Here is a 133,461-nt window from a genome sequence, read left to right as displayed (position 1 = left end):
TTCCGTCTCAAAAGTGATGGGGCCGGAAGAAAGTGGCTGGCCATCGACACCTTGGACAGGGAGGGGAGTGGATTTGGAAATGAGGGGGACCGAGAAGCGGTCAACAAAGCTCTCGTCGATGAAGTTGCCGGAGGCGCCAGAATCGACGAGAAGTTGGCAAGAGAGGGAGCGACCAGAAGGGAGAACAAGAGAAGCGGAGAAAACGGGAGAAGAAGAAGAAACGGACGAGACGCACGAAGAAGGCTCGGAGCAGAAAGTAGTGTCGGCGGCATGGTTCGAGCAGATGACCAAGTTCGCAGGTGGTGTGGAGATCGGGAGCTCTGTCAAAGACATCTGGGAGCCAGATGTGCCCTTAGAAGAGGCGGGTTTGACAGAGTGCGATCCACCACCGACTACATTGATCATTCCACACATAGCCATGCGTTCGACACTTACCTCATGCTCCTTACCATCGACGCTTGCTTCTGGAGGAAGGGGGGACGGCTCCAGATCTAAACCTCCACTTAGATCTGGGCCTGGTCGTTTCCCGACTCGAAGTGTTCCTCCTCACCATCATCGTAGACGATGGTTCGGACAACCTTCGAACGGGGTCGGGAGCCGGGAGCCTGAGGACGGGAGCCAGGGAAGCGGGAACCAGAGGCGGGAGCACGGGAGCCGGACTTGAGGGGGCAGGACTTGGCGACGTGGCCGGGCTTGCCACAGCGGAAGCAGAGGCGCTCCTGGAAGCGGCGGTTCTTCTTCTCGGGGGTCAGGCGGCTGACGACGGCGGCGTCGATCTGCATCGGCTCGGAGTAGAGGACCGGAGGCTCCTGGGCGGGCGGCTGGAAGGACGGGGTGCGGGAGTTGAAGGCCTGGGTGCCGAAGGAAACAGGGCCAGTGTTTCGGAGCTCGTTGTTGAGCTCGATGATGCGTGCATCGATCTTGAGGCAACGCTCGACGAACGGGACCAGGCGGAGAGGGAGAGGGTCAATGAAGGAGAGACGCTGCTTGATCTCCCTCGACAGGCCACGGCGGAAGGCGGATATCTTGGCTTCGTCGTTCCAGGGAAGGTCGGCGGCAACGCGGAGGAACTCGGAAGCGTAGTCCATGCACGATCGGTTGCCCTGTGCCATGGAGGAAAGGAGCAGCTCGGCAGTATGGGTGCGGTCGGGATCGTCAAACGCTTGGCGAAAGCGTTCCATGAACGAGTCGAACGAGTGCAGGATTTGATCGTTCGACTCGATCAAGGGAGTCGCCCACTGGAGGGCCGGACCAGTGAGCAGACTCAAGACGTAACCCACCTTGACTTGCTCGGACGGGAACCTGGATGCCTGGAGCATCATGAGCAGGCGGCACTGGTTGACGAAGGGGCGGAACTTTGACCTGGTGCCGTCGAACTTGTCCGGGGTCGGCATGTGGGGGAGCTGCGGGGCGGCGGAAGAGTGTGTGGTCCGGAGGAGAACCAGTTCCTCCTGGAGGGCAACGATTTGGGCCTGGAGTTGGTCCATGTGGGAAATAAAAACGAGGATGGAGAGTGCAGAGAAGAGAACAGAGAATAGAAGGATGAGGGCAGCAACGAAGCCTCAGCCAAGCAGGTGGTCAGACAGAGAGAGGGAGTTCGAACAATATGTGAGGACCACGACAAGCAACGACACTGGACGACCAGGTGCTTGGCGAACAACGATAAGCTATATTACGACTTATCAGATAACAACAAGAGTTGTTCGAACTGAAGATACAAAATGGGTGCAAGAAAGGAGGGTCTTTATAGCCAAGAGGGAAACCGAAGGGCGAAAGTGGGCGAGAAGGGTGGAGCGACAAACGAGGGACGAGAAGGGGGTGCGAGGGAGGCGGAGCATCCAGCGAGAGGGGCGAAGCACAGCGCAGTCGGAGGCGAAGTAAGAGTCATCGGCGCCAGCCAATCAGGGAATACACGCCAAGACAAACAAACATGACTCACGGTGCATCACGCGCAGCAGTCCACACGTGTTCCCAACGTGCATGATCATCACACTTGAACTGTGATGAATTCCAGTTTCTGTTTGTCGAGTACTTCAATGATTTCGTGGTATGAGGTTTCAAGGCCGTTCACGTTGAGAGTCGCGAACCTGATTGTCGGTACGTTGGGTACCTGATTCATTGATGGGATTGGGGTTCTGTGCGTCCGCCCATCGGGGGGCGGCCTGTTCTTCCTTGGGCGATCTCACGGGCCCTGGAGGTGATTTGCTCGACAATGTCGGGGTCGTCGAGCTTGCGCTGGTAGACTGTGGCCGTGAGAAGATCCTGTTAGGGATAGCTCCTGCTTGTTCTCCACTTTGACTGCACACTTGGCTGTTCTTTTGCCTTTCTGTTTGTTTGTGTGTAGCTTTGCAGTTCCCCTCCGATTTTCCGCCTTTTGCCTGTCTTTTCCGCTCCTTCCGCACTTCCGTTTTCCCGCGCTGCTCCACTTCCTTTGTCTTCTTCGCACGCGCCGGTTTGTTTGTGCACGCGCCTTGCTGCGATTGGCTGCAATTCGGCTGCCGGTCATGTGTCCCCCCACCGGTGACTCATGACCTGCCTGACCGCCCCGATCTCTTGTTCATCTCGCATGCATTTGCCCCAACCTTATACTTGACCAATCCGCTTCTTGGATGTTGAGTCACATTGCTTCGACTTTGCACGTTTCTCCTGCCAGGTGCTTCGCTTTTGCTTGCGCCTCTCTCGCTTTGGTTCTCTGCTGGTCTCGGTGGTCCTTCTCGGCCCTCGTTCGTGCATCGCCCCCTTCGCCCTGCTCGATCGCCCACTTTTCCCTCCCTTGGCCGCCCTTCGCTGCCAAGTCCGGACTTGTCTATAAATAGCCTGACCCCCGCGATGTGTAGTCGAACCTCAGCGTTCAAAATAGGACTAAATAAAGTGCCTTCTACTTTATTCTCTGAGTGTTCCTCACGTCTCATTTCGAGACAAGTCTTATCTTGAACGGATCTTTGCTTTCCTCGCTCCCTCTCCGAGTCCACTTCGGACTTTACCCTTGCTTTCCCTGAGCTCACTTCGAGTTCACTTCTTCTTTTGCCGTTGAGTCCCCCTCTGGACTCTAACATTGACTCTGTCTCGGTCCGCCCTGCTAAGCTCTCCGACGTCGAGAAAAAGCGACGTCGTGAGCAGGGTCTCTGCTTGTACTGCGGGGAAAAGTCTTGCCCCGGCAGTTGCGATGTTCAGCAGTGCCCGGTTCTGGTCAAACGGAACTCGGGAAATGCCCACAGCCGAGCAGCACCTCGCAAGTAAGCGAGGTGGTCTGTTCGGCGATACGAACATCTTCCCCCTCTGACTCGTCACTATCGGACGATAAGCTACTTCTTCCGGCCACTCTTATCGTCATGAGTCTTTCTGGCCCGGTCTCCATCTCCCTTTCTGTTTTCATTGATGATGGATGTACCGCTCTTGCCCTCATTGATCCTGCCTTTGCGGATCTCCATAAACTCTCTCTTATCCCTCTTTCTACTCCCTACTCCGTTTCCCTTGCTGATGGTTCTTCGGCCGGTTTCATTCGTTTCCAAACCGTGCCTTTGACTTTGACCATTGGTTCCCACACCGAGTCGATTTCTTTTCTTGTGACTCGACTCTCCACCACTCCCATCACTCTTGGTCTTCCCTGGATGCGCTTGCACAATCCAGTTGTCAATTGGAAGTCCCTCTCCCTTTCATTCTCCGATCCCTCTTGCCTTGCTGATGGACACATCCTCACGGATGTCTCTGCTTCTTCCTTGGACACTTCGTCCCCTTCTGGCTCTTCGCCTCCCCCTTCGGGCACTTCGCCTTTGACTCTTCCTCCCTCCGGTCCTTCCCTTACACCGGTTCCCTCCTTTGGCACCTCGCCTTCCCTTTCTTCCCGCCTTGACTCTGCTTCGCTTTCTGAAGAGCCAACGGCTTTATCTTCGCCCGACATTGAGCTCGTTAATGCGGCGAGTCTTCTCCGTCTTGCACGGGAAGACAAGCTCGACATTTTCGCTGCCCAAATGGATATCCGTCCTCCTTCGCCGGAGACGTATCCTACGGTGTCGATAAGGTCCGTGCTCACGACGAAGGTGTATGCCGAGTCTGGCACCCCCGTTGACTCCCGAGGTGTCCCACTCAAATACAATGAGTTTGGCGACGTTTTCAGCCTCAAGTCTGACCCTCCTTCTTCCTTGCCTCCTCACCGTCCGTATGACTTGTCCATTGAGTTTGTACGGACCGAGGATGGAAAGGAACCTCGTTTGCCAAAGCCGGGGAAAGTCTATCCTTTGTCCCCGGCCGAAGAATCTGCTCTTTCGGAGTATCTGACCAACGCCCTCGCACGTGGTTGGATCTCCAAATCCTCTTCTCCCGTTGGTGCTCCCTGCTTCTTCGTGAAGAAGCCCAATGGTGGTCTTCGCCTTTGCGTCGACTACCGGGGCCTCAATGCCATCACGAAGAAGAATCGTTACCCTCTTCCCCTCTTCCAGGATCTTCTGGATAAACTTTCTTCTGCCCGCGTCTTCTCACACCTTGACCTTCCTGATGCTTACCACTTGGTTCGTGTCAAGAAGGGCGATGAGTGGAAGACTGCTTTTGTTTGCAAATCTGGCTCATTTGAGTACAACGTTATCCCCTTTGGTCTTTCAAATGCCCCCGCTGCTTTCCAGTTTTTTATGAACGACATCTTCTCGGACCTCCTTGGTGTCTGTGTTGTCATTTATCTTGACGACATCCTGATCTTCTCAAAAGATCCCCAGGAGCATGAGGAGCATGTTAAGCTTGTTCTTTCTCGCCTTCGTGAACACTCCCTTAAGGTCAATCCGGCCAAGTGTTCTTTTGACCTTTCTGAAGTTGATTTTCTCGGCATGATCATTTCTGCCGATGGCATCAAAATGGACCCTGCCAAGGTCGAGGCCGTTTCCCTTTGGCCTGTTCCCTCTTCTGCTCGCGATATCCAAGTCTTTATTGGTTTCGCAAACTTTTATCGCCGCTTCGTCAAGGACTTTTCTGCACTTGCTCGTCCTTTGACTTCCCTCACTACCAAATCCTCCACCTTCTCTTGGTCTCCCGAGGCCCAAGAGGCTTTTGATTCTCTCAAACGTTCATTCACTTCCGCACCTATTCTTCGATACTTTGATTTCTCTAAACCCGCTGTCATTGAGCCCGATGCTTCTGACTTTGCTTTGGGTGCCGTCCTTTCCCATTTGACCCTGACGGCGCTCTTCACCCCGTTGCTTTTCACTCTCGGCAATTCCGTCCCGCCTAGGTGAATTATGACACTCACGACAAAGAGCTCCTCGCCATTGTCGATTCCTTTACCGCCTGGCGTCATTACTTGATGGCTGCCGACCCCGATCATCCCACTCTTGTTTTCTCTGATCACCAGAACCTTACCCGGTTCACTTCCGCTTCCCAACTTTCTCGCCGCCAGTTCCGGTGGGCCCAATTCCTTTCTGACTTTGCCTTTCGCATTTACCACCGCCCTGGTCGCCTCAACACCAAAGCCGATGCTCTCAGTCGCCGTTCTGACTTTGAGATAAAGCCTGGCGACTCCCTCCACTCCACCAACTTCCTTCAGCTGTTCGAGTCTATTTCTCTCGACAGCATCACTGTTATCGGCTCGAATCCCGACTTTCTTTCCGAGATTCGAGCTGCCACCCTTTCTTGTTCCCTCCTTTCCGACTTTAATGCCAAACGTCTTGATGGCGATTACTCCTTCCGTGACGGTCTCCTTTACTTTAAAGACCTGATCGTTGTCCCTTCCCCCGAGCTCCAGCTCAAAGTGTTTGAGCAACGTCACTGCTCCGCTGCCGCTGGTCACTTTGGTCTTGCCAAGACCGTTGAGCTCATCTCCCGGGACTTTCACTGGCCCCGGCTTCGTAAGTCTGTGCGTCGCTTCATTGCTAATTGTGAAGCGTGCCAGCGAGCCAAGCCGTCCCGTCACTCCCCTTATGGTTTACTTCACCCTCTCCCCGTTCCTTCCGAACGTTGGTGGGACCTGTCGATGGACTTCATCACGGATCTCCCACCTTCGAACGGCTTTGACTCCATCTTCGTGGTTAAGGACCGCCTGTCCAAACAAGCACACTTTGTGCCCACCACGAAGACGGTTACAGGCGAGCAAACCGCCGAACTCTCCCTCTCCCACATCTTCCGCTTGCATGGTTGTCCCCGGTCTATTGTTTCGGACCGAGGAACTCAGTTTACTTCGGCCTTCTGGAGGCGCTTCAATGAGCTTCTGGAGACGAAGATTTCCCTTTCTTCTGCCTTCCACCCCGAGACCGACGGTTCGACCGAGGTTCTCAACCAGGTCATCGAGCAGTATTTGCGTATCCATTGCAATTACCTGCAAGACGACTGGACCCTTCACCTTCCCCTTGCCGAGTTCACTTACAACAACTCGGAAAACACCTCCACTGGCATGACTCCCTTCTTTGCAGTCCATGGCCATCACCCCATTTTTGATCCCTCCATCATCCGTGATCCCTCTATTGTGCCCTCTGCCGAAGAACGTGTCGACCGACTTCAGACCGTTCTCGAGGATCTCAAGGCCAACCTCCGGGTTGCCCAAGAGTCCTACACTGTGTGTTATGAATCAGGACATGCAGGTGCAGAGAGAGACACACGGTCACCACTCGCGACTGATTGGCAGTAGAGGTTGCTGCGCTTTTGGAATTCTAGATCCACTGCCCCGGCCTAGAGAAGCAGGGGCGTCCCATTCCTTCTCCACAGAAACGTCTTTGTAGGGTAGCCTCTTTTCTAGAAAATTGCCAGCAAAGGCCAGCCGACCCATTTATACCCGACCTTGACCCCGCCTGTAAACCCGCCAGTGAAGTATTCCAATAAATCATCACTCTACCTAGTCTCTTGCCCCTTGTACTTCCAGTAAACCTCCTCAGTCTTCCCTCCACCAAGTCAGCCTCCGCCCCAGCTCTGTTCCTGCCCCTGTTTCTTACATCATACTTCACTCGACCATGGACGACGTCGCCCACCCTGCCATTGAACAGATCGCTGCACTCACTGCTCAATGCCAACAGCAACAACAAGCAATTCAGCAGCTCCAGGCTCAACTCCAGCAACAAATGCAAGTGCTCCAGCAGCAGCAACAACTCCAACAATTTCAGCAACCCAGGGCCGAACAACCTCATGCCCATGCCAGGGAACCAAAGGTCCCCGATCCGGAAAGATTCCACGGCTATGCCAAAGAAATCAAGAACTTCATGTCCAATGTTGAGAACCTTATCGCCCTACAACCATCCAGATTTCCGACAGAGCAGATCAAGGTACGATATGTCGGAACCCTCCTCGCAGACCAAGCCCTGTCGTGGTTCCGTACTCTCCCCGGGCTTCCAGACTCCCTCAACGACCTCTGGTCAGCCATGACAGCCACATTTGGCGACCCGCATGCCATCTGGACAGCCAGGACAAGACTCAAGACCCTCAAACAAGGCCGCCAATCTTGTGTGAGCTACACGACGCGCTTCAAGCAACTCGCACTGGAAGCGGACTACAACGATGGAGCTCTCTTTCAGTATTACTATGACGGACTTTCTGAGACCATCAAGGATGTCCTGTCGCAGACTCTCGACGTCCCGGAATCCCTTGACAGATTCCAAATCCTCTGTATTCAACTCGATAACAGACAATTCTCTCGCAGGTTGGAACGATCGATCAATGGTCGTAACGAGTTCACGGCAAGGACTCCATTCACACCATCGCCTGAACATCCTCGAGGGGACGCGATGCAAATTGACTCCGTACAAGTCCTCCCTCGCAGCCCCCTCACCAAGATCGAGAAGGATAGAAGAATGAAGCTTGGTCTCTGTCTCTATTGTGGAGAGCCGGGGCACATTGCCAAGGAATGCCCTAAGAAACAGTCCCCAAAAGGACCAGTCCAGGCCTTGTAGAGGGGACGAACCTGGACTCCACCCTGTTAACCCCCTCTATCGCACATGTTTCACACATTTCAAAAAAGCCTTCAAAGAACTTGATCATCTCTGTTACACTTTCTTCTCAAAACAAAACTCCAATTCCAGCTCTTGCCTTGATTGACTCTGGATCCTCATGCAACTTGATCGACTCCTCCTTTGCCAAAGAAAAGAAGATACCCTTTACGAAGAAGCCCCGCCCAGTGGTTGTCCACCTGGCCGACAGCTCAATCTCACAATTCATTACAGCCGAGACAGTGCCCCTCACCTTGAATATTGATACCCCGCCACACAGTGATAAGGCTGTGCTTGACCTCTTTGGATGCAACTCCAAGGAATACAGCCTCATCCTTGGGATGCCGTGGCTACAACGAAACAACCCCTCCATCAACTGGGTCACAGGAGAAGTTCTCTTTCCCCGAGATTGCAAAGATATTGACATCCTCTACCCTGAACCCAAGTCCTTCCAAGACCTGAACCAGAAAGCGGCAATCCCCCCTCTGGTGATTGGCACAGTTGAAACACCGTCACCTGAGGAACCCACATCGCCTAAGATACCCATGGAATATAGCTGCCTTGCCGAGGTCTTTTCCAAGACCAAGGCGGACCTCCTGCCCACTCAAAGACCCTTCGACTGCGATATACCCCTAAAGGACGAGACCTTGCCACCGCCTTTCAAACCATTGTACAACCTCTCACCGCAAGAGTCAAAGGCTCTCGAAGGATACATCAACGAGATGCTCAACAAAGGATTCATCAAGCCCTCCAAGTCCCCAGCTGGCGCGCCTATCTTTTTCGTCAGGAAGAAAGATGGAGGACTCAGACCATGTATCGATTACCGAAATTTGAACGAAATGACTATCAAGAATAGATATCCGCTTCCTTTGATTTCGGAACTCCTCGACCGGCTCGGCCAATCCCGAATATTTACAAAGATCGACCTCCGTGGCGCATACAATCTTGTCAGGATGAAACCTGAAGACCAATGGAAAACTGCATTTCGATCGAAATTCGGCCATTATGAGTACCTCGTCATGCCGTTCGGGCTGACTAACGCACCGGCAATATTCCAGAGCATGATGAACCACATCTTCCGGGACATCATCGACAGATTCGTTGTTGTCTACTTGGATGATATCCTCGTATTTTCTCCCACACTCGAAGAACATATACCCCACGTCTCGGAAGTCCTCAAGCGGTTACGAGACAACAACCTGTATGCAAAACTTGAGAAATGCGAGTTCCATCAAACCACGGTCGAGTTCCTTGGGTTTGTGATTTCCGCGAACGGAGTCAAGCATGGCTCCTGACAAGGTCCGCTCTATCGTGGAATGGAAGCAACCCCGATCCTTGAAGGAGGTCCAGAGCTTCCTCGGACTATGCAATTTCTACCGCAAATTTATCAGCCATTATTCCGAAGTCGCTAAACCCCTCACAGATTTGACCAAGAAGGACACACCATTCGGATGGTCGACAAGTGCAACAGAGGCATTCGACTCCCTCAAGGTAGCCATGACCTCCGCTCCGCTCCTCAAACATGCCGACCCAACACTTCCCTTCATCCTGGAGACGGACGCGTCCGATTTCGCACTCGGAGCGGTGCTGTCGCAACGCGAATCCGATGACCCGCTCTCGGCCATCCACCCTGTAGCGTTCTTCTCTCGGAAACTGGACGATGCCGAGAGGAATTACACCGTGCACGATAAGGAATTACTAGCAATTGTCGAGGCATTCCGACATTGGAGACACTATTTGGTTGGCTCAAAGGAGATCAACGTATTTTCAGACCACAAGAATCTTACATTTTTCAGAAGCAGGCGACAGTTGAAACAAAGACACGCCCGGTGGGCCGAACTGTTGTCCGAATTCGACTACAAACTATGTTACACCCCAGGTCACCTCAACGCAGTAGCCGATGCACTCTCAAGACGACCAGACCTTGCCCCTGAAGAGGAGGATGGCATTGCACCCTCCAAGAGACACATGACTCAGTTGCCGGATACACTTTGGGCTCGTGCAACAATGGTAAGGATGCCACACCAAGAAGTAATCGCTGACGAATCGAGGAAACTCGAAATCCTCAAGTCGCGACATGATGCACCGACCGCAGGCCATCCAGGACAAGCAAGAACTTTCGAACTTGTCAGTAGAGACTTCTATTGGCCCGACATGAGAAGATTCGTGAAAGAGTACGTGAAATCTTGTGAGACCTGTCAACGAAACAAAGCCGAACGAGCGAAACCATTTGGACTCCTCGAGCCCTTGCCTATCGCAAGCGCACCATGGTCGTCTGTGACCATGGATTTCATCGTGAAGCTTCCCAAGTCAAACGGATACGATTCGATCCTAGTCCTCGTGTGCCGCCGTACCAAGCAGGCACACTTCGTCCCCTGCTGCGAGACCATCGATGCGGAGAAGACAGCAACCTTGTTCATCGATAATGTGTTCAAGTACCATGGGCTCCCTCAGTCAATCATTTCCGACCGCGGACCCCAATTCCGATCCCATTTCTGGAAGGCTTTAACCAAATCGCTCGGGATACGCCTCAAGCTCTCCACGGCATACCATCCGGAAACAGATGGACAGACCGAAAGAACGAATCAGTCCCTCGAACAATACCTTCGTTGTTTCGTGAACTATGAGCAGGACGATTGGTCTCAACTGCTTCCTATCGCAGAATTTGCCCATAACAACTGTCCGAACGCAAGCACTCAGATGTCTCCGTTTTTTGCCAACTATGGTTTTCATCCGCGTGGTGATTTCGAGGCAAGCTTGAGAGACGAAGTGAACATCCCCGCAGCCAAATCTCATCTCGAGCGACTCAAGGAAGTCAACGCCTTTCTTGAGAAATCACTGAAGCAGTCACAAGAAGATGCACGTCGCTTTGCGGACCGCTCTCGCCGGGATCATCAGTTCAGTGTTGGTGACAAAGTGTGGTTAATCCGAAAGAATATTGTCACCAGAAGACCATCGACAAAGCTGGACAATGTGAAACTCGGCCCCTTCGCGATTATCGAACAGGTCAACCCAGTGGCCTTCAAGCTTGCGCTCCCCGACACGATGAACATACACCCTGTCTTTCATGTGAGTATGTTTAGCCATTACCATGAAAACCACATACCCGGACGTTCTCCACCCCCTCCTTCACCTGTAGGAGATGGTATCTCCGACGCTGTGCTGCGCGTACTGCGCGTACTGCGCGGCGCAGTGGGTCGTGACCTGTGCTGCGCTTTGCGTTTTCACGCACCGCAGGCAGGCCACCGCAGGGTATACCTGCGGGTTGCCCCCGTTCCCCCCGTTTGTCTGGAGTTCGGTTTTATCGTGAATAAACGTAAGTGCTCCCCGAGCTCACCCGTCCGCTAGAGTAGCCTAGCACCGCCCTGTTCTGCCCCGTCCTGTCTTGTCTTGTACCCCCTCCCTCCCCGTCTTGCCCCAACGTCCCAGTAGTGGACGTTACATGGTAGCATCGGAAATCCTCGTCTTGTTTTCGTCCTGTTTGTCCTCTTTCTAGATCCTCAAGCTGGATCCCGCCTCTCTTGCCGACCGACTCTCCTCTCTGTCCCTGGAGCCTGCCCCTGCCATGAGCAACCCCCGCCCACTTCCGGAAGCCTTCCTCAAGACCTTCCGTGCCCCAGTGTTTACTGGGAAGAGCCGCTCCTCCTCGGTGGAGGACTGGCTGCAGCAACTCGAGGACTACCTCGATGCTGCCCAAGTCGCCCCCACCCACCACATCGTCGCCGCCAAGCTCTGCTTAAAGGACCAGGCGTACCGTTGGTACCGCCGCCAAGGGTTCGACGAGCAGAGCGAAGGTGTGTTTGACGACTTCAAGGACCGCCTCCGTCGCCGCTTCGGCAGCCCCAATGCTGAACTCATTGCCCGTGACAAGCTATACTCTCTCGTGCAGCGTGGTTCTGTGACCCGCTACATCGAGGAGTTTGAAGACCTCTCCTCCCAGATTGAGGAGCTGGGCTCTGCTGATGCGATGTACCTCTTCCAGAAGGGCCTCAAGCCCAAGATCAGAGAGTACATCGCCAGCAACCCTGATGCCCGCAAGTCCCTGGACGTGATGATGGACGTTGCCGAGAACCTCGACAACGTCCAGTACCATGGCCGCCAGTTCTACCCGCAGCTGGCAGGCGGCCATCGGTCTCATCACGTCCCAGCCCGTCCGCCTCGCCCGGCCCCGCCCGCAAGACCCATGCCTGAGCCCATGGACGTTGACGTCAACGCCATGGAGGCTCGTGGCCCTCCCCGCTCCCGGTTCCAGCAAGCTGCCACTGTCTCCCCCAAGGACAGACAGAAGCAGGAGGACCTCCGCCATGGTTCCTGCTTCTTCTGTCACCGACCGGGACACCAGGCCAAGGAGTGCCCCATGAAGTCGGGAAACGGCCGACCCTACTAGGTGGCTCTGGAGCCCTAGTAGGAGACCAACGCCGTGGATTGCTCAATGCAGTCCACGCGTCTCCAGAGGAAGTTCACCTCGCCCCCTCCCCCGAAGGAGAAACAAACCAAGTGTTGTGCGTCGTGCGAGAGGTGCATGGTGGCGCAAGCCGCCTGCCTCTCCACGAACGTGAAGAGAAAACCAAAATTGAAAACCAAAACAAAAAAGAAAATCAAGAACCCTTGAGGGACAGGACCGCCTGTGCCCTCACCCCTGTCAAGTCGTGTGTGTCGGATGCTTCCGACATGTGTCCGCAAGCCGTGGACGTCGTGTGCAATGGCGTGCTGACGCCGCAGGCCCCCGCAATGGCCGAACCCTATCCAAAATGTCCGAGTGGCCGTGATGAAGCCAACCAAGACCAAGTGTCGCCCGTTCCCCCAAGTCAAGTCATGGTGCAGGAGGCTGTGCAGGAGGACCATGAAGAGTCCCTGCTGTACCTCCCTGCCACCGTCCAAGGTCACACCGTCCGAATGATGGTGGACTCTGGAGCAAGCTGCAACTTTGTCAGCAGACGCTTGCTCCAGGAGCTCAACATACATGCAACCAAGAAGAAGTCGCCGATGAGTGTGGCGCTTGCAGACGATCGTGTGCAGCAGTGCACACACCAAGTGGTCCTGCGAGTGGCCCTCCATCCCAAGTACCATCCTGTCCTGTTGTTCCAAGTGATCGACACCAAGTTCGATGCCATCCTCGGCATGAGCTGGCTTGCTCGTGCCGAGCCGACTCCAGTCGTCGACTGGAAAGGCCGCACTGTCCGTGTTGGCCCTGACATTGTCCTGCAGGGCATGGCCTCACCCAACATGCCACCTCTCCTCTCAGCCATGCAATTCAAGAGGCTGATCAAGAAGGACACGTCGTTCCTCTGTGTCGTGCGTGAGGTCGACGACACCGACCAAGCCGGTCCCGGTCCCCCGCCTGTGGTGACCAAGCTGCTCGACGAGTACAAGGACGTATTCCCCGACCAGTTGCCACAATGCCTGCCACCCCAACGCACCGTCGATCATCGCATCGACATCGAACCAGGCTCGTCGCCTCCGTCAAGACCGACGTACCAACTGTCGCTGACGGAGATGGACGAACTCAAGCGCCAGTTGGATGACCTCCTCGCCCATGGGTTCATCCGCCCGAGCCAGTCACCGTATGGTGCACCAGTGCTCTTTGTCAAGAAGAAAGAAGGTGATCTCAGGATGTGCGTCGACTATCGCGCACTAAACAAACAGACCATCAAGAACACCTACCCGTTGCCCAGGATCGACGAGTTGATGGATCGTCTGAGTGGAGCAAAGGTCTTTAGCAAGATAGACCTCCGCTCAGGCTACCATCAGATCCGCATCCACGAGGATGATGTCCACAAGACCGCCTTCAGGACTCGCTACGGACTGTACGAGTTCCTAGTGCTGCCGTTCGGATTGACGAACGCACCTGCCACGTTCATGCAGCTGATGAACGATGTGTTCCGCCAAGAGCTCGACAACTCTGTCATCGTGTACCTGGATGATATCCTTGTGTACAGCAAGGATGAAGCGACCCATGAAGGTCATGTCGCCCGCGTGCTGGCCAAGCTACGCGAGCACAAGTTGTATGCCAAACTGTCCAAGTGTGAGTTCTTCAAGAATCAAGTCCCGTTCCTGGGACACGTTGTCTCAGGAAGAGGAATCGAAGTCGACCCCGCCAAGGTCAAGTCTGTGGTCGAGTGGCCGCCGCTCGCATGCGTCTCTGACGTGCAGTCGTTTCTCGGTCTCGTCAACTACTACCGCCGATTCATCCCCGATCTGGCGCGCACTGCCGGTCCACTCACAGACCTACTCCGCAAAGAGTGCCCCTTCGTGTGGGACCACCCACAACGCCAAGCGTTCGAGACCCTCAAGCACGCCTTGACGAACGCTCCTGTCCTCGCTGTGTTCGACCCGAACACGGATGTCTCCGTGCACACCGACGCCTCCGACTTTGCGGTGGGAGCTGTTTTGATGCAGGAGGGAAGGCCCGTTGCCTTCGAGTCGCGCAAACTGTCCCAACACGAGATCAACTATCCCGTGCACGAGAAGGAGCAGCTGTTAGGGATAGCTCCTGCTTGTTCTCCACTTTGACTGCACACTTGGCTATTCTTTTGCCTTTCTGTTTGTTTGTGTGTAGCCTTGCAGTTCCCCTCCGATTTTCCGCCTTTTGCCTGTCTTTTCCGCTCCTTCCGCACTTCCGTTTTCCCGCGCTGCTCCGCTTCCTTTGTCTTCTTCGCACGCGCCGGTTTGTTTGTGCACGCGCCTTGCTGCGATTGGTTGCAATTCGGCTGCCGGTCATGTGTCCCCCCACCGGTGACTCATGACCTGCCTGACCGCCCCGATCTCTTGTTCATCTCGCATGCATTTGCCCCAACCTTATACTTGACCAATCCGCTTCTTGGACGTTGAGTCACATTGCTTCGCCTTTGCACGTTTCTCCTGCCAGGTGCTTCGCTTTTGCTTGCGCCTCTCTCGCTTTGGTTCTCTGCCTGTCTCGGTGGTCCTTCTCGGCCCTCGTTCGTGCATCGCCCCCTTCGCCCTGCTCGATCGCCCACTTTTCCCTCCCTTGGCCGCCCTTCGCTGCCAAGTCCGGACTTGTCTATAAATAGCCTGACCCCCGCGATGTGTAGTCGAACCTTAGCGTTCAAAATAGGACTAAATAAAGTGCCTTCTACTTTATTCTCTGAGTGTTCCTCACGTCTCATTTCGAGACAAGTCTTATCTTGAACGGATCTTTGCTTCCCTCGCTCCCTCTCCGAGTCCACTTCGGACTCTACCCTTGCTTTCCCTGAGCTCACTTCGAGCTCACTTCTTCTTTTGCCGTTGAGTCCCCTTTGGACTCTAACATCATTTTGAACGCTCCCTCTTGGCTTCCCGGCCTTTCTTCTTCTTTCGCCTCTCTTTCCCTCGTCGATCCGATGGCTGAGCCTGCTGCACCCCCGGCAGATCTCAATGCGTACCTGGCGCGCATGGAGGAGCGTATGAACGCCCTCATGACCCAGAACGCTGCTCTCCATCGTCAGATCCAAGATCTGCAAGCTCCCGCCGCCGCTCCCCGCCAAGTCTACCAGGTGAACAAGCCCAAGGAGTTCCTAGGTTCCCGCGACGAGACGACGGCCTTCCTCGCCCAGTGCCACCTCGTCTTCCTCGCCGATCCTGCCTTCTTTGCGCCCGAGCGCCAGAAGGTCCTTTATGCCACCTCCTTCCTCCGCGGCGAAGCTTTCAAATGGTACGAGGCCGCCTTTTATATGGCCAACCGCTTCCCGGCTTCCTTCGCGGATTTTGAAGTTGCCCTCAAGTCGACCTTCGGTGAGGACACGGCCTCCTCGCAAGATAAGGCCTTGAACGACCTCAAACGCTTGGTCCAGCTCAAGTCCTGCCAAGCCTTCGCCACCCGCTTCGTCCAGCTCGCCGCCCGCGTCCAGACTGACGAACCCACCAAGATGCACTTCTTCAAGGAGGGTTTGAAGTCTGAGGTCAAGTTCCACCTCATCGGTCTCCGCCCCGCTCCCGCTTCCTTGCCCGAGTTGATCAAGGCAGCGGTCGAGTACGACGATGCCCTCCATCGTCTCAAGGTCTCCTCCCGTTCCCAACCTCCTCCTCCTTCTTCTCGCTCTGCTCCCCATCACCACCATTCTCCCGCGCATGTTTCTTCTTCCTCCTCTTCTGCACCCACTCCCATGGACCTTGACTCTGTCTCGGTCCGCCCTGCTAAGCTCTCCGACGTCGAGAAAAAGCGACGTCGTGAGCAGGGTCTCTGCTTGTACTGCGGGGAAAAGTCTTGTCCCGGCAGTCGCGATGTTCAGCAGTGCCCGGTTCTGGTCAAACGGAACTCGGGAAATGCTCACAGCCGAGCAGCACCTCGCAAGTAAGCGAGGTGGTCTGTTCGGCGATACGAACATCTTCCCCCTCTGACTCGTCACTATCGGACGATAAGCTTCTTCTTCCGGCCACTCTTATCGTCATGAGTCTTTCTGGCCCGGTCTCCATCTCCCTTTCTGTTTTTATTGATGATGGATGTTCCGCTCTTGCCCTCATTGATCCTGCCTTTGCCGATCTCCATAAACTCTCTCTTATCCCTCTTTCTACTCCTTACTCCGTTTCCCTTGCTGATGGTTCTTCGGCCGGTTTCATTCGTTTCCAAACCGCGCCTTTGACTCTGACCATTGGTTCCCACACCGAGTCGATTTCTTTTCTTGTGACTCGACTCTCCACCACTCCCATCACTCTTGGTCTTCCCTGGATGCGCTTGCATAATCCAGTTGTTAATTGGAAGTCCCTCTCCCTTTCATTCTCCGATCCCTCTTGCCTTGCTGATGGACACATCCTCGCGGATGTCTCTGCTTCTTCCTTGGACACTCCGTCCGCTTCCGGCTCCTCGCCTCCCCCTTCGGGCACTTCGCCTTTGACTCCTCCTCCCTCCGGTCCTTCCCTTACACCGGTTCCCTCCTTTGGCACTTCGCCTTCCCTTTCTTCCCGCCTTGACTCTGCTTCGCTTTCTGAAGAGCCAACGGCTTTATCTTCACCCGACATTGAGCTCGTTAATGCGGCGAGTCTTCTCCGTCTTGCACGGGAAGACAAGCTCGACATTTTCGCTGCCCAAATGGATATCCGTCCTCCTTCGCCGGAGACGTATCCTACGGTGTCGATAAGGTCCGTGCTCACGACGAAGGTGTATGCCGAGTCTGGCACCCCTGTTGACTCTCGAGGCGTCCCACTCAAATACAATGAGTTTGGCGACGTTTTCAGCCTCAAGTCTGACCCTCCTTCTTCCTTGCCTCCTCATCGTCCGTATGACTTGTCCATTGAGTTTGTACGGACCGAGGATGGAAAGGAACCTCGTTTGCCAAAGCCGGGGAAAGTCTATCCTTTGTCCCCGGCCGAGGAATCTGCTCTTTCGGAGTATCTGACCAACGCCCTCGCACGTGGTTGGATCTCCAAATCCTCTTCTCCCGTTGGTGCTCCCTGCTTCTTCGTGAAGAAGCCCAATGGTGGTCTTCGCCTTTGCGTCGACTACCGAGGCCTCAATGCCATCACGAAGAAGAACCGTTACCCACTTCCCCTCTTCCAGGATCTTCTGGATAAACTTTCTTCTGCCCGCGTCTTCTCACACCTCGACCTTCCTGATGCTTACCACTTGGTTCGTGTCAAGAAGGGCGATGAGTGGAAGACTGCTTTTGTTTGCAAATCTGGCTCATTTGAGTACAATGTTATCCCCTTTGGTCTTTCGAATGCCCCCGCTGCTTTTCAGTTTTTTATGAACGACATCTTCTCGGACCTCCTTGGTGTCTGTGTTGTCATTTATCTTGACGACATCCTGATCTTCTCAAAAGATCCCCAGGAGCATGAGGAGCATGTTAAGCTTGTTCTCTCTCGCCTTCGTGAACACTCCCTTAAGGTCAATCCGGCCAAGTGTTCTTTTGACCTTTCTGAAGTTGACTTTCTCGGCATGATCATTTCTGCCGATGGCATCAAAATGGACCCTGCCAAGGTCGAGGCCGTTTCCCTTTGGCCTGTTCCCTCTTCTGCTCGCGATATCCAAGTCTTTATTGGTTTCGCAAACTTTTACCGCCGCTTCGTCAAGGACTTTTCCGCACTTGCTCGTCCTTTGACTTCCCTCACTACCAAATCCTCCACCTTCTCTTGGTCTCCCGAGGCCCAAGAGGCTTTTGATTCTCTTAAACTTTCCTTCACTTCCGCACCTATTCTTCGATACTTTGATTTCTCTAAACCCGCTGTCATCGAGCCCGATGCTTCTGACTTTGCTTTGGGTGCCGTCCTTTCTCAGTTTGACCCTGACGGCGCTCTTCACCCCGTTGCTTTTCACTCTCGGCAATTCCGTCCCGCCGAGGTGAATTATGACACTCACGACAAAGAGCTCCTCGCCATTGTCGATTCCTTTACCGCCTGGCGTCATTACTTGATGGCTGCCGACCCTGATATTCCCACTCTTGTTTTCTCTGATCATCAGAACCTTACCCGGTTCACTGCCGCTTCTCAACTTTCTCGCCGCCAGTTCCGGTGGGCCCAATTCCTTTCTGACTTTGCTTTTCGCATTTACCACCGCCCTGGTCGTCTCAACACCAAAGCCGATGCTCTCAGTCGCCGTTCTGACTTTGAGATAAAGCCTGGTGACTCCCTCCACTCCACCAACTTCCTTCAGCTGTTCGAGTCTATTTCTCTCGACAGCATCACTGTTATCGGCTCGAATCCCGACTTTCTTTCCGAGATTCGAGCTGCCACCCTTTCTTGTTCCCTCCTTTCTGACTTTAACGCCAAACGTCTTGATGGCGATTACTCCTTCCGTGACGGTCTCCTTTACTTTAAAGACCTGATCGTTGTCCCTTCCCCCGAGCTCCAGCTCAAAGTGTTTGAGCAACGTCACTGCTCCGCTGCCGCTGGTCACTTTGGTCTTGCCAAGACCGTTGAGCTCGTCTCCCGGGACTTTCACTGGCCCCGGCTTCGTAAGTCTGTGCGTCGCTTCATTGCTAATTGTGAAGCGTGCCAGCGAGCCAAGCCGTCCCGTCACTCCCCTTATGGTTTACTTCATCCTCTCCCCGTTCCTTCCGAACGTTGGTGGGACCTGTCGATGGACTTCATCACGGATCTCCCACCTTCGAACGGTTTTGACTCGATCTTCGTGGTTAAGGACCGCCTGTCCAAACAAGCACACTTTGTGCCCACCACGAAGACGGTTACAGGCGAGCAAACCGCCGAACTCTTCCTCTCCCACATCTTCCGCTTGCATGGTTGTCCCCGGTCTATTGTTTCGGACCGAGGAACTCAGTTTACTTCGGCCTTCTGGAGGCGCTTCAATGAGCTTCTGAAGACGAAGATTTCCCTTTCTTCTGCCTTCCACCCCGAGACCGACGGTTCGACCGAGGTTCTCAACCAGGTCATCGAGCAGTATTTGCGTATCCATTGCAATTACCTGCAAGACGACTGGACCCTTCACCTTCCCCTTGCCGAGTTCACTTACAACAACTCGGAAAACACCTCCACTGGCATGACTCCCTTCTTTGCAGTCCATGGCCATCACCCCATTTTCGATCCCTCTATCATTCGTGATCCCTCTGTTGTGCCCTCTGCCGAAGAACGTGTCGACCGACTTCAGACCGTTCTCGAGGATCTCAAGGCCAACCTCCGGGTTGCCCAAGAGTCCTACACTGTGCAGGCCAACAAATCCCGTCTCCCCACTCCCGACATCTCCGTTGGCGACCTCGTTTTTCTGGATCGTCGCCACATTCGCACCCTTCGTCCCTCCAACAAGCTTGACCAGAAAAAGCTTGGCCCCTTTAAAGTTCTTCGCCGCATCAACCCCGTTGCCTTTGAGCTTAAACTCCCTTCCACACTTAAAGTTCACCCCGTTTTCCATGTATCCCTCCTTGAACCCCGAACGAAGGACATTGTTCCCGAGTTCACCCAACCAGAACCACCTCCCATTCTTGTTAACTCCCAGGAAGAGTTTGAGGTCGAGACTGTTCTCGATTCTCGGCTCTTCCGTGGTCGCTTACAGTACTTGGTTCAGTGGAAGGGCTATTCCGAGACTGACCGGTCTTGGGAGCCCGCTGCCAATGTTTCCCACGCCACTGATCTTGTTGCTGACTTCCACCTTCGCTATCCCTCAAAGCCGAAGGCGACGTCCGGAGTTCGTCGCTAAGGAAGGGGATGATGTTAGGGATAGCTCCTGCTTGTTCTCCACTTTGACTGCACACTTGGCTATTCTTTTGCCTTTCTGTTTGTTTGTGTGTAGCCTTGCAGTTCCCCTCCGATTTTCCGCCTTTTGCCTGTCTTTTCCGCTCCTTCCGCACTTCCGTTTTCCCGCGCTGCTCCGCTTCCTTTGTCTTCTTCGCACGCGCCGGTTTGTTTGTGCACGCGCCTTGCTGCGATTGGTTGCAATTCGGCTGCCGGTCATGTGTCCCCCCACCGGTGACTCATGACCTGCCTGACCGCCCCGATCTCTTGTTCATCTCGCATGCATTTGCCCCAACCTTATACTTGACCAATCCGCTTCTTGGACGTTGAGTCACATTGCTTCGCCTTTGCACGTTTCTCCTGCCAGGTGCTTCGCTTTTGCTTGCGCCTCTCTCGCTTTGGTTCTCTGCCTGTCTCGGTGGTCCTTCTCGGCCCTCGTTCGTGCATCGCCCCCTTCGCCCTGCTCGATCGCCCACTTTTCCCTCCCTTGGCCGCCCTTCGCTGCCAAGTCCGGACTTGTCTATAAATAGCCTGACCCCCGCGATGTGTAGTCGAACCTTAGCGTTCAAAATAGGACTAAATAAAGTGCCTTCTACTTTATTCTCTGAGTGTTCCTCACGTCTCATTTCGAGACAAGTCTTATCTTGAACGGATCTTTGCTTCCCTCGCTCCCTCTCCGAGTCCACTTCGGACTCTACCCTTGCTTTCCCTGAGCTCACTTCGAGCTCACTTCTTCTTTTGCCGTTGAGTCCCCTTTGGACTCTAACAGCAGCTTGCGATCATCTACGCGCTGCAGAAGTTCCGAGTGTACCTCCACGGTACCGCCAAGCCCTTCAAGATTGTGACGGACCACCAGTCACTGCGTTACCTCGACACCAAGAAGAACCTGAGCCGACGCCAAGCGCGATGGATGGAGTTCCTCGCCGAGTACAACTACGAGGTTGTATACCAGAAAGGCAAACTCAATGTGGTGCCTGACGCACTGTCCCGACGCCCCGACTACCAATTGGCGTCACTGTACGAGTCGACTGTCAGTGTCGACAACACGATGCTGGATGTTGTCCGAGACAACATCGCCAACGACAAACAGTTCGGAGAACTGTTCCGAAAGGTGTCTAAGCTCCCCAAGGACGACGAATCATCCGAGTACACAGTGCGTGATGGCCTGCTCCTCCTGAAGAAGGACAGCCGTGTCTGTGTGCCGGACATTCCGTCGTTGAAGACCAAGTTGCTCCAAGAGGTCCACGACTCGCCCCTCGCTGGACACTTTGGAGTCGAGAAGACATACGACCGACTGGCCAAAGTCGCATACTGGCCTGGAATGAAGCGCACCGTCGAGAAGTACATCGAGTCCTGCCATACCTGCAAGATGGTCAAGTCACGCACGACCCGAGAGCAAGGATTGCTGCAACCCCTGCCTGTTCCCGACCGCCCCTGGACCAGCATGTCCATGGATCTCATCACGCATCTACCGACGACCAAGTTGGACCACGATGCAATCGCTGTCTTTGTCGACAGGTTCAGCAAGATGGCACACTTTGTGCCGTGCCAGACGACATGCTCCGCGCCTGACCTTGCACTGCTGTTCTTCAAGCATGTGTTCAAGCACCACGGCCTCCCAAAGTCCATCGTCAGTGATCGAGACCCCCGATTCACCTCCTTGTTTTGGACAAGTCTGTTCGACCATCTCGGCACCAAGCTGAACATGTCAACCTCGCACCACCAACAAACGGATGGACAGTCCGAGCGGACGATCCGCACCCTCGAGCAATACCTGAGGACATACGCCTCGACCAGCCAAGACGACTGGGACATACAGCTGAGTCATGCAGAGTTTGCATACAACACCGCCAAGTCGAGCACAACTGGCTTGAGCCCCTTTGAGGCGCTCTACGGATTCCAGCCTGATGTTCCCACCTCCTTGACACTGACCGAGTCCACGGCTGGATTGCCTCCCAAACCAAGTGCCTTTGTCAAAGATCATCAAGTCCGACACAAGATGATCGCCGACGCGCTCACGGATGCGCAACAAGTGATGGCGAAGTACTACGACCGCCGACACCAGGATGTCTCCTTTGAAGTTGGAGACCTTGTCTACCTGGACGCCGACAACATCAAGGTCCCCGAAGCCCAGTCAAAGAAGTTGTTGCCCAAGTACCGAGGACCGTTCAAGATAGCGGCCCGACCCAGTCCCCTCAACTACCTGTTGGACTTGCCACCTGGAAGCAAGCTCCATCCTGTCTTCCATGTGTCCAAGCTGCGTCGCCACACGACCCGCAGTCCAGCACAGTTCCCCGACGCCGACGAAGGTGTCCCGGACGACGCACCACTGGAAGACGACCTCGGACAATACTATACTCAAGAATATGAAGTCGAAAGGATCGTGAGGCACAAGAAAGTGGCTGATGGGTCACTTCGGTTTTATGTCAAGTGGGTTGGTTACCCACACTCGGGCAACACATGGCAAACACTGGAGGACTTGTCCCATGCACCCGAGGAGCTGAGTAAATACGGTAAACACCTCGAGGAGCCCCAAATAAAGAGCACACGCAGGGCTCCTCGCAGGAAGCCTTCTTAAGTGTGGGAGTGTAGGAGATGGTATCTCCGACGCTGTGCTGCGCGTACTGCGCGTACTGCGCGGCGCAGTGGGTCGTGACCTGTGCTGCGCTTTGCGTTTTCACGCACCGCAGGCAGGCCACCGCAGGGTATACCTGCGGGTTGCCCCCGTTCCCCCCGTTTGTCTGGAGTTCGGTTTTATCGTGAATAAACGTAAGTGCTCCCCGAGCTCACCCGTCCGCTAGAGTAGCCTAGCACCGCCCTGTTCTGCCCCGTCCTGTCTTGTCTTGTACCCCCTCCCTCCCCGTCTTGCCCCAACGTCCCCGTAGTGGACGTTACATCACCAGTCCAGATTGATGGAGAGGAAGAATACGAAGTCGACGATATCCTCGATTCCAAATACTTCGGAAGAACATTGAAGTATCTGGTAAAATGGAAAGGCTACTCTGAGGCTGAGAACTCTTGGGAACCAGAAGGTTGTCTCGAAAACTGCCAAGAAATACTGAAGAGATTCAAGACGAAGCATTCCAACAGGTTACAAGGGAAGCCTAAAGGAGGAGATGATGTTATGAATCAGGACATGCAGGTGCAGAGAGAGACACACGGTCACCACTCGCGACTGATTGGCAGTAGAGGTTGCTGCGCTTTTGGAATTCTAGATCCACTGCCCCGGCCTAGAGAAGCAGGGGCGTCCCATTCCTTCTCCACAGAAACGTCTTTGTAGGGTAGCCTCTTTTCTAGAAAATTGCCAGCAAAGGCCAGCCGGCCCTTTTATACCCGACCTTGACCCCGCCTGTAAACCCGCCAGTGAAGTATTCCAATAAATCATCACTCTACCTAGTCTCTTGCCCCTTGTACTTCCAGTAAACCTCCTCAGTCTTCCCTCCACCAAGTCAGCCTCCGCCCCAGCTCTGTTCCTGCCCCTGTTTCTTACACTGTGCAGGCCAACAAATCCCGTCTCCCCACTCCCGACATCTCCGTTGGCGACCTCGTTTTTCTTGATCGTCGCCACATCCGCACCCTTCGTCCCTCCAACAAGCTTGACCAGAAAAAGCTTGGCCCCTTTAAAGTTCTTCGCCGCATCAACCCCGTTGCCTTTGAACTTAAACTCCCTTCCACACTCAAAGTCCACCCCGTCTTTCATGTATCCCTCCTTGAACCCCGAACGAAGGACATTGTTCCCGAGTTCACACAACCTGAACCACCTCCCATTCTTGTTGACTCCCAGGAAGAGTTTGAGGTCGAGACTGTTCTCGATTCTCGGCTCTTCCGCGGTCGCTTACAGTACTTGGTTCAGTGGAAGGGTTATTCCGAGACTGACCGGTCTTGGGAGCCCGCTGCCAATGTTTCCCACGCCACTGATCTTGTTGCTGATTTCCACCTTCGCTATCCCTCAAAGCCGAAGGCGACGTCCGGAGTTCGTCGCTAAGGAAGGGGATGATGTTAGGGATAGCTCCTGCTTGTTCTCCACTTTGATTGCACACTTGGCTGTTCTTTTGCCTTTCTGTTTGTTTGTGTGTAGCTTTGCAGTTCCCCTCCGATTTTCCGCCTTTTGCCTGTCTTTTCCGCTCCTTCCGCACTTCCGTTTTCCCGCGCTGCTCCACTTCCTTTGTCTTCTTCGCACGCGCCGGTTTGTTTGTGCACGCGCCTTGCTGCGATTGGCTGCAATTCGGCTGCCGGTCATGTGTCCCCCCACCGGTGACTCATGACCTGCCTGACCGCCCCGATCTCTTGTTCATCTCGCATGCATTTGCCCCAACCTTATACTTGACCAATCCGCTTCTTGGATGTTGAGTCACATTGCTTCGCCTTTGCACGTTTCTCCTGCCAGGTGCTTCGCTTTTGCTTGCGCCTCTCTCGCTTTGGTTCTCTGCCGGTCTCGGTGGTCCTTCTCGGCCCTCGTTCGTGCATCGCCCCCTTCGCCCTGCTCGATCGCCCACTTTTCCCTCCCTTGGCCGCCCTTCGCTGCCAAGTCCGGACTTGTCTATAAATAGCCTGACCCCCGCGATGTGTAGTCGAACCTCAGCGTTCAAAATAGGACTAAATAAAGTGCCTTCTACTTTATTCTCTGAGTGTTCCTCACGTCTCATTTCGAGACTAGTCTTATCTTGAACGGATCTTTGCTTTCCTCGCTCCCTCTCCGAGTCCACTTCGGACTTTACCCTTGCTTTCCCTGAGCTCACTTCGAGTTCACTTCTTCTTTTGCCGTTGAGTCCCCCTCTGGACCCTAACAGATCCCTGGACTCGGCACATATCTTGGCTGCGCGTTCAATGTAATTCTTGATTTGCATCTTCTTGGTGTTTCTTTCCTCTTCGGTGAAGTTCTTGACATCCACGCCTGGGATCTCTGTGAACTTCCAGCTTTTGATGAGCTTGAGGAACTGTTCTTTGTAACTGGCGTCCCTGAGGATGAATTCGCTTGTGTGTCGGTCGACGAAGCTAATGTTCAGGATTTGGTTCGTCGGGAAGCCTGCCAGCTTGAACGCCTGTCTGACAGCCTTGTAGCTTCCTCTCGGGATTCCCCTGACGTAGACCCATGTGGCACTGTCGATCTTGGTCTTCATGGGGCCTTCTTCGATTGCGGCCTTGGCTCGGATCATTCTGAAGGGGGTGGCGACCTTGGGAACGATCCATTTGCCGTCGTCTGGGTTTCGGCCTCTGAGCACCGCTCCAATGGCACTGATTCTCTTCTCAGTATCGTTTTCCAGGGTGACCTTCTCCAGGGCCTCGAGCCGGTTGGCGGTGACGGTCCTGGCGCTGGCGTGTGTAACCTTGCGGGCACCACGCGCGGCGGCGGCAGCAAAGGTGTCCGGTGGGGGAGCGCGTTTCTCCTCAGACGCGTGATTGGTGTAGCACACGAGTGCCTCTACCGCCTCAGTGGCGATGGCCTTGAGCTTGTTGACTCCTTCAGGGCTGGAGAGGTCAAGCTGCTGGATCAGCTGCTTCATTTCTTGTGCTCTCTTGGCGCTTGTCAGTGGCTGGCGCCGCGTCTTGTGGCTACGGCCATCACAGACTCGGGCCCCGACCGTGTTGGCGTCGCCGAGGGACACCCGTTGGTTGAAGGCTTGAATGTTGTCCGCAGTGCGGGTCATTAGTCCCCAAAAGGCGAGGACGGGGAAGCGCTGGCCGCACTCCTTAATCTTGGCCGGGTTGTCAGGGCTCATCATGTTGTTCTTGCACACGATGTCGTGGTCGTCTTGGTCGAGGTGCCATGAGGCCTGCTTCCTGTCTGCACAGCGTGAGCAGCGGACCCTGTGGCCTCGGAGTGCAAAGACCAAGCGGAATCGACGGTAAGTGATCTCGTCAAAGGTGAGTGACATGTAGTCGGCCTCACAGGCTTCGCCCCTTTCTTCCTTGGCTGCAATTTCGATGGCCCAGTTCTTCTCGGCCTCGACATCGGGAGGGTTGGGGTACATTTCGGAGTCTCCGTAGAGCTCCTCGATCGTTGTTTCGATCGGCTTCTGGCCACTGGGGACTATGGGCTGGGAGACTTCTTGGCCATCGCCTCTGCGTTTCTTGGGCGTGGGCTGGTCCGTGAGATCGATTGTTTCGGGCTGAGTTTGGGCCTCAGGGGGTGCTCTGGAGGGTCCAGGGACACTGTCATGGACGTCTACGGCCATTTCGGGGGCAGGCGAGTCGTCGGGGGGCATGGTTGATACCGGGTTGGTTTTGTTGGTAGGCAATGGGAGGGCAGTAATTCAAAAGGTGCGTCCGCGGAACACTCGATAACGAGATCGGGGCAAACCTGGGGAATTAGCTCATTTTTTTTTTCATCAGATGGGTCCGTTTATTAGACAGACTTTTGCCTTAGCGTCCCGTTCGGGCTCTGGCACTGGTTGCTGGCCATGCGGCCAGCTGGGATAGTAGTGGGTGTTCCTTCCCCTCATCACCCGTGAGGGTTCAAGCGGCAGGGAGAGGTCAAGCGATGTCAAGATTTGCGAGTACTCATCGCCCTTTAGCACGAGGTTGTCAGAGCATGCCCCTATCCCACACTATTTTTCTCCGTGTGGCCGTGGGATCAGTTGTCCACATGGTCCCTTGCGACTCTCGCGGGGGCTGTTATGTCGTCAGTCCAACCCATACATTGGTTGGTGACTGCACCTAGGGTTTCCAGCACTGCTCTCCACAGTGGTGGGGACTGGTCGAGTACTTTTTGGTACTCGGTCCGCCATGCTTCTAGTCTTGTTTCGTCGGTCGTGAACGGCTTCTGGGGTAGTCGCTTGAGCTTGGGGAGGGCATCGATGGCTTGGTCAATATACGATAATCCTTCTGGTGGTGGCGGAGTTCTAAGAAATTCCCACAGTCGTCCTTCGGCGTCTATGCATTCTGCCACGTGTCGGCGGTTGACTTTGACATCTGGGTGGCCCTCTCTTTCACATTTTTTGCAGATTCTGTCTGGCTTGGGGGGGAATACTCCGAGTCTCCACAGGAATATCCGTCGTACCTGTCCCACGGAGGCTACCGGTTTGCGACCGCTGAGTATGGGGTCACCCTTCCAGCGGTACGTCCCTGCTACTGACATGATTTTTTCGGGGTCTCGTCCGTCCTCGAAGAATTTGGTGATCATTCTTCGTTTCAGTGGGGTACTTCCGGGTAGTGCTTTCTCGAACAGTTGAACACGTGATCGAGTCGGGAAGCGGATCTTCAGTGCTGACACCTTTTTCCACCAGTCGTTGCTCAGGACTGGTGTGAGAATCGACTTGTTGCGGTCCCTGTCCGGGAGCTCCAGGAGGTACTTGAGTACTCGGGAGCCCAGGAACCCAGGGTCGTTGATCCTTTCGAACCAGCGGCCGTAACACTTGATCATGAGTACTTCTCGTCTCACGGCCATGGAGTAGACCCCCGTGACCGTCATGAGGGCGTGTCCTGAGGTGGTTTTTCGCACGTTGAAGGCTGCCCGGAGGTTGTCCAGCATACATGTACGTAGACTAGTCATTACCCTTGCACTGGGTCTCATGATTGCCAGCCCGTATTCTAGGCGTGGTCTGATAAAGGTTTTGAAGATTTTGTTGATGACACCGGGGTGTACTTGTTTGCTGAAGATGCCGTACATCCTGAATTTCTTCGTTTGGAATGTGGCGCGGTGTTTCAGGTGTGTGACATGTGCTTCGTCGTCAATTCCCTTGGCCCCGAACTGTACTCCGAGGTACTTGAAAGTACTTCGGACGAAGCCGAGCTCGGTTCCTCCGAGAGTCAGTGGTTCGGGGTTTGGTGTCGCTGTGAGTACTTCACACTTGGTCGGGGCGAAGGAGTACTTGTGCTCCGCCGCATGTGCCTCACAGATGTCGAGTAGTCGTTGTGCGTCGTCGTGATTGGTCGCGACCAGTGCCATGTCGTCGGCGTACATGACATTGTTGATGGTCAGGTCGCCAATCTTTGGTGAGTCGATTCTCCGGAGCCTCTGGGGGAGGTCGTCGACGAAAAGGCTGTACAGGGTTGGTGAGATGACCGAGCCCTGTAGTAGTCCGATTTCGAGCCAGTAAGTGTGGGAACGGGCTCCGCTGATGAGTACCGTGGTTTTGACGTTGTCGAATAGTGTTCTGAGTATTCTGACGGTGGACATGTGTACTCCCCGTAGCTCTAGCTTTGGCCAGAGAATCTCACGGTCGACAGAGTCGTAGGCTGCTTTGATGTCCATGAAGACTACCCAGGGGGTGTGGCCTTCGTTGTTGAGTTTCTTGACGAGGACGTCGAGTGTGAATACTTGGTCGAGGGTTCCACGGTTGTGTCGGAAGCCTCCCTGGGCAATGTCGATGGGGCCCATTTCTTCCAGGAGGCGGCTGTGAACGATCCTTTCGAATATCTTCCTCGTTACTTGTAGTAGTGAGATGGGGCGGTACATCTTGATGTCTCCTTCCTCTCCTTTCTGTTTCCAGATTGGATGGTTGACAGCGATGTTCCATTCCTTGGGAATGATGCCGGTCCATATGCACCAGTTGAAAAAACGGCTCAGCCATGCTGAAACCCATTCCTTGACTGGGTGGAGTAGTTCGGCACTGATTCCGTCTGACCCTGGGGCCTTGCGCTTTCCTGTGTACTTGATGGCCTCTTGTACTTGTGCGGGGGTGATGTCTCCCACGCCCACTCGACTGAATGCGACATGTTGCCTGGGCGCGACTACTCGGTCTTCTTGGACCCCATGTCGGCTTGAAATGTTTCCGAAGTGAGTTCTGTAGGTTTCCAAGCTTTCTGCGTCGTTCGGGAGTACTGAGCGGTTGAAGTAACCACTCTTGATCTTCTCACGCTTGCTGATTTCCTTCATGAGCTCGGTGTCAGGCTTGGTCGGAAGTGATTCGGCCCAGTTGTTGTAGAATTCTCGCTTGCGACGTTTGACAAGTTTGCGGAGGGTAATGTTCTGGAGATTGTACTCTGCCGCGCTTTCGACTTGTAGTCTCGAGCCGTGGGGCGCTCTGGAAGCGAGTAGGTACGCTGCGTTCCGGCGCCTCTTGATCTCGGTCATCTCTGGGGTCCAGAAGCCATTCGGGGGGACGGCTCCGTACTTCTTGCGCTTCCCGATGACGATGTTGGCAATCGAGTTGATGTGGCCTTTGATGATCGACCATCCGTTTTCTATGAGGGTCTCGGCGTCGGGTGGTCCGAGTAGTCCTTCCCGCCGTGGGAATCGTTGTTCGAGTTGGGTGAGCTGCTCGATTACTACCGGGTGTACTTGCTCGAAGGCCTCGAGGTACTCTTCGTGGACCCGTGGGAATTCCAATTGCTTGGTGCGCCAGACATGTATCGTGGGCTGTCGGGGTTGCCTTTCGGCGTCCCACTCGAGCTCCATCGTTACTAGTCGGTGGTCCGAGTTGCAGGTGGTGTTTGTTTGTACTTTGACGGTCTTTTGCTTCCGTCGGAGGGCAATCGATGCGAAGAATAAGTCGATTACTGACGTCCCTTCCACATCGCAGTAGTGTGTCCAGTGGTCCCCGCGAGGGTTGGACGAATCGACGAAGGTGAGTAGTCCCTCGGTGGCGGCCGAGAGGAGGGTTGGTCTTCGGTCGTTGAAACGAGAGTCCCTGGCCATTTGGCCGAGTCTGGTGTTGAAGTCACCCATGATCACAGATGGGATCGGGGTGCCTTGCTGGGTAGTCTGTCTCTTGATGATGGACAGGCCCTCCTTGACTTTCTCACGGAGTAGTGGTTTGAGGTAGAATGAACCGAAGGTGATTCCTCTGAACTTGAACCAGATACTGGTGTGGTGCGGGCCTACATAGAAGTTGCTAAAGTCCTCCATGTTGGTTCTTCGTGGGTTCCGGATCAGGGCGATCCCACCGGTACCTCGGCTGCGGCCGTTTGGGTCCGGCTCGCGTGTCTCGAAGACTATGAGGTTCTTGAGTGGTCCAATTGAGCTATGAGGTTTCAGCCATGTTTCTTGAACTGTGATGAATTCCAGTTTCTGTTTGTCGAGTACTTCAATGATTTCGTGGTATGAGGTTTCAAGGCCGTTCACGTTGAGAGTCGCGAACCTGATTGTCGGTACGTTGGGTACCTGATTCATTGATGGGATTGGGGTTCTGTGCGTCCGCCCATCGCGGGGCGGCCTGTTCTTCCTTGGGCGATCTCACGGGCCCTGGAGGTGATTTGCTCGGCAATGTCGGGGTCGTCGAGCTTGCGCTGGTAGACTGTGGCCGTGAGAAGATCCCTGGACTCGGCACATATCTTGGCTGCGCGTTCAATGTAATTCTTGATTTGCATCTTCTTGGTGTTTCTTTCCTCTTCGGTGAAGTTCTTGACATCCACGCCTGGGATCTCTGTGAACTTCCAGCTTTTGATGAGCTTGAGGAACTGTTCTTTGTAACTGGCGTCCCTGAGGATGAATTCGCTTGTGTGTCGGTCGACGAAGCTAATGTTCAGGATTTGGTTCGTCGGGAAGCCTGCCAGCTTGAACGCCTGTCTGACAGCCTTGTAGCTTCCTCTCGGGATTCCCCTGACGTAGACCCATGTGGCACTGTCGATCTTGGTCTTCATGGGGCCTTCTTCGATTGCGGCCTTGGCTCGGATCATTCTGAAGGGGGTGGCGACCTTGGGAACGATCCATTTGCCGTCGTCTGGGTTTCGGCCTCTGAGCACCGCTCCAATGGCACTGATTCTCTTCTCAGTATCGTTTTCCAGGGTGACCTTCTCCAGGGCCTCGAGCCGGTTGGCGGTGACGGTCCTGGCGCTGGCGTGTGTAACCTTGCGGGCACCACGCGCGGCGGCGGCAGCAAAGGTGTCCGGTGGGGGAGCGCGTTTCTCCTCAGACGCGTGATTGGTGTAGCACACGAGTGCCTCTACCGCCTCAGTGGCGATGGCCTTGAGCTTGTTGACTCCTTCAGGGCTGGAGAGGTCAAGCTGCTGGATCAGCTGCTTCATTTCTTGTGCTCTCTTGGCGCTTGTCAGTGGCTGGCGCCGCGTCTTGTGGCTACGGCCATCACAGACTCGGGCCCCGACCGTGTTGGCGTCGCCGAGGGACACCCGTTGGTTGAAGGCTTGAATGTTGTCCGCAGTGCGGGTCATTAGTCCCCAAAAGGCGAGGACGGGGAAGCGCTGTCACGGACGGGCAGGGCTGGAGAGGACGGAACGGCGGGCGAGGCTCGAGCGAAGGCAGGACGGAAGCGAGGCGACGGCAGGGCGGATGTAACGTCCACTACTGGGACGTTGGGGCAAGACGGGGAGGGAGGGGGTACAAGACAAGACAGGACGGGGCAGAACAGGGCGGTGCTAGGCTACTCTAGCGGACGGGTGAGCTCGGGGAGCACTTACGTTTATTCACGATAAAACCGAACTCCAGACAAACGGGGGGAACGGGGGCAACCCGCAGGTATACCCTGCGGTGGCCTGCCTGCGGTGCGTGAAAACGCAAAGCGCAGCACAGGTCACGACCCACTGCGCCGCGCAGTACGCGCAGTACGCGCAGCACAGCGTCGGAGATACCATCTCCTACACTCCCACACTTAAGAAGGCTTCCTGCGAGGAGCCCTGCGTGTGCTCTTTATTTGGGGCTCCTCGAGGTGTTTACCGTATTTACTCAGCTCCTCGGGTGCATGGGACAAGTCCTCCAGTGTTTGCCATGTGTTGCCCGAGTGTGGGTAACCAACCCACTTGACATAAAACCGAAGTGACCCATCAGCCACTTTCTTGTGCCTCACGATCCTTTCGACTTCATATTCTTGAGTATAGTATTGTCCGAGGTCGTCTTCCAGTGGTGCGTCGTCCGGGACACCTTCGTCGGCGTCGGGGAACTGTGCTGGACTGCGGGTCGTGTGGCGACGCAGCTTGGACACATGGAAGACAGGATGGAGCTTGCTTCCAGGTGGCAAGTCCAACAGGTAGTTGAGGGGACTGGGTCGGGCCGCTATCTTGAACGGTCCTCGGTACTTGGGCAACAACTTCTTTGACTGGGCTTCGGGGACCTTGATGTTGTCGGCGTCCAGGTAGACAAGGTCTCCAACTTCAAAGGAGACATCCTGGTGTCGGCGGTCGTAGTACTTCGCCATCACTTGTTGCGCATCCGTGAGCGCGTCGGCGATCATCTTGTGTCGGACTTGATGATCTTTGACAAAGGCACTTGGTTTGGGAGGCAATCCAGCCGTGGACTCGGTCAGTGTCAAGGAGGTGGGAACATCAGGCTGGAATCCGTAGAGCGCCTCAAAGGGGCTCAAGCCAGTTGTGCTCGACTTGGCGGTGTTGTATGCAAACTCTGCATGACTCAGCTGTATGTCCCAGTCGTCTTGGCTGGTCGAGGCGTATGTCCTCAGGTATTGCTCGAGGGTGCGGATCGTCCGCTCGGACTGTCCATCCGTTTGTTGGTGGTGCGAGGTTGACATGTTCAGCTTGGTGCCGAGATGGTCGAACAGACTTGTCCAAAACAAGGAGGTGAATCGGGGGTCTCGATCACTGACGATGGACTTTGGGAGGCCGTGGTGCTTGAACACATGCTTGAAGAACAGCAGTGCAAGGTCAGGCGCGGAGCATGTCGTCTGGCACGGCACAAAGTGTGCCATCTTGCTGAACCTGTCGACAAAGACAGCGATTGCATCGTGGTCCAACTTGGTCGTCGGTAGATGCGTGATGAGATCCATGGACATGCTGGTCCAGGGGCGGTCGGGAACAGGCAGGGGTTGCAGCAATCCTTGCTCTCGGGTCGTGCGTGACTTGACCATCTTGCAGGTATGGCAGGACTCGATGTACTTCTCGACGGTGCGCTTCATTCCAGGCCAGTATGCGACTTTGGCCAGTCGGTCGTATGTCTTCTCGACTCCAAAGTGTCCAGCGAGGGGCGAGTCGTGGACCTCTTGGAGCAACTTGGTCTTCAACGACGGAATGTCCGGCACACAGACACGGCTGTCCTTCTTCAGGAGGAGCAGGCCATCACGCACTGTGTACTCGGATGATTCGTCGTCCTTGGGGAGCTTAGACACCTTTCGGAACAGTTCTCCGAACTGTTTGTCGTTGGCGATGTTGTCTCGGACAACATCCAGCATCGTGTTGTCGACACTGACAGTCGACTCGTACAGTGACGCCAATTGGTAGTCGGGGCGTCGGGACAGTGCGTCAGGCACCACATTGAGTTTGCCTTTCTGGTATACAACCTCGTAGTTGTACTCGGCGAGGAACTCCATCCATCGCGCTTGGCGTCGGCTCAGGTTCTTCTTGGTGTCGAGGTAACGCAGTGACTGGTGGTCCGTCACAATCTTGAAGGGCTTGGCGGTACCGTGGAGGTACACTCGGAACTTCTGCAGCGCGTAGATGATCGCAAGCTGCTCCTTCTCGTGCACGGGATAGTTGATCTCGTGTTGGGACAGTTTGCGCGACTCGAAGGCAACGGGCCTTCCCTCCTGCATCAAAACAGCTCCCACCGCAAAGTCGGAGGCGTCGGTGTGCACGGAGACATCCGTGTTCGGGTCGAACACAGCGAGGACAGGAGCGTTCGTCAAGGCGTGCTTGAGGGTCTCGAACGCTTGGCGTTGTGGGTGGTCCCACACGAAGGGGCACTCTTTGCGGAGTAGGTCTGTGAGTGGACCGGCAGTGCGCGCCAGATCGGGGATGAATCGGCGGTAGTAGTTGACGAGACCGAGAAACGACTGCACGTCAGAGACGCATGCGAGCGGCGGCCACTCGACCACAGACTTGACCTTGGCGGGGTCGACTTCGATTCCTCTTCCTGAGACAACGTGTCCCAGGAACGGGACTTGATTCTTGAAGAACTCACACTTGGACAGTTTGGCATACAACTTGTGCTCGCGTAGCTTGGCCAGCACGCGGGCGACATGACCTTCATGGGTCGCTTCATCCTTGCTGTACACAAGGATATCATCCAGGTACACGATGACAGAGTTGTCGAGCTCTTGGCGGAACACATCGTTCATCAGCTGCATGAACGTGGCAGGTGCGTTCGTCAATCCGAACGGCAGCACTAGGAACTCGTACAGTCCGTAGCGAGTCCTGAAGGCGGTCTTGTGGACATCATCCTCGTGGATGCGGATCTGATGGTAGCCTGAGCGGAGGTCTATCTTGCTAAAGACCTTTGCTCCACTCAGACGATCCATCAACTCGTCGATCCTGGGCAACGGGTAGGTGTTCTTGATGGTCTGTTTGTTTAGTGCGCGATAGTCGACGCACATCCTGAGATCACCTTCTTTCTTCTTGACAAAGAGCACTGGTGCACCATACGGTGACTGGCTCGGGCGGATGAACCCATGGGCGAGGAGGTCATCCAACTGGCGCTTGAGTTCGTCCATCTCCGTCAGCGACAGTTGGTACGTCGGTCTTGACGGAGGCGACGAGCCTGGTTCGATGTCGATGCGATGATCGACGGTGCGTTGGGGTGGCAGGCATTGTGGCAACTGGTCGGGGAATACGTCCTTGTACTCGTCGAGCAGCTTGGTCACCACAGGCGGGGGACCGGGACCGGCTTGGTCGGTGTCGTCGACCTCACGCACGACACAGAGGAACGACGTGTCCTTCTTGATCAGCCTCTTGAATTGCATGGCTGAGAGGAGAGGTGGCATGTTGGGTGAGGCCATGCCCTGCAGGACAATGTCAGGGCCAACACGGACAGTGCGGCCTTTCCAGTCGACGACTGGAGTCGGCTCGGCACGAGCAAGCCAGCTCATGCCGAGGATGGCATCGAACTTGGTGTCGATCACTTGGAACAACAGGACAGGATGGTACTTGGGATGGAGGGCCACTCGCAGGACCACTTGGTGTGTGCACTGCTGCACACGATCGTCTGCAAGCGCCACACTCATCGGCGACTTCTTCTTGGTTGCATGTATGTTGAGCTCCTGGAGCAAGCGTCTGCTGACAAAGTTGCAGCTTGCTCCAGAGTCCACCATCATTCGGACGGTGTGACCTTGGACGGTGGCAGGGAGGTACAGCAGGGACTCTTCATGGTCCTCCTGCACAGCCTCCTGCACCATGACTTGACTTGGGGGAACGGGCGACACTTGGTCTTGGTTGGCTTCATCACGGCCACTCGGACATTTTGGATAGGGTTCGGCCATTGCGGGGGCCTGCGGCGTCAGCACGCCATTGCACACGACGTCCACGGCTTGCGGACACATGTCGGAAGCATCCGACACACACGACTTGACAGGGGTGAGGGCACAGGCGGTCCTGTCCCTCAAGGGTTCTTGATTTTCTTTTTTGTTTTGGTTTTCAATTTTGGTTTTCTCTTCACGTTCGTGGAGAGGCAGGCGGCTTGCGCCACCATGCACCTCTCGCACGACGCACAACACTTGGTTTGTTTCTCCTTCGGGGGAGGGGGCGAGGTGAACTTCCTCTGGAGACGCGTGGACTGCATTGAGCAATCCACGGCGTTGGTCTCCTACTAGGGCTCCAGAGCCACCTAGTAGGGTCGGCCGTTTCCCGACTTCATGGGGCACTCCTTGGCCTGGTGTCCCGGTCGGTGACAGAAGAAGCAGGAACCATGGCGGAGGTCCTCCTGCTTCTGTCTGTCCTTGGGGGAGACAGTGGCAGCTTGCTGGAACCGGGAGCGGGGAGGGCCACGAGCCTCCATGGCGTTGACGTCAACGTCCATGGGCTCAGGCATGGGTCTTGCGGGCGGGGCCGGGCGAGGCGGACGGGCTGGGACGTGATGAGACCGATGGCCGCCTGCCAGCTGCGGGTAGAACTGGCGGCCATGGTACTGGACGTTGTCGAGGTTCTCGGCAACGTCCATCATCACGTCCAGGGACTTGCGGGCATCAGGGTTGCTGGCGATGTACTCTCTGATCTTGGGCTTGAGGCCCTTCTGGAAGAGGTACATCGCATCAGCAGAGCCCAGCTCCTCAATCTGGGAGGAGAGGTCTTCAAACTCCTCGATGTAGCGGGTCACAGAACCACGCTGCACGAGAGAGTATAGCTTGTCACGGGCAATGAGTTCAGCATTGGGGCTGCCGAAGCGGCGACGGAGGCGGTCCTTGAAGTCGTCAAACACACCTTCGCTCTGCTCGTCGAACCCTTGGCGGCGGTACCAACGGTACGCCTGGTCCTTTAAGCAGAGCTTGGCGGCGACGATGTGGTGGGTGGGGGCGACTTGGGCAGCATCGAGGTAGTCCTCGAGTTGCTGCAGCCAGTCCTCCACCGAGGAGGAGCGGCTCTTCCCAGTAAACACTGGGGCACGGAAGGTCTTGAGGAAGGCTTCCGGAAGTGGGCGGGGGTTGCTCATGGCAGGGGCAGGCTCCAGGGACAGAGAGGAGAGTCGGTCGGCAAGAGAGGCGGGATCCAGCTTGAGGATCTAGAAAGAGGACAAACAGGACGAAAACAAGACGAGGATTTCCGATGCTACCATGTAACGTCCACTACTGGGACGTTGGGGCAAGACGGGGAGGGAGGGGGTACAAGACAAGACAGGACGGGGCAGAACAGGGCGGTGCTAGGCTACTCTAGCGGACGGGTGAGCTCGGGGAGCACTTACGTTTATTCACGATAAAACCGAACTCCAGACAAACGGGGGGAACGGGGGCAACCCGCAGGTATACCCTGCGGTGGCCTGCCTGCGGTGCGTGAAAACGCAAAGCGCAGCACAGGTCACGACCCACTGCGCCGCGCAGTACGCGCAGTACGCGCAGCACAGCGTCGGAGATACCATCTCCTACAGCGGAAGCAGGACGGGATCGGGGGGACGGGGACTGGAGACGGTCGTTTATTTGGCGAACGACGCAGGGCAAGGCGGAGAATACAGGTGATTCCTCTTGCTGGGCCTCTCGGGCGACGGGGATGGCGCCTTTATATAGTTTGGGCCCAGCAAGAGTCGGTGCGGGGAACCGGGTCGAGGTTCTCACGCTGCGTCGCTCAGTCTGCGTGCACGCGCTATGTGACGAACACGCCGGTTCGTCACATCACACCCTTCTCAACCCTTGCGCTTGCTTGTTGGGGGGAACTGGCTTCTCTGGGAAGCGCTGGTGGAACTCCTTGACAATCAGTGGTGCGTGGGCAAGATTCGAAGCGGGTTCCCAAGTGGCTTCGGTGATGTGATAGCCTCTCCAGGCGACCAAGTATTGGATTCCCCTCCCTTGCCTTCTCGAGTCTAGAATCTCTTCAACTTCGTATTCGAGTTGGTCTTCCACCTCGATTGGAGGTGGAGGAGGGATATCCCGGTTGGGGATCGTTGACTTGTGGTACGGCTCCAGGAGTGCGGTGTGGAACACCGGGTGCACTCGGAAGTGTGCTGGGAGGTCCAGCTCGAACGCTACCTCGTTCACCTTCCTCTTGATCTTGTAAGGGCCAATTCGCCTATAATCGAGCTTCTCCGACGGGCGTGTGGTCTTGATGTTGACCCGCCGGAGCCACACCTTGTCGCCCGGTGCTGTTAGAGTCCGAAGGGGACTCAACGGCAAAAGAAGAAGTGAGCTCGAAGTGAGCTCAGGGAAGGCAAGGGTAAAGTCCGAAGTGGACTCGGAGAGGGAGCGAGGGAAGCAAAGATCCGTTCAAGATAAGACTAGTCTCGAAATGAGACGTGAGGAACACTCAGAGAATAAAGTAGAAGGCACTTTATTTAGTCCTATTTTGAACGCTGGGGTTCGACTACACATCGCGGGGGTCAGGCTATTTATAGACAAGTCCGGACTTGGCAGCGAAGGGCGGCCAAGGGAGGGAAAAGTGGGCGATCGAGCAGGGCGAAGGGGGCGATGCACGAACGAGGGCCGAGAAGGACCACCGAGACAGGCAGAGAACCAAAGCGAGGGAGGCGCAAGCAAAAGCGAAGCACCTGGCAGGAGAAACGTGCAAAGGCGAAGCAATGTGACTCAACGTCCAAGAAGCGGATTGGTCAAGTATAAGGTTGGGGCAAATGCATGCGAGATGAACAAGAGATCGGGGCGGTCAGGCAGGTCATGAGTCACCGGTGGTGGGACACATGACCGGCAGCCGAATTGCAACCAATCGCAGCAAGGCGCGTGCACAAACAAACCGGCGCGTGCGAAGAAGACAAAGGAAGCGGAGCAGCGCGGGGAAACGGAAGTGCGGAAGGAGCGGAAATGGCAGGCAAAAGGCGGAAAATTGGAGGGGAACTGCAAAGCTACACACAAACAAACAGAAAGGCAAAAGAACAGCCAAGTGTGCAGTCAAAGTGGAGAACAAGCAGAAGCTATCCCTAACATCATCCCCTTCCTTAGCGACGAACTCCGGGCGTCGCCTTCGGCTTTGAGGGATAGCGAAGGTGGAAGTCAGCAACAAGATCAGTGGCGTGGGAAACATTGGCAGCGGGCTCCCAAGACCGGTCAGTCTCGGAATAGCCCTTCCACTGAACCAAGTACTGTAAGCGACCACGGAAGAGCCGAGAATCGAGAACAGTCTCGACCTCAAACTCTTCCTGGGAGTCAACAAGAATGGGTGGAGGTTCGGGTTGGGTGAACTCGGGAACAATGTCCTTCGTTCGGGGTTCAAGGAGGGATACATGAAAGACGGGGTGGACTTTGAGTGTGGAAGGGAGTTTAAGTTCAAAGGCAACGGGGTTGATGCGGCGAAGAACTTTAAAGGGGCCAAGCTTTTTCTGATCAAGCTTGTTGGAGGGACGAAGGGTGCGGATGTGGCGACGATCAAGAAAAACGAGGTCGCCAACGGAGATGTCGGGAGTGGGGAGACGGGATTTGTTGGCCTGCAAAGTGTAGGACTCTTGGGCAACCCGGAGGTTGGCCTTGAGATCCTCGAGAACGGTCTGAAGTCGGTCGACACGTTCTTCGGCAGAGGGCACAACAGAAGGATCACGGATGATGGAGGGATCAAAAATGGGGTGATGGCCATGGACTGCAAAGAAGGGAGTCATGCCAGTGGAGGTGTTTTCCGAGTTGTTGTAAGTGAACTCGGCAAGGGGAAGGTGAAGGGTCCAGTCGTCTTGCAGGTAATTGCAATGGATACGCAAATACTGCTCGATGACCTGGTTGAGAACCTCGGTCGAACCGTCGGTCTCGGGGTGGAAGGCAGAAGAAAGGGAAATCTTCGTCTTCAGAAGCTCATTGAAGCGCCTCCAGAAGGCCGAAGTAAACTGAGTTCCTCGGTCCGAAACAATAGACCGGGGACAACCATGCAAGCGGAAGATGTGGGAGAGGAAGAGTTCGGCGGTTTGCTCGCCTGTAACCGTCTTCGTGGTGGGCACAAAGTGTGCTTGTTTGGACAGGCGGTCCTTAACCACGAAGATGGAGTCAAAGCCGTTCGAAGGTGGGAGATCCGTGATGAAGTCCATCGACAGGTCCCACCAACGTTCGGAAGGAACGGGGAGAGGGTGAAGTAAACCATAAGGGGAGTGACGGGACGGCTTGGCTCGCTGGCACGCTTCACAATTAGCAATGAAGCGACGCACAGACTTACGAAGCCGGGGCCAGTGAAAGTCCCGGGAGATGAGCTCAACGGTCTTGGCAAGACCAAAGTGACCAGCGGCAGCGGAGCAGTGACGTTGCTCAAACACTTTGAGCTGGAGCTCGGGGGAAGGGACAACGATCAGGTCTTTAAAGTAAAGGAGACCGTCACGGAAGGAGTAATCGCCATCAAGACGTTTGGCGTTGAAGTCAGAAAGAAGGGAACAAGAAAGGGTGGCAGCTCGAATCTCGGAAAGAAAATCGGGGTTCGAGCCGATAACGGTGATGCTGTCGAGAGAAATAGACTCGAACAGCTGAAGGAAGTTGGTGGAGTGGAGGGAGTCACCAGGCTTTATCTCAAAGTCAGAACGGCGACTGAGAGCATCGGCTTTGGTGTTGAGGCGACCAGGGCGGTGGTAAATGCGAAAAGCAAAATCAGAAAGGAATTGGGCCCACCGGAACTGGCGGCGAGAAAGTTGGGAAGCGGAAGTGAACCGGGTGAGGTTCTGGTGATCAGAGAAAACAAGAGTGGGATGATCGGGGTCGGCAGCCATCAAGTAATGACGCCAGGCAGTAAAGGAATCGACAATAGCAAGGAGCTCTTTGTCGTGGGTGTCATAATTCACCTCGGCGGGACGGAATTGCCGAGAGTGAAAAGCAACGGGGTGAAGAGCGCCGTCAGGGTCAAACTGGGAAAGGACGGCACCCAGAGCAAAGTCAGAAGCATCGGGCTCGATGACAGCGGGTTTGGAGAAATCAAAGTAACGAAGAATAGGTGCGGAAGTGAATGAACGTTTAAGAGAATCAAAAGCCTCTTGGGCCTCGGGAGACCAAGAGAAGGTGGAGGATTTGGTGGTGAGTGAAGTCAAAGGACGAGCAAGTGCGGAAAAGTCCTTGACGAAGCGGCGGTAAAAGTTTGCGAAACCAATAAAAACTTGGATGTCGCGAGCAGAAGAGGGAACAGGCCAAAGGGAAACGGCCTCGACCTTGGCAGGGTCCATTTTAATGCCATCGGCAGAAATGATCATGCCGAGAAAGTCAACTTCAGAAAGGTCAAAAGAACACTTGGCCGGATTGACCTTAAGAGAGTGTTCACGAAGGCGAGAAAGAACAAGCTTAACATGCTCCTCATGCTCCAGGGGATCTTTTGAGAAGATCAGGATGTCGTCAAGATAAATGACAACACAGACACCAAGGAGGTCCGAGAAGATGTCGTTCATAAAAAACTGAAAAGCAGCGGGGGCATTCGAAAGACCAAAGGGGATAACATTGTACTCGTAAGAGCCAGATTTGCAAACAAAAGCAGTCTTCCACTCATCGCCCTTCTTGACACGAACCAAGTGGTAAGCATCAGGAAGGTCAAGGTGTGAGAAGACGCGGGCAGAAGAAAGTTTATCCAGAAGATCCTGGAAGAGGGGAAGAGGGTAGCGGTTCTTCTTCGTGATGGCATTGAGGCCCCGGTAGTCGACGCAAAGGCGAAGACCACCATTGGGCTTCTTCACGAAGAAGCAGGGAGCACCAACGGGAGAAGAGGATTTGGAGATCCAACCACGTGCGAGGGCGTTGGTCAGATACTCCGAAAGAGCAGATTCCTCGGCCGGGGACAAAGGATAGACTTTCCCCGGCTTTGGCAAACGAGGTTCCTTTCCATCCTCGGTCCGTACAAACTCAATAGACAAGTCATACGGACGGTGAGGAGGCAAGGAAGAAGGAGGGTCAGACTTGAGGCTGAAAACGTCGCCAAACTCATTGTATTTGAGCGGGACACCTCGAGAGTCAACAGGGGTGCCAGACTCGGCATACACCTTCGTCGTGAGCACGGACCTTATCGACACCGTAGGATACGTCTCCGGCGAAGGAGGACGGATATCCATTTGGGCAGCGAAAATGTCGAGCTTGTCTTCCCGTGCAAGACGGAGAAGACTCGCCGCATTAACGAGCTCAATGTCGGGCGAAGATAAAGCCGTTGGCTCTTCAGAAAGCGAAGCAGAGTCAAGGCGGGAAGAAAGGGAAGGCGAAGTGCCAAAGGAGGGAACCGGTGTAAGGGAAGGACCGGAGGGAGGAGTCAAAGGCGAAGTGCCCGAAGGGGGAGGCGAATAGCCGGAAGGGGACGAAGTGTCCAAGGAGGAAGCAGAGACATCCGCGAGGATGTGTCCATCAGCAAGGCAAGAGGGATCGGAGAACGAAAGGGAGAGGGACTTCCAATTGACAACTGGATTATGCAAGCGCATCCAGGGAAGACCAAGAGTGATGGGAGTGGTGGAGAGTCGAGTCACAAGAAAAGAAATCGACTCGGTGTGGGAACCAATGGTCAACGTCACAGGAACGGTTTGGAAACGAATGAAACCGGCCGAAGAACCATCAGCAAGGGAAACGGAGTAGGGAGTAGAAAGAGGGATAAGAGAGAGTTTATGGAGATCCGCAAAGGCAGGATCAATGAGGGCAAGAGCGGTGCATCCATCATCAATAAAGACAGAAAGGGAGATGGAGACCGGGCCAGAAAGACTCATGACGACAAGGGTGGCCGGAAGAAGAAGCTTATCGTCCGATAATGACGAGTCAGAGGGGGAAGATGTTCGTATCGCCGAACAGACCACCTCGCTTACTTGCGAGGTGCTGCTCGGCTGTGGGCATTTCCCGAGTTCCGTTTGACCAGAACCGGGCACTGCTGAACATCGCGACTGCCGGGACAAGACTTTTCCCCGCAGTACAGGCAGAGACCCTGCTCACGACGTCGCTTTTTCTCGACGTCGGAGAGCTTAGCAGGGCGGACCGAGACAGAGTCAAGGTCCATGGGAGTGGGTGCAGAAGAGGAGGAAGAAGAAACATGCGCGGGAGAATGGTGGTGATGGGGAGCAGAGCGAGAAGAAGGAGGAGGAGGTTGGGAACGGGAGGAGATCTTGAGACGATGGAGGGCATCGTCGTACTCGACCGCTGCCTTGATCAACTCAGGCAGGGAAGCGGGAGCGGGGCGGAGACCGATGAGGTGGAACTTGACCTCAGACTTCAAACCCTCCTTGAAGAAGTGCATCTTGGTGGGTTCATCAGTCTGGACGCGGGCGGCGAGCTGGACGAAGCGGGTGGCGAAGGCTTGGCAGGACTTGAGCTGGACCAAGCGCTTGAGGTCGTTCAAGGCCTTATCTTGCGAGGAGGCCGTGTCCTCACCGAAGGTCGACTTGAGGGCAACTTCAAAATCCGCGAAGGAAGCCGGGAAGCGGTTGGCCATGTAGAAGGCGGCCTCGTACCACTTGAAGGCTTCACCGCGGAGGAAGGAGGTGGCGTACAGGACCTTCTGGCGCTCGGGCGCGAAGAAGGCAGGATCGGCGAGGAAAACCAGGTGGCACTGGGCGAGGAAGGCCGTCGTTTCATCGCGGGAACCTAGGAACTCCTTGGGCTTGTTGACCTGGTAGACCTGGCGGGGAGCGGCGGCGGGAGCTTGCAGATCTTGGATCTGACGATGGAGAGCAGCGTTCTGGGTCATGAGGGCGTTCATACGCTCCTCCATGCGCGCCAGATACGCGTTGAGGTCTGCAGGGGGTGCAGCAGGCTCAGCCATCGGATCGACGAGGGAAAGAGAGGCGAAAGAAGAAGAAAGGCCGGGAAGCCAAGAGGGAGCGTTCAAAATGATGTTAGAGTCCGAAGGGGACTCAACGGCAAAAGAAGAAGTGAGCTCGAAGTGAGCTCAGGGAAGGCAAGGGTAAAGTCCGAAGTGGACTCGGAGAGGGAGCGAGGGAAGCAAAGATCCGTTCAAGATAAGACTAGTCTCGAAATGAGACGTGAGGAACACTCAGAGAATAAAGTAGAAGGCACTTTATTTAGTCCTATTTTGAACGCTGGGGTTCGACTACACATCGCGGGGGTCAGGCTATTTATAGACAAGTCCGGACTTGGCAGCGAAGGGCGGCCAAGGGAGGGAAAAGTGGGCGATCGAGCAGGGCGAAGGGGGCGATGCACGAACGAGGGCCGAGAAGGACCACCGAGACAGGCAGAGAACCAAAGCGAGGGAGGCGCAAGCAAAAGCGAAGCACCTGGCAGGAGAAACGTGCAAAGGCGAAGCAATGTGACTCAACGTCCAAGAAGCGGATTGGTCAAGTATAAGGTTGGGGCAAATGCATGCGAGATGAACAAGAGATCGGGGCGGTCAGGCAGGTCATGAGTCACCGGTGGTGGGACACATGACCGGCAGCCGAATTGCAACCAATCGCAGCAAGGCGCGTGCACAAACAAACCGGCGCGTGCGAAGAAGACAAAGGAAGCGGAGCAGCGCGGGGAAACGGAAGTGCGGAAGGAGCGGAAATGGCAGGCAAAAGGCGGAAAATTGGAGGGGAACTGCAAAGCTACACACAAACAAACAGAAAGGCAAAAGAACAGCCAAGTGTGCAGTCAAAGTGGAGAACAAGCAGAAGCTATCCCTAACAGGTGCATACGGCGGTGGTTCTGCCCGGTGATGGTCGGCAAATCGTTTGTGTCGTTCTTGCGCCTCTGTCAAGACCTTTGTCAGACGCTGACGAACATCTTCAAGGAGCTTTGCGTGCCCCTCCGCGGCGGGATTGACCGTTGCTTGTGGCTGGAGGACTGAGAAACGAGGGTGCAAGCCATAATTAGCGTAGAATGGGGACACTCCTGTCGACTCGTGAGTTGCGTTGTTGTACGCAAACTCTGCAAGTGGCAGGAGTTCCAACCAGTCATCCTGCTGGTATGACACATAACAGCGGAGATACTGTTCCAGGATCTGGTTCACCCGCTCGGTTTGCCCGTTGGTCTGCGGGTGAAACGCAGATGAGAGATTGACCGTGGCACCGAGCAGTTCCATGAGTCGCCTCCAGAAGCGGGAGACAAATTGTGGGCCCCGGTCGGACACGATCGTGTCTGGCATCCCATGCAGTCGAGCAACCTCACGGATGAACAGCGAGGCGGCCTGTGGAGCAGTGGTTGTTTTGGTACATGGTACGAAGTGAGCCATCTTGGTCAGGCGACACACGACGACCATGACCGAGTCCATTCCCTTTGCTGGCGGTAGGTCCGTTATGAAGTCGACTGATGTTGAGCCCCAAGGCCGATTTGGGACTGGGAGTGGTACCAGGAGGCCACTTGGAGGGTGTCTTGGAGTCTTGGCCCGTGCACACGTATCACATGTGCGCACGTAATCGGCAACATCACGCTTCATTCCGGGCCATCTGTGGTCACGACTGAGCAGCTTGTACGTCTTGGAGATCCCGAAATGTCCTGCGAGCGGACTGTCGTGATACTGACGCAGTAACTCAAGCTGGCGTTCCGGGCTTGGGGGGTGGTGCTGGTCGTCCTGACTTGGGAGAGGGTCGGCATCTTCTGTACCATCCGGATGCGTATCGTCCAGGTCATTTGGGCAAGCGTGCGCATCCTCCTTGTCGAGGTCGCTCTCGTCGTCGTCGGCCTCGTCTTGATGGATGGCGCTGGCTAGGACTTGTTCGGGTCGTATGAGCGGCTGTTCGACCCGGGCGGAGCCTTCTCCCTCCTCAAAGCCATGCTCCGCCCTGCGAGACAAGGCGTCGGCCTTGGTGTGGAGCTTGCCAGGTCGGAAAGTAATGACAAAGTCAAAGTTTGCCAGGGTCATGGCCCATCGTGCTTGGCGTCCGTTGAGCGCCCGTGCGGTCATGAAATACTGCAGATTTCTGTGGTCGGTGTGGACCGTGACTCGATGTGCCGATCCGACCAGGAAGTGCCGCCATCTCTTGAATGCATCCACGATGGCGAGCAACTCCTTGTCATGCACATCGTAGCGACTCTCGTTGGGCAGCAGCTTTCGGGAGTGGAAGGCTACGGGGCGTAGCACATCCTCCCCGTCCGGCTGCGAGAGTACTGCTCCGATGGCAAAGTCGGACGCATCAGTCTCGACCACAAATGGGGCATCCATCCTGGGATGTGCAAGGACGGGTGCGGACGTAAAGGCTTGTTTGAGTGAGTCGAATGCATGCTGTGCCTTGGGTGTCCACGCAAAGGGGATGTCCTTGCGAGTAAGTTCGTTGAGCGGGATTGCCACGGAGGAGTATGCGTTGATGAATTGTCGGTAGAAATTTGCAAATCCCAGGAACCGTTGCACTCCCTTGACCAAGTGGGGAGGCTTCCATTCGATAACAGACTGGACTTTGGCCGGGTCCATGCTGATACAGCCTGTAGATACGACATAACCAAGGAATTCGACCTCTTGGCAATCGAAGTGACACTTTTCGAGCTTGCCGAAGAGCCCGTGGCTTCTGAGGCGAGAGAGGACTTCCCGGACGTGTTGATCGTGTGTCTTCTGTGATGGCGAGAACACCAAAATGTCATCCAAATAGACGACCACATAGGTGTCTAGGAGGTCACGGAACACATCGTTAAGGAAATGCTGAAACACGGCGGGTGCATTCGTGAGCCCAAAGGGCATCACTAAGTACTCGAAGAGGCCGAACGGGGTGCGGAAGGCTGTTTTCCATTCGTCGCCTGCACGGATGCGTACAAGGTTGTACGCACCGCGCAGGTCGATTTTCGAAAACACCTTTGCCCCGCTCAGGCGCTCGAGCAGTGCGGGAATCAGTGGAAGCGGATACCGGTTCCGAACTGTGATCTTGTTCAGGCTTCTGTAGTCAACACACAAGCGCAGTGTGCCGTCTTTCTTCCGAACGAATAGGACAGGGGAAGCCGCGGGAGACTTGGACGGGCGAATGAATCCCTTCGCAAGATTCTCGTCCAAGTACTCCCGTAGTGCTTTCGTTTCTTCCACCGACAGATTGTAAATGGGACCGAAAGGGGGGGACTTGTCGGGGACGAGGTCGATGCTGCAATCGTATGGGCGGTGGTCGGGCAGTCGGTCTGCCTTTCCCTTACTGAACACATCGGCAAAGTCACCGTACTTCTCCGGCAATGTAGCTGGAGGATTGCTTCCTCCAGTTGGGTGAGAGGCGGCAACAACGATGGGAGCCGTCGGGATATCGACGGTCCCGGCCGCCCAGTCGACTGTGGGATTGTGCTGGTGAAGCCAAGGCAAGCCAAGCACAACTGGCGCGTGCGGGCTGGGCATGAGGTCGAGCACGAGGGGCTGCTCGTGGCCGCCGACCGCAATCGTCAGCGGCTCGGTCTCTTCGGTGATCGTGGGAAGGGCGTGTCCGTCGATGCCTTCCGCAGCCAGTGGCTTGTCTTTGGTGTGGATGGCAAGTCCCACTTCCTTGGCAAACGTGGGATCGATCAAGCATGCGGAGCATCCGCTGTCGACCATGGCGAGCGTTGGGGCCACGAGGTCACCTTGTTGGAGCTGGATGGGGATAAGGAACAGCTTGGAGTCTTGGCGGCGTGCAATCATTGACAAAGCGGCAACCATATGCACGCAGTCGGGGTCGGGCGTGTCGCCACCACCATGCGGGGGGCATGTGGTGGGGGCGGTGTTGGCTGTGAGGGGCGTGCTGCCAGGTGGGGGAGCATGTGGGGGGACTGGGGCATGGGAAGTCTGCTTTGGGAAGTGGATGGGCAGGTTGCTGGACTCGAGGATGGGTGGGTGCATGAGGTAACGGAGGTCCACCTTGGCCCGAGGGCAAGTGGTAGCGGCGGTGGTCGAGGTGTTTGAGAGCGGCGCATGCTCTTGGACGGGTCGAATGGTCTGGGGCTGGGGGGCGGCCTGGAAGAACGAGGCGGGGCTGGGTTGCGGGATGGGTACGGGTCGGGGAGTTAGGGCAGGTTGGGCCTTGGGATGGGCGGTAGCAATTGGTCTTTGAGGTTTGGAAAAGACTTTATTGCTGACATTGTCGGTCAGCGCCAGAGCAGCGGCCCTTAGAGGCTCTGGCGCATGTCGTTTCCCGACTCGGTGTTGGTTCGGCGGTTGGGGCAGGCCTTGACAAAGTGTCCGGCCTCCCCGCAGTACAGGCAGAGATTATTGGCTCTGCGATGTCTGCGTTCGGCTTCGCGGGAGGCCGAACCGGAGCCGGGGACTTGAGCCACCAAGGGGTCGTCTTGGGCTTCCTTGAATCCTGCGGGTGGAGGCAGCTCGAGGTTGGGACGGCGAGGGCGGCGGTCCTCCTCGAGACGGCGCTGGTAGATGCGGGCGTCGAGGCGAGTCGCCACTTCGATGAGCTCTTCAAGCGTGGCAGGCAGCTCGCCTCGAATCGCGAGCATGTCTTTGACGTCGGTGTTGAGCCCGCGGTAAAACTGGGCGATCAGAGCCTGTTCGTCCCAGTGGATCTCCGCTTGGAGGAGCTGGAACTCAGAGGCGAAGATCGCAACAGACCGCTTGCCTTGGGTGAGGCGCATGATAGCGCCTTCAGACCGGACGACGGAGTGCGGGTCGCCAAAACGAGCTTCGAGCTGGCGAACGAAGGTGGCAAAATCTTGGATGGCGGGGCTCTCCGTTGCAACGAGGCTGGCGAACCAGTCTGCGGGTGGTCCGGCGAGCAATGTGCCCACAAGGCCCACCCGGTGACGGTCCGTGGGGTAGCGGGCCTCGTGGATGGACAGGATGATCTTGACTTGGGTCAGGAAGGAACGGAAGCGACGACGGTTGCCGTCAAATGGGTCAGGGAGGCGGAGAGGAGCGTCGGCCATGGCAGGCAGGGTAAGAAGAGGAATCAAATGTCACGGACGGGCAGGGCTGGAGAGGACGGAACGGCGGGCGAGGCTCGAGCGAAGGCAGGACGGAAGCGAGGCGACGGCAGGGCGGAAGCAGGACGGGATCGGGGGGACGGGGACTGGAGACGGTCGTTTATTTGGCGAACGACGCAGGGCAAGGCGGAGAATACAGGTGATTCCTCTTGCTGGGCCTCTCGGGCGACGGGGATGGCGCCTTTATATAGTTTGGGCCCAGCAAGAGTCGGTGCGGGGAACCGGGTCGAGGTTCTCACGCTGCGTCGCTCAGTCTGCGTGCACGCGCTATGTGACGAACACGCCGGTTCGTCACAAGCGCTGGCCGCACTCCTTAATCTTGGCCGGGTTGTCAGGGCTCATCATGTTGTTCTTGCACACGATGTCGTGGTCGTCTTGGTCGAGGTGCCATGAGGCCTGCTTCCTGTCTGCACAGCGTGAGCAGCGGACCCTGTGGCCTCGGAGTGCAAAGACCAAGCGGAATCGACGGTAAGTGATCTCGTCGAAGGTGAGTGACATGTAGTCGGCCTCACAGGCTTCGCCCCTTTCTTCCTTGGCTGCAATTTCGATGGCCCAGTTCTTCTCGGCCTCGACATCGGGAGGGTTGGGGTACATTTCGGAGTCTCCGTAGAGCTCCTCGATCGTTGTTTCGATCGGCTTCTGGCCACTGGGGACTATGGGCTGGGAGACTTCTTGGCCATCGCCTCTGCGTTTCTTGGGCGTGGTGTAGGAGATGGTATCTCCGACGCTGTGCTGCGCGTACTGCGCGTACTGCGCGGCGCAGTGGGTCGTGACCTGTGCTGCGCTTTGCGTTTTCACGCACCGCAGGCAGGCCACCGCAGGGTATACCTGCGGGTTGCCCCCGTTCCCCCCCGTTTGTCTGGAGTTCGGTTTTATCGTGAATAAACGTAAGTGCTCCCCGAGCTCACCCGTCCGCTAGAGTAGCCTAGCACCGCCCTGTTCTGCCCCGTCCTGTCTTGTCTTGTACCCCCTCCCTCCCCGTCTTGCCCCAACGTCCCAGTAGTGGACGTTACATGGTAGCATCGGAAATCCTCGTCTTGTTTTCGTCCTGTTTGTCCTCTTTCTAGATCCTCAAGCTGGATCCCGCCTCTCTTGCCGACCGACTCTCCTCTCTGTCCCTGGAGCCTGCCCCTGCCATGAGCAACCCCCGCCCACTTCCGGAAGCCTTCCTCAAGACCTTCCGTGCCCCAGTGTTTACTGGGAAGAGCCGCTCCTCCTCGGTGGAGGACTGGCTGCAGCAACTCGAGGACTACCTCGATGCTGCCCAAGTCGCCCCCACCCACCACATCGTCGCCGCCAAGCTCTGCTTAAAGGACCAGGCGTACCGTTGGTACCGCCGCCAAGGGTTCGACGAGCAGAGCGAAGGTGTGTTTGACGACTTCAAGGACCGCCTCCGTCGCCGCTTCGGCAGCCCCAATGCTGAACTCATTGCCCGTGACAAGCTATACTCTCTCGTGCAGCGTGGTTCTGTGACCCGCTACATCGAGGAGTTTGAAGACCTCTCCTCCCAGATTGAGGAGCTGGGCTCTGCTGATGCGATGTACCTCTTCCAGAAGGGCCTCAAGCCCAAGATCAGAGAGTACATCGCCAGCAACCCTGATGCCCGCAAGTCCCTGGACGTGATGATGGACGTTGCCGAGAACCTCGACAACGTCCAGTACCATGGCCGCCAGTTCTACCCGCAGCTGGCAGGCGGCCATCGGTCTCATCACGTCCCAGCCCGTCCGCCTCGCCCGGCCCCGCCCGCAAGACCCATGCCTGAGCCCATGGACGTTGACGTCAACGCCATGGAGGCTCGTGGCCCTCCCCGCTCCCGGTTCCAGCAAGCTGCCACTGTCTCCCCCAAGGACAGACAGAAGCAGGAGGACCTCCGCCATGGTTCCTGCTTCTTCTGTCACCGACCGGGACACCAGGCCAAGGAGTGCCCCATGAAGTCGGGAAACGGCCGACCCTACTAGGTGGCTCTGGAGCCCTAGTAGGAGACCAACGCCGTGGATTGCTCAATGCAGTCCACGCGTCTCCAGAGGAAGTTCACCTCGCCCCCTCCCCCGAAGGAGAAACAAACCAAGTGTTGTGCGTCGTGCGAGAGGTGCATGGTGGCGCAAGCCGCCTGCCTCTCCACGAACGTGAAGAGAAAACCAAAATTGAAAACCAAAACAAAAAAGAAAATCAAGAACCCTTGAGGGACAGGACCGCCTGTGCCCTCACCCCTGTCAAGTCGTGTGTGTCGGATGCTTCCGACATGTGTCCGCAAGCCGTGGACGTCGTGTGCAATGGCGTGCTGACGCCGCAGGCCCCCGCAATGGCCGAACCCTATCCAAAATGTCCGAGTGGCCGTGATGAAGCCAACCAAGACCAAGTGTCGCCCGTTCCCCCAAGTCAAGTCATGGTGCAGGAGGCTGTGCAGGAGGACCATGAAGAGTCCCTGCTGTACCTCCCTGCCACCGTCCAAGGTCACACCGTCCGAATGATGGTGGACTCTGGAGCAAGCTGCAACTTTGTCAGCAGACGCTTGCTCCAGGAGCTCAACATACATGCAACCAAGAAGAAGTCGCCGATGAGTGTGGCGCTTGCAGACGATCGTGTGCAGCAGTGCACACACCAAGTGGTCCTGCGAGTGGCCCTCCATCCCAAGTACCATCCTGTCCTGTTGTTCCAAGTGATCGACACCAAGTTCGATGCCATCCTCGGCATGAGCTGGCTTGCTCGTGCCGAGCCGACTCCAGTCGTCGACTGGAAAGGCCGCACTGTCCGTGTTGGCCCTGACATTGTCCTGCAGGGCATGGCCTCACCCAACATGCCACCTCTCCTCTCAGCCATGCAATTCAAGAGGCTGATCAAGAAGGACACGTCGTTCCTCTGTGTCGTGCGTGAGGTCGACGACACCGACCAAGCCGGTCCCGGTCCCCCGCCTGTGGTGACCAAGCTGCTCGACGAGTACAAGGACGTATTCCCCGACCAGTTGCCACAATGCCTGCCACCCCAACGCACCGTCGATCATCGCATCGACATCGAACCAGGCTCGTCGCCTCCGTCAAGACCGACGTACCAACTGTCGCTGACGGAGATGGACGAACTCAAGCGCCAGTTGGATGACCTCCTCGCCCATGGGTTCATCCGCCCGAGCCAGTCACCGTATGGTGCACCAGTGCTCTTTGTCAAGAAGAAAGAAGGTGATCTCAGGATGTGCGTCGACTATCGCGCACTAAACAAACAGACCATCAAGAACACCTACCCGTTGCCCAGGATCGACGAGTTGATGGATCGTCTGAGTGGAGCAAAGGTCTTTAGCAAGATAGACCTCCGCTCAGGCTACCATCAGATCCGCATCCACGAGGATGATGTCCACAAGACCGCCTTCAGGACTCGCTACGGACTGTACGAGTTCCTAGTGCTGCCGTTCGGATTGACGAACGCACCTGCCACGTTCATGCAGCTGATGAACGATGTGTTCCGCCAAGAGCTCGACAACTCTGTCATCGTGTACCTGGATGATATCCTTGTGTACAGCAAGGATGAAGCGACCCATGAAGGTCATGTCGCCCGCGTGCTGGCCAAGCTACGCGAGCACAAGTTGTATGCCAAACTGTCCAAGTGTGAGTTCTTCAAGAATCAAGTCCCGTTCCTGGGACACGTTGTCTCAGGAAGAGGAATCGAAGTCGACCCCGCCAAGGTCAAGTCTGTGGTCGAGTGGCCGCCGCTCGCATGCGTCTCTGACGTGCAGTCGTTTCTCGGTCTCGTCAACTACTACCGCCGATTCATCCCCGATCTGGCGCGCACTGCCGGTCCACTCACAGACCTACTCCGCAAAGAGTGCCCCTTCGTGTGGGACCACCCACAACGCCAAGCGTTCGAGACCCTCAAGCACGCCTTGACGAACGCTCCTGTCCTCGCTGTGTTCGACCCGAACACGGATGTCTCCGTGCACACCGACGCCTCCGACTTTGCGGTGGGAGCTGTTTTGATGCAGGAGGGAAGGCCCGTTGCCTTCGAGTCGCGCAAACTGTCCCAACACGAGATCAACTATCCCGTGCACGAGAAGGAGCAGCTTGCGATCATCTACGCGCTGCAGAAGTTCCGAGTGTACCTCCACGGTACCGCCAAGCCCTTCAAGATTGTGACGGACCACCAGTCACTGCGTTACCTCGACACCAAGAAGAACCTGAGCCGACGCCAAGCGCGATGGATGGAGTTCCTCGCCGAGTACAACTACGAGGTTGTATACCAGAAAGGCAAACTCAATGTGGTGCCTGACGCACTGTCCCGACGCCCCGACTACCAATTGGCGTCACTGTACGAGTCGACTGTCAGTGTCGACAACACGATGCTGGATGTTGTCCGAGACAACATCGCCAACGACAAACAGTTCGGAGAACTGTTCCGAAAGGTGTCTAAGCTCCCCAAGGACGACGAATCATCCGAGTACACAGTGCGTGATGGCCTGCTCCTCCTGAAGAAGGACAGCCGTGTCTGTGTGCCGGACATTCCGTCGTTGAAGACCAAGTTGCTCCAAGAGGTCCACGACTCGCCCCTCGCTGGACACTTTGGAGTCGAGAAGACATACGACCGACTGGCCAAAGTCGCATACTGGCCTGGAATGAAGCGCACCGTCGAGAAGTACTACGACCGCCGACACCAGGATGTCTCCTTTGAAGTTGGAGACCTTGTCTACCTGGACGCCGACAACATCAAGGTCCCCGAAGCCCAGTCAAAGAAGTTGTTGCCCAAGTACCGAGGACCGTTCAAGATAGCGGCCCGACCCAGTCCCCTCAACTACCTGTTGGACTTGCCACCTGGAAGCAAGCTCCATCCTGTCTTCCATGTGTCCAAGCTGCGTCGCCACACGACCCGCAGTCCAGCACAGTTCCCCGACGCCGACGAAGGTGTCCCGGACGACGCACCACTGGAAGACGACCTCGGACAATACTATACTCAAGAATATGAAGTCGAAAGGATCGTGAGGCACAAGAAAGTGGCTGATGGGTCACTTCGGTTTTATGTCAAGTGGGTTGGTTACCCACACTCGGGCAACACATGGCAAACACTGGAGGACTTGTCCCATGCACCCGAGGAGCTGAGTAAATACGGTAAACACCTCGAGGAGCCCCAAATAAAGAGCACACGCAGGGCTCCTCGCAGGAAGCCTTCTTAAGTGTGGGAGTGTAGGAGATGGTATCTCCGACGCTGTGCTGCGCGTACTGCGCGTACTGCGCGGCGCAGTGGGTCGTGACCTGTGCTGCGCTTTGCGTTTTCACGCACCGCAGGCAGGCCACCGCAGGGTATACCTGCGGGTTGCCCCCGTTCCCCCCCGTTTGTCTGGAGTTCGGTTTTATCGTGAATAAACGTAAGTGCTCCCCGAGCTCACCCGTCCGCTAGAGTAGCCTAGCACCGCCCTGTTCTGCCCCGTCCTGTCTTGTCTTGTACCCCCTCCCTCCCCGTCTTGCCCCAACGTCCCAGTAGTGGACGTTACACGTGGGCTGATCCGTGAGATCGATTGTTTCGGCCTGAGCTTGGGCCTCAGGGGGTGCTCTGGAGGGTCCAGGGACACTGTCATGGACGTCTACGGCCATTTCGGGGGCAGGCGAGTCGTCGGGGGGCATGGTTGGTACCGGGTTGGTTTTGTTGGTAGGCAATGGGAGGGCAGTAATTCAAAAGGTGCGTCCGCGGAACACTCGATAACGAGATCGGGGCAAACCTGGGGAATTAGCTCAGATGGTAGAGCGCTCGCTTAGCATGCGAGAGGCACGGGGATCGATACCCCGATTCTCCACTTTCACTGCCCGGCTAGCCCTATCGGTAGATCGTGAGACTCCTAATCTCAAGGTTGTGGGTTCCACCCCCATTCGTCAACTTTTCGGAAATTACGTTCTCCTGTATTTTTTCCCCTGGGGATTCGGTTGTGGTTTTCTTCCCGTACTCTTCCCTGTTCAAACTTGTCGGATTTATCACTACCTGCTTTTTTACTTTTTTTTCCTTTCTCCTTTCTTTTTTTCCATTCCTCTGTTTTCTTTTCTGTTCTTTGCGTTCATCGTCTTTTTCAGTCTCCTCATTGTTCCAGTTCAAACACCTTTCCCAATTTCTTTTTTGTCTATCGCTCCATCATCTGGAGTCTGACAATATTTGCACTTGGGTCTGGAGTATTGTTTGATTTGCTTCAGTCTTTGTTGGCTGTCTTGTATTTGATTCCCTTGTCTCATATGATCATGATATTCGCTCTGTATCTGATTTTTTCAATTTTATTCTTCAAGGCCCTCCTCTGGGTATCGTCTATTCTATTCGTCCATACTGCGATTTGCAGATTGTTCTGTCCTTTTCTTCCCTATATCAGGTGTGCCTTCCTCTCCCGAGTTAGGTTGCTTGTAGCTGCAGCGACTTGCTGGTTCCCTCCGTGCTAGCGCACTCCATGTTCCCTCAGGATATCACAAGGCACGCCGGACAAGCATTTACATATTAAATACCACGGAGGAATTGCCAGGGCCTCGCCTTGTATCCATGGCGGTGATGTGCGCATCGCTGGTTGTTGCTGGCTCGACACCGCTATCATCGTGGGGCCAATTTTCAACCCCTCTGGGTCTGACGAATCAACTCACATATCTATGTGTCGGACACCCAGGAATTGGTTTGACCATGGGTTTGTTCTTGGTCCCTGTCTCGAGTGAGGATCTGCCATGGTCGTTTCTTCATACGCTGTACATATCAACACCATCGATCTCACCACAATCCACGTTTTCTGGCCTTGCTTCACTCTCTTGTGTCGTGGGACTTCGCTCTGATCGGATTCGTGTCCCGTCTTGGCGCGCTCTGCTCCGCTCTTGGACGTTCCTGCATTTCCTTCCTCCCCCCCCCCTTGATTCCCTCCATTTTCGATCCTCTTTCCTCGCACAACCGATCCTCGCTCCCGACATCATGTGTGGTCGGACGGTGATGAAACTCGTAATGCTCTCGTACCTCCCACGGCTCGCGCATTGAACTTGGCTCCATCCGCTTTCCATCGAATGGGATTGGCAGTTCCAGGAGCATCCTTGGACCGACCTCGATTGATCCTGGTTGTGGTTCCGCTTCTGTTACATATAGCAACCATCTTCTGTCCGAGAAAGGACAAAAATATCCACCTGGCGAGATGAGGCCAAGTATCGCCCAAGCTACAATGGTTGGTTTCATTCTCGCTCCGTTTCTCATCCACTGGTTCTTCGAAGCGTCCTCCTGAAACTCTTGGTCCATAGTGGCGCCTTTAAACAATCCGATTTTCGGCACGATGCCCAACCTTGAGGTCGATGAATTGAGCCAGAATGTTTCATCCTCGGATGCTGGAGGATCCAGTGCTTTGCTCGCGCTTTCGGGAAGTGATGTGATTTCCTGACTCGAGGACAATCGTCTCATTCTTCTTGATTCAGCTGCCCCGACTTCATATCAACCTATCGTATATATGGAATCCGGTACCAAGGCCCTTCGTCTTTGCTCAATGGTATGTCGTTTTTTGGTCCATTTTTGAGCCCTTTCTCTTTCATAACTCGCTCGTGACAAAGCATGCTCATTCCTCACCCAACACTTCTTTCATTGCCCGTGACAATTCCACAGAGATGGGGATTCATTCCATCACAATGCACTCGATGGCCGGATTTTGGCTCAACGATGAAGACCATCAATTGCCGAGATGATTCCTTGGCTCCGTCAAGTTCCAAGCCGCTCTGGAGCGACGCCAAACACCATCGAAGGTGCATCGTGCTGATGGAAGGCTTCTACGAATGGCAGCGCAAGGGAAAGGAACGAGTTCCCTACTTTGTCTCTTTGGAGAGCGACGAATTGATGTGGGTCGCTGGACTCTACAATCACTCAACGATCGAAGGTTGGCTGCTTTGATTTGAAGAAGGGAAGGAGATCGATGGTCATTGCTCGCCTTTGTATGCCAATCTCATTCAACCCATAAGCTCATTTGCTCCGGCTCTTGCAATTATGGCCGTTCCACTTTCCAGGACAGTCTATATTCAGCTTCTCAATCATCACGACTTCATCGTCGCCATCGCTGGCATTCCTCCATGATCGAATGCCTGTCATCCTACACGACACGCATACCATCGAAAGATGGCTTGATCCCTCCACTCCTTTTGATGGTGGCCTCCTCTCGCTTCTTAGGCCCACTGAAACTGGGCTAAAGTGGTATGATGCTCACTCGGCCGCTATGCGTAGCTCTGCAAATTATAGCGAGTGGGGCTCCTATGGAGTGGCCCCTGCTGAATGTCGACATTCGTTTCAGGTATCGTGTCTCTCAATTCGTCAATAGAGTCGGCAATGACGGGCCTGAATGCTGCCAGCCGTTGAGCGAGAGGAAGGACGTCATTTCATCCTTCTTCAAGCCAAATGCCCCGAAACAGCTCAAGGAGGCTGCCCCACTCAAGTTCAAGGAGACGTCGGACGGGAATGTATGTAATTGTCCTGCGTCCGGAGATTCCGGTAACCAGCCGAACCACAGTGTTCCAAATGGACTATGCCGTGGCTCCAATGTGGGCCCAGATCAGCTCCACTTTGGTGCCCAACCGGTTACCCAACCATGCCTCCCCAAGGCTCCGGCCCATACCTCGGGACCGGTTGAAGCTGTATTATCCGAAATCGACGATGAGGGGTGGCAAATAATACCACCGGAGCTCATGCTAGGATCGAACCCACCGACGAACGCAACAGGCCACCCGCCCGTCGAGGTATCACCATCGAATACCTGTCGTCGCCCTCCCAGCAACGGACCACCACAACAGGCTCAACAGAGCGATTCTCCCACCCCTCCATCTAAACGCAAGTCTCAGGTGGACAAACCAACGGTAACTGGGACTGTAAAAAAGAAGCCCAAGTTCATATCGGATCCCAGGAATCACGGGCGGTCGATCCTCGATTTTTTCAAGCCCATTTAGCGCTCCATGAATCCCTCACTAGCGGTAGTCATCACGCAGCACCCAGCGGCCAACGTCATCATGATCGCCTCCACGCGGCTTGATAAATTTGGCGATCCCACGCAGCAAAGTCTTCAGTAGCCTTGCGTCGTCTGGAGTGCTGATGTCGGAGCGGAATCGCTCCAACACCGCGGCCGTGGTGGCCCCGCGATGTGTCCCAGAGGCTGGAGTCCAGGCATCGGGATCGGCGTGGTCCAAAGGGCGCTCGATGTCTGGATCGGCATTAGCCGCAAGGAAGTCGCGGATTCGGAGTGCCAGGGATTCGCGAGGCTTTGATTCATCTGATTCGGGCCTTTGCGTTGCCGAAGCCAGCACTATCGTGTTCTGACTACCTGAGGCCACCTGCGGCATACTGCCCCTGTTGTAGAGCTGGCTCAGGATGGCTGATGATGCCATTGGTCGAGTGCCTTGTGCAGATGCAGCCAGAACTTGGAATCCAGCGCGTTCTCCCTGGGCAAAAGTCTCCTCTTTCCCAAGAGCGGCGACCGGCTGCCCGAAGCGACGATCAGCCGGCTTCGCAGAGGCATGACGCGCTGGTCCGGACATGCGCTGTGGAGCACCAGCATTTCCGCTGTGGCCGGTCCACGTAACTGTCCCGATCTCGGCACGCCGGACCTGCTTGCGGCTCTCTTTGAGGGCCCGAAGTGCGTCGCCAGCGATCCGTTCGACCTCTTGTTCGATCATTGCGCTTTCTGCAGTGGTTCCTTCGACAATGGCATCGTGGTGGACCGCACTGTGGACTCCCTTGGCGAAGAGTGCGCGCAATATATCGTCGTCGTCCGCAGCACGCCCGCCAACAACAGGCTCATCCTCTTGGAGTCGTTCACGGTAGTCATCCACCTTATCCAAATATTCGATTCCTCGAATCGCCGTACTCTCGTTTGCTGTGATTTCTTCAGCATTCGTGTGCTCTCGGGCAGCGCTGCTCGGTTCGATTCGCTTGCTGGAAGACCGGGATTCGATTCGGCCTGCCGTTGAGGGCTCGATGGCTGCCCCAAGGCCTCCAAAAAGCCGTGCAGTTTCAGTCTGCATTGATCCCTGCGAAAGTGCTGATGGCTTTGCTGAGCTCCGCGTGCCGTTGGACTGAGTCCGACTTTGCGGCAAGTTATCCTGGTCATCCTGTCCTTCGTAGGCTGCATCACCAAGCCGAAACAACTCCTTCAGATCGTGTCGCTGGAAAAACCGCTTCTGCTTTGGGTCCTTCAAGATTTTGTTGGTGAGGAACGTCTTGAATATTTGCCGATGATAGATTTTTTCTTCGATCGTTCCAGAGGTCATGAGCCGATACACAACAACATCACGTGTCTGTCCGATTCTCCAAGCCCGTTCGCGAGCTTGCATATCAGTTGATGGGTTCTGAAAGCACCAAGGACCGAGTAAGAGTTTCATCGTGGTGAGCCATACGGGCAGAAACAGACGGGACCGGTAAATCAAGCTAACGATGTCACTGCCCGAAGGCGAGTCGACTCGGTAGCTCGATTCCGATGGCATGATATTAATACGCCGGCGCGCTCTCGATGGCAACGCAGTGGTGTACCTGGATCGCCAAAAGGAACAGGAATCGTCTAAACGATCGAGGTGCCATTGTACTAGTACTTACCCAATCTGGATCGAAAATGATGATTCGATCAGCTCCGGTCAGGTTGATGCCGAGGCCCCCGACCTTGGTGGTGAGTAGAAAGATGAATAACTCGGTATTGCCGTTGAATTCATCGACCATAGCAATCCGATTTTGAATCGCCGTGGTTCCGTCCATCCGCCTATATGCATATTCTGGACAACGAACAAGCAAAGAGAGGATACATATGCATCAATATACCTCAATATAAACAAGTTGTTAGCGCCGAGGCTAGGACATCTGGGAGCGCCGGCGAACTCTAGCGAATACACGATGCCTAGCCCATTGATAAAAAGCATTGCTTCCGTCGCTGGCCACTCTAAAATTGATGCTCGTATAGCGGTCCTGCAATGATACTCGCGAGCCGATGGTGTACAGGGATATACCTTCTTCTCGAACGCATTTTTCGAGTATATCCAGCATCTGTCGAGTTTGACAGAATAGCAAAACGCGGTGCCCCTGCCTTTTCCATATCCTTAACAATGCAATGACCACTTTCATCTTGCCACTCTTCTTTGGATCGCCGTACTCTGGACTGTTACTCTGTTCGCGATGACGTGTAGTTCAAGCAGTGAGTCCGGTCACCAAAGCCAAGCGCGAGTAGATTGAGTATTTTAGACCCTCTAGCGACAACGCATCCTCGGCAGCGCCGAGGTCGGTGCTCACCTCGGCAATCAGCTCTTTGAAGCATAAATCAGGGTGGTTGCAAGCCTTCCTCAGGAGATCGATGCCATACAGCGCATGTCGTCGACCATCGAGAATCGCAGCGATATCAGGACTGGCCAATATCTCCCGGTAGCGATCCAATTGGGCCTGAGTAAGCTTGCAGAACAAAACCTGTTCGGTCTTTCCAGGAAGCTGGGTCGCCACATCGACTTTCATACGCCGAAGCAAGTACGGTGTTATGAGATCGCGAAGAACACATGCACACTTGTACGCTGTTTGGACCGAGAGGTTGCTCGCGTTTGCATATCCACCGAGGTTGATAGGAACTGCAAATTCATTGTGGAACACGGGGAGTGTCTGGAACAAGTATATAATGAGGGAATAATCGTTAGAGACCGATGGTGTCCATCGTCAAGATCATGGATAGTAGTGGGGGATCTACACTTGCCCCGAGTCGTCCAGGAAACACAAAGTCATAGAGCGACCATAGCTCGGTCAAGTTGTTTTGGATGGGCGTGCCTGAGAGGATGATACGGTGGGGGGTCTGGCAATCCAAGATGAGGGTCAGCAAAAAATGTGCCATCTGGCTGTACTGTCATGGGTAAATGTGCGATGCCCCCTCCGAAAGTCTAGTGAACTCTGCCTCGGGGAGTAGGCACCAACGCATCCAAAGCGAACGTAGTCCTCACCTTAATCTTTTTGCACACCAAAGTGACCTCAGTGTCAGGATTCCTGATCTTGTGGCCTTCATCCAAGACACAGTAGCCCCATTTGACGGGCAAGAGCGACTCGGCATGGATGCGTATTGCCGCATAAGTTGTGATGAGTACATGTCCCTTGGAAACTATTTTCTCAATCAGAGCCAAAACCTTTTTTCGCATTGAGGAATTGACTTTAGCTGGCGACGTTTTTCGCATCTTGGGCCTTGTGCTTCCCACGCTGCTTAGTCGATGTTTGGCTCCGCGTCGGTCTTTATAAAAGTCGTCGTCGTTATCACCACCGCCATTGCGACCAGCTGCATGAATATCTCGCGGAGATTGCCGATTTGATGCTCGATCGGACTTGGCTTGGAATACGTTGAGGGGAGAGCCGCTATCGTCATCGGAGCTCTCATTGGCCGGTGCGTTGGCGATAGCCGTTCCGGAGGAGTGCAGAATTGCCACACGAAACGGAGGCCACCACTTGTGAAATTCCGAGAGCCACTGACGCATTACCGTCGCTGGACACACAACAAGAATCGGGCCCTTTAGAAGCTTTGAGGCACCCAGGCCAGCGAGAAACGCGATGATCTGTATAGTTTTACCGAGTCCCTGGGGGTCGTGCATCAGGAGCAATGAGACACGACGGTGCTCAATCGGGTCAGCTTCGATTCAGCGCCATATAATGCTCTGAAACAATCGGGTAAAGGAGTAAAATAAACTTTCTCACCATTTCGTCCCCGATGATCCCGCCTACATCTTGGCAGTAGAGCTCCCATAGCCAGCGCGTGCACGTTTGCTGATATTCAAATAGTTTGGAATAGACATCTCCAGGTAGTCGGTAGCCGTCACCATAGTCTACGTCGTCATTGTTTGGGGAGCGCGAATACATCTCTGACTCAATATCCTGCAGGAGCTCGCGATGGATCGCCTCTTGAGTAAGCTCATCGTCCATTTGGCAATCACCGCGGGGGGGATGCGTCGTCTTGGCTTTCCTCTTCTAGATGGATATGAGTAGACGTACAGGAGCGTAAAAATCCTAGTCATGGCGAGTCGTCTCTGAAACCTAGCTGAGGCGAAGAATGGGGATCCTGTAGGGCCGCTGCTCCAGTGCCATATGTACTACCTCCTGTTTTCGTAATTTTCGAGCCATCCTCCTTTGCAGAACCCATTTCTCCAATCGCTTTTGGTACACAAGCTCGTCGCCGTCGTCCACAGATTTGACCCGATATCGACGATGGCTTGCTGCCCCAGATCGAACAAGATCTCGATTGGACGGGGCACTGTCTGAATAATCACCAGTATCATCGTAGCTCGACTCTGAATCGGCTTTAGACTCGACCTCTAGGTCGTCCTCGTCCTTGGGCCTAAAATCGGAATCTTGATGACTTTCGTCTGGTCGAGGGCGCTTGCGAGAGGCGGTCGTGTGCTGGCCAGCACTGCTTGAGAATGGACCTGATTCGCCATGAGCCGGCGACGCAGGGTAAGCAGGAGCGAGAGCATCGGCGATTGCTTCACTAGACTGTTCAGACTCTTGGTCGATGATCTGACTGATAAGGATGGCGGTCTGGGCTGCTGCAGACGAAGCAGTGGCCGAGGGCGATTTGCGGGCTGCTCGCGCATCGACACCGGGTGCTTTCTGGAACGGAGTGATGATTCCGATGCGAATCAGTCGCTCGTGCTCTGTCTCAGACTCTAGGCTGTTCAACTCGCCCGAACGACTTGATTGCTGAGTCCTCGCTTCAATTCGATGCAAGATCTGATTGCGCTCTTCCGTTGCTGTCTCGAGCTGCTGCTCAATATTCTGGATGCGGGTCACAACGGTTTCTTGCTGGTGCAGCGAGGTTGATGGGTGTGAAAGCTTTTGCCGAAGAAAGCCCAAGCGACGATTGAGAGATCTGCCAGGGACGTTACAAATATCGCATGGCCGGCGTGAGCCACGGCGGGTGAAGCATACTGCCGCAGCGAGCGGGACAAGCAAGAAGGGCTGCAAAGACACGACGGATCGTCATGAACCAACGATGGAACCATAGCGATTCTAAAGCAGTGCCGTCCGAGCCACATCGAGTATAGTATTTATTCTTACTCAACTTCGGACTGCGACTTTTTGAGTCGTTTACGGTCGGCCTCCTGCTCCCGCTCCCTGATTTGTTTGTCGGCCTGGTAAAGCCAGTGGGGTTCGAAGGGTCAGTTGGACGGAGCGAAATGGCAGAAGATCCTGACTACTGAATACCCGCTGTGGGCGAAGGAGGCATGGCCGATGGCGCTCATGGATGGATTCGAGCAGGCCAGCACCTTAGCATAGAGAGATTGTTCGAGGGCGGCTTGGTCCTGCACACCAGCAAGCAAGCTTCCGTCAAGGCCGGCGAGCTCAGCGTCAAAGTCATCCATACTGAAGCCGTGACGCTGCAACGATCGGCCCGAGGAAAGGCACAAGGCGATGGATTGGGCGCCGAACCAGGGAGCAGCGGAGGAGCGGTGGAGAAGCAGAGGAGCGGAGAACCGGCCGACCTCGCAACGAGGCGGCTGCGCCTTCTTGCCAGGTCGACGCGCAGCCGAGCACGCGGAAGACACATGATCTGGAGTGGGACGGTGGCTCTGAATGGCTGGATCCAGATCGATCCGTTAGCTGCGTGTGTGACTGGCTGCGGCCTGTTGGTCACGCTGCCCTTGCTGACACTGCCGCAGCTACACGTGTCGCTCTGTGCGCAAAGCGGCGCAACGCACCACCACGCGACCGTGTTGCAGCGCGTCTGTGACCAACACAACAACAGGACCCTTCGCGGTCTTCACAAAACAGAGGGCGGCCTCGGCCTTGTTGGAGCGCCAGTCTTGCGTTTTGCTGCTGCAGCTTGGGATCCGTGCCTTGTGCTGTGCTGGGTTCGCTGTGGCGATTGAGTTGTGCCGTTGAGCTGTGGCGATTGAGTTGTGCCGTTGAGCTGTGGGGCTGCGCAGCTCATTTGTACAGAACACCAGCAACATCAACAGCAACAGCAACAGCAACAGCAACAGCAACAGCAACAGCAACAGCAACAGCATCGGCCACGGTCCCTTGTCGTCTCTGTCCGCGTCTGTGTTGCATCGGCCCTTGTGGCCCCCAGGGCCCGTGCCCTCATGCGATATCGGCCTCGGATGGCGCCGTGCCTGGCTCTGGCGGCCGCCCAGTCCGATCTGCCCTCCTCTCCCCGCCTCGTTTCCGTTTCGTGGTCTTCCCCTCGGTCCACATCCACATTCGCATTCGCACCAGCTTCCGCATCATCCTCAGCATCAGCATTCGCACCAGCATTCGCATCAGCATTCGCTTTCGCATTAGTGCCCGCACCCACACCCGCACTCGCGTTTGCAAACATATCCTCTGAGCCGTGCCTGCCGTCGCAGCTTGGCTTGCTGCCCCTCGTTGGATCTTGCCTATGGTCCGAGCCCCTTCCCGGCCAAGTCGCTTGTCTCTCCATCTTTCCGGATCTCTTGGCTGTCGCTGTCTCGCTACCGTTCGGCTGCCAATCCCCCTTGGATTTTCCCTGCCCCCTTGGTTACCTTCGGTGACTATCCCGGCTAAGCTCGCCGAAAGCCGGTATGTTCATATTCCCGTCTACTCACGATGCAGATTCCTCCGTGAACAGACATAGAGAGCCTATCGGGGCTTTGTCGATATGGGTCTCGTACTCAATGTGCAATCTCTGTGACCGAGATCTGACCGCCTTCCGTCTTAAACCCCGATTCTTATCGACCCCATCGCACCCCTCCCACCACCAATGCGGAACTGCCCCTGCTCCACCCCTGTATATTTCGGTCGCATCCTGGCGCCTTGGCATCGCACCGCCCCCAAATCACACTTGCCGGCCATTAGAACACCTCGATACCAGACCTCAACTCGCGCCTGCCCAAAGCATGAATCAACCGTCTTCATGCCTGCACATCTCGTCTCTGCCTTTGATCTCTAATCCTGGCTCGATGCTTGTCGTGCTGGCACTTTTGTCGAGTTGGTCCGTCACAACCAGCGCCGCCAGCTTTTCGACTTGGCGATCGTGCACCTCGTTTTACCCATCAGCTCAATCCATCGATCACACCAACATGGACTTTGCGAACGTCGGGGATTGCATCAACTCCTGTTCGGGACTCAGTCAGTATGTCGCCGTGGCGGCTCCACCAATGTGCTCGGACTGGTATCTTTTTTGCTACTGTATCGGCCCATCGGAGGCCCAGAGCCTCTCCTCAAGCAATACCTGCAACGCCATCTGCCGAGGCAACCTGGTGTGTGGGTCCTGCTATGACTCCACCGCCTTCACAATCTACCAGGTGAGGAGCACTGTCTCTATCTCGGTGATCCACGCCGCCATCATATCTTGCTCTGCATATTCGTGCCCGATCTTCGATAGCTCTGGTCACAGTTGTCCATGAAAATTTGCCTCTTGTTATTAGGATCTCTGCTGGAGGCTTCTGCTTTTGCTTCTTCCTGCAGCCAGTGGCAGTCTCGCTCTTGAAATGATCGCAGTCGCTGTATTTATACATATGGTATCTTCACTTTTTCGCCAATCCTTATAACCTTGCTTGCTCAATAGATTCAAAGCCAGCCACTACCAACCACCACCACAACAACAATAGCCACAACCACAACCACCAGTAAACCCGCGGACACCTCTGCCGCATCTTCCCTGCCAGCTTCGTCGCAGATCCCGGCCGCATCTTCCTCTATGACAGCATCTGCTCTGACCAACACTGCCACAATGCCATCGGATAGCTCTCTGTCCTCTCCTACCGCCACCTCATCTGCTGATAATTCTACCGGTGCAATTTCGCATCCTCAAACTCCGACTATGATCCCCATTGCTACTCCGATGCCGCCCTCAGTCTCCAGCCTCTCTGGCTCGCCATCGGACCCAAGTGGCGGAAATTCGGGAACAAGTCTCAATCCAGCTGTCAGTCTCACAATCATCCTCGTTGCATCCCTCTCAGCCATCATATGCATCGGAATTGTCGGCCTAATCTTCTATAGAAATCGAGCAAGGTCAATATCCCGAAAGACAACCTCACCCACCCCGCCCCCTCGGGGCGATGCACCTTCTCCTGGTCCCGGCCGCACCCCTCTATCGACATCTGCTCCAGTTGTTCTCGACATTGAGTCGGCAAATTCCACCACCCGCCTGCCAACCTGGGTGCCAGCCGAGACGCCGTCCCCATCGGCAACGTCGGCGCCTTCGTTTGGAGGACATCCAGAGTCGTCACTTTCAAGCAACGGAGAAACGTCAGTACCAGCCGCTCAGCCGCTTTGCTCAGCACTGTCGGCCGCCTCTCCCACCGCGCCCACGACTGAGAGTCAGCTCCGGCATGACCAACTCCGTGGCGATCTCAGCGTAGTTATGAGCGCAATCGTACAAGATGGCCATCTCGCCCCACCGACATATGAAAGCTTGGATCAGCTCCCTGTCCCAACCCAGTATTATGTTGCTATCATGGACTTCCACCCAACTCGGCCAGACGAAATCGAGTTGCGTGTCGCTGACATTGTTTGCCTCGGGTACGTAGAGCTGTATTGTTCCTGCGTCCATCCTAGCATGGCATCTGTGGCGTAGCAGGCATTATACAGCCTCGAAAAATATTCGACGCATATGTTGAAGAAGATGCCGCTCGTAATCGCTTGCCTTGTGTTCGGCTGTGAAATGCTATGAGAGCTGGGCCACATTACTGTTCCTCCATCTGTCCCACAGTGCGCACTCGCTCTCCGCCACGTGAAGTACCTGCTTGGATAGACTCAATCTACCATGAGCGCTTATTCTAACACAGCTACCCCATTGATTAAAACCGCTACTCTACCTGAAACTCCCTGTTTTGCACACCCCTCTCGTACACACAACTTCCTACCTGGCTTTTATCCGTGATCAGGCAATGTTTCGCGGATGGATGGGCGGTTGGCACAAGCCGTCGCACTGGCAAAACAGGGGTTCTTCCGCTTCAATCATTGGTCGTAGTTTCGGATGAGAAGTTGTCCGTTATTGCCGGGCTTCAAAGCGGCGCTATGCATCCAACACAGACAAGCAATGAAGCCGCACGAAGGCCCACCGTTTCTCCAACTCTGTCCTTGAATCGTGGTAATCTGACACAGCATCGGGGATCAACAATTGCCTATACACCCGAGGAGCTTCTGAGTCGAGGCGTGATCAATTTTGAACAATGCATATTACTGAAGGAGCTTCAAAACAAGGAAAAGGCGCTGGAGCTGCAACGACGAGAGCTGGAACTAGTCCAAAATGAAACAGCATACCCTGGAGTTTAACGTCGATCGTCCACCCCACTCCACCCACCCCGCCCCTCCCCACTTTTACTTGCTTCATATTTCTGTTTCCTGAATACAGACTTATTGCTATGCGGTTCTCGTGTTGCATTTTGCTTGCTCGAGGCAATGCTTGTCAATCGAAAGTCACATCCGAGAAGGAGCTTCGCATGCCAACAGACATCACCGTGTGCTGACTCCAGACGACGATGGAGTTCCATTCAAAGGAACGATCAAATGGCCTATTGCAAAAATGTCTAAAGCAACCAGTCGTAAGTCGGCCATATGATGGCGACATATAGGTGCTGCAGAGAGGAAAGGGCATCTCAAGCATCTCAAGCATCTCAAGCATCTCAAGCATCGTGAATACCTCGGCAGTAATTGAATCTGGTGGAATATGATACAGGGACACTGGTCTCTATTATCCACATGACGGATCCAACTAGTTCGCCAATTCACCTGGGTCTTCCGCGTCCTGGTGAGCATCTTGGCCTGGCTGCCAGTAACTATCAACATGCGGCTTATTCGGAACGATACGGGGCAGTGTCCGTTGAATGTGGCACCAGAGGCTTGAAGCCTGCCGAACTTCCGTAGGCTCCAGTGAGTAAGCCGTGAGGCTGTTTCCCGTCCTGGCTGGCAATATCTTTGTTTTCGTTGACTTGGTCTTGAATACACTCGGTCGATCTCCTGAGGCGATGATTGATGTGTCGATGCGGGAGTGTGGTGCATCCATTCGGTGTGTGAGTGTGATGGGTGCACTCGACCCTCTGGACTACTCCATGGTGTATCGATATCACAATACTCGGCATTCTCGAGTCGCTTGGCTTCCCGGCACTGTGAGCACACCTGGGATGTGTTGAACTCGTTCGCCGAGCACACCTTGACGTCTCTGGTGGTGGTGGAATTGCTCAAAGTACCGAGCGAACCTGAGTCTCCGTGAACCGGATGCATATCCCTTCCCTTACTTCCACGAGGCATTCCCAAAGGCAATCACAATGTCGGTCTCCTTGAAAGCGCTCTTTGGTCATGGTGGGCGATGGATTGGGTGTGTATTCAGGCACGGAAGTCAACGACCTCCCGGCTCAAAATGGGGTGTCCCATTTCATTTTGGAAACGCTTTAAGGTTTGCTCCAGCCCACGCTGGCGCAGTGCCGGAGAAGAAGGCGGACCCGGATCAGAAGGAGGAAAAAGAAAGGCGGGTGGCGACAAAAAAGACAAGCGGGCGAAATGGGGCCTCTGCTGCCGGCTCTCGGTCGTGGTTGACGCACCGGCTGCGAGGGGGGGGATGCTGGTGGTGGCCGTATGTGTCCTCTTGCACGGCGTGCCCCAGGTGCTCAGCTGGCTTGCAAGCCGGCCGCATTGTTGGCGGATGGGCCCAACTTTCTCCAACAGCAGCGTCCGGCAGGTGGGTCGTGAGCCCCATACCTCGCGCCACACGGCTGTCGGTCAACAAGCTGCCGGCGCCATGGGCCAACGATGGACAGCAATGGACAGCAGTGGATAGCACGGGGTGGGCTGCGTCCTTGTTCGGTCTGCTCGGTGGGAATGGGCTTGCCCGACGATACGCTTGACCCGGCCTGCTCGACGATAAATACCCCATATTCGAGCATCCTCCATCTCCCTCCACGGCCAGCGCCCAGTTCGCTCAGCACCTTCCGTCTTCCAGTCTCATCCACCAACCCCTCCCTCTCCCACGACCCGCAGCATGGTGCTGATCCGCCGCCGCAACCTGCTCCAGGGCGTTGCCCTGGCTGGCCTTCTGAGCTCGGCCGCCGCCAAGGCCCTGGGCAGTCTCCCAGACTCGTACTGGCCCTCGCCGTCGTTCGAGGTCAGCGACGTTGTCAGCAACCTGGTCGACCAGCCGCTGGACCTGGGAGCGCTGCAGTCCACGGCCGTGGATATCCTGACCAAGAAGCTCGGCGTCAGCCAGAGCCAGTTTGCCATCACCACCTCGTGAGTACTGCCGTCGGTCAGAGTGCGGAGCTGGGCCACGGGCAATGTCGTCTGCACCGGGGTCTGCCGCCGTGCTGGTGCCTCGCACCATGTCCTGTGCATATCGGCTCCTGTCGCTCTCGATCCGACATGCTCGTTGGCACCTGGGCCTGGTGTGGTTCGCTGGGTCTTTGCCTCCCTCGGACTCGTTTCTCACTCTCGATTGCCCGCTCGCTCTCGATTGCCCGCTCACTCTCGATTGCCCACTCGCTCTCAACTGCCCGCTCGCTCGCCTGTGCCTTCTGGCCTCAGCTTCCAGGATGACCACAACGGCATCTACCACCTGCACGTCCAGCAGCTGATCGGCGGGCAGCCCATCGCCAACGCCGTCGCCAACATCAACCTCGACAGCAACGGCAACCTGCTCTCGATCGGCTCGACCTTTGCCAAGGTCGACAGCTCGCTCACCAAGCGCGGCCTCGAGCCTCGTGCCGCCAAAATCTCGGCCAAGAAGGCCCTGACCAACTTCCTGACCAAGGCCAAGATCAAGTTCACCGCCAGCAAGCTCAAGGAGACCGTCAAGGACAACACAACCTCGGTCATCGACGGCGCCCAGGACTTTGCCCAGCTCCCCATCACGGCCTCGCTGCAGTACTACCAGGGCCCCTCGGGTGTCTCGCAGGTCTGGAACATCAACGTCTATACCAAGGGCGGCGACGACTGGTTCGATGCCTTTGTCGACAGCCAGACCGGCGAGGTCGTTGCCGTCGCCAACTGGGTCAACAAGTTTAGCCAGGCCGGGCCCAGCACTACCTACAACGTTATCCCCTTCAACTACGGCGACATCTCGCAAACCCCCCAGACGCCGGTCGCCAACCCCGCCGACCAGGACATCTCGCCTCTCGGCTGGCACGACGACGGCAGCGGTGCCAACCCCACCACCAAGGGCAACAACGTCCATGCCCAGGAGAACTGGAAGAACTATCCCAAGGGCCAAGACGAGGCCCAGGGCACCCGCCCCACCGTCGGCAGCGACTACAACTTCAATTTCAAGTACGACACCACCCAGGACCCCAAGAGCAACGTCAACGCCGCCATCACGCAGCTGTTCTACATGAACAACATGGCCCACGATATCTTTTACCGATACGGCTTCAACGAGGCCAGCGGCAACTTCCAGACCAACAACTTTGGCAAAGGACGGCCAGGGCGGCGACTATGTGATTGCCAATGCCCAGGATGGCAGCGGCACCAACAACGGTAGGTACGAGCCCACAGCCAAGGCGGCCGTGGTCTGTCGGCCTGACATGTGGCGGGACAAGTGAAGCTGTGGGCAAGTGGTGGACTGCAGGAGTCATTGAGGTGGTGCAGTGGGCGGTGGGCTGGGATGAGCAGTGGGTCGACGGGCGGCACACACACGATGCTGGAACTGATGTTATCCACCATGCCGTCGCCCCATGTCCGCCATCAACCACACCAACCACATCAACCACATCAACCACACCTACCACATCAACCACACTAACCACATCGCACATCAACCACATCAACCACATCGCACATTGCAGCCAACTTTGCCACTCCCCCCGATGGACAGAACGGCCGCATGCGCATGTACATCTTCACCGCCACCACCCCCAACCGCGACGGCACCATGGACAACATGATCATCACCCACGAGTTTGGCCACGGCGTCTCGAACCGTCTCACTGGTGGCTCGGCCCAGGCCAACTGTCTCAGCACCACCACCGCCGGCGGTCTCGGCGAAGGCTGGAGCGACTTCTTTGCCAACATCTTTGAGCTCAAGCCCACCTACAACCGAAACACCCCGATCTACGCTGCTCCTTACACCGTCGGCAACCCCAAGGGCATCCGCCACTACCCGTACACCTCCGACATGACCCTCAACCCCGAGACCTATGCCACCGTCGCAAAGTCGTCCGAGGTCCACAACGTTGGCGAGATCTGGACGCAGATGCTGATGGAGGTGGCCTGGAACCTCATCGAAAAGTACGGCTTCGAGCCCGACATCCAGAACTCCAAGAGCGGCAAGGGCAACAACATTGCTCTCCAGCTGGTCATCGACGGCCTCAAGCTGCAGCCTTGCAACCCCGACTTTGTGAGTGCCCGCAACGCCATCATCCAGGCCGACCAGCAGAACAACAACGGCGCCAATCTGTGTGAGATCTGGACTGGCTTTGCCAAGCGCGGCCTCGGCTACAGCGCCAAGGCAGGATCGTATGTCGATGCCAAGGACCTCCCTCCTGCTTGTGCTGGTCCAAAGTCCTCCAGCACAACCTCAGCTCCAAAGACCGCATTGAGCAGCTCCTCTGTCTCATCCCATGGTACGGTAACGGCCAAGTCGACCCTTACAACAGTTCCAGCCAAGTCTACCGCAACGACCAAGAGCTCCAGTCTTCCCACTCGCTCAACCGTCACAAACACAAGAAAGACCAAAACCCCCAAGACCAAAAAGTCCAAGACCAAGAAGACACATACAAAGAAGCCACAAACCAAGAAGACAAAATCAAAGAAAAGCCACCAAAGCCCCGGACTGCAGGCGTAATCATTGGCCGACGCAGCGGGGCATCTTGTTTCCGATGGTGCCCACTGCTTAAATTCTGGCTTCTGAATACATATTATCGTATCCCGTATGTTGGCTGACTTTGTGGCTTTGGTCGATTCGTCGCACCATTTTCTTGCTCTGGATTGCTTCGTCTGCGCTAGACTGTCCATCGCAAAGGTGTCTGAGAGTACTCTTCGCCTGTATGTCTTTGCATGGACAAGTGGCACGATGATCGCTGGAACCGAGTCCAAAGACGGATCATGTTGATGACCCTTGGATTTGCTCCGCCGCGCCTTTGCTGAAAACCCCTTCGACTCCACAAACTGAATCAGTGAATGGCTCTTGATGAGTGCTTTTCAACAGTTGCGTAATGACATCTGAAAGACCTTTTCGTGTTGTATTGTGGCATTGTGGCACAACGACATCTAGAGTGCGGAACGATCGACAGCACTGTGCAAGAATTGTCCACTAGTTGGCCGTGAAGCGGAACCCGGCATCGATAAAGCAACTGAGTAGCCTGGGTGTATGAGATATAGCGGTGAGTCTTTGGCGAGGGTTGGGGGCGCATGAGCAGCCAGACAAGCATCGCGCTGGCGGTTCACACGTATCCCGAGCAGTGTCCATCGACAAGAGCGTCCTTTGATGATATTGGAGACATACTTCAAAAAGTCATCTTGATCCAGCTTGGAAGTTCGTTCCTTGGCAAGGCCGGATGATTCGAGCACCTCATCGATCTTGGCTTTTACGTCAAAGTCCATGGGTACATCCTTAGGGACGAGGGAAATGTGAAGGTGGCGTGGATCAGCGGCGCGATCCAATGAGGGCTACATCAGAGGTACAGGGCTGCCCATGCGCTCGGCGAGTTGGTCAACCTGGCCGGTCAGGGAGCAGACAGTCTTGAAGTTGTGTTCGAGTAGCTCATAGACAGCATCGGTTTTGAAGCTGGCTGATACGGTCCTGTTTTTCCGATTGAACAATATTCTCAAAAGCCCATCCCATTCGTTGAAGTCAATGGGTGGCGGAGGCTGGCGCAGTTCGATTCGAACAACGCTGTAATTGCGATATTTACATATCCGGTCAGCATGAAGCATCCTTCAGACAGTCAGTGGCACCACAGGCAAACAAGGACAAATCCAACCGCAGAGTCACGCTTACCTTGACTCGACTTTGGGTGGCGGACGGAAGTTATTCTTTCCAACCTGGAACATGAGCGAAGGCCTAAGCATGCGGATTTGGGGGGGGGTTGGCTAGCTGAGCCGTGCATGCCAAATCCAAGCGATACTGTTTGTTGAAAATCCTCTACCATCACACCTTCATCAAGTGGTCAACATTTGACAGTAGTTGAACATTGGCCGACAAGCGACTGTAAAGATTGTCGCCTGGCTTTGCTAGAAGCGTTAAGGCAAACTCGCGCTGGAACATGAGTACAGCACATCTTGTCGCGGGCGAGCCCACCGAGATACAAAATCGGCAACGTAGCATTTGAGAGCGTGGGTGTTATTGTGATCGTCCACAGTTTGACGTCCGCCATTGATAGTCCACCGCAACATCGGAACAGAGACCGCATGTTAGTTGCAGATGCTAGTTTCCAGACGATACGGTGTCACATTCCAACCAAAGACGCTGACTGGAAGAAATTCGTTGCAGATAGTAGTGATTTACCTCCACATTGGGCGATGGTGCAATAGCTTGAGAGTTAGGGCCGCAGAAATCTAGGGCAGACCGTGATATCGGATCATGGTTTCTCAGATCACAAGGCAGATGACCATGGACACTGCAGCCTCAAGCCCTTGAGTCGTCGCCACAAGGCAACTAGCAGTACCTGATATGGTGTATTACTGACACAGACGTCAAAATATGGTAGATCGACCTTCAGAAAATCTCCGACGATAATCTCAAGCTTTTTCTGCAAGGGCCTAAAATAGTGATAGTCGAGAGAGCATGGCTATGTTCAGGGCTACGCTGAAGTGCAACCAGGGCCTGAAACTCGGCTCTTGAGCAAATAGGACAGACAGTCGGTTGCCTCCGCGATATGGTTTCAATAACACTCTGTCATTTCCTGCAGGTAATCGGTGGCATTAATTTGAAAGCCAATACATACGTTCCTTGGACACGCTTGGCCAATTCTGCGGCCAGGCGAGGGTCCATTTCGACAACGATAACCTGTGGGCCAAATCGACACGAGACGATCCAAGTATTTCACAGGTTTGAGTTTCCAAGGGAGACGGACGGTAAAGAGACGAAGCCAAGGATTCGTTTGGAGGGTTGTTAGAAAACGATCGAGAGTTGCTGACTCCAACGATCAGACATGCCACGGGAGCCTGACTCGCCTATGATCAGACTGCTAATGTAGCAACATATGATCCGAGGTTATTGCCGACAGCGACTGTGAAGTTTGGAAACTTGCCTTCTTCGCCTTTTCCAGAAGCTTTACTGTCACATTACCGGTACCTGGACCGATTTCCAGCACCGTGTCGGTGGATCGGATGTTTGCCTGTCATGAGGCGATAGACTAGTTTTAGGCGGGGCGACAATGATCCTCAATAGCAGGGAGGGCCGTCGATATATAAGCAAGATGGGCTCCGTCGATTGGTAACGGGAAAGGTCGGAACAACTTGGCACCCACCGCGGCCGTTTCTAGCCTCACAAAGCGCCCGGAACGGACGGTATGGGCCACGGCTTGATCGCCAGTTCATGGCTTTGCGTTTGGCATCTTACCTTATCAACAATACCATTAACCACAAGCGGGTTCTTTAGAATGTGCTGACCGAGCTCTTTATTGAATAGTGGCCCCGCAGATCGAGCATGAGACGCATCTCTTGGCTTATCGGCTTTGGGCATTTTTATGATGGTGATAAAGCTTCCAGTAAACAGACACAGTTGAATGCAGAGCACCGGTGTTGGGCGCTAGACTTTCTGCACGTCCAAGATTGATGCTGTGGGTCGACGAGCTGGCGCTGGCGGCCCGCTGGCAGAGCGACGCAAAAACCGCGGCTGCCCCCCAAAAAAAAAAACTGGCTTGAGCCAAATGCTGCGCACACATCGCCCCACTTGATTCAGAAAAAAATGGCACACCACACCCGCTTCCATGAACATGTAGAATGTGATGAGCTTGCGTCAAGCAGAGCCATAAGAAGGACGATGTGGGTGGCGACGGTGTCGCTTGAACTGCTCAAAGTACTTGGCAAACCGCTGCCCCCGAGGGCTGGATGCACAACTCTTGCCCTGTTACCATGACGCACTGCCAGCGACGAACGGTGCTCTTGGACACACTGGCGAATGGCCATGGCCAGCGCGCGATGGTATTGGGTAACAATATTTAATCGATGGTCAAAAAACCAGGCTGTAATGAAACAGGACACCTGATATGAGCCGGGGCTTCCCTTATTTTCAGCGGCTTGATTACACCCGCTCATCGTCCTCCGTAGCCATACATCGTGTCCAAGGGGACTGGCATTGTGGTCGCCTCTGGAAATGCCGCCTGGAAGCGAGTGAAGGGATACCCATCGAGCCCACGGCACCTCGGGTTTGCTAAGCAATTTGAGCAGTCCCATCATCGCCTGAGACAGCCATGCCCCAGAAAAGACAGCGAGTGACTCGAAAAGGTCAAGCATCTTGGTATCGAGAAATCACGGAGCCGCCCAAAGGTCGAATGCGTGCACCACCCTCGCATCGGGATGCCAGTGACAATCGATCGCCACCACAGAGTGTATTCATGACTCTACTTCCAAAACTAGCCAAAGCCAAGCGATGGGCAGCAATGGCTGAGTACAGCCACATGACTTGCCCACCAGGAGCTACGGATCGCAGTGAGAGATACTCAGGGGTACACACTGTCCTCTTTCGCTCCGATGTAGTTGTGAACAGGATCAACGACAAACTCAATGCTGTCGTCATTGACACCCTTGACCGAGCCACGGGCTCGCGATTCAAAAGATGGACGATAGTTTGTTTTAGTCGCTTGGGGTTCTGACGAATGGTAAATGGTAAATGGTAAATGGTAAATGGTAAATGGTAAATGGTAAATGGTAAATGGTAAAGCTGAATGCTGGAATTCATCAGCCGTAGAGCCTGTCCTCGTTTCCAATACGATGTCTCGGCTCAAGAGCCCAGACAGAGGCCCATGAGGATTATCGAGACAATCATTATAATGCAGCCGCGATTCACTTACCAGCAGCAAATTTCTGATTGAACCGTTCATTCAATACTGGATGCCTTGCACCAGCGTTGTTTTTACGGAATGGGGTGAAGTGTCGCACTCCTGTCCACTGGCGACGACGGCGGTCTGCGAAAGCCAAAGCGTCAAGCTCTTGGCATAATTGCTCTCGTTTCTAGAGAAGGAAATGCATCGGAAACGTCCCCAAGGCGGAACAGGGGCGCCGATCAAGAAGGCCAAGGCACCAAACAAGTCACCGAGAGCATTAGTGAAATGAGATCCACGGACAAGCTTTCCTTTACACTGACTGATAAAAGACATTGTGCTTAAAAGAGCTGTTTCTGACAGAAAACAATGAATAACTGAGATGATAGTCCAACCTGATTCATGGCATCGGCTTCCATGGCCTTTTGGAACCGTTTCTGGGCTATATCGCGAAGCTTCTCGAGTCGTTCCTCTTGACACAGAATCTCGTTGGCACGTTCTTGGGCCACCAGTTCTACATTGTCGCCGGCTTGGGGGGTTGCTTTGGAAGAGGAGTAGTCGCATCGGACAGCATGGTAGTCTCGATGAAATTCGGTGTGCGAGTACTTTCGCGCGCCGCCAGGATGATAGAATTCGTGACGCACACGAACAAGAGACTGAGACGCCAGTTCGCAAGCGGGGAAACTTGAGCAATCGACCAGTTTCTGCTTAGCAGCTATGAAGCGAGCGCGAGCCCGCTCTTGTTCATGGATCGCTAGATGTAATTCCCGGCGGGTTTGCTCGCACTTTGTCCGATGGGCTCGTTGCTCAAGTTCCTTGAGAGCGCAGTCGCAATCACCAAGCAGCCATTGTCAGCATCATATAAGTAATGGTGTCTTAATTTTCATAACAGTGAGACTTGGGTATCAAGGCTGCTGTTTTTTATAAACACTGCCTTGCCAAAGGAAATAGAGCCAGGAGGGTAATAATGGCCGGTGACGGTGGCGGTAACTCACCAATTGCAATGCGTGCTGACTTCGTTCCTGCTGGACCTCCAGGCGTCGTCGGGCCAGCACTTGATTTTCTTGCTCTTGTTTTGTCTATCGTACGAGTACACGACGATATAATTAGGGGGTCGAACAAACAACGATGAATTGATGTGAAAGTAGGGGGCAGGCGTCCGCGCCTGCTCATCCTCCGGACTAACTGCCATGGACATTGCAGCTGAAATGCTGTTCATCCGACGTATGTGCGTGTGCGTTCCGGAATTGGCATGAAATCCATTTGCACCATCAACTGAGAGCAATGCCATTGGGCCAATGCTCCGACGGGCAGCACCAGCGACGGGCATGCTCTCATTTTCTCGGTCGCCCGAGACCTCTCATCCATCAAATTCTGCGCTTGTAATACCGTTATGATCTTGGATCTGCGAACGATTGGATCATTTGGGGCATGGCCACCTGACTCACCTTACGACGGTTCTCCTCGATAGCGCTACGATGAGCCTGCCCAACGATATGTCCAAGCTGCTGCTGCATCCGCTGCTCATCCTCGATCGCTTGATGCGTTTTGCGCTGTTCTTCCGCCTAAGGAGCACGGTGGATGTGGATCTTTAGAGTCGCAGGATCTCGTGCACTGTAATAAGACGGGGTCCGGAAGACTCTTCTGACCTGTTTGAATTGTGTGGCGGCTTGAAGCCGTCGCTGCTGCATATCCCGATAAGCCACTCGCTGTTTCTCGGCCAATCCTCGCTCCTTTTCGCGGGTCTGGGAGGGATCGATCGATCACGGAGTAGGATCAAAGTGTTTGGAGCAACAGTACGAGGTGAGACCAATGATGCATCCGAGCTACGATATAGCCCTTCGAACCCACGCCGTATTGCGAAAAAGTTTGCTATGAAAGAGGCTTTCGCCAGCTGATTTGGGACAGGATCACATCGATCTTGATCTTGAGGGAACGGGCTGCATTCCTCGTGCGAGTCGATATGCTGCCTTTGCTCCAAGAACAATGGCGGTACGGGAGGGAGCCAGATATTTGGCGAGATCGAACCTCTTTTAGACGAGATAGTCGCCGCTGCTTGCGATCCTCTTGGAGCTGATGTTGGACCTCATTGGGGCTGGGGCAGATGCCAGGCTTCTTCCGGACAGCGGACAACATTTTTCTTTTCTGGAAACAAGCAGCCCAGAGACGAGCAACAGAGGGGCACAGACGAATCGCCCCCGGCAGCCCTCGGAAACGATCGAGCCAACTCCGGACCAGCACGGCAAAATGTTCCAGGCCCGAGCGGACCCAGCCCCGAAATGAGGCACGTGCGATCCTTGCCCAGAACACGACGAATCGGCCATCGGACCAATCGGGGCCGATACGTCCGACAGACATGTGTATTCAGAATCCAGGAATCGTCCCCAGGAGCCCACACAGACGCTTCGCTCTATTTTCAGACTCAGCGAGCGCTTAGTCACAGAGGAAGAGCCGATATCGCGGGGTTTAGCGTTTGGAGTTCCCTTTGGATGGGAGTCTCCCAAAAGCTGTCTGCGAGGCAAGTGACCGTGCGATTTCGCCTTTGGACCGAGGTTGTCTTTCCGCATCTCTCTCCAAGGCTTTTGCTGCAGCTGCTGCGTTGGCATCGAGTTCTTTTTGAGTGACTACCTTGAAGGTCATGTTCCGGCGACTGGTTTTCTTGGACGGGCCCGATGGCGAGCCCAGACCATGGATATCGAGATCCTCAATTTTTGAAAAGCCTGGAGCCGAGCCAGGGTCCGTGACTGCCAAGGATGCTGTGCCGCGAGCCTCTCTCAGGAAACCGAGGCTTGTGTTCAAAGTTCTTGACATCTAATATTGATTTACGACATTCAGTCGTCGTAAATTAACCCGTGTTAGTATAACTGCGAGCGCCCAAACCGGCTCCCTTTGATCTCACTGGGCTCAAGTTAGGTAAGCCAGATTTTCATGTACGGTCGGTCCAGCGAAACCCAAGAGAGGAAATCGATATACGGAGAGAAGGTAGGAAGCGTGCACCACCTCAGCGTCGGAAAAACAGCTTGCTTACATAGGAGTGTGGGTTAGCGGCTATCTTCTTCGGCCGGAGGTGTTTTCGGCGCAAATGCGGTGACGAGCTTTCGTCCAGCAGGGTGAGAATAGCCTTCCGTTCAAAATCCCCAACGTCCAAGGCACCAGGCGACGAAAAACCATGATCATTAACACAATCATCGCCAGCAAGGCTCTCATCTGCCATCTCGTCTTCCGGATTGGTGACATTCGACGACTGTCGTAAAGGGGGTTTGGCAGCCCGATGCTTCTAAATAAAGCAAGTAAATAGCGACGTCAACATCGCAGCCCACATCTGCGCGTGAGACGACAAAGCCTATAAACACGTACCAGGATCAGATTGGAGCCCAGAGGATGCTGATTGGATGCTGTTTGGGCACCGGCGCTCGAACTTGATGATGTTGTACTAATGCCGCTCAGCTGACGCGCAAGGGTCGCTCGCAAGTTCGTGACTGGCATGTAGTCATCCTCCACGAAAAATGCGGATCGGTCATTGTCAATTTCGAAGCATCTGCGAAAGGCATCTGTTTCGGATTCGGGGCCATCTGTCGGTTCCAAGTCCAAAGGGCGACGTTGAGAGTGGATTAGTGCACTCTGTCGCAATCAGTGGTGCTGCACAATATCTGCACAATATCTGCACAATATCTGCACAATATCTGCATAGACGCCCCATTGTCTCCATATACCTCTCGGCTTTCTGTCCCTGAGACTGCGTTGTTGTATTCTCATGATCCGCAAAAGCTCCTCGTCCGATTCTTCGTCACTGAGATCAAGGCCTTTGCCAACTTCCTCACGGTTTCGGCGCATCGCCCGTCGATGGAGGCTTCCCGATGTTACGTCTTTGATGAGCTCCGATGTCTCAACGTCATCGCGCTCTTTCATTTGTTGTCTGTTCGCCGAATAAAGACAACCATGAAGGCATCGTGAATCACGAATTCTCTTGGACAGTGCCCAATAGCCAGCACATGCCAAGTATCAGACGGACTTTGGATCATGGCGTGCTAAATCAATCCACAAAGCTCGGAGTGGTTGCTGGGAATGGATTTTTTGCGAAAAGCCATACTTAGACATTACCGTACCTGTGAAGCTCGATAATGTCGTCAAACGTCTCAATCTCGTCCTCGTCTCCAGAACAAACGAGGGGCTCATCATTCTGAGCATCTTCGTCTTCATCAGGCCCGCCTATTCCCATAAACTCGTCCTCTTCTTCCACGGCTTCGCCTTCAATGAAAACGGATTGCGGAGGCTTGATCGGGAATGTTGAATCCCGGGGCGAGCCCGCATTTGTTGGATAGAGTGCAGCCTCGTGTAGACGATGTAAAGTCAAGCCAGGATCCATGGGAGACTCAGCCATCAACAGGTTCTGACTCGACGACCAACTCACTGCTTCTCCCCTACGGCTAGCGAGCTCCACTGGAGCGCGATGATTTGCCTGTTGACGGCTCATGTACGCTTCGTTGCTGAGCCCCAGAAAGCCGTTCGCGTCAAAAGTCTGGGTTCTTTCACTGCTGCTAACCTCATGGCTGTCGTGGTATGCCTCAGTCCCGGTTGCGCCATCGTCATTCTCGTCAACACCATCCTCTTCATCATCGGCATCGGTTGTATGCAGATCGCCAAGGAGATTGCCGATAATGGGAGCATTTCCAAGACTACTGCCCTCGTCGTCGCTGAGATCAAATATGCGTTTTGAGCGACCAAGAGAGATTGAGTGTTCTCTCTTCATTCGCTTGGCTTGGCCATCACGACCCGCAGGCTCTGAAGCTCGTGCTTCGTCATGTCTGCGAGAGCCGGAACGAGGGGCAAACACGTCGATCACGGGCTTTACATCTCTATCACCATAACCACCATCGGCTTCATCATCGTCATCGAGGATCAAATTTGATCTTTTGTTTTGCCGACGCGATAGTGATTCAGCTGAATTTGTGGAAATGTGCTGGGTGGCTTCACATGCTGCGCTGTCGACCGCGAGCGCGGTTACAGGAATGCCTTCAGTGGTGTATGTTTGAGTCGGAGGATCACATAAAACATATCCATCTCGATCCCGCATGCTACTGACGTTTAGGCGCCTTCGAGCCGACAGCGCCGGTGTCCGTTCATCGCCGGTCTCCGAAAAAGGGGCTGAGAGCAATTGCTCAAGCTCATCGCTCATAAATTGCGAGCTTTCGGGCATGCGGGTGGCTGCACTTGCAAGTCCGCCTGTCGTTTCGCTCGGGTGTGACTTGGGTAGCGCCGTGTTGAAAAAATGAAGGAGACTGCCTTTCTTTGGAAGACTCGGCATGCAAATAGATCCAGCCTGGTTAAATTGCCGCTTGGCTAACGATTCGACGGGGTTGCTTGAATTGAATTGATTGAACCGGAAGGGATTATTGGATCACAATAAGCTCCGTGCAATTCGACCAATTCGACCAATCGATATGAGCAAGGTGGTCGTGTGCCGACGTGGATTTCAGCTCACCTCAGATCTTCATCGAAAGTACCAATGCGAGTTGTCGCAGGGTTATTAGCGGCCGGGGCATCCAAGGGCTGGGTACCGCCAATGCCCAGAGTCGATCGCTCATTCATGGAGACTTGATTGAAATGCATCTGGTTGTAATATTTTGGCCAAATAGAAATGTTACCTAATGCGAGGAACAATTCGCGAACCGGCTCGAAGAATCGATTTAATAAACTTACCAGACCCGATGCCAACAAGCGCTATATGCGTCCGACAAAACGGATTCGGATAAACGGTTGCCACATCAACGAATTAGCGCAAAGTCGCAAAGACCGCCACTGGCAGAGGATACTTCAAAAGCGTCGCACCTGACTCTCTGGTACCGTCGAGGTATTGTCGATTGTGGAATCATCATCTGCTGTCTTGGATCCTTCATGATTGCGCATATCCAGGCTCTTGGAGTTTGAATATCCATCAGCATCAGCACTATCCTCTCGAGTAACCAAGCCATCCATTGGCCAAGTGTCAGCTTGGCCGGAAGAAAATACGTCCTCAGATTCCAGAGGTGCTGAGTGCTGCCCAGTTCGCTCCAGCAATGTCGGTAAGTCCTAGAATTGGCAATGTATATGGATGGAGAGTGAGTTAAATTGGAGGAGTAAATCCTTGTCGGGATGCCCTCAGTGGACTCAGCTACCTCGGTCAGGGGCTCTGGATTGTCGGAGAGAGTGCATTGTTCTGTGCATTTTTTGGCTTTCTTTTCTTCGATGCGCGCTTTACATTGAGCTTCTTCAGTGAGCCGGCGCTCGCGCATTTGATCATGAGCCATCTTTTTAAGGCGGTTGTTTCTTTCCCTCAAGATGTCAGCAGGACTGCGGGTCATATGTGCCATTTGAGGTATTGTTTGAAATGCGACAGGAATATCAGACTTGACAGCTTGTTTGGATCGAATTCGGAGATCGACTATCTCGCACACCTCGATATCAAAATCGTGATTGTCATGCAAGTCCAGCGGGCCATCGCCGGCGAGGTTTAAATGCTCAAGATTCGTCTGTCTCAGTGATGACGAGAGCTTGGACAGTGGACGGATGGGGTGCACTGATGTAGTAAACTTCTTGGCGTTGCGCTTGTGCTCGCCGTCGGCTGGAACGATGACGTGCTTCCTCTGAGATGAACGCTCGGGAGTCTGAAGTGGGCCATCGCTAGGTACGGCATGGATAGAGATACGGGGCAGTTGATCTTTGTCCGCGAATATTGTGGGGGAATCGAAGACTCTGTCGGGCAGCCCTGGTCGGATAGATTCGATCGGCTGGGAAGCCACCTCCACTGCGAACTCATCATTAACAGCATTGCCAGAAAGCGAGGCTTGATCAGCATTGCTGGAGAAGTCCCTGATAGGATCAACAGATGGGAGGGGGGCCACGGTACTTGTCAAGTATATTTGCAGATACGAGCTGTTAGACAATACTCGTTCTCGCAAAGGAAACATGAGTCACAATAACGGCGATCAACTTACGGAGCTTTGAATTTATCCAGGAAAGTCGACATATTCATGGATCCTTTTCGGAATGGGAGTTCAATGACGGTTTCTGTCAAGTAGTGCAATTGCGGATGCACATTCAGCAGATTCGATTGTGTAAATATGGGCAGCATGCAAATCGTTGCACCGCAACACATATATATAAATATTTAGGATAAGTTAGCTCAAATTTTCGGATCCCTATTCCGTGTCGAGCTACGCCACGCAACGATGGAATTGTACCTCGCTTGATTCGCTCGGTCTCTGCCTTCAAAGCGAGCTTGGCTCTGGATATTCCCTATGTTCACGGTGACTGTTAGTAGGAACGCTGGAGAGTCCATCAAATCAACTCCAATGCTTGAAAATGCAACCAAATCTGAACGCCAGCTCTTCCCAATTATCGCTATGCAACTACCGGACCTCTAACGGCCCAAAGGCCAGGATTGAGGGACAGTATGACTAGCCCAGGAATCATGACCAAGCTTCTCGCCTGTGGTCGTGTTCATTCCTTGCATATTCACAGCATCGGCAATATACCTTTCCACTCAATTCAATGCTCTTGAAGGCGTTCGTATCTTTCAAGCGGGACTTGAGTTCAAGAAACTCTTGGAACTGATCGGCCTTCAGGACCTCGTTACCGTCAGAGTCGTATTGACTTCCATATGAGGCCGAGTCTTCACTTGCACCACCTTCTTCTTGATCTTTCTCAAACTCCTCGGTTCTCTTGGTGGAGATGGAATATCGGCCGAGCTCATCACTGCTAGTGGTCTTTGGCTCTCCCAGTTCACGAGCAACATCGTCGTCCGAAAGATCAATATCGTCCTCATAAGCTTCGAGGCGCTTTGCTTCATTCCTGAAGATATCATTGACATCCTCTTTATCTTGGACGTCCGATTTGGCGGGCTGCTCCTCAATCAGGCCGACCGACCCAGCGACTTTGGCCGGAGCGGATGAACCTTGCTCTGGGCTGTCGGTGTCGACATCTGTAACTGCGACGACTGGTGCAGAATTTTCAAAGCGTGGTGTCCGAGAATTATTTTCTGGCTCGCTGTCGGATTCCCACGAAAGGATTGAGGCATGCATGGTGGGCTTGAACCGGGGGAGAAGGTCAGCGAAGCTACCGGGTTGGTGTGCGGGCAGAGATGCGGCCGTTGTGCAGTCGAAGCACCAAGCTGTCGATGACTGGCTTTTGGTACTGGGAAGAATGGATCGCCACTGATGATCAAGATGGCCGTTTGTGGGCCGGCGACGGTTTCCTCGCTCGCCTATGTGATGACCCCTCGAAGCCAGGTGCGTTCGTATCCGGCGCCGCCGAGGCCAAGGCGAAGCCAAACCGCCCGCCCTGGTCGGCCTGGCCATTTGCCCAAATATGGACAATCACATGACTCGAGGCGACGGACGCCATTGGCGGCCAGAGGCTGCGCACGATCCCGGCCAGCCCGGGGTTGCACCCCGACAAGGCGCTGGTGGGAGCTCGGCTCGGCTCGGCTCGGCACGACCCGTTCCTCGCAGCCCCGGCCGTACCGCATGCAAGCAGAGATGATGCGCATTTATCGTATGCTTCCGAAGCGAGGATTCGCTTCGCAGGTATGAGCACAGTCGATGGGATCAATAGGGTCGCTCTTGTCGTGGCTCGGCGGCGACGGGAGCATGGTGGGCGAGGCAACTGACGATGCCAACCGTCACTCCAGACGCGACCCGATTTTGTCAAGATCGTGGAGGTTGGCCCCCGAGACGGCCTCCAAAACGAGCCCCAAAATGTACCAACGCCGACCAAGATTGAATTCATCAATATGCTCTCGCAGACTGGCTTGAGTGTCATTGAGACGACGTCATTTGTTTCCCCCAAATGGGTCCCGCAGATGGGCGATGCCTCCGCCGTTATGAAGGGCATCACCCGCGCCCCTGGAGTCTCTTACCCGGTCTTGACTCCCAACTACAAAGGCTTTGAAGCTGCCCTCAAGGCCGGTGCTGCTGAGGTAGCCATATTCGGAGCGGCCTCTGAATCCTTTACAAAGAAGAACATCAACTGTTCGATTGATGAGAGCTTGCGACGATTTGAAGACGTTTGCGAGGCTGCTAAGGAACACAACATCAAGGTCAGAGGGTGAGTTGGTCGCCATTCTGCACCCGATCTCTATGGTGAGGACACTCCTCAACGCTGTCGAAGATGTATCCAACGAGAGTATGATCTGACTGTACCAATTGTATCCAGTTATGTCTCCACCGTGGTGGGCTGCCCTTACGAAGGCACTATCGAGCCTCGGGCAGTGGCGCATGTCGCAAAAAAACTGCATGAGATGGGCTGCTATGAAATCTCGCTCGGTGATACGATCGGCGTGGGTAAGTTTGTAGAGACCGAACCAAGTCGTAGGCAACGAGAAAATGCGATACTCCCGTCCCTAACCCGAGCGTGAACATGAAAACTTTGTGCGATTGTAGGAACTCCAAAGAAATTTAGGGAGATGTTGGAGGCTGTTCAGGAAGCTGTGCCGCTGAACCAAATTGCCGTTCATTGCCACGACACTTACGGACAAGCTCTGGCCAACATACACGCCTCCCTCCAGGTTAGCCATTTCAAAAGCCACAAATGTGCACCACTCACGATCTCGAGGGGTTCCAACCGCGACACAGATGCTAACTGCCGACAAAACGCGCTGAAATCATGATTGCCTCCAAATTGAAAGATGGGCATCCGAGTGGTCGATAGTTCAGTCGCAGGCCTTGGTTCGTATTGAGTGCAGTTCATATGCACCAAGCTGCCGAGCTTTAACAATTTCATCGCCGTTGTCGCCAGCAACCGCGGCCATGGTTATGCAACCTGTGCTAAAAGCGATATCAATATTCCAGGGGGCTGTCCTTACGCCGCTGGCGCCAGCGGAAATGTGGCCACCGAAGATGTAGTCTACATGCTTCACGGAATGGGCTACGGGACTGGCATTGATCTGCCGGCTCTCATTAAGGCAGGGAATTTCATTAGTGGCTTTTTGGGAAGACCTAGCGGCTCCAAGGTTGCTCGGGCACTCACATCCAAGCTTTAGTATGAGAGAAACGAGAAATGCAACAGCTGGAGTCATTCTGACTCTGCCAGCTATTGCGCCAACCGATCGACACAAAATGGAAAGCACCGCTCAAAGTTAAGGACAAGCTAGCCAAACTCACAAAGGCCCACTCCATCTGGATTACGAACAATATACAAAGGGTTGGTCGAATCTCTATTCCCGATTGAGCCAAGGACGGTGTGGGAAGATGAGGACTCGGAGGGAATATGGTAACGGAGCACAAATGGAACAATACACAATCTTTGCAGAGATGTCTCTGAGAAAGCGCAGGACTCTGTTGATCATATGATACAGCACAGATACTTCGGCTTTCATCCTCAGTATGTCCAAGAGCAGCATCCACCGACGCCGCACCTCCGCGCCCGGTCGAGTGGGCGATGCGATTGTGGATCCGACTCGACCGATGTGAGGTCGCCATGTCTGTCAGTGGGGATTGCTGGGCGGGTGGCCAGACAATACCGTCGTCGTTCAGGTCTGGCAAGAATCATGGTGGTGGCTCCAAACAAATGGCCGTGTCGATGAAACACTTGGTAACCTCTGCTGAAGATCAAGGCCACTAGGCCATGCAAGCACTAACAACTCACCATGCAAGCACCGACAGCTCGAGAGACACCGGCTCCGAGTGCCCAACATCCACGGACGAACGATGGAGTTCCATTCCACCACCCAAGATGGCCCGAGGACACGCTTGGCTGCAGCCCCACCAGCTTCAAGCAGACCCTGACCCCGGTCACGGTCGAGTCTGCATCAGAGTCATCCAAAAGGCCAGCCCACCGGCTCAATGTCCGGTCCAGCGAGTGTCTCGCATTTGCCCAAGAGCATGCGCCAAGGCTCAACTGGAGGCCGAGGGCCTCATTGGCAGCAACCAGCAATCAACAACCAGCAACCAGCAACCACAGCCCAGACCCCATTCCAGACCCCAGCCCAAGATCACAAGGGCCAAGAACTACCCCGGCGGACCAGCGCTATCGTAATAACAGAATCCAGCGACGCCAGCATTGTTGTCCTTGAGCAGGCTTGCTCGGGAAGAAATGCGTTGATCCAGAAGGTTCCCTCCTCCCGGTCGGCTTCGGCAGTACCAGGTCGAGTCGACTGTCCATCGACAATCACCGCGGATATTCACGGAACGACGGCTTCTCTGCCTGCAGTACTGGCCGACCCCCAATCTCAGACCGATTCCACCAGCGAGTAAATCCCCATTGATGAATCGACCGGCCTCGTTGCTCCACAATTTAACCGCCACGTTGGAATCAATCGCTCACCTCCCAATCCACTATGGTGGGCGAGCTTACAACCCGGAGCTTTATCGAGAAGTGGTAATATGTGCGCCAAGAATCATGCTGAGACCAATGCGTTGGGAGCTAACACCAGTCTTGGTCACTCTGCAAGGAGCGGCCGTTCGGGTATGTCAGAACGATCAATTTGATTACTCCTGCTCGCAAAGCGTACATATGAGATTGTTCACCCAGTCGGCTTGTTCAGTTGGAAGACTGTGCCCTCCGCCAATATAAGTGTGGAGTGGACAAGCCAGAACCTTGGCTAAATGGGCGGAATTCGAAGGGTCAACGAGCTGTTCGGGGGTGCAGAGTGTAGTAAACCAGTGAGTATGGCAGTGGCACCAAATCGATTGCGATATGGCAATAAACCAATAAACCAATAAAGCCATGGATGTGATAAGCAAGCGACAATCGATCACAAGTTTCCGTCTGCCTCGGATGTACATGCCTTATCCCATGTGCCAGTGAGCACTTGGACCTTGCCAGGAAGCGATAATCGTATGGCGTTTAGCCTAGAGTCGCTCACGCTATGGCCCAACGAAGCAGCAATGTGGGCAGCCGCCCCTGCCGTGGTGGTTGCTCGTGTAAGGGTGGTTCTGTGTTTGGCGATGTGGAATATGCGCTCACGCTGCGTTGGGAATCGAGGGTCGCTCGATGCACTCGCCAAGAATCCCTAGAGAACAACCCGCAAGCACGCTCAAGTCAGCCAAGGCTTGAGCGCAATAGAATTCGCTTGACCATCAGATTGATTTGTCGCATAGGAATAATACCTGTGGGAAGACTAGCTCCATATTTCTCATCAAGCGGATATCGGGGTCCCTAATTGTGGCCACGCCGAATAGGCCAAAGATAGCACTCAGCTACAGAGGGGTATCGGAATAGCAGAATAGCGGAATAGCGGAATAGCGGAATAGCGGGGTAAGCGATGGACGTGCGCTTTATGGGCTTGCGGCTGTATCGTTCTGATGCGCGTGCGAATGTGGCTCAATGCGGCTTTGTACGGGCAGCCCGACAATCGTGCATCACAGTTGTCGCAACAGCCAATTGGCTTTGATGACGGACCTTGGGTGGTGCACCTGATTTTTAATATTCATGAGTTTGTGGGTCGGCAGTATGCAAGTCCGATGGTGAGCTGTCAGAGTCAATGCCGGTACACCCAAGATATGAATCATATGATAACAATCCATCATGTAGTTCAGCACATCGCCGCAGCGGACTCACCAGCTGTTGTTGATATCAGGGTGAGTGAGGCCAGAAACTCAGGGAACTGGGATGCAAACTCTAGGGAGATCTGAACAGGTGATGTTTGGTTTGACATCAGGCTCGAAAAAAACTGGGATTCAAATCAATGGTCGACATAACTTACCATCCCGCCTGGAGTCGCTCAGCGCATATAGGCCAGGGAAGAATTCAATCAGCACACTGCGACCAATGCCCTCAAGACCAGAGCCGTGGAGTGACAGTCTCGATATCGATTCCAGATGATGTTGACCCTGAATCCACCGATAGCCGAATCGAAAGTCATTCCAGGCCACAGCCGACTTACCCATCGATACGCCGATAAGATGGATATCGCTGCTCCAGCCGAGGTGTAAAAGCAATTCAAGGACATCCTGAGCCATCGCCGATGTCCTGTAGGCAGATAGCACAGGATTAGATTCCATCCACTAGAGGGGCTGCCGCTGGGCGCACTTGACACTGTGAGGGCTGCGTTCTGGAAAGGTGTGTCCTGATGCATGCCTACTTGTATGGGCCAGGGGGACATTCCGAGAATCCAGCACCTCTGTTGTCAAAGATGCAACACAGATAGCCTTGGGTTGACGCTAGAACAGGATACTGGTCGATGGAGGAAGTGGCCATCCAACCGCATCAGCATAAGGAGAAGCCACCGAAAGGGTCCAACGGATTTCATGGTGGAGCTACAGAAAGCCAGTCTCCTTTGAAGATTCGGTTCAAATCACAAGCGCAAGCAACCTGTTGATCCTGTGGTATTGACGGTATGGCTGATGGATGAGTCGCATGAATGTGAGGTGTCATTGAGATGGGGCCGCAGAGCCGCAGAGCCGCAGAGCCGCAGAGCCGCAGAGCCGCAGAGCCGCAGAGCCGCAGAGCCCAGCAGCAAATACAAGCTGGATTGACACCAGGCCGAATCTTTGGCGGCCAAGAGTACATACCCAAGACTGACAGGAGACACTCAAACCGGCGCTGTAATAACGTAGATCAAGCAAAGGCAAAAGGACCGAATACCGACCGCATATGTCCGAGAAGGGAGAGGTGTCGGATCGACAAGCCAGTGAGTGCTTGCGCAACGATGAGCTCTGACCTGTTGAGGCAAGGCAGCGAACAACGTTGTGCTCTGGACAGCGGCGCTGGAGAGCAAGCGGGTTGCGAACTCCTAGTCCCGATGCCAGGATATCGGACTGCATGACGTCCAGATGCACATACATGAACAAGAGTCGTTTCCTTGGCTGGAGGGTGTCACCGTGGAGCTCGTAGTAGAGCTTGAACGGCGACGGCTCTCTGCCGTGGCCAACGACGCAGTACGGCATTGAGCAGGCGGTGGTCTGGGAGGATTGGTGCTGAGCAGGCCAGCACAAGACAGCGAGAGGCCTGGATGTGGTCCGAGAGCGCGCAGGCGCACGGAACTTGTCACAACGGGGCGAGGCAAAAATAGGTCCCACCGAGATTTGAACTCGGGTTGCAGGAGTCAGAATCCTGAGTGCTAACCGCTACACTATGGAACCAAACACGGTTGCGCTGTGCGCCTGGAGACTGCGGGGATTGAACCCACGGCCTTCTGCATGCGAAGCAGACGCTCTACCACTGAGCTAAATCCCCGCTTGACCTTGATCTCAACTTTTGCATCCACAGGCACAGGCTCTCCGTCGCTCTTTTATCAACAAACCGCTCAACACTCTCAACCAACGACCCCCTCCACATGCCCCCGACCCAAACGGCCATCAACGAGATGGCCATAGACACCTCGGGCAGCTCTGCTGCCCAAGAACCAGGCCAACCGGACGAAAATCGCAGCCTAGGAAGCAACGGCCATCAGGTCAGTAGCGCCAATATCACCGAGGCCACCGAATCAGCACCCACCAAAAAGCACCGCAGGGATGGTGAGCCCATCCAGCTGCACGTCGGTCGCAAGAAGACCGTCGAAGAAATTATCGAAGAGCTCTATGCAGATTCGGCAATCTTTCCCAACCCGCCCGACGTGGTTGAAGAAAAGAAGTGGGCCCTCTCGATCCTCGAGAAGGCCAAGAACAACACTCTCACCGACCAGGACTTCATCCCGGTCGATTTCAAAGACATCACCTACCGCCGCTTTAGGTTTGTCTTCGCTCTGAAGGCAGACCAAGTTCAATGCTCCCGTTGCAGAGGGAGCAAGCCCCCCGCCTGGCGTATCGACGACGCCCAGCACTCGGTCGTCTGCAAGAACATGCTGATGAGCCCGGACGCCGCCACCAAGGTGGAAGAATGCGGGAAGCATTTTTCCATCCTCGTATTCTGGGGCCTGATGACCCGCCATGACGAAGCCGGATGGAAGCTTTTCGAACAACGGGCCTCCCTCGCCGATGCCAGGGCTGTCGGGAAGCGCGTCTGCGCCACCGACATGCGCAAGAAGCAGAGTCCCCAACAGCAGCTTCAGCACATCCAGAGTGAGCTTCTCAAGAAAGCTCAGAAGATTAACGAAGAACTCGCCAAGCTGGACCTCAGCAAACCCGAGGAAGTTGCTAGACTCAAGGCCCTGATCCAGAGCGCCACCGAGTGCATGCAGACGCTCGCCTCCGAGCTGGAGCATGCGTCCCGGGCCATCTCGGAACGCCCAGCTCCGACATCCTACGCAGCAGCCGCCCAGCGGGGTGCCAAGAAGCAGCCCGACAACAAGACAATCGACGCGCGCAAGCTGGCGGCCCTCGAAAAAGTCCACCAGGAGGCCGATGCCGGCAAGAAGAACGAGGCCATCGGCGCCATCCTCCGCGGCCGTGACCCCACCGACGGCAAGTGGCTGGTGCCCAAGACTGCCACGCCATTCAGGATGATCAGATCCTCGGTCCCTGTCGAGGAAGGACCCTTAAAGGATAGGATGGACAACGCCGCTTGGGTTTACGTCAAGGGTATCCCTCGGGGTAGCTACCGCACGATCAGACAAGCTTTCAAGGAGAAGGGCTTTGCCACCAACCAGATTCTCAATATCAGCTTTGTCAACAACAGCGTCTGTGAGTTTGTTCTCAGAGACAAGAGCTCGAGAGAAGAATTCTTGAAGCACATTACGGACATGAAATTCACTGAAGTCGCACACATGGACGTGTCGAAGATCACCGAGGCCGAGAAGGAGTCCAAGAAGCTCCAAATCAAGAGCTTCATTGAACGCGCTGCCAGGATATGTGCGGAATCCAATGACCTCCTCACGGCGACCTTGTACCAACGGAAGATGAACGACCCAGCCGTCGCCGAGCAGATCACTGCTAAGGCGAAGGAACTGGCTCGCAACAAACCAGGCCGCCAAGAAAAAGGCGGACGCGAAGGAACCACTCCTCCCCGCAAATGATGCAGCCCCAACCTACGCCCACTATTAGGTTCGCGACCCTGAATGTCTGCGGACTTGAAACCTCTATACACGAGGTTATCGAAATGGTAAAAGCAAAAGACCTCGACTTTATAACAGTCCAAGAAACGTGGCTCAAACCACAGCAATCCATCGGACCTTACAAGAACCTCATAGTTTTCGAAACCCGAGAGCCATATGTCTCTGTCGACGGCCTCGCAAGAGGCACCGGAGGAATCGCCCTCATTCGGAACCCGAAAACCACCAACCTCGAAGACTTTAGCAACTTCCGCGTTGGACCTCATCACACGAGCATCTGGTTCAAGTTCCGAGGCATCGTCTTTGGATCTTTCTACCTCAAGCCTGCTCTATCAGCCAATGCGGCAGCCCTGCAAAAGTTCCGAGAAGCCCTGTCGGCCATCAAGACCAACACCACAGAAATGAACAATCCTATCCCATCTGTGATCATGGGCGACTTCAACACCCGCATGGGCCAGACAAGCAGAGACACCCATGAAACCGCCAACCGTTTGCAACCACTGCGGACAGCTGTAGCGGGCGGCTTCCTGGAATTCGTGGATTCGACCAACCCCACGGGGCAACACTGGACCCACGTCGTCAACGGGAAGAAACCACAACACTCAGTACTGGACCTCTTCTTTGTCTCGACGGCACTGAGACACAACGCCAAGACGGTGACGGTCCACTCCAACGACACCTGTAACTCAGACCACCGCATGGTGTCGATGGAACTTGAATGGAACGCCGCCAGAGAGCCTGCCCGCCCACCAATCCTCGTGTGGCGAACCAACAAGCTCGAAGATCCCGAAACCCTCCAGCAATACACGGAAGCCTTTAGAGTCCACCACCCAGTAGTCGTAGAGCAGATCACACAGCTGGGAACCCGGCTACCACAAGAGGATGGACCCATGGCACGCGAAGACGCCGAAGCCCTCGTTGAATCTGGGTGGAATATCATCAAGAACCACGTCACAGCGGTGGCACAAATCGTCATTGGGAAGCGAAAGAAGGATGGCCCGGCTCCCCGCAACGGCTTTTGGACACCGGAAATGGCTGACATCAAGAAACGACGAAACACGGCTTATCGAATCGTGAACCAGTCGCCACAAGGCTCGAGAATCCAACTGCAGGCCATGGCCGACTACGAAAACATGAACAACAAACTCAAGGACCTCATACGACGACAGAAACGCGCCTTCTACAACACCTGGGCCCAGTCTCTCTCCACCAAATCGGACTCTGAGCTCCTCAAGGAAATCAGCAAGCGAGACAAGGTCAAAAGCGGCTTCTTCAACCGGTCGATTCTTCCGAACGACCAAGACAGCATGGACCAGTACCGGGCCCACTTTGGGAACATCTCAAGTCGTCTCGGTGTTCAAGAAGCCAACGATACACCGCGTCCTCAGGAAATACTATTCAGTCGCCTCTTGGGCCGCGAAATCACAGCAGAAGAAGTAAAAACAGCCATCCGACGCATGGGGAAACACAAGGCCCCTGGGTCCGACGGGATCAGTGCCGAGCTCCTACACCCAGTAACCGACCAAGTCTCGGATTGGCTGCGTCAGCTCTTCAACTGGTGCATGTGGACCGGCATCGTCCCTCAAGAATGGAATGTCGCCATCAACCACCCCATCTGGAAGAAGAAGGGCGAAGAAGAGGACATCAAGAACTATCGCCCGATCTCTCTGCTACAAGTTGTCCGAAAGGTATTCGAAAGGATCTTACATAGCCGACTCCTCCAGGAGATGGGCCCCATCGACATCTCCCAAGGAGGCTTCCGCAGCAACAGGGGAACCCTGGACCAGGTATTCGCACTCGATTCAATCGTCAAATTCCTACAGAACGACGGCCACACCCCGTGGATCGCGTTCATGGACATCAAAGCCGCGTACGACTCAGTTGACCGGGATCGGCTCTGGCACAAACTCGAGCAACGAGACATCCCCCCGCATACCATCCGCATCCTACGCGCGCTCTTCGACAACGTGACCACCGCTGTTCTCGTGAGCGGCACCAAATCCCGGCCGTACTGGCTGGAGATCGGGCTGCTGCAAGGGTCGGTTCTTTCACCCACCCTCTACAGCCTCTTCATGGATGACCTCGCACAGAACCTACGAGCAGTCACATCACCCAGAATAGGGAACCTCATCATCAACAATGTCATGTACGCGGACGACATGGCGTTGGTAGCAAAAAACCAGGAAGACCTCCAAAGACTTGTTGACATCTCCGAAGCACACGCAGATGAAAACAATTACGCTTTCTCTCCGACCAAATGCGAAGTGCTTACCGCGGAAGCAAACCCGACCCCAATCACACTCAAGGGAACACCTCTTAGCTTCGTCACCAGCACCTACAAGTACCTCGGGGTGCAGTTCGGCCCTGATGGCATCGACGCAGAGGCCCACGTCACTCAACTAAAGCACAAAGCCCAGTTCCGAACCAAAGAGCTCAAGGAACACGGCATCTTCAGCAAGTCAGTCTACCCTGGACTGATCGTCAAAATCTACAAGGCTTTCATCCGGCCCCGTCTGGAGTACGGCCTTGCCATCGTCAACATGAAGGGCCCGATAATGAACACTCTACAGGGGTGCATGCTGGACACACTGCGATCGGCACTCAACATACGCCAGAACGCGTCTGGTCCGGCTGTCATGACAGCCACAGGAATCTACACCATGGCGACCAGAAAACAGATACTGATGATCAAGTGCTTCGGACGGTGGTTCGACAGGAAAGACGACCCAGGATATCTTGGATCCCACGTGCTCAAGTACATCACCGAGTTGCCCCCAAGAAACCCAAACAAGAAGATACTCTCCAAGCTGACCGGAAGCGCCGCATGGAAGGAGCTCGAGAGACAGCACCGAGACTCCCCAGACAGAACAAGACTGGACCTGTTTGAATCTGGAACTGGCACCGGCACACCCATCAAGAAGGCGGTGATCGTTCACAGTTTTGAAAAAGAGCGGAAGCCCGAGAAAGTAATGTCGATCGCAGGCACCTACAAGTGGGAAGGCGACCCCATCCTGACAGCGCGGATGCCAGTAGCAACAGTTGCCCAAGCAAGGAGAATGCTCCTGTGGCGAGTCGGGTGTTTCCCACCTAAACCCGACAAGGAGTGCAAAAAGACCGGACCCAACGGCCCCAAGGTGTATGTCAACAGAAAACACGCAGCAGAATGTGTCCGAGCCAAGGACCGACTCGAGAAATATGTTCACCCCACATCGATCCCCGAAGGCATCACCTACATCGACCTTGCAATCGACGCACTCCCCAAGTTGGCTCGAGTGCCAACAAGACCACTCACCACCGATCCTGAAAAACAGAGAAGATGGCGTGCCAAGCGCAGCCGAGTACTGAACAACAGACCAGCGATCTGGCTGGATGTCGTGGCGGTGCTGGATGACATCGCAACCAAATGTCTGTCGTGGACAGCGGCCCCTCGGGCTGACCAATCGCAGCAAACAAGTACCTGAGAAAGAAACCCTCCCAGACGCATGAGCAGACACTTGGACAGGGAAGCCGGAGCTGGAGTCCCAAACTGTCACTGAATGGATGAGTTCGGCAAAACTTGACATCGCCGTCCCTCCGCAAACAGGCCCCATGGGATAGAGAGCTGTACACCGACGACCCAAATGTCCCGGTTGGCAAAGCCAACACCCAGTGCCAGAGCCCAAAAGGGACGCTAAGGCAAAGTCTTTAATAAAGACCCACCTATTGACTGAGCTAAATCCCCCACGTCGTCATCGGGCAGCACTACATTATATTACTATTCACTTTGCCTCATGCGCCACCGCGCAGCACAGCCACACCCCGCCCTCGCCCCGCCCTCGCCCTCTCCTCCGCCCCGCTGTGCCGCCGCCCTCGGCTGCCGCCTTTGGTTGCCATTCACACATCTCCCACCATCCACACATCTCCCACCATCAACAGCCACCACATCCATATCCTTCCATGTCGGCCCCGCTGCAAGCTCCTCGCAAGACCCCTGGCCGACGAATGATGGAGAGGCTAGTGCCTTTGGCGCGGTCGCCTTCAAAGCCTCCTCCCAAGTCGCTCCCGCCACCCAAAGAATCGGCTGATCAAAAAGAGCCCGATCCGCCAGTCTACTTTGAGCTCGTGCCAGCCGGAGACCCGGCCAGGATCTCGCTCCTCCCCGTCACCAGCTTGAACTACTACTCTCTTGGCTCGCTCTCCGTCGCGGCCGATCAGGAGCAGCATATCCCCTCCAACTGGAAATCCATTGCACAGGGCTTCTATGAGCCCGACGCCTGGATCCGAGGCATATACTTCACGCCCAACAAGAAGATCGCATATCCCTCTGGCCCAAGTCAGGCCGTGGCCACTCTGATCCAGAATCTGTCGTCCCCGACTCCAGCTGTCCATTCAACACTTCATCCGACTCGCCGTGCCTCGGCCCTCAAGTCGCTGGCAACGTTCTCATCCCTGCCCTCGCTCTCGAGCGTTTTGTTCCAGCAGCCGGGCGCCCAATCCTCAGCCCGCGGCTCAGAGCCCTTGCTTTCGCCGGCACAGCAGCTGTCACTTAACCCCCAAGAAGACGCCGTGCCAGTTGGTCTCGTAATGCTTTCGCTACCAGAAAACATTCAAACGCGCAATCCTTTTCTGTGGAGGCTGATGATTGACAAGCGCTATCAAGGCAAGGGCTTTGGACGGAAGGCTGTTGAGCTCGTGCGGAACGAGGTGCTCAAGTTTCTTCCGGAAGCTACCCACTTGGATGTAAGCTCTATAGTACTGCTTAGCCCACCGCTATCGGTCATTTGACAGCACCGCTCGAGTACTGGGGTTGGTGCTGAAAGTGCCTGGATGGGTACACTTGCATCCCTGACACATTGCTGTCATGATCTTCAGACATGCTGCAAGATATCGCACCTCGACTCAAGTCCCTTGGCCTTTTTCCATAAAGTTGGATTCGTTCAAAAGCCCCCATCTCCGTCCGAGAGCGATATCGCCGACCTTGTTCTTGACTTATTTGATGGATTTGAAGAATGAAGACATCTCCCACCATCACCATCACCATCACCATCACCATCACCATCACCATCACCATCACCATCACCATCACCATCACCATCACCATCACCATCACCATCACCATCACCATCACCATCACCATCACCATCCCCATCACCATCACCATCACCATCACCATCACCATCACCATCACCATCACCATCACCATCACCATCACCATCACCATCACCATCACCATCACCATCACCATCACCAGCACCAGCACCAGCACTAGCACCATCATCACTGTCCAAAGATGGCTATCGAATCGTGTTCTGCAACCTGCGACCACTTCATCCATATCGAGTTCCGCTCAGCTTCTTTTTTGCATAATTTTGATATATCTCGGTAGCACCTGCTTCCTTTCATGACACGATCGACCATGGCTTCGCTCAGACGAGATATGGCATCGCACTGAACGCGCGTCGTGATGCTGCTGGTGAGGGGCAGAGTGAGCTGTAGCGCTCGCAAGATGCACCGGGATGACCAGATCTTGCCGCCAAAGGCCGCTCGTTATGGATCCTGGACTCACACATGTCCATAGAGTCTCTACAACCCTAGCAAAGAAATGGGGCATGTCTCGTGTCCAGTAGATTCACTATCTTCACACCAAGAGCGACCAGAATGGCCCACCATACTTTGTTCGATCGTTACAACTGAGATAGGCGGTATGTACGGGGCATGTACGGGGCATGTACTGGGCATGTACTGGGCATGTACTGGGCATGTACTGGGCATGTCTGCATCGACGGCATGCATGTTGTTCTACCAGCCAGGCTTGTGTGGTAAATGCGTTGTAACTCAAGCGAGCATACGTATTTCGTTCCTCATGCTATACCCGTCGCCGGTTGACATCTAGCTTGGAAGCTGGGCCGGGATCGAGCGCATCAGCATTCCTTCCACCAACTCAAAACAGGTGTTTGCTGATGGGTTCGTGGCGCCACCAAATCCCTGGCCCTCTCCCACGTCCAAGGAGTCGATTTCATGCATAATGCCGACTCTCTGGGAAGATGGGTGGCCCGCGTCCGCAATCGACCGAACGCCGTAAAAGCTCTGAAGTTCGGACTTGAGGCTTGCTTCATATTCCAACCGTGCTCGAACTTGACCTTCCGAGTCCCTGTCCTTCTGGATCCAAGAGTCCAATTCGGCGGCAGTCACTTCTGATGGAAGATGGTCGGTGTGGACAACGCGCCCAGTTTCTGGATCAAAGCGCCGCTTCGTCAATCTTGACAAGCACACTTCGGCCGGCGTTTCCAGCCATATAACCCTTGGAGATGAAAAGACAGCAGCACTCGTCAGTCCAAACGACACGAGCTGAACATATCAACAATCCCGCCGGAGCAAGTCGCCGCACCAATTGTTTCGAGCGATCCAATAACGTCCTCCTGGATTTGGCTTTGTCCATATTTCGTCAGACCTTGGCAACCCTCAGTGCTCACCGGTTTGGCATAATTCCTCGACTTTGCAACTCCATCGCCTGAGCAGTGGTGCGAGGGAATCCCTCAAGAATCCATCCTTTGTCGACGCAGTCCGACGACTTCAAGCGCTTGATTATCAATTCAATGATCAAATCCTCGGGTGCTGTGAGCAAGGACAGAGCATGCCCATGTCTCGCCTCAGTCATAGATAAGGGAAACGAGAGAGCAAAGCGCTCGTCTGTCGCCAAATTCAGCGACCTCCGTTTTTTTTTACCTTCCTCAGCGCGATCGACAAAGGGGCGCAGAACCTCGGCGTTGTTCCCTCTGTTTGAAATTTCGCTCAATATTGCCAGCTTTGGCGAAACTACAATGTCCAAAATGGTATCAATTATGGTAGGGTTTTCGGACCGTATTAGTGTCGCCAGGCTGGTGTTGATAGATATTCGGGCCGATGATACAGCTTTTCAGCTCAAATATGCTCTCCGTTGACATTTAGCCTGCCCAAAATGGTGATGTTGGCCCCAGCAGAACTTGCCATACTACAATGTGCTTTAAACCAAGTTGTGGAAGTTTGTCCCTCCCCCTCGATGTCATCGTTGGCATGGCCATAGAGAATCTGCCGAGTACTTTCAATCCACGCATATTGTACACAATCCACGCATGTTGTACACACTCTCGATACATCAAATCTTGAGACCCGCCACCGAGAACACCCTATGAAAGACAGACCAGTTGCGCGTGCGTTTGTGTCAAAGCACTTACCATGTATAAATCCGTATTTTTGGTGGAGCATGTGCGCGATCGTTGTCTTGCCACATCCAGTCAGCCCCATCAAAATGACCCGGTGGCTGCGTGGCGCTCGGGACTCTCTCTTCATCCCTAGATAGAGCAGAACCTGCTTCAGCACCTGTCGCTCATTGCCAAAGATGCCTTGATCAAACTTGAAGTTGCGGATGAAACCTCTAAAGCAGGCTTTGATTCCTGGGATATGGCGATGATACAGCGCTAAGCGGGCGCGAACAATCGGCTCGCTATCGTGAGCCTTGGAAACCAGCCGAGCTTCCACCATGGGATTTGATGGCGGTGGATCAACTTTAAGATGGTACATCTTGGAGGTCACCGGATCGAAGCGTAGGTTGCTGAGATAATCAACAATGGTATCGTCGGGAATCTCAAAAAGTACTGACTCAGGAGGAGGATAATTCGACAATATGGACACGTCAGGTTGGAGCATTTCAACCGGGGCTCCCTTCTCCATCAAACGCTCACTCGGCTCCTAATGAGACAAAGGTTGGTTCTCGCCAATAACAAATACAGTCAGGACGATGACCTCATCAAGCAACTGCGTCCAAATAATCCCCCCCCCAAAAAAAAACAGTTTGAATAGAGAAAAATAGTAGCTACTCGTTGGAAAATATCGTGTTTTGTTAATGGATCGAGCAGAGCCTGCACCACTTACTGATGTGTTCGGGAAGTATACCCTTTTTTTGCATCCCAAATGCCTGCTCTTTGGTTCGGGGAAGCCCTTCGAGAACATATCCTCGCTGAAGGACGTCGGCATCTTGAAGTCGCGCAGTAACAAGGCCGAGAATGATAACGTCCGGCACAAGCTGTCCCTTCTCCATATACGGCTTGGCCTGGACACCTAGAGCCGTCTGCTTCTCGATCGCGACCCGAAGCAAGGCAGAAACTTGGATATGGACTGCGCCATACTGCTTGGCGATGCTGGAGCACTGGCGAGCCAAGCAATCAGTCGAGGTGTTACAAATTTTAAACTCTCCGTGTAGGGTATTTCATTAAATAAGGCAGATCTAACTGAACCGACGGCAAATGGCGTGGGATAGATGGAGACTTATGCGGCAAACGCGTGCGGGGATGGCTCACGATCGAGACTCATCGACTGTGGCGTGGCGGCGGGTCCCCGCTATCTGCAAGGGGCTTGGGAGGGACACCGGGGGTTGCTGGACGACAGTCGCACAGCAAGTTGCAAGCGCTCAAGAGACCGATTGAACCTCGAAGGACAAACCAAAATCTGGGACGGGCACCCATGCAGTGTGGTGCGGAGCAGACCGAACGCGTCCAACAAACCGCAACGGATCAACTCACGATTGTCGACTCTCCGGAGGCTGGTGGGCTGACGACCACGATGGACGGAACTGGGGATGAAGTGGAGATGCATTGGTTAAAGCCAAGCATCGTGGGTCTCTGGACACCGAACCCTGGTGTGTGTCCAGGATGTATGATCCTGAGCGCCAGATACTCATTGCCTGCTGGTGAAAAGTCCACCCGGGCTCTACCCTCTCTTTCATATCATTCATGGGTGCATGCTGGAAGTAAAAAGCAGCAGAGTGGACTCATACTCCTGGGCTTGGGGATGTTTTCAATGAGGAACTGGTGGATGTCGCTGGGACGCTCGATCAGCATTTTGGAGACCAAATGCTCAAAGAGCTCGAAGAGCTCATGTCGATCGGCATATGCCGCAAACTCCTGCATTCGCTCGGCGGTGACGAGGTCGTGCATCGCGTCGAAAGCTTATGTGCTGAGCAGGCGATGGATGAGCAGCAAAGGAGTGAGCCGGAAGCGCCGGGATGACACGTCCGAGTGGATTTGTGATGCGTTTGTTGGGTGAGGATGTGCTCGCAATCAAGCCTCGTGAAAACAGATTCAAGTCGAGCGGGGATAGTCGCAGAGCCTGCTCGCCGAGAATGCTCAGCAAGCACTCTTGCTGTCGGGGCAGGGGTGCGGAGCTGGCCCGATCAAGCCCAGTCGTCCTGCCTCGCACAGAGGCTTCAATCAATCATCCGACCAGCCCGCCAAGACACATCACCGCCCGCGACGTTGTCGGTGGGCGAGCCCACGACATGATACTGAATGTCCGCTTCCCGATGTCGATGGCGAATGTTCATGCGCAACAATGGGGCGAAGGCAGCGCCGCCGGAACCATGACCGCGCTGGACCTCTGCCAAGAGCAAACCGGCCCAATGACCACATCCCGCCAAGATCGCCTCTCGGCCCAGGCTCCACAGCAGACTCATGGCGAGAACCGAGAAGACCCCCGCTGTGTTCTCGCTGTGTTCTCGCTCCCTTCCCGCGGGCATGGCCTCGCGCCAAGGCGACCCAAAAGGCCCCTGTTCTCCTGCCTTTGGCTGCCTTTTCCTCCTCCGATCTCTTTCCGCCCCATCGCCCAGCGAGCCGCACCGGGCTGCTCGTCTTATTATTACAGCTGCTTCCCGCCTTCCAACAGACGCATCTGCTCTGATCGTCTCAGTATCTGCCTCATATCGCCCAACGTAAACTCACAGCTTCGTCTTGAGCATATCTACTGTGCCCCCCCCCAACGATCGTCCTTACAATATGGCATTCAAAGACGAGCTCAAGAGCGGAAAGTTCACCATCTATGCCCAATGGTACGTCAGACTCGGTTTGCTGCTGGAGGCCTCGGGGCTGTTGCTCGATGCAGACCGGAGCCATTCTTGAAGCGATGGCCGGGCTCCACCCTTGTCGAACGCCTCAGACCCAAGCCGCGTTTTCGGTTCCTGCACTTGATTCCGCACGGATCATGGGCTGCCGGAATGCCGTTCCAATGGCCTTCTATTCTCGCTCCTGGGCCCTCTCCATTTCCACACACTGCCTGCTCCGTGTGACCGAGGGATATGTAGGACATCGCGCATTATGGGAGCCTCAATGGCCCAGACCAGGGTGCCGAGGTTTGATCGTGACTAACTCTGTTGATATCTACGCTTCCCAGGGCCTCTTTGCTGTCGATCTTTTGTATGTGATCAGCTGTGGCCTTACCTGCCTCCTGGCCTCTGTTGCGCGACCGGCCCCGACTGTCTATTGACGCTGGTGCTCTCTCGAATCGCTCAGTCCTGGTCATTCTAGGCCTGTCCAACTTTTTCTCATTCGGCGCTCTGTCGTCGCTCCTAATCTTCATCATCATTGCGTGGTATGTCCCTGGCAGGCTGACTACGTCACTCAAGTCGCTGTTATCTCCGCCAATGCTGTAACCCAAGTGCCTTTATTATGCAGGGTCGAAGCAGCCGTAATGATCTTCCTGGAGGTTCCTATCCTGACAAAATGCTGTCCTGCTGGACCGCGATTGTAAGTGTGCCGCAGAAATGCGAGATCATATGGGCTTGCGCATATTCAAGACCGCCACACCCGACGGGACGCTGCTGAGTTTGATCCGGAAACGCCTGATCGTTGCCTCTGCTCAGCTTCCGAGCGTGCTTGGACGTACGAATCGACTGTGAGCAAGAGATCGGATGCGTTTCGATATCTGCATGACTCTAATCTGCCTCCAACAATCCAGTTCTGCCTTCCTCGGCTTTTTTGAGAGCACCGTCTTCCGCACGGGCCTGTATGCTGCGTACGTTTGCCACCCAAGAGAGCGATGTGTGATCATGTCATAGATATGGATCGGGCTATGCGCCCTCTGTGCATTCGCAACGACACGGGTGCTTGACTTGCGCTTCCTTCCGTGCGTGTCTCGGTGCTCGATGCAACCACTGCATTTTTGACCTTTGGCGTGCTAACCACGAATTCCACAGCTTTGCCGTGCTCATGTGGCTATCGCTGCTTTCCGGTGCGTCGTCGCTTCTCGTCTGTGCCATCACCCTGACGGCCACAGCCGGTTGCTACAGTAAGTTGTGGGAAGCGAATCGCGTGCTCCGCGAGCACATGGGACGCAAGCCGACGGTGTGATGTTTGGTAGCGCTTATGGAGTGCAGGACTTGGATGCCGATTTTCTGCTAACTACTGCATTGCGTTGAACTATTGCCAGCCATTGCCATGATCAAGCGCGAAGGCATGGAGAGAAGCAGTATGCTCGGTGGCCAAGGCGTGGTGTAAGCGGCTGTGGGACCGTCGTTGGGTGCATCAAGACTCTGCCCATGCTGCTCATACATGCGGCTGCGTCGGATGGGCTTCAGCAGGTGCCTCTAATACATTTAGTCGGTCAAACGGAAGCGTGACACCCCGGACATGTGCACGGCTATGGATGAGGCGGAAGGCGATGTTGACTGAGGGCTGGTCTGCGAGTTGGGCACGGAGAACCAACAGCCGCCACAGCGGCGAGGCGGCTGGTCCGAAAATAGAAAGCGCGAGGAACAGGGACAGGGTGCGTCTGTGCGACACTGAGTCGCGGAAGCGCGGCGGACGTGTGTCTGTGCGTCCGCCGATTGCGCGCCGGTGCAAGCTCGCCGACAGCCGAGTGCGAGTGTGCGGATGCGGGCATGTGCTGTCGTGCCTGTGACAATCGCAACCGAGTTGCCAATGTCGATGCAATCAATATGCCATTGGCATGGGATTGTCATGCAGCCGATATACTGCGGAAACGGTAAGTGGTCAGAAAACTCGACGGTCGATACGGAGGACAGCTTGTGCAGTCCTTCCGACAGTCGCTTGGTTTATGTTTGGTTAATGTTTGGCCTATGCATGGCCTATGCATGGCCTTTGCTTGCAAACTACCCGCCTGCAAACCACCGCCTTCCAACGATTTCCCACTCCCAGCTGCACACCAGCAACCAAACCATCAAGCACCATCGCCAACCAGCGATCAACTGTCCGCCAACTGTCGCCAACTGTCGCCAACTGTCGCGGCCTGCACCTCCCCGCCTTCGCCGCGTCCACAGTCCTGTCGCTATTTCGGTCGCCAAACACCGGCGCGGTGTCACACGCTCGCTGTGCGCACCGTCGTGGCCCGCCGTGTCCGTTGCCCCAAGAAGGCGCCGTCGCTTGCCTGGTCAAGCGCAAAAATCGCCCGCTTCGATCGCCATCGGCCTTCCTCCCATCTGCCCATCTGCCCGTCTGCCCGTTGCCCGTCTGCTTGGATTCCGCCGACGGCCCTCTCCCCTCCCTCCTCCGGCACTATCTCGCAGGTACCTGTGTGTCCAGGGTAGGTCAGTGGCCCGCCCGTCCGTCCGCTGTGCTCCGCGGTGCCCCTGTCCCTCTCTCTTTGGTTGAATACCAGAGTCTGCCAGCCCGTGCCATTCGCTCGCCTGTCTGCAGTGCCCGGTTGCTCCGACAGTCGACCTTTCATCTTTCGTGCTGTACTGATGGCTGCAATTTTATCTATGTTACCTCCCCGCCCCCTCCATCGACGCCTCGCCTCTCAGCTCCTCACGGGAAGAAGCTGCGTCTGTTCCCTCATCTGCCGCTGGTGCTCTGTGGTTGCTCGTGTCTATCATCCTCGGGCGGTTTGCAAAGCACCCTGCCTCGGTCGGCAGCGACATTTGTCCAGAGAGCCAACAAGTGACTGGTGACAAGTCTCCGCCCCTGACGGCCCCGCTGCCCACGCCCCGCTCTTCAACGCGGCAGCGCTTGTATTCGGCACCTTCGCACCCAGTGTCTGTCGGAATCCATCGGCACCGCAGTTGTCCGCCTCCCCCCCCTTATTCACTATCCGCATTGGCAACTGCTCCAAGCTATTTGAATGTCGTGCTTCTCTTCGATGGGTTTATTTGGAAGTATCTTCTCGTCCTCGAAGCGGACGCAGGCCAACATCAATCCACCCGGTCTGATCTTTATTCTCGATGACCCCATAACTGGAGAGCCTCTCTCGACCTCGAATTCGTCGTCGGCCAACGCCGTCGTCCCGTCGGCCAACTTGCCCCCGACATCGGCCTCGTCTTCGGGCCTTCGTCATGGCCAGTCGGCCTCTATATCTTCGTCCCGCATGAGCTCGCCATCAATGTCCCGACAGACAGGCAGCCGGGAGGGCTTGCGGAAGCTCAACAACGTCGCCGTCCACCAGACAGCCAAAATGAATCTAAGCGAGCGGTGCATTTCCCCAACCTCTCCGATCCCAGTCGACCAGCCCCTCCCCTCTGTCGCCAACGAAAAGGCGTCCGACACCTCGATTGAGCCGCTGCTGACAGGCAAAATCGTGCTGCCCTTGAACTACCCGCTGACGGACCTCGCATCTCTTGTCGTAACGTTGTCTGGCTTTCTTGAAATCGACGTTTCAGGTCTGTTTTCGGCCGCCTCTTCAAAGTCCAAGACAACAAAGTCGGACGAGGCGAGCCTGTTTGCCCAGAAGCAACGAATGCAGGTCATCAGCGAGTCCATCCGCCCCTGGACGGGCGATTCGCTCGAGGGCCGACCCCAGGAGTGGCCAATCAGCATCCGAACATTGCAACATCAGCTTCTCCCGCCAAGCTTTTCGACCTCCCACTCCAACCTGCACTACAGCCTCTCGATCGTCTTGAGACGGAAAAATGGCTTCAAGGACCTGGTTCTGAATCAACCCCTCGTCCTGAATCACACACGGAACCCCGATGCCCCCAAACCCGGTGTCAAGATGGTCTCGGGCCAATCCGGCCCGTTTGAATACACAATCACTCTCCCAAAGGAGGCCTACGCTCAACAGCACGAGGTCAAGCTTGTTATCAACCTGAAGTTTAAAAAGGATCAGGTCCTCGCAATCAAGCAGACCCTATGTTGCATTTGGGAGCAACGTACATTTACGTAAGTGGTGGCCATGTCGAGGTCGGTCGTCTCGAGCTCGGCCACGAAAGGCTTTGGCATATATCGTTATTTTTTTGGGGGGGGGAGAGCTACCTTCTGTTTGCCTCGTGCGGCTTGCACTCTCGTCCTCATGGGACTGGATTTTATGTTCAGCGGATGTGTTTGATCCAATTTGTGACACGCTCGTCCTATGCTTACCGCCCTCCCCCAGCTTGCAATCCACCGTTCCAACGTTTGACGAACACGGCAATCCAGTCGTGCGGAAGATTGCCCAAGGCGGCCCTCTCCGGTGGTCGACGCCGTACTTCCAGCCGGCCGCGTCCAACCACTCGAATCTCGCCCTCGCCAAACCCGCTGCAAGCGAGACGGATCCGGACGCGAATATCGATGTTGTCATCATGTCCTTTACAGCACCTTTGGAAAGGGCCATGCCCGACATCGACTTGGAGGGCATGATGGTTGCTCACCGACTCAAGTTCAAGATCGAGTATATACCTGCACCGGTAGTTGTCAAGCCACTGGTCAACGAACCTAGCGAGGCCAAACAACTTCCTCAGCCGCCGGCCGACAACTTGGTCGCCGAGCCCTCAGCTACGATCCAGCCGTCCAACTCGGACAGCACCCTTCCTGTGGAAGCCAATGGCACGGAGGCCTCCGTCGATGGAGACAGCGGCAACACGGTGCCAGTCTCTGGTGAAGCTGCTGATCCCGTCCCTCCCATGAAAGCCAGCATCCGAACATCTCCTGAGCCTGCAGATGCCCAGGCCGTATCCCAAGAGGTTGCTGGTCCCAGAGACAACCAAGCTGCCTTGCAGCCGACGGAGCCCCATCCACAGGGAGACGATGCTGCAGTGATTGTCGAGCCAGAAGCAGAGCCGGGCGTACTCGCCGTCGACGCTCCTCCTGTGCTTGCCGAGCCCACGTTGACACTACCAGCGCCAGCTGTTCCGACTGTAATAGCCAGTACGCCCGAGGTTGCTTCGAGCGAGCCCGTTGCAGCTCATCCGCGAAAAATTCAGCGAGAGGCATCGCAAACTGACACCCCCGTCACGCCCTCTGCTCTTCCGTGGGCCCCTATCCGGAGCTCGCCGCACCAAGCCTTTGGCGGTATCCGTGCTGCTTTGACGGGCTCGCCAAAGCTGACGCCCGTTCCTGCATCTTCGCCGTCGTTCTTTTCCAAGCCCAGTACTGCGACTGTGGCTATGACTGCGGCTGCGGCTGCGGCTGCTTCGGTCGAAGAGACTACCGTCATCGATACAGTGACCGAAGAGATCGAAATTCCCTTCAAGGTCGTCGCTGGACTGATTAGTGTCACATTTGGATAGACTCCAGGGCCATCGCAAACAGGGCCGCTGCTTCTTTTGCAACTGCTGGTCGATGCGAATGCTCGCATCAAGCCGCGTCTGAGATACTGTTATCGATAGAAGCTTCCTTCCTGCAATTATTGACCTGCGTTTATTTCACCTGTCCTGTTTGCCTCTGCGAGTGCGATGCGAGTGCGATGCGAGCGCTCGTGCGTTCGCAGCACCAGCGTGCCTCCCACTCACCTCGCTCTCTTGCTCTGATTTGTGCTTTCTCGTTTTGCGCTCTCTCTCTCTCTCTCTCTCTCTCTCTCTCTCTATCAGTTTGTTTTGTTTCATTTTTTTTTTTGCAATAGCATTCACAGAAACACCAGGAACACTCCATCCGAGCTCATCTGCGAATACTTTTTTTACGGACCATGAATACACACGTCCGTCTCGTGTGGCCAAGGGCATGGCCCTGGAACGGGCTGCGCACCCACGTGCAGGCGCACGTGTCCGCCGCCGCGTTCAGTTCCGGTGTCGGAGATTGGTGCCGATGCTGTCTCCTCGGTGCGCTCTCGGTGCGCTCTCGGTGCGCTCTCGCTTGCCTCTCGGCCCGCCCCAACAGCCAATTTGGGCGGGGCGGTCTCGCCAGCGGTCTCGCTCCTTCGCGGCCGATTCCGAGCTGCTGTCCGCCGGCTTCTGTCTCCATCCTGCCCAGCCCTGCCCAGCCTCGCGGATCGTCTTCCTGTCGCTTGATCTATCTGTGCACCTTCTCCTCCAACCATGTTCCCGAAGCTCATTGCCCAGCGCGCCCATGTCGGTTTCCAGGCCAGATTTTTCTCGGTCTCACGGGGTATGTGAGCCAGCACGAGAACCCTGCCTCTCCACAACCTCGAAGATTGGGCGACAGGCCCTGCTCTTCATATGCGGCTTTATCTGTTCCCGATCTTCCCCCCCCCTTCTCACTTTTCTCTCACTTCTCTGCCTTGCACCGACGCTGCCGCCCTGACTGGCCATCTCCCCTTCCCTCATCATTTCCATCACAGTGAGCTCATATGAGCATATTCTGTCTTCCACCAAGGGACGGGTTGGCCTGATCACCCTGAACCGCCCCAAGGCCCTCAACGCGCTGTGCACTCCTCTGATGCACGAGCTCAACGATGCCCTCGGGAAGTTCGACTCGGACGAGAACATTGGCTCGATTGTCATTACTGGCAGTGAGCGTTCCTTTGCTGGTGAGCTGCTGCCTGTTTTCTTTGATTCTGCGTGGTCCTGGCTGGGAAGGAAGCTGCTTTTTATCTTGCAAGTGCCACGGGGTGGGTCGAGAACAGTGGTCGTCCGGGCTCCGCAACAGACCCCGGAACTCGATCGTTTTGGTTGTGCAGCTGGCAAACATGAGAACGGGTGTGCCCCCCCCCACGACAGCACTGTCGCTAGTCCCTTGGCATCGGGATGGAGGGAGTCTCGCACTGGTACATTTGCCTCACTCATCGAGTGTATGCGAGCAGCAGCAATTCCATCAGTTGACATCGGCATCGCTGCAGAAACCATAAATATGTCGAGACAGATGTGAAGTAGCCATAGAGTGTTTCACAAATAAGCTGACATATCTACATTTCTGCTGCGATTGATCCCTCTCACCAAACCAATCTATGCCATGCGATGGACCAGCTGGCGCCGACATCAAGGAAATGAGCAACCTGCACTTTCCCGATACCTATTCGCGCAACTTCTTGGCCGACTGGACGGCCATCAACAGCGTCCGCAAGCCCATTATCGCGGCCGTCAATGGATATGCTGTGAGTCGACCTCCTTGACGTCGGGACCGATACTCCGCTACAGTTTTCCCGGTACAGATGCTGACATTGATGCTCATTTACGGTCCTGGGCTGGCAACAGCTTGGCGGTGGATGCGAACTTGCCATGATGTGTGACATCATCTATGCCGGCGAGAAGGCCAAGTTCGGCCAGCCCGAAATCACGCTCGGCACCATCCCGGGTGCTGGCGGAACGCAGCGTCTGACCCACGCCATTGGCAAATCCAAGGCTATGGAGCTCTGTCTGACGGGCGGCATGATCACGGCACAGGAGGCCGAGAAGTCGGGTCTGGTTGCTCGAGTCTTTCCTCCGGAGCAGCTGGTGGATGAAGCCATCAAGTCTGCCGAGAAGATTGCCTCCTTCTCGATCCCGATTACCATCATGGTCAAGGAAGCTGTCAACCACGGTACGATATTGAGGATGGGTGGGCTGGCCAGGCCACCGGGATGAGATGAGGCATCGGCGCGAATGACCTTGGGCTGCGAAGTGTGCGAGCACGGCCATAAGGAACTGTGCCTCGCCATGTTCTCTTGCTACTTTGGAGCTTCACGAATCATATTTAGGGCGCGTGTGCGTCATGAGAATTTCTGGTTGCGAGATCGCACCCTGATATGCACTAACTAAGTTATATTGGTGATGGGTTCCATTCCCTATCGATGGCAACGGCCCCACAGCTTACGAGCTGTCCCTTCAAGAAGGCTTGACCTTTGAGCGCCGACTCTTCCACAGCACCTTCGCCACGGTAGGCCATTCACTCCTGATATATTGTTGTTGTTGTTGCTGTTGTTGTTGATACGGGATGCTCATCGACATTCATTTGTTCATGCAGAACGACCAAAAAGAGGGCATGAAGGCCTTTGTCGAGAAGCGTGCACCCAAATTTACACACAACTAAGCGGTGCAGCTCGAGTGCTGTGGCTCTTGAACGAGCGAATACTGTCCTGCAACGCACATGCCATAGCGTAAATACAGCGATATCAATACGCATCATTCACTGCCCTCCCAAACAAGCCCGCAGCCTCGTCAGAGAGCCTTGGAGCAGCCAAGGGACAACCGACACAGTGTTGGGCGTTTGTCATTTCTGACTCTATTTGGCAAATCGGACACATGCCATCTGGACTGGCTCTTTGGCTCGCTCGTGCCGACGAACAGCTGGACGAACTCTTGTGGCGATGGCCGCCTGGAGTTGCGAGTGCGATCGCAGTTACAGTGGGGCTCTGACAGCGGGCGAGTGAGTGAGGCGTTTCCTACGACACGAAGCTGTATTTCCGCAGTGAACAACAATAGCCATCAACATTGGATTCGAAACTGGATCGATATCCAGGGTGGCTCGCTTTGGCGCGCCAGTCCAGACAAAAGAAAGGGAATGGTGTTGCGGATAGTGAATCGAGGAAAGTGTAACGGGCGACCTCGGTCGCTATTTAGGACTTTTCGAGGTCCACAAGGCCTTTTTCGACAAGATACTTGCAGATGGTCTGTAACAAGACGGCAGGTCCGGTCGGGTTTGATTTGGTTTGATTTGGTTTGGTCAGGATCGGCAATATCGGCAATATCGGCAAGCAAGGAAAGGTAACATCGGCAGTGGACGGTCAGCGCAAGAACTGCCCACACACACCAAAGAGCGCCGTGTACGAACGAAGTGATCTACCAACTACGACAAGGACTGCCCAGAGGAGCGCGCAGAGACACCGCCACTACCGTCACTGTCACTGTTACTGTTACTGCCATAGCCAGCGATGAATCCTCGTCTGTAAGCTCATGAGCAGCAGATGGAGTCATACCTCGACGGCTTCTTCGATGGTGACCTTATCGTTGCGGATGTGGATCTCGGGGTTCAGAGGAGCCTCATATGGAGCGTTGACGCCGGTGAAATCTGTACAGATCCACGTGAGACAGGGGGATTGTGAGGATGGGCTTGGACTCGGATAGGAGTTTGACAAAGCGCTGAAGAAGGCGCAATAATCACGATTGGAGCCGAGCGAAGCGAAACAACGAACCTTTGATCAGACCCTTGCGAGCCTTTTCGTAAAGACCCTTTGGATCCCGCTTCTCGGCAACCTCGATAGGGACATCGATGTAGACCTAAAATTCAGCAAAGAGAGGGTTGGTTGTCATATAGAGGAGCAACAGGGCCAACCAGCAGCATCAGCAGCAGCGGCGGCAGCGGCAGCGTAACTGGGACCAGAGCTGGGATCGGGTAAGAAGGGGGGGGAGCAAGCCAGCAAATCGATCGTACTTCAACAAACGGGATGCCAGCATCTTCATGCAGCTTGCGAGCCTGGTCCCGATCGGCGCGGTAAGGAGAGATGAACGAGGTCAGGGCGACATTGGTGGCATCGGCAAAGAGCTTGGCGACCTCGGAGATTCGTCGGATGTTTTCGGTGCGATCCTCGGGCGAAAAGGACAGATTCTTGTTGAGGCCAAATCGGATATTGTCGCCGTCGAGACGGTAGGCGGTGATGCCAAGGTGGACGAGGTGCTGCTCGAGGGCACAGGCCACGGTCGACTTGCCCGAGGCACTGAGGCCGGTGAACCAGATGGTCAGACCCCTCTGCTTGAGCAGACCCTCACGTTCCTCGCGCTTGAAGGCGCCGGCATGCCAGGTGATGTTTGTGGCCTTGATGGGGGCCTGAGGATCGTCGGATTTTTGTTCCTCGACCTTTGGCTTCTTGTTTGGGCTGGGATCGCTCATGGTGGCAAGCCGAGGGCGGTGTGATGGGGATGAGGGCGAGGGAGACGACGGACGAGGCAGATTGGTCAGGAAAGGGCGGCTCGCAAATCAAAGACGAGCACGACAGAGGGGGGGGCGATTGCGCATGGCTGCGCATGGCTGCGCACGTGCATGCGCAGCCATCTAGACTCGAGCCGGCTCGAGCTGGTTCGAGCGGGTTTGAGCCAGAGGAGCCGGAAAGGCGCGTGGCTTCTGTTTATGTGCCTGCCCGCGCCCCGCCGATTCGGCGTCAGTGTTTGTGTGCCTGGACAAAGCAGAGCCCAGGACGCGCGGGCACACAGCCGGGGACAGCCGGACTGCTGTGGCGCTGTGTGTGCGTGCGTGGTGGGCGCACAGCGGGAGTGGCACGCACAGAGAACGGCGCGGTCGCACCAGGAGGAGTCGCGACTGTGTGTGTTTGTGTGTCTGCATTTGTGTGTGTGTGTGTGTGTCTCTCTCTCTCTCTCTCTCTCTCTCTCTCTCTCTCTCTCTCTCACAAACACTCACAAACACTCTCCCATCCGCCCTCGCCTTCACCCTCGCCCTCGCCCTCTCGCCGCCGAATCTTCTCTCTCTTGTCGCCCTCAGGTTTGCGTCGTCCGCCGCTCATTCCCGCCCTCCCCACCGTTCCCTGCCCTCGTCCCATCCCGATCAGCCCCCCTCGCCCCGCTTGTCCTCCTGCCAGCTCGCCGTCGACCCTGTCCTGCCTGTGTCGGCTCTGCCCCACCGATCCTCTTGCCCACGCCCTGTCTCGGTGCATGGCGCTTCCCTAGCTGCCGGCACTCTCTCCCTTCTTTGCGATCGTCCGATGCCTGGTCCACAAATGTACAACTCAACATCAACCCCCGTCCACTTCAGCTTCGGCCGCCAGGTCAACATCTACGATACGATCTGGTTAATGGTAGTTCTCGACCTGCTTCTTGTCTTTTTTTTTCATTTTCTTTTCTACTTTTCAATCCCGATGCTTGGCCTTGATTCTGTCTCAATGTCCGTCGATTACCGTCGGTGCTTATCCGCCAGCCACACTCCTTCTGGCGCCCGCGGCATCGCCGAAACCACCCTCTCAACTCTTGGAGTTAACTTTCTCGACGGCTTGTCTCCATCCGCAAACGAGTGCCTGCATCGCTCGCCTGTTCAAGCCCGTACCGTCCATCCGCTAGCCGCTGGTCGACAGCTTTATCCATTGACGCTTTTCCCTCCTTCCCCCATTGCCCAGATCTGTACTGGCGGCGTCCTGCTGGTGGTAAATAACTCGTTGGAAACCTCTTTCTCTGGCGACCGGAAATCGTGGCGCCGTCGACTCTATCGTTTCGCCCAATGGAGTCCCCCAAACATCCTCCTCACTCCCGCCTCAGGGAGCTTCCCCAGAGAGAGTGAGGGCCCTGGGTCGTTAAACTGGGCAATAGACAATGTCATACTGATAAAGCTTCATCTCGTCCCCAATCCCTTGCAGTCGCCGGCCTGTGGAATGTTCTATGCAGGAACCGCGGAATACAAGAACGTCATCTCCATTCTGCTGCAAAGCATCATCATCTTCGCCACTATTACCCTCCAGTGGTGGGCATATGGATACAGGTATGTCCCTCGTTCTCGCCGCCGTGTCGGCCAGCTCTGCTTCCTTGTGAGGCCCTCGATCAGCACCCTCATCTGACCGCCAATGACTTTCTTGCATTTGACTTCATGGCTTTGTCCCCCCCCCAATCCACCGGGCTGCTCAACTGTCGCCTCTGTGCTGCGTCGTCCAGCCTGGCGCTGTCTCCACGGAGCACAAATCCCATCATTGGTGATTTTGGTACGTCCCGTATCAACCCATCGACTGGCCCACCAAACAATCGCCACTCATCGCACTCGACCATCTATATCTCGCTGAATCTGTGGCGGTACCTGTTGTCGGATCAGTTGATGCAGCCGCCATATGCCAATCACTCACACATCCGTATAACCGTGCTCTCTCACTTGTATACGCCCTCCCTCGATCCCATTCGCACGACACCGCTTCCCATGTCCTCACGGTGGCTTTCGACTTGCAGTCGACGCTGGATTCGAGACCTTGCTTCTGTCGGATTCGAGCCATATCCACGCCCCCTCGCTACCGTCGCTCGGATACGCCCTCTACCAGGGCATGTTTGCCGCAGGTTTGCATTAGCTCAAACGGCATCGAGGAGGGGATGCTGCCAAGCCTGGATGTGCTGAGCGGCAGAGCTATTCGTCCATGTTATGATTCCAACCCCTCTACAGCCACGCTTTGATCTAGCTCCCATGTTATGTGATGTCTTTGCTGCTGAAAAACGTCTCCCCTCCCTCTTTGCAACCTTGATGTCTTGCGCGCCGACTCGATTGGACCATTGATATATCCTTCAATCTCGGTATTCCATCTAGCAACGGCCTCAATTCTCTATGGTGCAGCCGTCGAACGCGTCCGCATTCTGCCGCTGATCGTCTTTATTCTGATATGGACGACATTTGTCTATGATCCGGTCACATATTGGGTGTGGGCTCCCAATGGATGGCTCATCGAAATCTTTGACTTTTTGGACTTTGGTTCGTAGCGCAATCGATATTGGTCTTGATGTCTACACTGGCACTAGAGAGCCTCCTACTCGGCTATGACCATAATCTTTGTCGCACCCGATGCCGTCCGGTGTCTTACCCGAGCCTCTTTCGTTGGCTTTTTCTTTTCTCTTTCTCCGCCGTTGATTTGTCTAGCCGGAGGGGCTCCCGTTCACATCGTCTCTGGATTCTCCGGCCTTGCCCTTTGCCTCGCCGTGGGGCCGCGAAAGAACCCTAACCTCACCCCCACGAGCCTGCCCCTCATGTTTACGGGCACGGTGCTGATGTGGTTCGGATGGCTATTTTTCAACGGAGGAAGTAGCTTTTCGGTGGCTCCGCGTGCCCTGATAGCCATGCTCAACACCTCACTCGGTGCTGCTACCGGCGGATTGACATGGGTGCTGTTCGGTAAGTCCCATCGCCCTTAAACAGCAGCCGCTGGTGCTTCGGTCTCATAGCTCGGCTGCCACAACCTTTAGCCAGCAGTTAATCCGCAGAGCGTCTACTGCACTCGACCCGGTGGCTGGAGGCTCAAGGTCTCTTTGACGATTGTCATGCTCCACTAACTCTCCACCTTTCCCCTCATGCACCACCCATCGTATCAAGATTATCGAATCCATAAGAAGCACACCACACTTGGGTTCTGCTCAGGAGTAGTGGCCGGACTGGCATGCATCACTCCTGCATCGGGCTATGTCTTTCCACACTTTGCCGTCCTCTTTGGCCTGATAGGCTCGCTATGTGCCAACATGGGATGCTTCATCAAGAGCTACTTCCAATACGACGACACGATGGATACGTTTCCAGTCCACGGCATCTCAGGGGCAGTTGGATCGCTTCTGACAGGCATTTTCGCATCCGTCCGCTTGGTGAACCAAGATCCACGCAACATTCCGATACACCCGCCAATGTCGTTCCTCCTTGGTGGAGCAATAGACGGGAATTGGATGCAAGTACCGAAGCAACTCTTGGGCATCAGCGCATGTGCCACCTGGAGCTTCTTCATGACGTTTGCCATCGCCAAGTTGATGGAAAGGATTCCGGCTCTCAGTTTGAGAGTCTCCCCCGTCGTCGAGGCCGCGTAAGTAATCGAGATGGGAGCATCGTGAGGGCACCATGGGTCACTGGTGCTACGTGCATGTGGTGAAAGCTCCATATAGGCGTTGATACTATCGGGTGGACGGAGGAAGCGATGTGGTCTACCCACCACTGGTGCTCCATGACTCCTCCAGAGCAATGTGCTCACGCTAGGTTGAGTCGCAGTTTCGCATCGTCACTTGACCCGGCAGTCATTGTGTGCGCAACTACTCCTTGATACCGTTGTGGGCGCAACGCGATCATATTATCACGACTGACCCGGGTCTCATTTACCGTCCCTCACGAATCATCAGTGGTCTGGACATTTCCCTGTGTGGAGAAGCTGCCTATGATTTCACTCATTCAGCCGTCAAGGACTCCTTGAACGAATTCGATCTGCGAACTTATGTATCATAGCAAAGCCGCGTCCTGTCGCATTCCCTCGATCCCTCTCCTCTCTTCACCCCTCCCTCTCCATCCCTCTCGAACGACCTGGCTCCAGCTCTCTCCTCGACGACTCGTCTCGGTTCGACAGATCAAAAGCGATTCCGGCCGTCCGGTCATCCACACAGAGGTCGATCTTCCTTCATTGACACCGTCGCCGTGCCCCTCATCAGAGACCAAGGAATCCGGTTGACCCAATTTTGCCACAGCAGAATGGACATATGTCTGTGTATGCTTCCTTCCTGATGCTGCTGATGTTGCTTGTCTGCAGATTATATTGTCAGCGCATCAATCGGCTACTCGTTGCCTCAGCCCACCAATTATCGTTGCCTTTTGTTGCTCATGCATGCAATAGAGTCAGGCACTCTGGCATGAACTTATAGCCAATACAATAAAAAACGGGACACCCCGGATTTTGGTCGTTGAACAAATACGTTGTTGCCTCAACACATCGCGCTGGCCATGACCATTCTGTGATGTGTTTCTGGATCTGAATCAGGGACACTGTCTCGCACAGATGGTTCACCGCAAGCCAAAGACCACCCAGGCGACCAAGTGGATCCAGAGCACCCACAAGATACTTGGTCTGCAGCAATGGATGAGCGCCACACCAAGTCCCAAGATCCCCGGGGTGGCTTCCTTCCTGCAATACATTCGCCATGTACTCGATGGAGACATGCTGGACAAACAGCTGCACTCCAGCCTGGCCCGGCGACGGCTATTCAAGCGACCCGATCTCCAGGTGTGCTCACAGTGCTGGGAAGCCGAGCGGCTCGGGAAGGCCGAGTATCTTGATATCGATACACCATGGAGTTATCCAGAGGGTCGAGTGAATGCATCGCACTCCCACATCGAGTGAATGCATCGCACTCCCACATCGAGTGAATGCATCGCACTCCCACATCAACTGGATGCACCACACTCCCACATCGACACATGAGATCGACCGAGTGTATTCACGACCGTGCTTCCCAAACCAACGAAATCAAAGAGATTGCCAACCAGGACGGGAAACAATCGCATGGCTTGCCCACTAGAGCCTGATGCCTGGTCGGACCTGCACCTGAGCAAACGACGGCGCTTCCAGCAACTCGATCTCTGTGGCAATCGACTGCGCTCTATCCAGCATGTGCTGAATGGCCTTTGACCAGTCGCCATGATGTTAGCCATCCCAGAGAGCGGACGTGCCAGCAAGCCCTGGGCCAGAGTGATGCCTAAAGTCACGTGCGCGTTGGAAAGCGAGAGGGAAAGGGCAACGGCGTTCCTGGGCCGGCCTTCCCTTCGCTGGAGCTCCAGCGAGACCAAGCCGCCTCTCGCCCGACATCTCCCGCACGGAGGATGGATCCAGCTCCCGATGGCCTGGCCATCAAGAAACTCAAACTCGAGGTCCAATACAATCCCCGTGAAGCCGAAATTGTCGGGTCCCAAATGCCACTCGACCAACCACAGATCTTCTCTGGTCTTGCGCAAATATCATCAGAACAGCCGCGATGGCAGACATTCGATCGGCGAAAGTCCTGGAGGCCCAAGCCATTTCGGCCGAAAGCCTCTGCTGACCAACAATTGATCAAGACAATGCTTAGGATTGTGCCAAAATGGCATCAATCGTTTGATGAACACACAACGATCCTCATTCCAGGCGGGATACAGAGCAAACCCCGGCCGACAACCTTCCATAAAAAACATGGGCTTGCAGCATTTACGGTTGGGAATGAGCATGGGCGGCTGATTAGCTGTAACATTTCAACTGGGGTGAGTCGTTCGTGCTTGTTCGATCCATACAAGTCCAAATGTGATCGCTGCCGATGTCGGAGCATGGCTTTCGATACCTGGCTTTCGATGCCAAACCCCATCCAGCCGTGCCTAACTAGACTCGGGATGATCGATCAACAGAAAACGGATTCCCAATTTGAGACAAAGGGCTGCACCATCACCTGTGCATCCTTTTGCCAAGTGTTCCCCCACAGCTCCTTGACCATGGCCACCGGCCACGCAGACGGAACAATAACGCTGATTTCCAAGAGCCAGATATCCTCCAAACTAAGCCTGGGCTCTGCCATCACCACAATCACCACCAACATTAATATGGGTATGTTTATATGTTGAATAGTCGGTGGTAGCGGGAGACTGGGTTGTTACGCAGAGGAAAATATCCAAGAGAACTTCAACCAGGACAAGAAATGGTGGCCAGATATGGTATTACGAACTAAAACAGCGCTCCTGTTACATATTATATTAGCGGGTCATCCCTATCTTTTAGCTGGCGATGCTCGTGGAGCGATGGTGGCCTTCGATGCCTTCCAAATCCTCTGGAGATGCCAAGCAGGCGGATTATTTTCTGTTCTGGATGAGGATGTATGTCGGCAACGGCAGCCACTTCTGAAATCATGAATTGAAAGCTGGTTCCGATCGCAGAGACCAGCTGTCCGTATTGACTCGGCATTTCGTCTATAGGAACCCATCTTCTCTCCATCGATCCGATGTCTTATGCCCATCGATCTGCCAGACTCTGGCGATACCTCGACGAGCTTTATACTGCTCTGCGATGGTTCACCATTTCTCCACTTTTATGTCGAAGGAAACCGCGTACTCTCCAAGGCACTACCGAGTCCAATCGTTTCGGTATGCTGACGGAACTATTTCAGAGCTTCTCAGAGATTGTCATGAGCAACAACGGATGATTTATGTCCGGGGACAGGGTGGGCTGTAGTATTATCGACCAACTTCGCCCTCCCCCATGTCGATCTTCGCAGTTGACGAAGGGGCGGTTCGCATCATCGGACACGAGCGAATCGTCGCAACAATGGCCGCAAGTGATGATGGCTGGCGAGGACGGTGCCATCTATATTCTTGAAAAAAACGAGGTTCGACAATTCGCAGCAATCCATGATGAATAGTCGGGATATCGACGAGGGCAGTTGAGGCATGAGATTAATGAATGGTGAGTCCTATATTAACGCTCCCGTGCCATTATCACATCCCCAGATTTACTTGTACAATCAAGTCGATGAGAGCATCACTGCCATCCAAGCCGTTCCCGCTCCCGGATCAAAATTTGACTATCTGGCAGTTGGTGGAAACTTTGAAGAGATAAGGCTATATCACCAGTGTCAGGTATACTGCTGCGACAATAATCAGAGACAATCCGATTTGGAGCTTCATGAAGATTGGATCCCTCAGCTGAGAAGTGATCAATTATTTCATTAGGTTCATTACACAATTCCGACCGGCGATTGGGTTCTGCAATTACAAACTGTGGCAAATGACCGTGACCAAATGGTTCTAGCATTGCTGGTGAATGGAAGTGTTCATGGATACGGAATTCACGGCCCAGAAGAAGGGATGAAGCTGGATCCAACAGATATGGAGCTCGATCAAACGTCGAGTAAGAACGAAACAAATATCCATATCGATGATACCGAATATGAATGCGCTCCAGACGATGATGGGCTATTGGAGATAATGGAAGAACAAACACAAGCAATTCCAGATGCTGGTGAGCGATCTGGTGGGCGACCTGCGACGATTGATGGAGAACGATCAAATCGCCAGGACGAAGAGGAGGGAGAAATTTCGGAGGAGGAGGAAGGCGAGATAAGCGAATGAAGTTTCGATCAATATAAATAAAAGTCAGAACACTCGATCAAAGCTACTCGAACAAGTGGAGGCTGTCACATTTGGTCACGTTTCGATGTTGAAGAGCAGGTCAGCCTCGTTTCCAGAGCAAACTTTGGAGACACACCGCCAACATGGTACATGCAGGGGAGCACAGCTCGAGCAAACCAATCGTGGAGAGAGTGATGGGTACAGTAGCACGTGCATCGAACAGTCGATAGCGGAGGAAAGAGAAACATATCATTTCAAATGATAAAGGAAGAGTAAGTACGGATAAAAGTGGTATTCTATGTTGATTCTCGTATAAGGACAGTCGGTGGGATACTGCTATGGTCCGGATGGGTGCGACTGGATACGATGACGAGACGATGTGTAAGCAAGGTATGGCGCCAAGGCCTTGATAGCCCAGAAGCCGGGAGGGGGAGACGAATTTATTCTTGGCTATCGAAGGAGTGGCGGGGAAGTCAGCCACGGAATATCGAACGAGGAAGCAGAGAGCATTATTTTTCCCAGGAGCGGCACCATACCAAACAACACGACCCAGGAGAATAAAAATAAAATAAAATAAAAGATTCGAAATTTGAGCCACGAATGAAGAAAAAATGAGGAGAGAGGGGAAAGAGGGCTAATGTTCCCACTGGACGGGTCAGCAAAAATACGCTCCTAGGTGGGCTCGAACCACCAACCTTCCGGTTAACAGCCGAACGCGCTAGCCAATTGCGCCATAGGAGCCAATCGCCCAACGTGGGGGTCGAACCCACAACCTTGAGATTAAGAGTCTCACGCTCTACCGATTGAGCTAGCCGGGCAGTGAAAGTGGAGAATCGGGGTATCGATCCCCGTGCCTCTCGCATGCTAAGCGAGCGCTCTACCATCTGAGCTAATTCCCCCAGGTTTGCCCCGATCTCGTTATCGAGTGTTCCGCGGACGCACCTTTTGAATTACTGCCCTCCCATTGCCTACCAACCTAACCAACCCGGTATCAACCATGCCCCCCGACGACTCGCCTGCCCCCGAAATGGCCGTAGACGTCCATGACAGTGTCCCTGGACCCTCCAGAGCACCCCCTGAGGCCCAAACTCAGCCCGAAACAATCGATCTCACGGATCAGCTGTCATGAACACCCTCTGCCTTTGCCCTCTTCCTTCCTTTGCCTTTGCCCTTTCCTTTCTGTTTGCCTGTCTTAGTGCTTTCCCTTCCTTCTGTTTGTTTGTTTCCCGCGCCGTGCTGCCTTGTTGTCTTCCCGCCAGCACGCGCGCTGCCTGTGTTCCGTTCCCGCTCCCTTGCTGTTGGTCATGGGTTACGCCCACGACGCCGCCTCGACGCCGCCTGACGCCTTGGCGCCGCCATGCCGCCGCCACTGACGCCCGCTGACTCACGGATCCCGAGTCACGGCCGCCACCTGCTTCGCTCGCTGCTTCGCCCTCCCCGCCGCTGCTTCGCTCCTGCCCCCTCGCTCTGCAGCGTCGATCCTTGGCGCTCGCATAAATAGCCCTCCGACCAGCCTCTGTCTTTTGCCTTCGTCTTGCCACTTTGTATTTTTAGTATCCTAAGCCTTGGATCTAGAATAAAACTTTGGCTTCACACTTGACACTCTGTGTCCCAGTCCAGTCCCCGCTCCTCTCCCTACGTTCGAGTCTTGCATTAGGACTCTTGCGCACTTCCCTGCTTGCCCCGTTGTCCAGTCTTGACAGAGCCCGAGCTCCAGGCCATCCGTGCGGTCATTATCCAGTCCGCCGAGAACGCCCGTTCTCTCCAGGACTTTTCCAAGTTTCTCCACGATCAGGATGATGCGCTCAACCGCATCACCGATCGTATGGACCAGGTCCTGGCTCGCCGTGAAGAGGATGTCCGCCAAGTTGTCGCCGCCAGTGTCCAGGAGGCCCTCCGCAGCTACCAGGCCCAGCTACCTCCTCCTGCTCCCGCTCCCGCCCCGATCCGTCGTGCAGGTCGCCCCTACTTCGGCGTACCTGACGACGTCGATGATCCTGCCCAAGACCCTGTGATGATCATGCACGTTGGGAACACGTGTGGACTGCTGCGCGTGATGCACCGTGAGTCATGTTTGTTTGTCTTGGCGTGTATTCCCTGATTGGCTGGCGCCGATGACTCTTACTTCGCCTCCGACTGCGCTGTGCTTCGCCCCTCTCTCTAGCAGCTCCGCCTCCCTCGCACCCCCATCTCGTCCCTCGTTTGTCGCTCCACCCCTCTCGCCCACTTTCGCCCTTCGGTTTCCCTCTTGGCTATAAAGCCCCTCCTTTCTTGCACCCATTTTGTATCTGCAGTTCGAACAACACTTGTTGTTATCTGATAAGTCGTAATATAGCTTATCGTTGTTCGCCAAGCACCTGGTCGTCCAGTGTCGTTGCTTGTCGTGGTCCTCACATATTGTTCGAACTCCCTCTCTCTGTCTGACCACCTGCTTGGCTGAGGCTTCGTTGCTGCCCTCATCCTTCTATTCTCTGTTGTCTTCCCTGCATCCTCGCTCCCCACTTTCAAAGCCCACATGGACCAACTCCAGGCCCAAATCGTTGCCCTCCAGGAGGAACTGGTTCTCCTCCGGACCACACATTCTTCCGCCGCCCCACAGCTCCCGCACATGCCGACCCCGGACAAGTTCGACGGCACCAGGTCAAAGTTCCGCCCCTTCGTCAACCAGTGCCGCCTGCTCATGATGCTCCAGGCATCCAGGTTCCCGTCCGAGCAAGTCAAGGTGGGTTACGTCTTGAGTTTGCTCACTGGTCCGGCCCTCCAGTGGGCGACTCCCTTGATCGAGTCGAACGATCAAATCCTGCACTCGTTCGACTCGTTCATGGAACGCTTTCGCCAAGCGTTTGACGATCCCGACCGCACCCACACTGCCGAGCTGCTCCTTTCCTCCATGGCACAGGGCAACCGCTCGTGCATGGATTATGCCTCAGAGTTCCTCCGCGTTGCCGCCGACCTTCCCTGGAACGACGAAGCCAAGATCTCCGCCTTCCGCCGTGGCCTGTCGAGGGAGATCAAGCAGCGCCTCTCCTTCATCGACCCTCTCCCTCTCCGCTTGGTCCCGTTCGTCGAGCGTTGCCTCAAGATCGATGCACGCATCATCGAGCTCAACAACGAGCTCCGAAACACTGGCCCTGTTTCCTTCGGCACCCAGGCCTTCAACTCCCGCACCCCGTCCTTCCAGCCGCCCGCCCAGGAGCCTCCGGTTCTCTACTCCGAGCCGATGCAGATCGACGCCGCCGTCGTCAGCCGCCTGACCCCCGAGGAGAAGAACCGCCGCTTCCAGGAGCGCCTCTGCTTCCGCTGTGGCAAGCCCGGCCACGTCGCCAAGTCCTGCCCCCTCAAGTCCGGCTCCCGTGCTCCCGCCTCTGGTTCCCGCTTCCCCGGCTCCCGTCCTCAGGCTCCCGGCTCCCGTCCCCGTTCGAAGGTTGTCCGAACCATCGTCTACGATGATGGTGAGGAGGAACACTTCGAGTCGGGAAACGACCAGGCCCAGATCTAAGTGGAGGCTTAGATCTGGAGCCGTCTCCCCTTCCTCCAGAAGCAAGCGTCGATGGTAAGGAGCATGAGGTAAGTGTCGAACGCATGGCTATGTGTGGAATGATCAATGTAGTCGGTGGTGGATCGCACTCTGTCAAACCCGCCTCTTCTAAGGGCACATCTGGCTCCCAGATGTCTTTGACAGAGCTCCCGATCTCCACACCACCTGCGAACTTGGTCATCTGCTCGAACCATGCTGCCGACACTGATCTCTGCTCCGAGCCTTCTTTGTGCGTCTCGTCGATTTCTTCGTCTTCTCCCGTTTTCTCCGCTTCTCTTGTTCTCCCTTCTGGTCGCTCCCTCTCTTGCCAACTTCTCGTCGATTCTGGTGCCTCCGGCAACTTCATCGACGAGAGCTTTGTTGACCGCTTCTCGGTCCCCCTCGTTTCCAAATCCACTCCCCTCCCTGTCCAAGGTGTCGATGGCCAGCCACTTTCTTCCGGCCCCATCACTTTTGAGACGGAACCCCTCAAGATTGTTCTTGGGGACTACACTCAACACCTTTCCTTTGATGTCATTAAGTCTCCCCACCAACCTGTTATCCTTGGCTATCCCTGGCTGCAGTCCATCGAACCCAGGTTCCACTGGGCTCGTGGACTCCTTTGCCTTCCCCGTCCTGCAAACCACATCCTCAAGGTTGTGGATGCCTCTTCCCTCCCTTCCGTTTCTTCCGTTTCTCCTTCTCCCCTTCCTCTTGTTGGCGACACACCCAATGTTTTCCCTCGTGCCTCTACCGACACCACTGTGGTGCTCGCTTCTTCGCCTCGCACCGTTTGTACTCGCGAAGATGATCAGAATAAAGTGATCGCTCAACGTTATTCTGATTGTGTTCCGAGTGAGGTGCCCTGTTCCTGTGCTGCTCGTCCTGGTCCCTCCGGTCTCGTCTCCGTCCGTCCTGGTCTCCCCGGTCCCGTTGCTCCCAGCCCCGCTCCTGTCCGTGTCCAAGCGATCAGGTACAAGTCGTTGGAGCAGTCCGTCCTCGACACACAGTCTAGCCCCGACCCCCTGACTGTGTTCCAAGTCCTCGTCCTTCCTGCCACCGATCCGGATCCGACGCCCCTCTCGACGTCGATCCCCGAGGAGTACAAGTCGTTTGGCTCAGTCTTCTCGAAGCAGGAAGCCGATTCGTTGCCCCCGCACCGGACGTACGACTGCCCGATCGACCTGGAGCCCGGCAAGACCCCCAAGTTCGGACCGCTCTACTCCCTGTCAGAGCCCGAACTCAAGGCCCTTCGTGAATACCTCGACGACAACCTCGTCAAAGGGTTCATCCGTCCTTCGTCCTCTCCCGCCGGTTCTCCGATCCTTTTCGTCAAGAAGAAGGACGGCTCTCTGCGTCTCTGCGTGGACTATCGCGCATTGAACACGATCACGGTCAAGAATCGTTACCCCTTACCGTTGATCAATGAGATGCTGGACCGAGTCCGGGACGCGAAGGTGTTCACGAAGCTGGACCTCCGCGGGGCCTACAACCTGCTGCGTATCCGCGCAGGCGACGAGTGGAAGACGGCCTTTCGCACTCGTTACGGCCAGTTCGAGTACTTGGTGATGCCCTTTGGACTCACCAATGCTCCGGCCACCTTCCAGCACTTCATCAACGATGTCCTTCGTGATGAACTGGACAACTTTGCGATTGCCTACCTTGACGACATTTTGATTTACAGCGCTGACCCCACTCAGCATGCAAATCACGTCAAGCAGGTCCTGGCCAAGCTCCAGGCTGCAAAGTTGTACTGCAAGCTGGAGAAGTGCGAGTTCTCCAAGGACAAGGTCTCATTCCTCGGCTACGTCATCTCGCCCAAGGGTATCGAGATGGAACGAGCAAAGCTCTCCGCCATTGTCGACTGGCCCGTCCCCCGCAATGTCTCCGACCTTCGCTCCTTCATTGGGTTCTCGAACTTTTACCGTCGCTTCATTGACGGATATGCCAAGATCGCCGGTCCGCTCACGCTCCTGTTCAAGAAGTCCCAGGTCTTCCGCTGGTCCCCCGACGCCCACAAGGCTTTCCAGTCCCTCAAGGAAGCCTTCGTCTCCGAGCCCGTCCTTGCGCACCCCGACCCATCCAAGCCCTTTGTCGTGGAGTCTGATGCCTCAGACTTTGCGATCGGATGCGTCCTGTCCCAGCGCGGCTCCGATGGCCACCTGCACCCGTGCTCCTTCCACTCCCGCACGCTCATGGATGCTGAACGCAACTACAGCATCTATGAGAAGGAGCTCTTGGCCATCAAGGAGGCTTTCGAGGTCTGGCGACACTACCTCGAAGGTGCCCAACACCCAGTCCAAGTCCTTACCGACCACAAGAACTTGGAATACCTGGCGTCGGCCCGCATCCTCAACCAGCGACACGCCCGGTGGTCGCAGTTCCTGTCTCGGTTCGACCTCCGGATCCAGTACCTCCCCGGTCCAAAGAACGGCAAGGCCGACGCTCTCTCCCGCCGCCCGGACTACGTCCCTCCGTCCGCACCTGTGTCCAAGGAGCCTCCCCCGTTGCTGCCACCTTCGTCGTTCGCCTGTGCCGTCCGTCGCTCCTCGGATGCAAGTTCCACTCGCCCTGTGGACTTGCTCAAGCTCATTGCCGAGGAGCAACCCAAGGACCCGTCCCTGGACCAGCTCCGCAACGATCCCAAGTATGTCCTGAAGGATGGTCTCCTCACCTTCATGGACAAGATCGTTGTGCCCGAGTCGTGTCGAGTCCCCGTCCTCAAGTCATGCCACGATCCTGTCGCTGTTGGACATCCTGGCATTCGGCGGACTCGGGCACTGATCTCGAGGCAGTTCTGGTGGCCCTCAATCCGCAAGGATGTCCAGGCTTATGTCTCGACGTGCGACACTTGTGCACGCTCGAAAGTCCCTCGACATAAGCCGTTTGGATACTTGCAGCCCCTCCCGACGGCATCGCGACCCTGGTCTCTGGTGACGATGGACTTTATCACCGACCTCCCCGAGTCCAACGGCAAGACTTGCATCTTTGTCGTCGTCGATAGCCTGACCAAGATGGCCCACTTCCTTCCCTGTCGGTCCCTCCCAAGTGCCGAGGAAACAGCGTCGCTGTTCCTCGACAACATCTTCCGTCTCCACGGTCTCCCGGACAACATCGTCTCGGACCGAGGAAGCCAGTTCACCTCGCGGTTCTGGCAGGCCCTGTGCTCAGAACTCGGCATCAAGACCAGTCTGTCCACGGCGTTCCACCCCCAAACCGATGGACAGACTGAGCGGGTCAACCAAGTCATCAACCAGCATCTCCGCTGCTACACCTCGTACCAGCAGGATGACTGGGCGATGCTGCTCCCGCTCGCCGAGTTCTCATACAACAACCTCGAGCACACCTCGACCAAGGCCTCCCCGTTCCTGGCGACTTACGGCTTCAACCCTCGATTCGAGTCTCCGGTCCTTCCTTCCAGCCTCGATGTCCCCTCCGCGACCGACCGAGTCGAACACCTTCAGCACAACTTGGCGTTGCTGAAGGAGAACCTCGAGAAGGCCAAGGCGGACTACAAGCGCTTTGCGGATGCCCACAAGTCCGACGCTCCCAAGTTCGCTCCTGGCGATCAAGTCTGGGTCCTAACACGCAACATCAAGACCACCCGTCCAAGCAAGAAGTTGGACTACCAGCGCATCGGACCCTACAAGATCGTCGAAGCCATCGGTTCCCTCGCCTTCCGCCTCGACCTTCCCAAGGATCTCAAGATCCATCCGGTGTTCCATGTCTCCCTCCTTGAGCCCCACAAGTCGAACACCCTCCCCGGCCGCATCCAAGACCCTCCTCCGCCAGTCCGCGTCGACGACCACTTGGAGTATGAAGTCCAGGAGATCCTCGACTCCAAGCTGGTCCGCGGTAAGTTGAGCTATTTCGTTGATTGGAAGGGCTACTCGACTGATCATCGCAGCTGGGAGCCCGCCAACTACGTTAACGCTCCCGACAAGATAGCCGACTTCCACCGCCGGTACCCCGACAAGCCTGGACTTATTGTTCGCAGGAGTGGCCGTAGTTTGGGGAGGGGATGATGTGATGATCATGCACGTTGGGAACACGTGTGGACTGCTGCGCGTGATGCACCGTGAGTCATGTTTGTTTGTCTTGGCGTGTATTCCCTGATTGGCTGGCGCCGATGACTCTTACTTCGCCTCCGACTGCGCTGTGCTTCGCCCCTCTCTCTAGCAGCTCCGCCTCCCTCGCACCCCCATCTCGTCCCTCGTTTGTCGCTCCACCCCTCTCGCCCACTTTCGCCCTTCGGTTTCCCTCTTGGCTATAAAGCCCCTCCTTTCTTGCACCCATTTTGTATCTGCAGTTCGAACAACACTTGTTGTTATCTGATAAGTCGTAATATAGCTTATCGTTGTTCGCCAAGCACCTGGTCGTCCAGTGTCGTTGCTTGTCGTGGTCCTCACAGACCCCGAGGACAACCCTGCTGGTCGCAACTCTGCCACCAGGCAGATAGGTCCCCCTGATCGCTTCTCTGGTAAGGACCCGAGCCGCTGCAATGCCTTCCTCTCGCATTGCAGACTGGCCTTCGTGTCCAACCCTCCCCTCTTCCAGACTGAAAGGGATAAGGTGTTTTACGCCTTATCCTATCTCGATGGTACTGCTGCAGACTACATGCAGCCGTACATCGATCAGTTGGAGAGAGACCCCGAGTGCTCCCCCCCTGCCATCCGTGACTTTGCCGGTTTCTCCGAGTGGCTCCGTGCTGCCTTTGGCCAGGTCCAGCCAACCATCGCCGCTGCTCGCGAGATGGTCAGGCTTTACCAAGTCACCTCCGCCGCCGCCTATGCCGCCGAGTACCGCCGCCAAGCCGTCCACCTCGTCACTTGGTCCCAAGACCCTCTCATGTTCCACTTCGAGAGTGGACTCAAGCCCTCGGTTCAGGATGAACTCTCCCGCCGCTCCTTCGACAACCTCGAAGATCTCATGCAAGCGGCGATCGCCATCGACAACCGCCAGGAGGACCAACGCTCCCGCCGTCCCAACCACCGCTCCGCTCCGGCTCCTCTCCCTTTCCGTCCGGCTCCTCGTCCCTTCGCTTCTGCTCCTCCTCCTCGCCCCGCTCAAGCCTTCAACGTTCCCCAGCCTATGGACCTCAGCCAGGCTTCCGCTCGCAGGCTGACCGCCGAGGACAAGGCCGCCCTCCGTGCTGCCAACCGCTGCTTTTATTGCAAGCAGGAAGGGCACATTGCCCTTCGCTGCCCCAATAAGACCTCCTCCCGCTTGGCTGCCATCGATGCTTCTTTGGCTGCTGTTGAGGTGAATAAACTTGACGACCAGGAAAACTTCTCTGCCTAGAAAAGGTCGGAGGAGCTTTCCTAGGCGTCAATCATGTCATAAATCTTCCTCCTGTAAATGTCTCCACGGTAAATCACTCTTCTGCCTTTTGCCATCTTGCCCCCGTCACCATTGCCACCGTTTCCACTGCTCTTGCTTCTTCGTCTTCGCCTCCCGAGCCTGACATCCAACGTCAGCCCTCCCTCGCTGTGACTCTGCTGTGCGGTCCAGAGTCCATACGGGCAACCGCCATGATCGATACCGGCGCGGTTACTTCGTTTATGGACACTGGATTCGCCGCAACCCACGCTCTCCCCACCTTTGCAACTTCTTTCGTCATCACTCTTGCCGATGGTTCTTCGATGGAGTCTAGTCTTGGAGTTTGTGTTTCTATGATCACAGGCATCAGCCACTATGAACAAATCTCGTTCGCGCTGATTCCCTTGGCTTCATACCCGATCATCTTGGGTATGGATTGGATCAAGAAACACAAACCCTACTTTGACTGGCACCATGACTCTATTTTCTTGCCTTGCACCTCTATCCACAGTTTGGCCTCCCCGTTCTCTCCCGAGCCACAGTCCTCTAGGTCCAGCCCTGCCGAGCCGCCTGCCGAGTCCCCTGCTGAGGTCCCCGCCGAGCCTGCCGTGTCCCTGCCCGAGTCCAAGATTGTTCCTGCCGAGTCCCCAGCCGAGTCCCCAGCCGAGCCCGAGATCCTCCCTGCCTTGCCTCCTGCCGTGCCCAAGCCCAGTCCTGCTTTGCCTCCTGCCGTCCCCAAGACCAAGACCAAGACCCAGTCCCTGCCCAGCGTCAGCCTGATCGGCAGCATCCCCTTCCAGCACGCCGTCCAGAAGGAAGGCCTGGAAGTGTTCCTCTTGGATGCTGCCCGAGTCCTGTCCCTCTGCTCCGTCGACGCTGGAGCCAAGCCCAAGGCCGAGCCCTCTGTCCCCTCCAAGTACTCGTCCTTTGCCAAGGTGTTTTCCAAGTCCGAGGCCGACAAGCTCCCCCAGCACCGCCCTTACGACCACACGATCCCGTTGGTCGAAGGTGCGTCTCCGTCGTTTGGGCCCGTCTACAACCTCTCTGTCAAGACTGGACAACGGGGCAAGCAGGGAAGTGCGCAAGAGTCCTAATCCAAGACTCGAACGTAGGGAGAGGAGCGGGGACTGGACTGGGACACAGAGTGTCAAGTGTAAAGCCAAAGTTTTATTCTAGATCCAAGGCTTAGGATACTAAAAATACAAAGTGGCAAGACGAAGGCAAAAGACAGAGGCTGGTCGGAGGACTATTTATGCGAGCGCCAAGGATCGACGCTGCAGAGCGAGGGGGCAGGAGCGAAGCAGCGGCGGGGAGGGCGAAGCAGCGAGCGAAGCAGGTGGCGGCCGTGACTCGGGATCCGTGAGTCAGCGGGCGTCAGTGGCGGCGGCATGGCGGCGCCAAGGCGTCAGGCGGCGTCGAGGCGGCGTCGTGGGCGTAACCCATGACCAACAGCAAGGAAGCGGGAACGGAACACAGACAGCGCGCGTGCTGGCGGGAAGACAACAAGGCAGCACAGCGCGGGAAACAAACAAACAGAAGGAAGGGAAAGCGCTAAGGCAGGCAAACAGAAAGGAAAGGGCAAGGGTAAAGGAAGGAAGAGGGCAAAGGCAGAGGGTGTTCATGACACTACCCCCCTCTCAAGGCCCGAGCTCCGAGAGGGCCAGGCTTCGAGGGATGAGAGGAGTGGTAGGATGCGACAGGCTCCGGGCAATGTGCAAGATTGCTGGCGGGCTCCCAGGTGCAATCCATCACCGTGTAGCCACGCCAGTGCACAAGATACTGGAGCTTACCTCGGAACAGCCTGGAGTCCAGGATCTGTTCGACTTCCCATTCGTCGTGGCCGTCGACTTGGATGGGTGGAGGGGGCGGGATCGTTCGACCTGGGATCTTGTCATCGGCGGCAGGCTCGAGGAGGGAGACGTGGAACACCGGATGGATGCGCATGGACGAGGGCAAGTCCAACTTGAAAGCGCGGGAACCGACTTGAGCGACGATCTTGAACGGCCCAAGCTTGGTGTGGTCGAGCTTGGCCGTGGGTCGCTGGGTCTTGATGTTCTTGGCGGAGAGCCAGACTCGGTCTCCAACCTTGAACGGAGGGGAAGGGGAGTGGCCGGGGTCGTAGAACTTGGCTTGGGAGTCCTGGGCAAGGGCGATGTTGAACTTGAGTTCATCATGGAGGGAATGGATGATCCGGGCTTGATCGTCGGCGACGGAGGCATTCTTGGTGGTGCGGGGAAGGGCGACGGAAAAACGAGGGTGGTAGCCGGTGTAGGCGAAGAAGGGGGAGCAGCCGAGGGTTGCTTGAGAGGTGTTGTTGTAGGTGAACTCGGCGTGAGGGAGGAGCTGGGCCCAGTCGTCTTGCTGGAAGTTGATGAAGCAGCGGAGGTACTGCTCGAGGATGGCGTTGACCCGCTCGGTCTGGCCGTCGGTCTGCGGATGGAAGGCAGTCGACATCTTGTGCTTGATCTTGAGGCGGGTCAGGACGGCTTGGAAGAACTTGGAGGCAAAGGTAGATCCTCGGTCTGAGACGATATCGTCTGGAAGACCGTGCTTGGTGAAGACGTGCTCGACAAACATCCGAGCAGTGTCCTCGGCGTTGGCCTCGTTGCTTGACGGGACGAAGTGGGCCATCTTGGTGAAGCGGTCGACAAACACACAGATGGCTGTGTGTCCAGAGGACTCGGGAAGCTGGGTGATGAAGTCGACCGAGACTGAGGACCAAGGGCGATCGGGAACAGGGAGCGAGGCAAGGAGTCCGTAGGGCTTGTGACGGGAGTGCTTGTTCCGCTGGCAGGTGTCGCATCCGGAGACATACTCCTTGATGTAGCGACGCATGGTCGGCCAGTGGAAGGTCCGGGAGACGAGCTCGAAGGTCTTGGCGACGCCGAAGTGGCCGGCGGTCGGCGAGTCGTGGCACTCGACGAGGATCTTGCGCTTGAGCTCGGGGACATCGGGGACGCAGACGAGACCTTCAAAGAGCAGAAGGTCGTTGTCGACGGAGTAGCCGGGACAGGAGGCAGGGTTCTTGAGGACTTGGGACAGGATCGGACCAAAGGTAGAGTCCTTCTTGAGGCTTGACTTGATGAGGACGGCGATATCCTCAGACTCGGGGGCAACGGGAACGGCTCGGAGGGCGGAAACGAAGAGTTTTGGTGGCAGCAGGGTCTGGGTGTTCGGGGAGCTACGGGAGTCACCCCCCTCCTTAGGGAACTTGTCCTTGCGGGAGAGGGCGTCGGCGGCATTGTTGAGGGTTCCGGGTCGATACCTGATGACAAAGTTGTAGTCGCCAAGGATCTCGGACCAACGGACTTGGCGACGGCTGAGGTTGCGGGAGGTCTGGAAGTATTCGAGGTTCTTGTGGTCGGTGACGACCTCGGTGGCTTGGGAGGAGAACTCGAGGTAGTGTCTCCATTGCTTGAAGGCTGCGACGATGGCGAGAAGTTCCTTATCATAGATTTGATAATTCATTTCCGCATCGAGCAGCTTCCGGGAGTAGAAGGCCACGGGGTGCAGGAGGCCTTCGTCGTCGCGCTGACTGAGAACAGCACCAAGAGCATAGTCAGATTGTAACGTCCACTACTGGGACGTTGGGGCAAGACGGGGAGGGAGGGGGTACAAGACAAGACAGGACGGGGCAGAACAGGGCGGTGCTAGGCTACTCTAGCGGACGGGTGAGCTCGGGGAGCACTTACGTTTATTCACGATAAAACCGAACTCCAGACAAACGGGGGGAACGGGGGCAACCCGCAGGTATACCCTGCGGTGGCCTGCCTGCGGTGCGTGAAAACGCAAAGCGCAGCACAGGTCACGACCCACTGCGCCGCGCAGTACGCGCAGTACGCGCAGCACAGCGTCGGAGATACCATCTCCTACACTCCCACACTTAAGAAGGCTTCCTGCGAGGAGCCCTGCGTGTGCTCTTTATTTGGGGCTCCTCGAGGTGTTTACCGTATTTACTCAGCTCCTCGGGTGCATGGGACAAGTCCTCCAGTGTTTGCCATGTGTTGCCCGAGTGTGGGTAACCAACCCACTTGACATAAAACCGAAGTGACCCATCAGCCACTTTCTTGTGCCTCACGATCCTTTCGACTTCATATTCTTGAGTATAGTATTGTCCGAGGTCGTCTTCCAGTGGTGCGTCGTCCGGGACACCTTCGTCGGCGTCGGGGAACTGTGCTGGACTGCGGGTCGTGTGGCGACGCAGCTTGGACACATGGAAGACAGGATGGAGCTTGCTTCCAGGTGGCAAGTCCAACAGGTAGTTGAGGGGACTGGGTCGGGCCGCTATCTTGAACGGTCCTCGGTACTTGGGCAACAACTTCTTTGACTGGGCTTCGGGGACCTTGATGTTGTCGGCGTCCAGGTAGACAAGGTCTCCAACTTCAAAGGAGACATCCTGGTGTCGGCGGTCGTAGTACTTCGCCATCACTTGTTGCGCATCCGTGAGCGCGTCGGCGATCATCTTGTGTCGGACTTGATGATCTTTGACAAAGGCACTTGGTTTGGGAGGCAATCCAGCCGTGGACTCGGTCAGTGTCAAGGAGGTGGGAACATCAGGCTGGAATCCGTAGAGCGCCTCAAAGGGGCTCAAGCCAGTTGTGCTCGACTTGGCGGTGTTGTATGCAAACTCTGCATGACTCAGCTGTATGTCCCAGTCGTCTTGGCTGGTCGAGGCGTATGTCCTCAGGTATTGCTCGAGGGTGCGGATCGTCCGCTCGGACTGTCCATCCGTTTGTTGGTGGTGCGAGGTTGACATGTTCAGCTTGGTGCCGAGATGGTCGAACAGACTTGTCCAAAACAAGGAGGTGAATCGGGGGTCTCGATCACTGACGATGGACTTTGGGAGGCCGTGGTGCTTGAACACATGCTTGAAGAACAGCAGTGCAAGGTCAGGCGCGGAGCATGTCGTCTGGCACGGCACAAAGTGTGCCATCTTGCTGAACCTGTCGACAAAGACAGCGATTGCATCGTGGTCCAACTTGGTCGTCGGTAGATGCGTGATGAGATCCATGGACATGCTGGTCCAGGGGCGGTCGGGAACAGGCAGGGGTTGCAGCAATCCTTGCTCTCGGGTCGTGCGTGACTTGACCATCTTGCAGGTATGGCAGGACTCGATGTACTTCTCGACGGTGCGCTTCATTCCAGGCCAGTATGCGACTTTGGCCAGTCGGTCGTATGTCTTCTCGACTCCAAAGTGTCCAGCGAGGGGCGAGTCGTGGACCTCTTGGAGCAACTTGGTCTTCAACGACGGAATGTCCGGCACACAGACACGGCTGTCCTTCTTCAGGAGGAGCAGGCCATCACGCACTGTGTACTCGGATGATTCGTCGTCCTTGGGGAGCTTAGACACCTTTCGGAACAGTTCTCCGAACTGTTTGTCGTTGGCGATGTTGTCTCGGACAACATCCAGCATCGTGTTGTCGACACTGACAGTCGACTCGTACAGTGACGCCAATTGGTAGTCGGGGCGTCGGGACAGTGCGTCAGGCACCACATTGAGTTTGCCTTTCTGGTATACAACCTCGTAGTTGTACTCGGCGAGGAACTCCATCCATCGCGCTTGGCGTCGGCTCAGGTTCTTCTTGGTGTCGAGGTAACGCAGTGACTGGTGGTCCGTCACAATCTTGAAGGGCTTGGCGGTACCGTGGAGGTACACTCGGAACTTCTGCAGCGCGTAGATGATCGCAAGCTGCTCCTTCTCGTGCACGGGATAGTTGATCTCGTGTTGGGACAGTTTGCGCGACTCGAAGGCAACGGGCCTTCCCTCCTGCATCAAAACAGCTCCCACCGCAAAGTCGGAGGCGTCGGTGTGCACGGAGACATCCGTGTTCGGGTCGAACACAGCGAGGACAGGAGCGTTCGTCAAGGCGTGCTTGAGGGTCTCGAACGCTTGGCGTTGTGGGTGGTCCCACACGAAGGGGCACTCTTTGCGGAGTAGGTCTGTGAGTGGACCGGCAGTGCGCGCCAGATCGGGGATGAATCGGCGGTAGTAGTTGACGAGACCGAGAAACGACTGCACGTCAGAGACGCATGCGAGCGGCGGCCACTCGACCACAGACTTGACCTTGGCGGGGTCGACTTCGATTCCTCTTCCTGAGACAACGTGTCCCAGGAACGGGACTTGATTCTTGAAGAACTCACACTTGGACAGTTTGGCATACAACTTGTGCTCGCGTAGCTTGGCCAGCACGCGGGCGACATGACCTTCATGGGTCGCTTCATCCTTGCTGTACACAAGGATATCATCCAGGTACACGATGACAGAGTTGTCGAGCTCTTGGCGGAACACATCGTTCATCAGCTGCATGAACGTGGCAGGTGCGTTCGTCAATCCGAACGGCAGCACTAGGAACTCGTACAGTCCGTAGCGAGTCCTGAAGGCGGTCTTGTGGACATCATCCTCGTGGATGCGGATCTGATGGTAGCCTGAGCGGAGGTCTATCTTGCTAAAGACCTTTGCTCCACTCAGACGATCCATCAACTCGTCGATCCTGGGCAACGGGTAGGTGTTCTTGATGGTCTGTTTGTTTAGTGCGCGATAGTCGACG

At 55.3% G+C, this 133,461-nt stretch overlaps 18 protein-coding genes and 6 non-coding genes across 24 annotated transcripts; 11 read left to right on the top strand and 13 right to left on the bottom strand.

The window, feature by feature from the left end:
* Positions 1–48,191: 48,191 nt before the first annotated feature.
* BJ171DRAFT_605008 (uncharacterized protein) lies at positions 48,192–48,973 on the bottom strand (the record flags this gene model as incomplete). Its single annotated transcript, XM_053115198.1, has 2 exons — positions 48,192–48,700; positions 48,944–48,973. 2 exons carry the CDS (start codon positions 48,971–48,973, stop codon positions 48,242–48,244), a joined length of 489 nt encoding a protein of 162 aa, XP_052962017.1. The 3' UTR covers positions 48,192–48,241.
* Positions 48,974–53,362: 4,389 nt separating this feature from the next.
* On the top strand, positions 53,363–54,506 carry BJ171DRAFT_533941 (uncharacterized protein). Its single transcript, XM_053112830.1, has one exon. The coding sequence runs from the start codon at positions 53,663–53,665 to the stop codon at positions 54,062–54,064; it is 402 nt and encodes a 133-aa protein (XP_052962016.1). The 5' UTR covers positions 53,363–53,662; the 3' UTR covers positions 54,065–54,506.
* BJ171DRAFT_t322 lies at positions 53,648–53,720 on the top strand. Its single transcript has one exon. It is a non-coding gene; the product is annotated as a tRNA-Ala (tRNA).
* Positions 54,507–55,621: 1,115 nt separating the features above from the next.
* On the bottom strand, positions 55,622–62,913 carry BJ171DRAFT_560103 (SNF2 family N-terminal domain-containing protein; the record flags this gene model as incomplete). The annotated part of the gene is made up of 16 exons (XM_053113212.1): positions 55,622–55,689; positions 55,730–55,771; positions 57,453–57,814; positions 57,977–58,248; positions 58,493–58,665; positions 58,897–59,053; positions 59,177–59,533; positions 59,625–59,720; positions 59,866–60,045; positions 60,083–60,146; positions 60,239–60,486; positions 60,605–60,817; positions 61,043–61,140; positions 61,174–61,772; positions 61,961–62,034; positions 62,602–62,913. 16 exons carry the CDS (start codon positions 62,911–62,913, stop codon positions 55,622–55,624), a joined length of 3,315 nt encoding a protein of 1,104 aa, XP_052962015.1.
* A 424-nt stretch (positions 62,914–63,337) lies between these two features.
* On the top strand, positions 63,338–66,241 carry BJ171DRAFT_314718 (uncharacterized protein). The gene is made up of 4 exons (XM_053107120.1): positions 63,338–63,445; positions 63,722–64,170; positions 64,434–65,389; positions 65,755–66,241. Exons 2-4 carry the CDS (start codon positions 63,763–63,765, stop codon positions 66,143–66,145), a joined length of 1,755 nt encoding a protein of 584 aa, XP_052962014.1. The 5' UTR covers positions 63,338–63,445; positions 63,722–63,762; the 3' UTR covers positions 66,146–66,241.
* A 1,526-nt stretch (positions 66,242–67,767) lies between these two features.
* Positions 67,768–70,728, top strand: BJ171DRAFT_533928 (Fungalysin metallopeptidase-domain-containing protein). Its single transcript, XM_053112829.1, has 3 exons — positions 67,768–68,095; positions 68,387–69,294; positions 69,643–70,728. The coding sequence occupies exons 1-3, from the start codon at positions 67,848–67,850 to the stop codon at positions 70,638–70,640; spliced, it is 2,154 nt and encodes a 717-aa protein (XP_052962013.1). The 5' UTR covers positions 67,768–67,847; the 3' UTR covers positions 70,641–70,728.
* A 210-nt stretch (positions 70,729–70,938) lies between these two features.
* On the bottom strand, positions 70,939–73,606 carry BJ171DRAFT_533924 (S-adenosyl-L-methionine-dependent methyltransferase). The gene is made up of 10 exons (XM_053112828.1): positions 73,359–73,606; positions 73,048–73,134; positions 72,742–72,803; positions 72,463–72,556; positions 72,303–72,352; positions 71,952–72,075; positions 71,796–71,839; positions 71,513–71,690; positions 71,301–71,407; positions 70,939–71,157 (listed from the first exon to the last, which is right to left on the bottom strand). The coding sequence occupies exons 1-10, from the start codon at positions 73,479–73,481 to the stop codon at positions 71,109–71,111; spliced, it is 918 nt and encodes a 305-aa protein (XP_052962012.1). The 5' UTR covers positions 73,482–73,606; the 3' UTR covers positions 70,939–71,108.
* Positions 73,607–74,330: 724 nt separating this feature from the next.
* On the bottom strand, positions 74,331–77,063 carry BJ171DRAFT_533921 (uncharacterized protein). Its single transcript, XM_053112827.1, has 7 exons — positions 76,810–77,063; positions 76,431–76,526; positions 76,230–76,346; positions 75,777–75,860; positions 75,177–75,596; positions 74,812–74,971; positions 74,331–74,609 (listed from the first exon to the last, which is right to left on the bottom strand). The coding sequence occupies exons 1-7, from the start codon at positions 76,915–76,917 to the stop codon at positions 74,461–74,463; spliced, it is 1,134 nt and encodes a 377-aa protein (XP_052962011.1). The 5' UTR covers positions 76,918–77,063; the 3' UTR covers positions 74,331–74,460.
* On the bottom strand, positions 77,044–83,072 carry BJ171DRAFT_533918 (uncharacterized protein). Its single transcript, XM_053112826.1, has 12 exons — positions 82,296–83,072; positions 82,002–82,056; positions 81,756–81,828; positions 80,937–81,666; positions 80,611–80,850; positions 80,482–80,502; positions 80,264–80,391; positions 78,888–80,141; positions 78,495–78,697; positions 78,139–78,353; positions 77,810–78,058; positions 77,044–77,592 (listed from the first exon to the last, which is right to left on the bottom strand). The coding sequence occupies exons 1-12, from the start codon at positions 82,839–82,841 to the stop codon at positions 77,248–77,250; spliced, it is 4,059 nt and encodes a 1,352-aa protein (XP_052962010.1). The 5' UTR covers positions 82,842–83,072; the 3' UTR covers positions 77,044–77,247.
* A 134-nt stretch (positions 83,073–83,206) lies between these two features.
* Positions 83,207–85,117, top strand: BJ171DRAFT_533916 (3-hydroxy-3-methylglutarate-CoA lyase). Its single transcript, XM_053112825.1, has 6 exons — positions 83,207–83,345; positions 83,450–83,865; positions 83,974–84,101; positions 84,201–84,325; positions 84,446–84,485; positions 84,609–85,117. The coding sequence occupies exons 1-6, from the start codon at positions 83,286–83,288 to the stop codon at positions 84,797–84,799; spliced, it is 960 nt and encodes a 319-aa protein (XP_052962009.1). The 5' UTR covers positions 83,207–83,285; the 3' UTR covers positions 84,800–85,117.
* Positions 85,118–86,097: 980 nt separating this feature from the next.
* On the bottom strand, positions 86,098–89,019 carry BJ171DRAFT_533907 (Alpha/Beta hydrolase protein). The gene is made up of 12 exons (XM_053112824.1): positions 88,936–89,019; positions 88,543–88,841; positions 88,272–88,302; positions 88,072–88,080; positions 87,842–87,933; positions 87,644–87,729; positions 87,464–87,471; positions 87,319–87,388; positions 87,160–87,173; positions 86,868–86,957; positions 86,546–86,770; positions 86,098–86,390 (listed from the first exon to the last, which is right to left on the bottom strand). The coding sequence occupies exons 2-12, from the start codon at positions 88,644–88,646 to the stop codon at positions 86,247–86,249; spliced, it is 873 nt and encodes a 290-aa protein (XP_052962008.1). The 5' UTR covers positions 88,647–88,841; positions 88,936–89,019; the 3' UTR covers positions 86,098–86,246.
* Positions 88,770–88,841, bottom strand: BJ171DRAFT_t321. Its single transcript has one exon. It is a non-coding gene; the product is annotated as a tRNA-Gln (tRNA).
* BJ171DRAFT_t320 lies at positions 88,864–88,935 on the bottom strand. The gene has a single exon. It is a non-coding gene; the product is annotated as a tRNA-Ala (tRNA).
* Positions 89,020–94,559: 5,540 nt separating the features above from the next.
* BJ171DRAFT_573246 (uncharacterized protein) lies at positions 94,560–95,714 on the top strand. Its single transcript, XM_053113707.1, has 2 exons — positions 94,560–95,407; positions 95,540–95,714. The coding sequence occupies exons 1-2, from the start codon at positions 94,625–94,627 to the stop codon at positions 95,678–95,680; spliced, it is 924 nt and encodes a 307-aa protein (XP_052962007.1). The 5' UTR covers positions 94,560–94,624; the 3' UTR covers positions 95,681–95,714.
* An 842-nt stretch (positions 95,715–96,556) lies between these two features.
* Positions 96,557–99,639, bottom strand: BJ171DRAFT_589204 (adenylate kinase-domain-containing protein; the record flags this gene model as incomplete). Its single annotated transcript, XM_053114457.1, has 7 exons — positions 96,557–96,968; positions 97,141–97,282; positions 97,394–97,483; positions 97,882–98,301; positions 98,579–98,852; positions 99,226–99,275; positions 99,480–99,639. 7 exons carry the CDS (start codon positions 99,637–99,639, stop codon positions 96,557–96,559), a joined length of 1,548 nt encoding a protein of 515 aa, XP_052962006.1.
* A 634-nt stretch (positions 99,640–100,273) lies between these two features.
* BJ171DRAFT_533890 (uncharacterized protein) lies at positions 100,274–102,118 on the top strand. The gene is made up of 7 exons (XM_053112823.1): positions 100,274–100,526; positions 100,868–100,890; positions 100,987–101,065; positions 101,149–101,220; positions 101,432–101,488; positions 101,670–101,761; positions 101,903–102,118. Exons 1-7 carry the CDS (start codon positions 100,474–100,476, stop codon positions 101,968–101,970), a joined length of 444 nt encoding a protein of 147 aa, XP_052962005.1. The 5' UTR covers positions 100,274–100,473; the 3' UTR covers positions 101,971–102,118.
* A 1,334-nt stretch (positions 102,119–103,452) lies between these two features.
* BJ171DRAFT_314280 (uncharacterized protein) lies at positions 103,453–105,976 on the top strand. Its single transcript, XM_053107119.1, has 2 exons — positions 103,453–104,586; positions 104,798–105,976. Exons 1-2 carry the CDS (start codon positions 103,553–103,555, stop codon positions 105,909–105,911), a joined length of 2,148 nt encoding a protein of 715 aa, XP_052962004.1. The 5' UTR covers positions 103,453–103,552; the 3' UTR covers positions 105,912–105,976.
* A 571-nt stretch (positions 105,977–106,547) lies between these two features.
* BJ171DRAFT_533878 (ClpP/crotonase-like domain-containing protein) lies at positions 106,548–108,759 on the top strand. Its single transcript, XM_053112822.1, has 6 exons — positions 106,548–106,725; positions 106,919–107,107; positions 107,544–107,671; positions 107,772–108,096; positions 108,365–108,432; positions 108,520–108,759. Exons 1-6 carry the CDS (start codon positions 106,656–106,658, stop codon positions 108,583–108,585), a joined length of 846 nt encoding a protein of 281 aa, XP_052962003.1. The 5' UTR covers positions 106,548–106,655; the 3' UTR covers positions 108,586–108,759.
* Positions 108,760–108,911: 152 nt separating this feature from the next.
* Positions 108,912–110,433, bottom strand: BJ171DRAFT_533877 (adenylylsulfate kinase). Its single transcript, XM_053112821.1, has 4 exons — positions 109,927–110,433; positions 109,688–109,772; positions 109,472–109,563; positions 108,912–109,165 (listed from the first exon to the last, which is right to left on the bottom strand). The coding sequence occupies exons 1-4, from the start codon at positions 110,380–110,382 to the stop codon at positions 109,112–109,114; spliced, it is 687 nt and encodes a 228-aa protein (XP_052962002.1). The 5' UTR covers positions 110,383–110,433; the 3' UTR covers positions 108,912–109,111.
* Positions 110,434–111,017: 584 nt separating this feature from the next.
* On the top strand, positions 111,018–114,902 carry BJ171DRAFT_533876 (ammonium permease). Its single transcript, XM_053112820.1, has 9 exons — positions 111,018–111,301; positions 111,617–111,643; positions 111,854–111,975; positions 112,146–112,192; positions 112,431–112,535; positions 112,780–112,941; positions 113,107–113,358; positions 113,557–114,031; positions 114,342–114,902. Exons 1-9 carry the CDS (start codon positions 111,209–111,211, stop codon positions 114,442–114,444), a joined length of 1,386 nt encoding a protein of 461 aa, XP_052962001.1. The 5' UTR covers positions 111,018–111,208; the 3' UTR covers positions 114,445–114,902.
* Positions 114,903–115,763: 861 nt separating this feature from the next.
* On the top strand, positions 115,764–117,928 carry BJ171DRAFT_314161 (uncharacterized protein). The gene is made up of 6 exons (XM_053107117.1): positions 115,764–116,223; positions 116,365–116,560; positions 116,711–116,826; positions 116,926–117,093; positions 117,225–117,335; positions 117,457–117,928. The coding sequence occupies exons 1-6, from the start codon at positions 115,810–115,812 to the stop codon at positions 117,676–117,678; spliced, it is 1,227 nt and encodes a 408-aa protein (XP_052962000.1). The 5' UTR covers positions 115,764–115,809; the 3' UTR covers positions 117,679–117,928.
* An 816-nt stretch (positions 117,929–118,744) lies between these two features.
* BJ171DRAFT_t319 lies at positions 118,745–118,818 on the bottom strand. The gene has a single exon. It is a non-coding gene; the product is annotated as a tRNA-Asn (tRNA).
* Positions 118,819–118,822: 4 nt separating this feature from the next.
* BJ171DRAFT_t318 lies at positions 118,823–118,895 on the bottom strand. Its single transcript has one exon. It is a non-coding gene; the product is annotated as a tRNA-Lys (tRNA).
* An 8-nt stretch (positions 118,896–118,903) lies between these two features.
* On the bottom strand, positions 118,904–118,976 carry BJ171DRAFT_t317. Its single transcript has one exon. It is a non-coding gene; the product is annotated as a tRNA-Ala (tRNA).
* Between the last annotated feature and the right edge of the window lie 14,485 nt (positions 118,977–133,461).

This window comes from Polychytrium aggregatum, assembly GCF_025602895.1.
Source record: "Polychytrium aggregatum strain JEL109 chromosome Unknown BJ171scaffold_92, whole genome shotgun sequence".
Taxonomy (NCBI): Eukaryota; Fungi; Chytridiomycota; class Chytridiomycetes; order Polychytriales; genus Polychytrium; species Polychytrium aggregatum.
Note: the sequence above shows the minus strand (reverse complement) of the source record. Positions and strands in the feature narration are given on the sequence as shown.

Excerpts from the sequence above, each read along its gene's own strand:
- BJ171DRAFT_533878 (XM_053112822.1), top strand. The coding sequence starts at position 106,656 with ATGTTCCCGAAGCTCATTGCCCAGCGCGCCCATGTCGGTTTCCAGGCC. Across the intron at positions 107,108-107,543 it reads CAGTGAGCGTTCCTTTGCTG|CTGGCGCCGACATCAAGGAA; the intron begins GTGAGCTGCTGC and ends GCGATGGACCAG. Across the intron at positions 108,433-108,519 it reads TCCACAGCACCTTCGCCACG|AACGACCAAAAAGAGGGCAT; the intron begins GTAGGCCATTCA and ends TTGTTCATGCAG.
- BJ171DRAFT_314161 (XM_053107117.1), top strand. The coding sequence starts at position 115,810 with ATGGATCCAGCTCCCGATGGCCTGGCCATCAAGAAACTCAAACTCGAG. Across the intron at positions 116,224-116,364 it reads GCTGTAACATTTCAACTGGG|AAAACGGATTCCCAATTTGA; the intron begins GTGAGTCGTTCG and ends ATCGATCAACAG. Across the intron at positions 116,827-116,925 it reads TTTCTGTTCTGGATGAGGAT|GAACCCATCTTCTCTCCATC; the intron begins GTATGTCGGCAA and ends TTTCGTCTATAG.
- BJ171DRAFT_533921 (XM_053112827.1), bottom strand. The coding sequence starts at position 76,917 with ATGTTGTCCGCTGTCCGGAAGAAGCCTGGCATCTGCCCCAGCCCCAAT. Across the intron at positions 76,347-76,430 it reads CCGCCACACAATTCAAACAG|GCGGAAGAACAGCGCAAAAC; the intron begins GTCAGAAGAGTC and ends CGTGCTCCTTAG. Across the intron at positions 75,597-75,776 it reads GTCAGCACGCATTGCAATTG|GAACTTGAGCAACGAGCCCA; the intron begins GTGAGTTACCGC and ends TGCGCTCTCAAG.
- BJ171DRAFT_314280 (XM_053107119.1), top strand. The coding sequence starts at position 103,553 with ATGTCGTGCTTCTCTTCGATGGGTTTATTTGGAAGTATCTTCTCGTCC. Across the intron at positions 104,587-104,797 it reads TGGGAGCAACGTACATTTAC|CTTGCAATCCACCGTTCCAA; the intron begins GTAAGTGGTGGC and ends GCCCTCCCCCAG.
- BJ171DRAFT_533924 (XM_053112828.1), bottom strand. The coding sequence starts at position 73,481 with ATGCCCAAAGCCGATAAGCCAAGAGATGCGTCTCATGCTCGATCTGCG. Across the intron at positions 72,804-73,047 it reads TTCTGGAAAAGGCGAAGAAG|GTTATCGTTGTCGAAATGGA; the intron begins GCAAGTTTCCAA and ends TTTGGCCCACAG. Across the intron at positions 72,557-72,741 it reads GCCAAGCGTGTCCAAGGAAC|GCCCTTGCAGAAAAAGCTTG; the intron begins GTATGTATTGGC and ends TCACTATTTTAG.
- BJ171DRAFT_314718 (XM_053107120.1), top strand. The coding sequence starts at position 63,763 with ATGAATCAACCGTCTTCATGCCTGCACATCTCGTCTCTGCCTTTGATC. Across the intron at positions 64,171-64,433 it reads CCGCCTTCACAATCTACCAG|ATTCAAAGCCAGCCACTACC; the intron begins GTGAGGAGCACT and ends CTTGCTCAATAG. Across the intron at positions 65,390-65,754 it reads GCTGACATTGTTTGCCTCGG|GCAATGTTTCGCGGATGGAT; the intron begins GTACGTAGAGCT and ends ATCCGTGATCAG.
- BJ171DRAFT_533918 (XM_053112826.1), bottom strand. The coding sequence starts at position 82,841 with ATGCATGCCTCAATCCTTTCGTGGGAATCCGACAGCGAGCCAGAAAAT. Across the intron at positions 82,057-82,295 it reads GCATTGAATTGAGTGGAAAG|GGAATATCCAGAGCCAAGCT; the intron begins GTATATTGCCGA and ends CCGTGAACATAG. Across the intron at positions 80,142-80,263 it reads ACTTTCGATGAAGATCTGAG|CAACCCCGTCGAATCGTTAG; the intron begins GTGAGCTGAAAT and ends ATTCAATTCAAG.
- BJ171DRAFT_533876 (XM_053112820.1), top strand. The coding sequence starts at position 111,209 with ATGCCTGGTCCACAAATGTACAACTCAACATCAACCCCCGTCCACTTC. Across the intron at positions 111,302-111,616 it reads ACGATACGATCTGGTTAATG|ATCTGTACTGGCGGCGTCCT; the intron begins GTAGTTCTCGAC and ends CCCATTGCCCAG. Across the intron at positions 114,032-114,341 it reads TCCCCCGTCGTCGAGGCCGC|TGGTCTGGACATTTCCCTGT; the intron begins GTAAGTAATCGA and ends ACGAATCATCAG.
- BJ171DRAFT_533916 (XM_053112825.1), top strand. The coding sequence starts at position 83,286 with ATGCAAGCAGAGATGATGCGCATTTATCGTATGCTTCCGAAGCGAGGA. Across the intron at positions 83,346-83,449 it reads AGCGAGGATTCGCTTCGCAG|ACGCGACCCGATTTTGTCAA; the intron begins GTATGAGCACAG and ends CCGTCACTCCAG. Across the intron at positions 84,486-84,608 it reads TAGTTCAGTCGCAGGCCTTG|GGGGCTGTCCTTACGCCGCT; the intron begins GTTCGTATTGAG and ends TCAATATTCCAG.
- BJ171DRAFT_533890 (XM_053112823.1), top strand. The coding sequence starts at position 100,474 with ATGGCATTCAAAGACGAGCTCAAGAGCGGAAAGTTCACCATCTATGCC. Across the intron at positions 101,489-101,669 it reads CGCACGGGCCTGTATGCTGC|CTTTGCCGTGCTCATGTGGC; the intron begins GTACGTTTGCCA and ends CGAATTCCACAG. Across the intron at positions 101,762-101,902 it reads GGCCACAGCCGGTTGCTACA|CCATTGCCATGATCAAGCGC; the intron begins GTAAGTTGTGGG and ends AACTATTGCCAG.
- BJ171DRAFT_533928 (XM_053112829.1), top strand. The coding sequence starts at position 67,848 with ATGGTGCTGATCCGCCGCCGCAACCTGCTCCAGGGCGTTGCCCTGGCT. Across the intron at positions 68,096-68,386 it reads CAGTTTGCCATCACCACCTC|CTTCCAGGATGACCACAACG; the intron begins GTGAGTACTGCC and ends TTCTGGCCTCAG. Across the intron at positions 69,295-69,642 it reads ACGGCCAGGGCGGCGACTAT|CCAACTTTGCCACTCCCCCC; the intron begins GTGATTGCCAAT and ends CGCACATTGCAG.
- BJ171DRAFT_573246 (XM_053113707.1), top strand. The coding sequence starts at position 94,625 with ATGTCGGCCCCGCTGCAAGCTCCTCGCAAGACCCCTGGCCGACGAATG. Across the intron at positions 95,408-95,539 it reads CGGAAGCTACCCACTTGGAT|ACATGCTGCAAGATATCGCA; the intron begins GTAAGCTCTATA and ends CATGATCTTCAG.
- BJ171DRAFT_533941 (XM_053112830.1), top strand. The coding sequence starts at position 53,663 with ATGGTAGAGCGCTCGCTTAGCATGCGAGAGGCACGGGGATCGATACCC.
- BJ171DRAFT_533907 (XM_053112824.1), bottom strand. The coding sequence starts at position 88,646 with ATGCCGTACTGCGTCGTTGGCCACGGCAGAGAGCCGTCGCCGTTCAAG. Across the intron at positions 88,303-88,542 it reads AGGAAACGACTCTTGTTCAT|CGCCGGTTTGAGTGTCTCCT; the intron begins GTATGTGCATCT and ends ACGTTATTACAG. Across the intron at positions 86,391-86,545 it reads TCACTGGCACATGGGATAAG|CTCGTTGACCCTTCGAATTC; the intron begins GCATGTACATCC and ends ACCCCCGAACAG.
- BJ171DRAFT_533877 (XM_053112821.1), bottom strand. The coding sequence starts at position 110,382 with ATGAGCGATCCCAGCCCAAACAAGAAGCCAAAGGTCGAGGAACAAAAA. Across the intron at positions 109,773-109,926 it reads CTGGCATCCCGTTTGTTGAA|GTCTACATCGATGTCCCTAT; the intron begins GTACGATCGATT and ends GCTGAATTTTAG. Across the intron at positions 109,166-109,471 it reads CCATCGAAGAAGCCGTCGAG|ACCATCTGCAAGTATCTTGT; the intron begins GTATGACTCCAT and ends GTCTTGTTACAG.